Here is a 137,156-nt window from a genome sequence, read left to right on the forward strand (position 1 = left end):
GTACTGCTCTTAGGAAAGAAAATGATTGCTAGGCAGGTTATATGTGCAAAATTCACCCCAGGAGACTAGAAGAAGTCTGTCAACCAGGTATTTGCCACAGGTCTCCTTCTATAGGGTGGCCTGCCTGATATATAATAGAAAACTTGGGTCAAGACAGAAAAAAGGGATTATTTCCTACCTTCTTTGCCTGTGACAGAGAGTGAATGGCAATGGGTAAGTTGTCTTCAGGTCTGTGCTGTCTTTAAATCATCAGTGTCTACCAGTTTACACTGGTTCCTTTGCCTCATCTCCCTCCTGTCTGACATATCTGACCTCTGTGCTATCCAGCAATGCTGAAAGAAACAACCTTCAGTGGCATTCCAGCACTTGCACTGGCTATGCTCTGCTCTCATGCTGGGAAAATGTTTCCTTGGACTCCATTGGCAAGCCCTAAACTTTCTTCTTACTGGAATTACTGGCTTACAGAACAGGCTCTCTGCATTGCTTTAATAGTGTGTAAAAGGCATAGTTGTGCAAACTACCTTCTTTTAGGGTACATGGAGGACTGGTATATTAATTGTAGCCTCCAGATGGCTCATTTCTCTCTCTAGCTCACCTCTCTCTGGCCCAGAAAGCAAACTGTATCCCAGATTGTGCCCAAGTAGGCAGGAAATATTATAGATGCTATGGTTTCTTCTACCATGAAGAAACTTTAAAATATTTCAGTTTCCTTCTTTTTGCCTGTGTAGTTGCCCAAAGGTCTAATAAAGCAGCAATTTTAGCTTGTAGCAGAATGTCCCTAATTAAGAGGGTAGCTTGCTGTGTTCTTCTTCGTTGCTGCTGTCTAAAGAAATTATCATGGCTGTCATCAGCCTTTTCCTCTTATCACTACTCGTTCACAGCATGTGAAACTGAGAAGCATTGTAACCATTAAAATTCAAGGAGTGCACTGCAGTTTCTTTCACAAAATGAAATCATACTTTGGCTTGTTTTCTTCTTGACATCTTTCTTCTTATGCAGTATCTTCAATTGACACTTTACCTAATGCTCCCTAATGTAATCCCTTAATGCACTGTCAAAAGTTAACATTTTTTATACTAACATCCTGGCATGGAATTCTGCAGGTCTTATTCTGGCAAAACTCTTGCTGAAGGTGATAGAGAGGCTGATTACTTAAGGACTGAAATGGGACTGTGAGAATTACAGTCTTTTCCCATATATGTGGTTTAATTTCTGCTTCTGACTGGGATGTGTAACTTTGGCATGATACCTTTGGCCTTCTTTTCAATTAGTTTTCAAATGTGTAAGAGCAATTTGATAAGTATTTGATGAGGTTAATGTTAACTCCAGCATTGCAATGACTGAACTTTCAGCACTTTTCAGACATTACCTTCTTGAGACCATCTGTCTGAAGAAATGTCTCCTATTTTCCTTGTATTTTTTCCCTGATACCCACTCTTCTCTATCACTTTGAAATCTATGCTTAACACTCATACACACTTTGGGATCCAGAGCTACATCAAAATATTTCCTTGGCTCATACTGGCTATGGAAAATCTTACGCTGTCACATTCCAATACATAGATGGAAAAATGTGAGCCAGGGCTGATGTGGCTCTGGCTGCACAAGAGAGGATGCAAGAGTGGGAAGAGGTGTTCATGTGGATGGAGCAGGGACAGCATCTTTTATATGCATACAGGTATGTAGATAAGGATAGTTTCAGTAGAGAAAGTCTTGTTCCCTACCTGCCCCAAAGCTCTGCTCAGCTTCAAGCCTGTCAGCCTTTCACTCTGGCTTGTACTGTCTTCCAGCCTCAGGCCCCTCATCCTTAGTGCAAGTCTCCAGCTCATGCCTGTGTAGGGAGGGCATGTAGCATCTTCCTGTCATCTGTGCCCCTTGCCTCGCTCACAAAGTTCACAGGCTCTTCATATTTCTGCCACAACTCTTTTCCTACCCTAGAGGCACCTCTTTTCCCTGGCCTCCCATGTCCCATCCTCCTGAAGCTCTCTGGTCTGTGCCATTTAAGATGCTTGTTCTCCCTGCCTCTCAATCCTCAAGAGCTTCCCCAGAGCTCTTTGCTCCTGCTGTATTCTTTTCCTAGTCTCTGTCTTCTCACTACAGCCCAGTGTTTGCTGTCTGAGAGACAGGGGGCTCTTTGTTTTCCCCTGGAGTCTCAGGTTCTTCAGTGCAAAGGTCTCAACATACTTTCTTTTTCCTCTTTATTGTACTTGAAGGCAGGAAAGTAGGACAGGTCCAGGGTAAACCAGGCACATACCAGTTTTTGTGTGCTGTAAAGGGGGATAGCTCCAGGCAAGGTCAGAGAAAGACTAAGCCAAGAAATATATAAGCATGGTACTTTTTTTTTTTTTTTTTTTTTTTTTTTTTTTTTTTTTTTTTTTTTTAGAAAATGTAGTCTTTTCTATTTTTCTTGGCAAACAAAGTGTCCAGTGTTCAACAAATATCTTGTGAACCAACTTCAGACCTAGAGCTGCTTTTGAACTGTTTGCTGTGATTCTTCATGTGCTCATTTCTTTGTGTTGCCAGTCACATGGTAACATTTCTGATTCTTGGATGAATGATGTTTTCAAACAAAAAGAGGGATTTGGACACATTACTTTTGGTTCAGAACTTTTCATGAATGCAGACATACGAAAATGTTTTACATCAGTGTTTCCAGGATACTTGCTTTTGAAAGGAAGCTTAAATGAATGGAAGTTTGTGAAAACCAGTAATACTGAGATAGTACAATTTTACAGGAGCCAGGGCTCATGGTTAATTTCTCAGAGTAGCAAACTATGATTCAGAGCACTGCAGAGCAGAAACGTGAGCCGGGCACAAACCGAGTGTATGCCCATAGTTAAGGGACATGATTGCCACAAAAGTGTGACTGAAGACCTTGAAGTAGGACTACAGTCAGGAGGAGTGTGGGGCTTAGCTGCTCTTACATGGTATATAAGAAGCTTGAGCATTTGGTTGCAGTTGTCTTTCTTCCCCTGCTCCAGTCCATGATGTCTGCAGCACTCAGTGGACACCTATGAGCTAATCCACCTCTCTCAGGTTGCAGAAAATAGATGCGTTTTTTCACAGGGCAGTTTTTTGTCATGCAATGAACTGTATCTGTTCACTGGGAGTTCAGCAAGTGCCTCAGTGTGAGGTAAGAATCATGAGGGTGCACTCAGAGGCGAACAGGGGCCTTTGAAAACATTTTGTCTTTTGAAATTGTATTCTTTTAATATTTGACCTTCACTGATGAAAACAACTGGGGCATATGCATTGCATAGTTGCTTAAAGAATATGAAGTATCCAACCATTAACTCCTGGTCTGTGGATTTCTGGGTGGGAAAAAGGAATCATCATTTCATCTCACTTAGAAGGGAAAAAGCTGTGTATGTCTCCATCACCAATGTGCTCAGAATGAGCTCATGTGCCCCAGGCAAGCCCAGATCCCTGCAGTCACCGTGAGACTTGGTGGGAAAAGTGGCTTAGTTATGCTTATTCTCTTTTTTTTTTTTTTTTCCTGGGGACAGCCAGGGGCTACTGCAGGCAGTATTGAAAACAGCAGCAGCCGTGGGGCTTCTCCAACGATGACATCAAGGTTATGATGCATTGTGGTTTTGTCTGAGCTGCATTTTTTCTTTCTGTGGAAGAGAAGTGATACATTATAAAGCAAAATAAATACATCATGAAAAAAATACCAAAAGCACTGAAACAGCCCCATTCTCATCTAAGAGTTGGAGCAGGCAGCAAAAGATTATCACATGATATCTCTTTGGAAGATCAGCTAACAATTATGTGCCTTTCTGGAGGGGGACGGGCTTTTGCTGAACTCAAGTCACTGGGCACCAAGCTGAAGTGCTATGACAAAATACGTGAAGGCAGACCTATCGAATACAAGTTTAGCATTTGAACCCAGACCTAAGGCAGCAGTTCCATGTGCTGGCTTTAAAATGCTGCTGATAAAATGATTCATAATGTCACTGCTAATTTGTCTTTTAAAAATGAGTTATTGCCAGTGCCAAAATTGATGTTATTTTATTTCATTAAGTGAACTGAAACTTCACCTTGAACTCTTCCAGAGGTAGTTTTGTCTCAGTTTATCAGACTTGTGGTTTTTCAGTAGGTACAAAGCCTGCCAGCTTGTTTGCATCAGAAGACTCATTGAGAACTTCAGTTGTGACTGGCTAGAAATCTGCATAAACATATTTAAAGTCCTACACCAAGTGGTCTAGTGTTAAAACCAAAGGTGAAAATACACCTGTGGTGAGACCCAGACTTGTTAATCTACCATCCTGAGCTTCTATCATTTAGGTAATTTCACAGATTCAAATTAAATGGAAGGTGCATCCTTGACCAAACCAAGACCTTTCACTTGTCACTTTCTCAGTATTTAAGCTGCAAAAAAATTAGTTGAAAACCAGATTGGTTTCAACTATACCTTTGAAAGGCAGTGCTTCCAATACAACCACACTAGACTAGATGGGAGCAGAGTTCAGACCAAGAGAGATACGTATTTTGCCATTTCCTGTGCGTCACAACCTGTCACTGACTGAGGAGGGACACTTTTCCCTTGCTTTAAGGAACACATAATGGTGTTTGAAAAAACCTTTCAAGCATCTACATATCAAGATACATAATCAGCATAATCAGTATCTAAGCTGCATCCTACTCCACTCTTGTCCTACTAATATTGCTAAGATAGTTGATCTTGGTGAAAAATTAATATGGAAAATAACAGGGTAGTTTTGTATAGGCATTTGAAAATATCCTAAATGGAAGCTACCATTTTTCTTAGAAGACAAATTGCTCCTAGAGAGTTGTTTTTCCTATCTGATCTGTTCTTTGATGCAGTCTTTCTGATATGAAGCTTTCTAGAGTAAATTTTCTCACCATTAAAGTGATGAATATCTTCCATCTCCATTTCTCCAGAAAATCAAGATCCCTGTGCTCAATAGGAACATGGTGCTTGACTGCCCCCAAATACACAAAGAGAGAGAATGTGAGCATCAAACGATGCCTTAGATCCAGGCAGCAGTGAGGGGACACACAGCTGGCTTGCCTGAAGGCAGGAGCTATGTATGGACAGTAGGATACTGGTACCTCATAGGGATGAGATAAAAGAGGAAATGAAAAATACAAAAAAAAAAAAAACCCAAACAAACAAACAAATATATATATATAAAATTAGTGAGTAAGATTGATCCCCAGAACCTGGAAAATGAAGGGTCATTTAAAATTGATCTGGTTTTAAATCTTGAATTTTCTTGAGGTTTTCTTCAGGAATTGCTATTTGTGAAAATCACCTTTGATATAAATGGACTGTCTTTTTTGAGAGAACAGATATCTTGAAGACCACCTGAGAGATCAGTGTGAATTAATACATTTGCTCCTTTGGGAGAAAAAAAACACTTAGTCAGCAAAAGCATCACAAACTGAAAATGGTTATTTCCACTTACTCTTCTCTTTATTACCATGTCTCACCAAGAAAAGTGTTCTTACTCCAAAGATAGCAGTAATTCAGCTTGTCCTTGTACAGTGGAGAGACACCTGCATGCCCAGAAAACCACACAAGGACTATTCTGCTGTGGCCCATGAAATAATTTCTCTACCCAAACCTGTAAGTCTGCTCTACAGGGATCAAGTTCTTTGGTATCATGGAAAATATCAGTAAGAACATGAGGTAGTCAGTTCACCCCACTTGTTTATTACTAATTGGGAGAATAAATCAACTGTTACCAAAGAGTTTACCCTGTTTGGCAGGGTAACCCCAGTTACCCTGCTTATTGCTGTTTCAAAAAATGCTATTATTTGCTTCAGCTGACATCTGTGCATTTTGTGTGTTTTGGTGCTTACTACCTTGACAGGAGAACAGAAGAGAGGGAAAATGCTAGAATGTAGGCAAAGTTATCCAACTTTGGTAGCAGCTGAGCTGTAGGGCACATGGAATCTGTTCTCATAGATCTCTTGTTTGTGTGGGGTGCCCTGGTGCCTAATAATACAGCTGAGGTCATGTGTAGCCTTTTACATTGGATAACTGGATTGTATTTCACTCATCTGGACAGCTGCCTTTTTTTCACAAAAGCTGCAGGAATATAATACCTTTGGGATCTCTACCTGATGTGACTGAAAGTATTCAATGGGTTATACAACTACTGGAAGGAATTGTGACAGCACAGGCAAAAATAAACACCAAAAATTAATTCCTTTGCTTCTACTGATTAGAGAGCCTTGTTTTTTGGGTTTGGTATTGTTTTTGTTGTTGTTTGCTTGTTTGTTTTAGGGATTTTTTTAATAATTCAATTGCTTTTGGCTTTGACAGTCCAGTTGTGTCAGCCCTGGATCCAGGTACAAATGAGCAGACAATCAACACAATCCTGATTGTGCCAAGATGAAAAACTGAGCAAGTGACAAGGCTCAGGACTTTTAGTCAGAGTGTTTACAATGGTGTTTTTATTTTGTTAATGACTCACTGTACTGATTCACCGATGCTTTAGTGAAAGCTGCCTTGTTCAGAGTCTCATTGTTCAAGCAGAGTAAATTATTCCCAGTAGAAAAGCTTGAAAAGGTCCTCTGCTAAAACTAACAACTAAATAAAACTTGTTATTTTAAAGAACATACACATAACAACTTTAATTTTGAGCAATGGCAAAACTTTTTTTATCCACCATAAATTTTTTTTCTTGATTTTTATTGGGAAAAGAATCTTCTTCAGTCCTGACACAAAAGGCATGAAGTATCCAAAAATATAGGTCACTCCTTAAGCCTTTGCTACTTGAATGTAATCAGGACACTAGACCTTTAAATAGATGAAAATAGGGGCTGAAAGTGACTTGGTGGCTTTGAGTCATGGACTTTCATGGGGTATCAAAACTTTGCTTCTGCTACTTTTGGTAAAATGTTCATTCTGGTAATGAATGGCTTGAACCACCCTAGAAGGTCCCTATTTAGCAGCTGTCCAAGGGCTCTGAGTTGCCTTTGTAGGAAAAAAAAAAAAAAACAACCAAAACAACAAAACAAAACTTACCAACACATTAGATTTTCTTCCCACCTGGAAGCATTTAGAGGATGTAAGGGGATCAGCATTCACATCCCTATTTTATAAAAACCAGGTTGTTCTAAATGACTTGCTAAACTGTTGACAGTTTCATATAATGCACTGGATTTTCCTGCCCCTTTCCAGAGAGGCTGTTTGTGCTGGGAGCGAGGGAGGGCTGCGAGCTCGGTTTGTTTCCACAGCGGGGAGTGCGGGGACCCGGCTGCCACTTTCCTCAGTGGTGGGTGGTGCTCCGGGCTGCTGGGCGCTGCCTGGGGGAGCGGTCAGGCATCTGCAGACGGGAGACCATCCCGACAGGGGGCCAGCTGTTTATTTTCAAAGCCTTTGTACCTCAGGTTACTTGTAAGGCCGATGCTTGGGGAGTTCTGCTAAAACCGGACCGTGTACGTTCCCTGGTTTGCGTGTAATTTGCAGTTTATGAAAACCAGATGGATGGCTGAGCGCTCTGCAAGTTAGGGTAGGAATGGGATCTTCTGACATAAGAGCAGCTTTTACAGAAAACATTGAGTTAAGAAGATTCAGGCTCAAGCTAGATTGCTTCTTCCCTCCCCCCCCCCCCCCCCCCCCACTTTTGTCTATTTTTACTGCATCATTGGTATGTGTCCAAGGAAAGTCGGCCATATCATTCGGAAATACAAGGGGATAAACTTTTGACTGTCGGATCACTTCAGGCTGAGAGACTCCAGAGTAAATGAACTGGGAGAGAGAGAATTAAAAGGAGGGATTTCTTTAGGTGAACTTTTTTGGTTGTCTGCTCTGCCGAGAGCAGTGTAAAATAACGAAGAAACGGCAGCAGTCCTTTCCCACTGTCTTTCTAAATAATGTAAGTTACCCTTTCACACTCATCTCTAAATGTTCGTGTGCTGTTTCTGCTTTCGAGTATTCTGTGAGAGCCACTGCTCTATAAAGCCACTGCTTTATAGCCAGTGAGCTCTTGCCAGGAGCTCTGCTGTGTGAGTGAGTGAATTGTTTTGTCTTTCTTTTTCTTTTTTAAGTCAGGGTGGTAGCAGGGAAGCCGAGCAGTTTGACACCGCCTTTCTTTGACAGTCGTGTTAGCTCGCTTTAGATGGCTGTCGAAACCTTTAAGCCTTTTTAGTGTTTGTGCAGAAATTTGTTTGTAGCTGGCAAAAGACAATAGCAAATGTTTTGATTGAGCTGTGCATGTCAGGCTTGCCGTAAGAGCAGGCGTTTCAAAGGGGACTGTGTGATGCTATGTAAAGAAGACAGGATGTGACAAGGGAAAACAAATGTTTCCTGCTCTTTAATATTTAAAAGAAATAATTGAAACAGAGCCAAGGATTTTGCCTAGGAAAGAAATAGTGATGTTTATTCAAAGCAAAATAATGACTCTGTAAATCTGAGAGGACAATGCCAAGGTTTAATTAGGGGAGACAGTTTACTTTTCCCAGTGGTTCATTTTTTGAAGCTGGAAGTTGACATTAATGTTGCCATATTCTGTTGTGCTTTTGTAAAGTGTAACTTGAGCCATTACCTGATTCATAGCTTTCCATAGGTTAGTGAGGTAGGTTGATTACTCTCCTTTTAGTTAATTTTGCTATTTTCAAAATGCAGTCTAGGCAGACTGTCAGGCAGATTGATAGTAAAGTAAAAACAAGGGGTATAATTATAGATAATATAACAGGTATTATACTAAGAATAAAGCAAGAAATAGACCAAGAAAATAATCCTGAACTCAAACATTTATCAGGCTAAAGCAATGACATAGATGTTCATTTACAAGGGAACAAATGAGAAAATTGTTGTGAAAGTGCAATGACTAAATAAATATTTCTTAGATAAGGATAGATAAGAAAAGTTGCTTTCTGTTCCAGCTTTGGATTTTTTGTTTTTGTGGGCAAGGAATTTATTTTCTAGATAATAGTCTATGGCCAATTATTATGATCTAATAATCAGAAGTTTTTTTCCTCAAATTCCACATTACTGCTTGAGTGAAAACAAATCACATTGAGGAGCAATACTAATGAGAGCTTCTAGACAATGTGAATATTTTTAATAAACTTGGGAATATAAACTGTAGGGCTTGAAAAGCATATTAAAAGGTTTGTTTTGTTAAAATCTGTATAAACTTGTTTATTTTCAAGTTTGTCCCATAATTTTCTGGATGGTATCTAAAGCATGGTTATAGAGAGAAGGTACTGGAAAGCTGCTGTACCTGGTCTTGGGACTGCATCATCCTGCTCACAAACAAGGGCAGCAGAAAGAGGAGGTTGTTCCCTGTTTCCAGAGAGTTTGGGGGAGGAATCAGTCTGTTAGCTGCTGACAAAATGAAGTAAGGCTTCTGTGCTTTGGCCCTCATCCAGAATTGCTTACCATAAACTAAAAGTTTCCTCAAACATCTCAGCAAAGCATTTGACAAACTTGAGTGGTGAAAACACTCCCATGTCTAATCTGGACCTGCAGTGCCCACAATTTGGTTATAAAGAACAGGTTTGTGTTTTCTTCGTGGAGGGTTCATTTCAGTTCTTGAGATTTATCCTTTTTCATGAGAAATGGCTTTGATAGACCTTTAATAATTACATCTTTCTTCAGGGAGAAGGCTAAACAGAACTTTGGTTCAAGGAGCATCTCTAACACTGCTTGAGGGCCAGAAGGAAACTTTAATTGGGTTTTATGACAGAACAAATTCTAGATTTGATTACAGGGTTTTTGGGAAGAGGGAAGGATCAAAATCATGCAAACAATTATTTCAGTCAAGATATTTCAGGGAAATATCTTTTGATTTCTTTATGTATTTTGTTAAGGGAGACAGTGATCCTTCTAGACACAGAATAAAAATTAGAAGTACATATACATTTAAGGCTTTGGAGGAGTGGTGGGGGTATGTGTGTCTTAAACGTTCATCTTTTTCATGGCATTGATTTTTGATGGAATTTTGCGTTTGAGGCTAGATTTGAGACAAGCAGTGTCCATGGTTTGGTGACACATGCAGGTGCTGTCTGAATTCTGCTAAGTTCAGCAGCATGCACAACGTTTGGAACATTAGACCTTACCTGGACAAAGATGATAATTCTGCTGGGGGATTTCCCCAGCCCATGATACTGTTCTTTCTCTGGCAGTTCTGGTTTTAGCTTGAAGCTCAGGTTGTTTACTGGGAAATCCCAGATAATTGGTGCTTGAAGCCATCATGAAAGCATGCTGGGCCTGTCTTTGCCTGATAATGGAATTTCATTAATTCATAACAAACTAGAATTTGGACACCTTATGTAAATGCAGCAATGCTCCCGATTCCTTTGAAGAAAAGCGAGGAATTAAATTAACTGGAAAGGTACTGGGTGTTCTAATCCAGAGAACAAAGTGCTGTACATTACTATACTGAAGCTGAAATTTAATCATCTGCATAAAGTATTAAAGATATAGAGTTTTGCAGAAACATGTAATACTGTGTCTAGACACATGAACTATTTTTATAAAAACAAAGGCACAATGTATAGTAGGTTAGGATAAATCCTTGAACCACATGTAAAAGCATTTGATTTGATCTGGCAAGCATATTGTCTCATCAGAATTAAATGTGTCTGAGAATACAAGTGTAGCTACTTAGTACTATTTTTTTATACACAGCAGCAAGCATATATTACTGCAAATAATAAGGTCAGTTTATAAAGACTGTTCCTTGACACAATGGTATTATATAAGGGAATAACATTTTAGATTTAATTAGTTGTTTTACAGACAATGCAGTATTCTGTATTATAAAATGCTACTAATTCCAAAGCCCTAAAAATTTTCTCCTGGAATTCTACCCATCCATATTTTGCATATATGGGTAACATATAGGAACTTGCCTTTCTCAGTTATTGAAGATAAATCCAGTGACTGCCAGATTGCAATCCACTGTTGCAAATGCTACACTTGACTGACAACTTCAACCAAAATTATAATTATCAATAATTATATGCTATTTACAGAGACTGCAGGTTATTCTTATGTTTTCCATAATATTTCCTGGAAAAAAAAAAAAAAAAGTTGGGGAGAGCTAACCATGTGAAATGCATGGCATGAGCTGTTAAAAAAACAGACTGAAAACAAAAATCAATATTTGTTGAAAGAAATCAATATAGGAAAGGAAATAACAACTATTTAGAGGTTTTTAAAATACTGGAGGGAAAATAACAGGGCTTAACAGTCACATAAATGCACTTCACCTCTCTCAATCTCCTTTTTTGATAAGTTACTTTTCAAGACATGATCCTTCTGTTAGAATTGGACATGCTCTTCTGTTTGTTATGTGACATGAATGGATTGCAGGCAGTCCCTTGGTGTGTTGTAAGGTTTGTATTAATGTGTCTGTAAAGGAAAAAGCTGCTTGATTGCAAACACTTAAATGAAATTTGGAAGAATTTGTTTTGTGCACTAGATCTTTTTTCTTCCTTTTTGTTTTTGATCAACTGAAATAAAGAATGCCTTCCACTGAACAAAGCTCAGGCTGGCCTTTGGAGAAATGAAAATGGCATTTCATGTCAAACCTCCTGAATGGTTTTATTTCTATAAAGACCATGCTTTATTTCTGTGGTTTAAATAGATAAATATTTATTGTATAAATTGTAACATTAAAGGCATTTGCCTTGGTTTTCTACCACAGACTGTCTAAACATTTTCTGTCCACAATCTGTAGACATACTGCATGTTACTCCTTCTAATAATTGGGGTTATATTTAGATTGGGCATCACTTATTTTGAAAGGTGATTTTAGCTGGAAGTCAGTAATGTAGCTTGATCAGAAATAACAGTTTATAACTGGAATACCATACAGTGAAACAAATGATGTAATATGTCACTAATGTTCTGTGTGGGCACAGCCAAGGATCTAGTCAGCTGAGAAGTCTGCTGGCAACCAGGTAGCCTTCCTACTTGCTAACTGGACTTTAGGGCAAAAACTCAGAGGCAAATCCCATTCAAAAGGAAGAACTGAAATTGTAAATGCAAATGAACTATAGTTCTTGAGGTACTGAACAGGTAGACGTAGCAGGTAGATGTTGGCTGGCTCTATCCATCTGGCCACTGTCTAGTTGGAGTAGGGTTAAAAGAGGCACAGCTAAATTAAGAACAGACTAATCATAGACATGTGAAAAATGTTAGCAGCTTGTATTCTGGCACTTCTTACGTTACATGGTGACCCTGCTAACACAAGCATCAAAAGAAACTCATGCTGAAATGGTTGTGTTGATTTATTGTTGAATATTAATTCTAGGTGGTAATAACTTAAGAATACGCCCTGCCACTAGGAGAAGAGAAATTACTTAAAAATTTACTGTAATCATGTACATACTTAATATTCCCCTGGAAGAACTCCAAACAACTCTGCTTTTTATGGTCAGTACTTTTGCTCATGTGTAAAATTATTATTCATTCTGTCTCACTTTAGAACCATCTGAATATTATCAGTTTTGGATGCATTGTAGGAGTAGTTAATTACATGGATGGTGATTTTCAGTCCTTATGCCAAGGTGGAACTCTTTGTGAAAGAGACATAAGGATTGAAGTAGATGCAATTACATTTGATCAGATTTTAAATGATTGAGATTACTGTTCAGCAATTTGCTTGCTCCTAATCCAGTATGGATTTATTTGTCTAAGTGTTATTAGTCTGCCTAAACATGTGTATGATCAGTTTATTTATGGGTGACTTTCTGTTCGTTTGTCATGGAAAGCTATTTGTTTTGTGCTGCCATGAGCTTCTGTTCTTGATTTTTTCCTTCTAGTTCTGGAAACCAAGAGTGACAATCCTTTTCTTTTCTTTTCTTTTCTTTTCTTTTCTTTTCTTTTCTTTTCTTTTCTTTTCTTTTCTTTTCTTTTCTTTTCTTTTTTTCTTTTCTTTTCTTTTCTTTTCTTTTCTTTTCTTTTCTTTTTTTCTTTTTTTCTTTTCTTTTCTTTTCTTTTCTTTTCTTTTCTTTTCTTTTCTTTTCTTTTCTTTTCTTTTCTTTTCTTTTCTTTTCTTTTCTTTTCTTTTCTTTTCTTTTCTTTTCTTTTCTTTTCTTTTCTTTTCTTTTCTTTTCTGCTAGTTTTGAGGATACTCCTTCATTGAATGTGTAATTTGGAAATTTGTCATGCCTGGACTGATGGCTTTAAAAAAGCTTTTTAGTCCCTGTGAGGATCTGTACTGTTCCTGCCTCCTCCTACATCAAAGCTTAGCAGAACCTGGTTATTTGTGAGCTTGAAGGTGTGTGATATCTACCAGTTTTGTGAAGTGCTCAGGAGCTGATTTAGCAAGGAAATAACAGTGTTCATATTATTTTGAACTACATAATTCTGAATAGTATGAAAACACAAAAGTGCAAAATGTTCCTGTACCTTTTGCAGAACAAAGCCCCCTGAAGTAGTGATGGAATCTTGAGCAAATACACTTGAAACAATTACTTACAGAACAACAACAGATTGCACTCAAAAGATTGTGCTGAATTTGGAAATGTTCAAAAGATCCCAACAATTATGGGGTTTGTGTGCCTCTGAATGCATTAATCTTTCTAGTGGTTCTTGGAGAGACAGTAAGTGTCCCATATTTAGCCCCAGCCATATCTGGCCCATGATCTGTACTATTAGAGAGCTTGCATATTTTGTGAGAAATGGGACTTCCAAAAGAGCAAGTGTTAGCAGTTTCAGTGATGTCTTTGGGACCCCCTGGTTCTTCTGTGAACAGCTGTAAGTTGCAAATACTGTAAATCCCTCTGCTTAAAAATTCCTTAGGAATTCCTCCTAAAAAATGACCACCAGGAATGAAAATGCAGGACTGAGGAACAAGCTATTTACAGCATACATAAACTCATGAAGAGGAAAAGCTGCCATGTTTCTCTGCATTCACGCAGTTTTTTGATTTGGTTTTGCTTTTTCTGTTCCTTTTCCACTGAGGAAACAGTATTCATGAAATTCCCTTCTACAACTTTCTCTCCTGTAATCCCCCTATTGGTGAAAGTGTTAATGTAAACCTTCAGAGATTAACTCCCACAAGATAAGCCTCTGCAGGTGCTGGTTTGTTTTGTTTCTAGGTTTTTTTAGTTGTTTTTTTTTAGTTGTTTTTTTATCTTGAAAGCAGATTTAATTTGATATCTAGAACTGGAAAGGACTAGATATCAAAATAAAGTACTGGAATTGTCTGCCTGGGGAGGTAGTGGAGTCACCATCCCTGGATGTGTTTAAAAAAAGACTGGATGTGGTGCTCAGTGCCACGATTTAGTTGAGGTGTTAGGGAAGGGGTTGGACTCGATGATCTTGAAGGTCGCGTCCAGCCTTGTGATTCTGTGATTTAAGTAATTACACTGTGCTGAATTGCACTAGGGCCAACATGTCAGGTAGAGCCACAGATAATTTCATAGCATCTGATGGTGTTTTCTTCTCCTGAGTGTTACTCTGTCACAGTACTACATTATGGGTTAATATGTGGTCTTTTTTCCAAAGGGCTTTTAAGTTTTACTGGACCCTCTTCAAAGAACTGATTCTTCTCTTGTTATGTAATTCTTAGTCTGCTCTGAGTAGTTTTGGGAACAACTGGCCTTTGTGTTTCTCAGCTCAGAAAATGTAAGAAAGATAAATTTAAGTGTTGCACCATGAAGATTTCATTCTATTTATCAAATAAGCAGTGATAACTTTTTGTCTTGCATCTAAAACAGCTGGAAATAAATTCTGATTGTAAAATACAAACATGTTCTGAGATACATTCCTAATACATTCCTGCAGTTCCGAATGAAAGACAAATAATTTTTCAATAATTTACAAAAGTAATCCTTGACTTAAAATCTCTCCGTGGAGATAAGTGCAACCCTTTATTACACAGAAAAAGACGACATTAAGTATTGGAGGATTGTTCTGTGAGAATTGCAACTACCTGTTCTGTGTAGGCAGAGAATCTCCTCATCCTTTAGCTTCCTCATTCTAATTAGATTTTACTATTCCATCCTATAAAACTTAGTTAAAAGCCAGACTAGATTAGAGCATACAAAAATGTTTGTGTATATTAAGGTGGATTTGCAAAAAAAAAAAAAAAAAAGAGTAGTTTCATTTCCTCTGTTGGCACAGTTTAAAATTTTTGTTTGTCTTAGGAGAAGCTGACATACTACACAGTCTTGAATACAGTTAATTGTAAAAGCAGGAAGATTTCTTCCCATATTTAACTTTTGGGATGGGTTTTTACCTGTGCTCCTGAATGGTGGCCTTTATTCTTTGAACAGCCTGCTCTGAAGATGTGCACTATCCGAAGGGACCTCTGATGATGAAGGTGGGCAGCTTTTAAATGAGAAGAACCAGGATTGTGATCAAGGCATCATTTCCCCAAGCTCTATGACATTGCTTAATACATTAATAATACCTGTACACATTATATAATATATAATACCTATACAGAGAAACCAGAAAAAGGAAGTATCACTGGAAGTCTCTTTTTTTTTTTTCTTAAGGATGAAGTAAATTTAAAAAGGTAAGAGGAAGGGGGAAAATAAGTGCTAGGTTATTATTGTATTCACTATAAAAGGGTTCTCTGCTTGGAGTGATGCTTAGTCATTCACCATTGCTGGGAGTCTTGTTTGTATGACTTTAAATGAGTGTACCTGCTAAAGCTACTCTTTGACCCTGAGTGGCATTCCTCATGCAACTGTGGTGTAATAAGGCAGATGTCTGAGGGATTCATTTCACCTGACATCCCTAAATGGCCCAGCTTTGCAAAGTGATAGAAGCAGCCCTGTAAAGCCATTCATGGCCATTAACTATGCCAAAAGGGAGTGGTTACTATGACGGCTCCTGTGATGTCTGCTCTGAGTAATTGGAAGGTTTGCATGGGTCAAATCAAAAGTAAATCTAGCCTAGCCTTATAATTTGGATGGTTGCTGGCAGTAGATGCCTACAGAAGAGCACAAGAATGGATCAGAGATATATTATGGTACTCTTCAGAATGATCTTCTGTATTCAATGATTTGTGCTTCCAGTTCAGTTTCTGGTAGAGGTGGTGTCTTTAATAAATTTATTTACCAGGAATTTGTCCCACTCTCCTGGAATGTCTGTAAATTATTAACAACTGTAGCATCCTGGACAATGGGTTTCACAGCTCACAGGGTGAAGAATTATCCAGCACATTACTGGTGTCCACAAAAGAGGCTTCTCCTCTGTGGCCTGTAAAAAGGAACCGTAAGAAGCAATAGATACAAATAGTGAAGAAACAATACATCGTGAATAAAATTTAACTCAAGTGGACTCCACCTGCCAAAAACCTAATGACTACTGTTTCATCAACTTTCCAAAAGCATTTAAGTTATTTGAAATACATCCTAAGAGCTGCTCATTGTGGAATATGAGTTGGAGAAGTGTGGGAGGATAGGTCACAGCTGTGTCCAGTAAGGCCTGCCCTTAATAGGGTGCAGCTATGTCCAGTAAGGATGGTCCAGTAAGGATGGGTGTTCTAAAAGAGTGGGTTAGCTGGTTGAGAGGAGAGTTGGAGTCAGTTGGCTCTGCTGCTGTGAGGAGCAAGGGTCAGGTGTTCATGATAGGGACAGTAAGGGTTAGCATGTGCTGCTAGGGACAGAAAGGGTCAGGCATTTGTGCTAGGGACAGTAAGGGTTAGCATGTGCTGCTAGGGACAGAAAGGGTCAGGCAGTCATGATAGGGACAGGTAGGAGTCAGTCAGCTGTAAGAAGAAAGAGAAAAGGAGTCAGTGTTGTGAGAGCTGCCTGTGAGAGCTCACAGAGAGAAGGTATGAAAATCTTACAGTAAGATAATAAACTAACAGTGACAGTCAGTTCCCATCCATCATCAACTGGTGCCAAGCACTGATGCCAACAATTGGTGGCCTGTAAGGGGATGGATCCCAACAGAGAAGTTCAGTACCTGAGGTAGGGTTGTCTCCATGTCCTGTTTATAACTGGTTTTCCACTAGGATTTCTCAATGTATCGTCTGTTTCAGTAACAAAATGGTGCATCTTGTCACAGTTATCACAAGGACTAGTTCTAAAATCTCAGGCAGTTTATATGCACTTACAGAATTTGCAAAGGAAAGAGGGTGCTAAGATCTGCACCTATGGAACTGCAAGAGTTTCATGCTATATAAGCCACTGTCTTCAGCCTCTTTCTTTACAAAGATAGTCCTTATCTAAATTGATGGCTGGCTATGCAAACTTCTTAGTGTAGAAAGTACCTAGTGTCACAGATGCAGTCACATAGCAACAGTCTGTGTTTGGCCTAGATACAGGCTACCTATGTTTGCAAGGGAGCTTGTATGCTGTGTCGCAGGTGCCTATCACAGCAGGATTCTGGTACTTGAAAGAGATCGCCAGGTGCTATCACAATCCAAGTGATAATGTGATTGATTTAAGACAATATTGTTCCTATTTCTCCTGATGCCAGATTTTTTTTTCCAAGTGCCTTTTTTTGTTTAAACAGACGGATGCATTCACACGTTTGTTATATTATAGTTTCCTATACTGTCTCCTAATTTGCTTTTAATGTACACAAAAATGGACTGGTTTTCCTGTAACATAAAATGAATGTGTTTTCATGTAGAAATGAATGTCCTGTATATCTCAGTTCAGCTTGTGAGAGTCTTAAAATTGTGCGTATGAGTGGTTCTGCTTTTCTCCTCTTTCATTAGCTGTTGCTTCCTAAGTCGTGATGCCAGTTGAAAAGACTGACATTCATGCAGGAGTGTATGTACAAGGTCTCCTGAGAATGTAATTTTTGCAGAAATCTAACCTACATCAGAGCTGAGCATTTGCTTATGAGTAGCCTGGCAATGCCCTGTAAGGGCCTTTGGGCATCTGGCCTGAACCTGCAAGAGATGTCTAAGAGGAAGTTTAGGAGAGTTGTTTTTGGAGATGGAAGGGTAAAGATAGACAGCTTTGTGTCATGTATAAAATCTTGTGCCTCAGGGAGAAGGCTTGAGGAAAACCTGGGCTGAGCCAGAGCGGCTGCTTGGAAGGACTGTCTGGGGATCAGGGGTTTGATGGACTTTTCAGGCAGATAACGCATGTTACTGTGGCTGTGGTAAAACTGCTGTGGAAGCACATGCTGGGAATTGATGCATTCCTGCAGGCAAGGCCCAAGGTGCAGGGAGCACTTAATCCCTGCTGTAGAAAGGTTTCAGCTATTTCCAATAACAACAGTTCTTTAAATAGGAATGCTGGCATGCAATCAGCAAATGAGTGCCCTTGCTGGGGACTGGCATGTTTACTGGGTGAAGTTCAGCCATTGGGTGTTTCCAGGTTTTGAACTGCTGGAACTGACTGCTGGAAAGTCAAATAGAGTGTCCCTGTGAGTGTGGAGGTGGAGGACACAGCGTCACAGCTGGCACACTCAAGCTCTGTGCACTTTGAGCTCCCACCGAGAGCTGTAGATGGCTTTTTGCTGTGGTTGTTTGGTCTGTTCAGCTCCTGTGCCCACAACCATTGTTAAAACCCACAGAGCTCCTTTTGCCAAGGTTGTCCTGACATTGTTTCTCACTGCTGCTAGTGCTGCCAGACTACCTGCTGTTTACCTACTTGCTGTGAAAGTTCAGCATTGCACTTTTGCCAACATAAAGAGCCTGCCTGGGTAAACTTCTGCCGGCCACTTAATGCTTGAGCAAGGTTTTCTCTGAACCCAAGGATGATATACATGTTTAGACTTACTGCTGTGTTTTTGAAAGCTATTTTGGTTCAGAAGAAGACTTGGCAGATAGAGAAGTTAACCTCGCTGCTGGGCTGTGGACAAGAAAATGAGGTGGGTACTGTTCAAAAGCTAAGGTAAATATGGAGAGGCAGCAACCAGTATTTTGTATTTAAACAACATAAATGTTACAGAGGATGTGAACCTGATTTCAGGCTGTTCACATGCTTCAGAGGGGCTCTTTTTTCTCCCTCTATCTTAGTCCTTATCCCAGTAATGTGTTTTTGTGCTAAGAAGATGAGAATTCCTTCCCTTTCTGCGTCCATTTTTGCTTTTTTTAATACTTAGATTCTAGCTCCTGTTTCTTGCTGTGAGACACCTAAGGTGGTTTAAGTTTCTTTACCTTCTGGTTTATGTTTCATCTGTTATATTTGATGGGGGGAGGGAGTTTTGAAGGCTGCAAGAAAAACATTCTAAACGTTGGCACTCTCCTTAGTTAATTTTGTGAAGAAGTTACATGGCTTGTAGTGATTGCTGAGTGCTACCTTCTCCTTTGCTGATTTGAACTTCATGCTAGTTCACCAAAATCCTACTGAATTAAATGGAAACAACAGAGTAATTTCTTGGTGGTCATCAGAGAATATGTGACTAAACTCCAGCACCTGAAGTGTGTTACCTCTGCTAAAGTGAGAGCTGCAGTGGACAGGCAGCGTGGGGCAGATCCAGTCTCAGGAGGGAGTGGAGGGGATGTTCTCTACAATTTTCACCACACAGCTCAATATCAAAAGCATTGAGCATTTTCTGCTTGCATTTTTTCCCTGTTGCTCAGCAACTCTGAAGAAAATGCCTAGAGCATTTTTCAGCATATCTTATATCTAACAGTATGTAGAAAAGACGAGCGACAAAGTTTTTCCAAATAGACTCCTGATCAGCCTCCTTTTTGCTCTACTGCCTGTTTTCCTACTCCTGGAAATGCTAACAGTATTTAATGTGGAGTCTTCATGGAGCACTTTTATTTCAAGTAACGTTTCACAGCAGGTGTTTATGGAAGCAGCAATGTTTTGATGTGCAGTTTTAATTATTTGTCAGTGCAGCTTGGTTTTATTTGAGCCTGTGTACCTATAAAGGCTGAACAGAGACCTGTCAGTGTTCACAAAATAGGTAGACCTAGAGAGTCAAAAATGTGCAACTGTAAGGGTGATAGTAACAGTACTGGTAGTCAGGGTAGGGTTTTTTCAGTAGAGATGCTCTGACTTACTGCTTTGGATGGCAAGTATACAATTAAAAATTCTTTTACTTATGACTGCACAACATCTAGTCCCTGAAATAATTAATTGGACATACCTTACTGCAGATTTTTTTAGAAGCTCACCTGAGAATATGACATTTTATTAAACATGGAAAGGACCCTAAATTACAATTCTGATGCTGTAATTTAACCCTGATACTTTTATCCTGTTCTTTCCCTTGGTGTGTCCCTTCCATTCATTTCCTACCCCTTCTCTTTGAAATCTCATTTTTGAGAATTTGGGGTATTTGGTTGGGGATTCATGGATGCCTATTCATGCATCGTCCTCTCACGTGCAGTAAATTTAGTGTGTTCCAGCTGTTTTGGAATTTATTGTGCAAGGCCTTGACTCAAAAAGAGGTCCTGAAAACCTGAGTCAGACAAATAACCTCTCAGTTGGAGATGACTGTGTGATCACAGAAACTCTAACCTGCCAGACTTGTCCCTTGGTGTGTGCAGTGCAGCTACCAGTAGGTCCCCTCTCCATCCAAGGACAGGACAGCTGGGAGATAGGGTCTCTGGGCATAGAAGCAGGACTATTCATCTCCAAGCCGGGGTGGAGAAGGGGTACAGCAGAGGTACAAGTTGTGGGATGAAGAGAGAGAAGAAACATGGATATTAGATGCCAGCCATAACCTTCCCTCCAGAAACTGGAGTATAAAGCATTAGTATGTCGATGTCTTAAGAGGTCCACCCATGTTTCAGGGTCTCACCCTTTTGTAAGCTTTGATTACAAGATGGGGAAAGGAGGAAGAAAAAAGAATAAATCATTAAACATGTAACACTATTAAGCAAGGCTTTAATTTGTAGCAGTGGATTCTATTCCTGTTATTCCTGTGCCTTCAGCAGCTGAAAACTATTTTAAAAAAATCTAATTCATGACATCTGCATCTGACAGTGATGGGATAACAGGTCAGCCCATTGCTGTGCAGAAGGAATGCCAGAATACAGAGCTTGTTTCTGGTGGCTGCAGTGCCACGTCAATGGCAATAAGGGGAAGAGAATGGATAACACGGAGGGGAGAAAAGCAGTTTGTGTCTGGTGCTGCCTGACTTGAAACTGCCGTGGTGGAGAGAGGCAGGAAATGCAGTCCTGCCAAGAAAGGCTCAGGCTGGCTAAGCAGGGAGGCCAGGCTGTCCCAGCCGTGCTGCAGTTGTGCTGCAAAAGCCGCAACCTTGGCAAGCTAAACTAGACATAAGCAGAAGGTAGAAGGAAATAAAAGAATGTGGCAAAGTCACAGGAGGATGGGTGCTGGGCTGCTGGGAAAGTTTCCAGCAGGCCAGCATTACAACCCAGGTAAACCTTTCAAGTTGTTTGCCTCCCAGGCTATGAAAAATCCCTTATGTTGGATGACAAGCTTTGGGAAAAAGCATCTGCTCTGCTGGATCATAAGATGAGGGAGTGACCATGGCCCGTGGCTGGTGGGAAGGAACCAGGACCTAGCAGAGCTCCTTTTGGGGCAGATATGCCCTCTGGCTACAAACCCACAGTGGGAGGAAGCTGTTGCTGTTCTCAGATGGTTTGAGCTGCAGCCTGGACCATTGGAGAATGTGGAGTGAGGGCTGGAAGTTGCACTTGCTCTCTGGAAGCTGCTGGGTCTGTGTGGGTTCACAGCCACAGTGGTGAAGTTAAAGGCCACTGGCTCATAAGGAAGACTTAGGCCTCTTGATTCCTGGTTGTGGGCATGGCTCCACAATGACAAAGCTTGGCTGTTTCACCCCACTTGCTCTCCTGGCACCAGGGTCAAATTAAGGATGTGTGGAGCTGTGTAATGGCTGTACCAGCCCATCCTATCCTATATTTGTGATCCTAAACTAATCCTCATTTCTAGCATGTTGGCTTTGGGTAATTGATTTCTGGTCTCTCACATCTCTTGCTTTTCAGTCAGCCTGAATTGCCAGGACTGTATTAGCTGGTCATTTAGTTTGAACTAACGCAATAATTTTTTTCTGCTGACCTTAAAATCACTTTTGTACAGCAGACTACTCTCCATTCAGTCAGTTTACAGTGTAGGCTTCAGTGCAGACCATTAATCTTAATTTGGAGTGTTTGGATGACTTATTTAATATTATCAATATCTACCTATGACCTGTAAGTTAACTGTGAGGTTTTTTGGTAGCTTACTAATCATGGCCTCCCTAAGAAAATGAATTCAGGTTGTGTTTGGAACAGGGAAAACAATAAGTTATTCAAAACCCAGGACATTTACAGAGGATGACAACAGAAGTTAGATCACTCTTCCATGGCACTGTGAAGATGGCATGTACTATGTATTTTCTTCTCCAGAACTTTCTTCTGTAGTCAGCAGTGACACAGATAAGTCAACAGCAACAATGAAATGCAGCAATTTTCTGAGGAAAAGTAGCTTATTCTTTTTTAAATAAAACCAGAAAAACAACAAACAAAACAAAGCATATAATGACCACCCCCACCCCCATCTCCCAGCACAAAAGACATACACATACAATAAACCTATTTGAATGAGTCTGGTTGTAATTGCTGTGGGGGTAAAGTGCAAGACTGAATCAATTTCCTCCTCACTAAGGAGAAGGAACCCACATATCAACACGTAACAAGAAAAATCTCAGGGAAATGCTATGCCTTTTGTCTCAATTTCCTTGCCACAGTAGCACGTTGTTGTTCTTTTGAAGAAGCAGGATAATTTGTGGAGTATCAGCTCATTGTCAGCAGGCAACTTCTCAGAGTTAATTGTAAGAGAACAGTACTTTGAAGGAATCTCTCATTTGGAGGTGTATTTCCCTATCAGAGTGGCTGCAGCTGTGGCTCCAGCAGTCTCCTTTGGCCATGAGGTATGTTATGGAATCTGTTCTGAGGGGTATGTAGTCCTTACTACTGACCATAAATGGAAATAGTAATTTGAGTGATACTGGTCATTCTGTTTTAGTGTATGTAAATGCAGTGTTAGAAATGAGCAAGGGAAAGCAAGCGACTAAATGATGTCTGCATGCTTCTGTCCGACAGTCTTCCACTTCAGTTCTGGGGGTTGCACTCCTGAATTTTATCACTTAATTTTTGTTTAAAGTGTCTTTGTTCCACTGGCAGAAATAAAAGCCTTGGATCTTCTTGCTGTGGGAGTGAAATATTTTGCTTGTTCTTTACAATAGGGATTCCCCAGACAGTTTAAAAAGAAAAACAAAAAAACTCCCTGAAACAAAGATAAAAAATCTACCTCTCCAAAAACATGCCTGAAATCTCTGGCTTTCTTTTAAACTGTGAATTCTGCTGCTCCTGAATGTTGGAGCTAAAATGAAACATACCTTGTGCTCTCTCTTTGATTGCGTTCCGCATATGTTAAGGGAGTTAGAGGGGCAGTATTTTGGCACAGGCACCCCAAATTCTAATACATGCACACACGCTGCTTGATGTTTCATTTCAGGTTATAAACTGGATTACAACATGCCATCACCCTGTGGGCATATTGTCCAGGGAAACCAGGCTGGATCTGCCTGATGCATAAAATGATCTGGCTACATGATCGCCAAGTAGAAAGTAAAGGATGTATGCAGAATTTGTATTTTCAACAGGAATTTAGATTACAATTCAGTCACACTAAATGATTATTAATACTACCTAACTCATCAGTTCAAGAATGGAATAAATATTATCTAGAAACTGTGTTTAAAGAGCTTGGGACAACATTTTAAACTTCTAAAATATCTATATGTGTCCTAATTAAGTCAGGGTAGCGAAGAGAGTATTTAAGCCCCACGTGTTTTCTTATTGATGCAAAGGATGCTTTGTGTTCTTTTATTTGTGGGAAGCTTTGTTAGCCTCAGTTAGCTGAAATGCTTGCATATGATTTGGTTTTTTCAAAAGAAAAGATACACTGTATTTAGAGATGCAAATACTACCTTGTCTGTGAAACCCACCAGCTGTAATACTGGAAGACAAAGCTAAATCTATGTTGCTTTACTTCGTGGTGTCTGTGTATTCACAAGCATCTTTTTAACAAGGTTCTCAGCATAGATGAAAAATAGCAGGCACCAAATTTTTTTATTTCTTTGGTAACAGCCTAGTAAAATCAGAGTTGATCTGTGAATTAAAAAAATGTAAGCAAGTAAATAGATCAACTATGATAATATACTTTTACATTAATGTTTATAGAAAACTGGAACAGTGTATTAGCCTTGATTCTTAAATTCCTTGAATATGAGTTTATTATTGCTGCCTTGAATATTTGACTTGAGACTGAGTCAGATCAAATATATGGCTCTGTAGCAGAAGAAGCTGCTGCTGGTTTGTGTGTCAGTAGCACACTTTTCTGGAGAGGCTCTTTGCTTCTGCTTTAAACATCCGGAGAGAGACAAAGATCATTTGTGGGGTCTTTTGTTGCTTCTAAAAGTTGGAGCAGGGAAAAATTACGTTCCAAGAAATACCCATAATCCTGGAAAAATCCGAGTAGAATCATTAAGTGTTAAACTTTATCTTTTTTATAAATGAAAGTGCTTTCTTTTTATCTCTGGCAGCTGTCCTGATAATGGATGTTATGTAATATTTACTCTCTCCTTCAGAGTTAAATCCTTTTCCGATTTGTGAGTAGTATTTGCATATGTATTTCTTAGCTGCATTGACATGCCAGATGCGCGGTGGTAGCTGTCTCCGCCTGCTAATCCTGTAATAACATTCTGGTGACCAAATTCAATGGCCGTGCTCCGAGCCTCGGAACAGCTGATTGCTGAGTAGGGAGGAAAAAAAAAAGAACCCAGCGAATCTGGTTGCAGCTCTCTGCTGCATCCCCATCCCACAATCCCTTGCACCATTTGCTGCAGTCTTTCTACACAGGCTGAGTGAGAAAAAGATGTGCTAAATAAAGATTGATTGGTTTGAATCCTGAAGGGGTCTCCCACTTGTAAATGACCCAGGGAGGAAAAAAAATTCATGACGACTTCACTGGGCCTCCTCTTATTCTTCCATTTTTCTTTCCACCTGTCCTCTTCATGGAATGGAGCATCATTCCTTAGAGCACAAAATCTCTTGTGTCTCTAATAATGATTGTGCTGTGATAGGGATTCCTTAGCAGTTTTATGTGTGAGGCTTGAAATATTAACAGATGATGGTTTGTTCGTTTGGATTACTGCGGAACTGCAGCTCCGTCCCTGCAAGGATTTTATCCTCAGCACTGCACTGATTAAGCTATTTTTCTACGAAGATGGGTAGGTCTGAAATGCTCAAGTTTGCTCAGTGTTATTCCTGGTGGCTGCTGCTGGGTTGCTCCTGTTTTGGCCCCTGATTGTTCATTACATTTCTGCATGCTGTAAGAAAGAAGAGGGTTGCTGTGTTTTAAACAAGGCACTAAGCTGCTTGCAAGAGTGGGAGAGAAAGGAATGCAAATTTAGCTTATCAAACCTTTTACACAAGTGGACTGTGTGGCTGTTCTGATTATTAATTTGCTCAGTGTGTTCTGTATTGGCTAATCTGGGGGCTGTTGCTAGAAATGGCTTGAATCTGTTCTTTATTCCTACAGACTGTGGACAGGTGATCTATCTGTTTTAAGGACTTTAAAGGCTCAGCTCTCCCAGTCCTTGAAGCAAAATTATTGAGGTTCCCCACCCTTTCTTATGGCTCTGGAGGCCTAACTGTTCCTTTGGAAACGTTGCCATTGGAAACCTATTCATTCATAGTACATGAATAGACCCTCTAGGTTGTGAATACCATTGATAAGAAGAGGATGAATAAGCTGCAAGCAATTTGTTCTCCTCAGGCTGTACTTTCAGGTAGTGGGTAGATTTCAGAGACAGCAGTGTATCGTAACACAGAATTCTGCTCTTTTAGGAATAAAATCCTGTGAAGTGAACAGTTACTTGATTCCCCAATATCTTTTCTCGACTGGAAAACTAATAGAGAATTTTCAGGAGTTCCAGAGCTCATTTGAGGATACCTGTAGAAAGGGTGCATTTTTCTATTACATGTCTCTATTTACCTGAAACAGCTCTTCTGGAACTGTTATTTGCTATACCTAACTTGATTTTTTTTTTCCACCCCTTTCCCAGTGCTATAGGAAGTTCCTTTCATATGGGTGGGGCCGCACCCTGGCTTTCCTGAAGGCATGCATGCATAGCGGGGCAAAGCTTTCCACTAGCTTAGAGAGCCATTGTTTTCTCCTTTCTTTGCGGTCTAGTTTATTTTAAATGAAAATCGTATCTCCAAGCAGAAGGAAAAAGAGTAATGCTGTTTCTGGGGTGGCTGGGAATATCACGATTCTTGAGCCTCAAAAAGGCGACAAAGGGAGTAAATTTCAGAACCCTTTAGCGAACCCGAATTTGGTTTTGAGTGTGTGTTTGTTTGTGGCACAGATAAATGGGTGGGGGCTTATGTCTTGTTTGGTGTAATGTTTCCTAGTCCTTTAGCTTTGCATGTTTAAATTACGAAGTGTAACTACATGGAGAAGTGATAGCCCTGTTTTCGAAGCTCATGCTTTAGCTGCTCTATTCTGATTGTGAGACATAATGAACCTCTGAAAAGCACTCAGGCAGTTTTTGAGCCCAGAAGATGCTGCTAAAAAACCGAACATTTTTCTTGTAAAAGTAGTGTCACTTTGCAAAATCTCCCACTGCTAATGCATTTAAAACTTATGTTGCTGCAAGCATAGCAGTAAATCAGAAAAAAATACTGTCTGGTGAAATTCAAAAACATTGTCTAAAATGTCTAAATTTTCTTCGAATAGTCTTTGATTGTACAGTTGCCTTCATTGAGTAAATGAGCAAAATCATCCTTCTCATAGCTACATCACATTTATCAAGATTACATCAAAGGTGGAATTGCCTTAGAGAGGCTGCAGAATCCTGCAAATCTCATTCTCAAAAGATTTTTTTAAAGGGACTATTTGTGTGAGAAGTTCTACCAGGTAGTGGCCAAAGCTTGAAATGTACAGATGAAATTCTGTTTCCAGGTGCATGTTTTAAATCTGATTTATGTGAACACAGGGGATAAATGACAGTCATGGCCTGCTGCATTTCAGACAAAATACAGAGTACTAAAATCACTTTTTTCTGAATCATTAATGGTTTCTTTCACTGGCAAAGCTTAAAGCATGAGCATTTGAAAAATAAAGTAGCTGGCATGAGATTTGTGTATGAAATGCTAAGAATTACTTGATTTTGTGGTGACATTGGGGGAATGTGCAAAACTAAGCTGAAAAACAGGTTAAATCAATATTAATTTTTTCAGCCAGAAGCAGATTTTCTTGTGCAAGCACTATTTACTGGTGTAACTTTACTTGATAAGGGAAAGATGAAATACAGACAATACCTGGGTGCTAGAGGACTTTCTTCTGTTAAATGACAGGCAGCATTCACTGGAGACCTATTTTTTCATATCTTAAGTACAGCTTTTCCCAGTATGTGTTCAGTCTATAACAAAAGAATTATACTGTTGGTGTGTCCAATTTGGAAACCATGCTTTTGATAAGAAATCCTCCTGCTTCTGATTATCTTCCCTGTTTTATTTGGGTCCCTGCCCCTAACATTTGGGGAGGGAGAGTGGGAGGCAAACACAGCTGTGTAAGCGGGGAAATGAACTTTCTTTTTGAAACACTGATGTTCTTTTTCATGCTGATGTTCTGCATGTTATGCTGCCAAATGTATGAATATGTTAATAGGTATTTGATTGTCTGGTCTTTCTACTCCGTTTTGTAAAAGCCAGATATTTTGGTTCCACTTCTTGTAAAGCCACCTTTAACTCAATAAAAGTAACATGGTTTGCTAATTGATCCCCTAAGGTTTATTCTTTGTGATTTTTGTCATTTAAATAGGAAAAAAAAATGTCTTTATGTAATGCATTTTATCTTACTATGGGGAAAGAAAATTTTTTTTTTAAGTATTAAAAAAGATGAAAAAGACATGCAAATATGATCAGTCCACAAATCATGCATTTTTGGGTCATGAACAAACATGATATGAGTATTAGAGCAATTTTTGTCATTGCAGTTTCCCCTTCCTCAGAAAAAAAGGAAACAAAAGAGCCTGCCATAAGTGTTTCCCATTGAATTAAATGTCAGTTACTGCTGTTGGGTATTTGAAGTGTGAATAACTTTATGCCGCTGTATTTGCTAACACCGAGGCTATACCCCAGGAACTTGTTATCAGGGAAGCCAGAACAGCTGATTTAGGATCCATAATCACTGTCATTATCCTAGAAACAGCCCCTTGCTCAGTGTAGGAAGTAAAACATACCCATATGGCTCATTACACAGCTCAGGAAGAGCAGCATGGGTTCTGACAGACTAGTGTGCCATTCATTCAAGTACAGGAAGAAGACCTAATGTAACATTAACAATAAAATGTTACACAGGTCATGCAAAGCATTCTGGAATTGAGAGAGCTTTGAGCATGATCAGTAGAGGGCTTGTTGTTTCTGTCTTGGAAAGCCTGAACTGCCCTCAAGCTAGATCTAAATTGTCTGAAATGGGTGACTAAAAAGGGGTAGAAATTGTTTAGGGAGAAGTTAGACTCCTCAGGAGTGTACCTGCAGAGAAGAAGCCCAGCTGGGCTTGCAGCTCAGAGAGAAGAGAAGCCAGGTTCTGCTGTGGGTGCGGGAGGTCTGGCAGAACTCAGTGCTGTGACAGTCACGCCTGCGCCTCCCGGCACTTCAGCCTGCTAGAAATGCTGATGGAGAGGAGTTCCTTCTGGGCCACCCTGCCGGGGACTCTGCTTGCCAGGTTTTCCTAAACTATTTTAGCAGGCAGTTTACTTTTTTTCTATGGTTGCTTCCATCCTTTTCCTCCTGTCTTCTCTTCACATTTTATTCTATTATTGGCTATAATCTGTATCTCCAGCTGAAAAGAACCTACATTTTTCTCTCCCTGTGCCTTGTTCTAGGACAGGAGGCGTTCCAAGCCTGCTGCCATCTCTTTAACCTGCGATTTTAATTCTAACAGTTAGTAGACTTTTTTCTTAGCCTTTTATTTCATGCTTTGTATGCCAGATTATGAAGAATCCTCAGTCCTAGAAACATGATTCTTACTACTCGTTCTGCCTAGAATGACATTTTTATTGCATTTATTATTTGGATGTGCTTCATGTATCCTTCACCGTACTGTTGCTGGTTATCAGTGGCTATCAGTTGCCTCTTCTTTGCTCTGTTTCTTTTATCATGAGGATTTTCATTGTGCCTACCTCATCCCTACTGTTGATGCAGAATTTGAGCATTCCCTTCTCAGGGGGCTGGCTGGTTCTGGAGCTTCCTTCTTGGGGTCTTCCTGAAGTCAAAATCTATGATATTTTTGCCAATACCAGCACCGACAAGGGAAAAAAATTGTTAGGTAAATAATTCTCAAACTCTGTGATGCAGCCATTTGACTGGCTGGTGCAGTTCCAGTTTGAGCATTTTGCCAGTGGTACTGTAGATGTAACAAATCCGATGTTTGTTAGCACTGGCTGAACCTATTGGCTCAAGAATGTTTTTATCATCGGTTTTCTTTAAAACCAGACAGCCCCGTAACTTTCAGTCTAGAGGCAGCATGCCTTTCCAGAATGCTCAGGCAGAGGTATTGTCGATGTTGCTGACTGTTTCCCTTGCTGTCATCAGTGATAAACCATATTAGAAGTTTCATTCTTTCTTGTTTTGGTTTTATATGGAAGTATGAATTCCTGCATAAGGATAAAACACGAGTGGATTAGTCAATGATTTTGTTATTTCATGGAGTTTATAAGCCATTTTTCTTCTTTTCTTATTTTCCCCACTCTGCTCCAGCACTGTGCAGGGTAGAAGGGAACAGGACCCATATGTCAGTGGTCTAGGATGGCCAGTGAAGGCTCCAACATCCCAAGTCCTGTGGTCCGTCAGATTGACAAGCAGTTTCTGATTTGCAGCATATGCCTGGACCGTTACAAGAACCCCAAAGTACTTCCCTGCCTGCACACTTTCTGTGAGAGGTAAGTCCTTTCCTCATGCTGGTAACTCCAGATTTGTGTCCTGCTGCAAGCAGAGGACAAGGCATCCTTTAGTGGACAGGGACTTTTCCCTCTACTTGTAAATGTGGTGTTAAGGCATGATAAAGTCTGGGAAGGCTGGAGAGGCAGGGATGTAGAAAAACACATTTGTGACAGGCAGGAAGAAGAGACAGCAGTGGCATATTTGGAATACATTCCCTTTATGCATGAGTAAACAAAAAGTAAATCTAATTAAACTAATGAATACGGTTACTACAGTGTGAAAGGTGATGATAGCCAGAATTTGGACCTCAAGTTAATGGTGTCAAATTTATTCTGGTTATCATATAATTAGAAACAATTTTAAAAATTCTTTGTTGATTTACTAAGCCGATAAGTAATTATCCCATCCTTTAATGTCCAAGAGTTAGGCATGATACATGCATTATTAATAACCTGAGATTAAATGTCTTCATTCTTCTGCAGTTTGGTTGACTGAAGTGGGAAACTCTCTGGAAAGAGATGTGATAAACCAGCAACTTGCCTTTTACTGTATTCGGCTGAATGAACTGAATATGCATAATGAGACTTTAATGTTGCATTATCCATCAAATTGTGGAGAAAATACAGCACCTGCATAAAAGTTAGCTGAAGAATTAGTGGTTAGAGTTCTTAGTCTGATGATGGGATGCAACTCTGGATTGTATATTGAATGGCAGGAGAATGTTTATAAATGGTATGTGGTGTGAACACTTATTTAATTTAGGAGATTTCCACCTCTTAGCAAGAATTGTGGTGTGAATCTCTACCTATGCACAGGGTGAAAGAAAAATTGTGGATCTCTGCCTGTGTCAGATGAACTGGTCTTTTGTAGAACAACAGGAAATCCCAGCATTCAAAAAGACAGCACTGAACCTCTTACTGAAGTCAGTGAGACAAAATTTTCACCATCATGTGTTATGTTTCCTGACTTCTGTTCATGTATAAAACCTAAGGTTAGCTTCTGGTTTTCACTGGAATCCTCTTAGGCTGATCTGGTTATGGAGAGAAGATGGAAGAGCTCTTCCAGTGAAGTGCTGATGTGCAAAGCCTAAGCTCTCCTATCACAGAGCCCTTACTGGGGGGTCAGGAGGAGGGCTGCTAGGGGAAGATGATGAGTGGTGCAACCAAAACCCTTTTAAAAGGACAAGAGCTGTGGAGCTGTGTGAGGTCAAACTTTCTCAGTTGGCCTCCTATGAGGAATTCGGTGTAGTACTGCTCCCTCCCTTTAAAAACTGCATTCTGCAAAGTTTCTTCTTACAGGATCATACTTACTATGGGATATTGCATGTAATTGTATGTTGCATGCCCAGCCAGGTGTTAACTTCATTTCCAAGGCCAAAAGTGGCCTTAAGTCTCACCTAGGCCAGCCTGCTGCATATTGTGCATATTGTTGATTGCTGAACTTTTGTGTCAGGTTTATACTCTGTGAAATTTATTTTTTCTGAAAAACACCAACACCGCCGTCCCAATCAAATACAAACAAAACTTTCCTCCAAAACTCCCCTTAACATAAACTGTGATAACCTGGCAGGTAGTTCCCCATGTTGTAAAAAAAGCTCTGTTGATTTTGGATAGCTGCCAAATAACTTCCCAAATTGAAATAGATGAAAAAATTTCCTATGGTTTTATTTGGACCATGTTTTACCTCTGAAACACTAAACCCACAAACACAAGTTATTAAAGGAGATTCTGTTGGAAAGACAAGGGTCAAGCACCGGTTAGTCAGTTAAAGGCACAGGCTCAAATATTTGATGCAACTTCATGTCTGTCAGACTTTTATCAGATAAATTCAAAAATTTTACTGCATAAAACGTCCTGTGAGCAGGATGCAGTAGGTGTCTGAAATCATGATCAACTGCATGAATATCTCAAAAAAAGGCATGTAACTCTTTTAATGATGTCTGCTTATTGAACCTTTTTTTTTCATGTGGCAGAGTCAAAAAAGATTTAGAAGAAAAATTATTCCCCATAATCACTTTTGCTTCAGAAGCTTGTTTGATGTGCTTTTATAAGTAGGGGTAGTACTATTTCAAACTAGCTCTTTAACTGATGAAAGGGGTTTTTTTCCCCTCTTTGATGATACTTTCCCTTTCTTTCTCCTTCCACCTTCCTTCCCCATAGGTGTTTACAGAATTACATTCCAGCCCATAGCTTAACCCTTTCTTGCCCCGTGTGCCGCCAGACCTCCATTCTGCCAGAGAAAGGGGTTTCTGCACTCCAGAACAACTTCTTTATTACCAACCTGATGGATGTCCTGCAGCGAACGCCGGACAACAGCATTGAGGAGTCCTCCATCTTGGAGACTGTCACTGCTGTTGCTGCAGGCAAACCACTCTCCTGCCCCAATCATGATGGAAATGTAAGTGAGATGGCCTCCTGTGCTTTGTGCAGGTATTGATATGTGCTGACTTGTCTGGGTTTCATGGATGTCTTTTTCTAAAGAGAGAGCAGGGGAAGTGGAATCACACTGTTTCTTTGATTTTATAATAAATCAGCAAAAGACAAGTGATTCTTGAAATTAACTCAAATGCTTTTAGTGGAGCATCTTGAAGTAGTCAGGATGTTATTTTATCTTACCAGTCATCTTACCAATCATCTTGCCAATCATCATGATGATGTCTTTTGGCACATTTGGTCAGAATTATTGTCCTGCAAGTACTAAACTTTGTGCCTTTACTTCTTTGGGTTGGGTTTCCTTAGCCCTCGTACTTGTAGCAACAACTGTTGCTGTGGGTACCTGTATATTTGTTTGGCAATATGTGACAAGGACCTTATGAGTTTTACCGACCCTGCACACTGGGGCAGTACCAAAAGGTAAGTGAACATATTAACATAGAGCCAAATAAAGGTGAGCCCTCGCTTAGGATGCTTTGTATCAGCACAGGCTAGAAACAGAGTGCTTCTGTTTATCTGCAGTGTTTTGTGGATCTCTCATATCAGTTCCTGGAGGCTGCTTTGTTTTTTCCCTCCACCTACTCTTTTTACCTTGCATGTCCTCACACACATCCTCAAATCATATCAGTATATTCATTGGCAAGTACCCCCAACTGAGTTAATATTCACAGATTACTGCAAGAACAGCTCTAACTCTGCTTACTTCACAATTTTCAGTGTTAACCTGTGTAACTTCATGATAGGCATATGAGCTCCTGACTCATAGCTAAGCTTATGCAAACATTTAAGTAGAGACTGCGAAACTCAGCAATGCTGTATTGTAAACTGAATGTTGTGCTTCTATGCAAGCCAAGAAACACATGTCAGTAGTTTAGGACAACTTTCTGGGGACTGTTTTATTTGATACTCAGTGTAGGTACATTGATTGTATAGGAGTAATTCAGCTGATAGATAATGATTACTGTAATAGAGGAATAGCTCAGTTCCTTCCTTCTCTGTTGGAATTAGGTGGACTGGTCTCACGTTGGACTCTCTGATTAATGAATAACTGGTATAATGTTTTTTAATGTGTACTATACTTATGTGTATGTAGTGGTTACTGATTAGTGCATTCCTAGTTTTTGTTTGCATTTTATTTGCTCTCTTTAAAATGAATCATAGTTGTTTTCTGACATAGCCATTCTGATAGGAGCCATTTGATTGCGAAATGCAGAAAAAGGTCAAAATTAAGGTGTTATTTGTTTTATATTTAAAATTATGAGCTGATTATTCTTTGGGTGTGTTTAAAAAAACCTGTCTTGTCTACAATCAAAAACATGCCACCTTATGCCTCTCTGAGAACTCATTTATAGGGAAAGGTGCATTTGTAAGTCCTCTAAACTAACTTGGCTTGCCTTGAAACACAGCATGCCATTTAGGATGCTGAGTAAGTGTGTGATGGGAACATCCTCTCGCTTCAGTAAGTATCTGGGAGGGTTGGGGATAGCCTGAGGGTGACTCAAATTTAAACCTTTGTGAAGCTAAGAAATGAAAATCTAAGTGCACACATTAGTCCTTGTGATGGGAGGAACTGAGGTAAGATTTGGGGAGAGCTGCTTGAGGCTGGCCAGGTGGGTCTGGCTGCAAGGGTGCACAGGGCCTCACTGAGGAAATGGGATTATGCTGGCTTCATAGGTTCAGGACACAAGAGCACTGTGTGGCAAGTAGGTTAGATATTTGGAAATGTCTAAAACATCTTCATCCAGAATGTCTTCCCAGGGCAGTGATCACAGCATCAAGCCTGCCAGAGTTCAAGAAGCATTTGGACAATGCTTTTAGGCACCTCAAGTCAGTTGTGACTCTTGGGGTGGTCCTTGGCAGGGCCAGGAAATGGACTTCGATGATCCTTGTAGTATCCTTCCAGCTCAGGGTATTCTATGATTCTAAGTGCCTGGCAGCTGGAAACTTTACTGGGAGCTTCAGGAAGTGAAAAAGGATTGAGCTGGCAGCTGGAGGAGAATGCCTTTACAAAACCAGCAGTCATTCTGCACTAAATCCACCCTCCATTAATTTTTACATATTGCTTTGGGTAGGGTCAGACACATTATATTTTTACTATTTGCATCAAATAGATTTCTTTTAAATATTACCAGTTTTTCTTCATATTAGCTTGGAAATAAGTTTCTGATTAAACAAGTTTTTTTCAATTATTTCAGCCATCCGGCTCTTAAACCTCTCTGATTGAAATGAGATAGAAACTGGTGCAGAGATACTTCCTCATTTGCTTGCCTGTCTGCTTGTAACTTAGCTTCCTCAGTCCATGCAGATTAGATACTTTCCCTTTCCAGTTGGTCCCCTATTCCAATCACTCATATTTTCAATATGTGTGTATGTTTACTTTATTCCTTCCGTGCACATCCTCCCATCCTATGTTGTGGCATCTTTGTTCTGTGTGATCTTATGAAGAATGAAACTTAGTTTGTCGTATCTTAATACAAAAGATGGTTACCTGTGCCTGAACTATAAAAAAATGCTTTCTCATTTTGACCCAACATGGAGCACAAGTGTATGTTCTTGTTAATTCAGGATAATAGGGCACATATGGAACGTCTGAACTTACTAGGAGATTCTTATCTTCTGCCTACACATTAAAATAAAATTGGCTTTATTCTCAGCTGTGAAACACCTGTAGCTCTTGTGTATAAAAGCATTCTGGACTTGAAACATTGATCTACAATCATTAAGGGGCAGGTATAGAAGCCAGGGCAGGGAAAACGGATGAAATTCTAACTCCATTGTATGTAATGAGTGGTGTAGCCTCTGAAATGTCTGTACTTGGGTTTTGTTTGAATTTGAACTGAAAACCAGCTCAGAGGGGAGGATCCATGTTTTCACAATGTAGAAGGTGGGCAATGTATTTTCTGCCTCTAGAGTGTAACAAGAGAGGATACACAGTATTAAATTCAACGCTTTTAACAAGAGAGATTGCCTTAACTCTGACTACCTTTTTCTCAAAAGATAATAGCATTGCTTGGCAACTTGACAGGCATAAGATCTTGCTTACAAAAACACTTCCTGAACTTTTGGAGCTGTTGCTTATTGCCTGTATGCTTCTCCTAGAAAAAAAAAAAAAAAAAAAACTCTCCTTGATATTCTGATGAAATTACTTCATATCTTACCTTTTAAACCCTTGTTTTTTCTCCTCATCTCTGTACTTCCCACCATGTCACTTACTCATGTATCCCATTAAAGTGTAATCTGTGGGTAAGGCAAAAGCTGTGACTAGGGAGGGAGAAAAACCCACATTGTAAATTTCATCAGGTATCTCAGAGGTACCCTCAGGTAATTCAAACTTATATTCTTCAGAAAACCAAAGCATACAAAGCTAAGGTGCACTCGAGCCCTGGGACAGAGGAATTAAGCATGTGTGGACGTGAGGAAGGTGGGTGGCAAAGAGCTGACTCATCGTTTTTCTGTAGACTGCTCTTTTAATTCAAACAGATAGTAAGCAGAGGATGAGCAATGTGATTTTTCAAACGTGATTTTAGAGAAGAGGGACTTGTGATTGGTGAGAGCTTTTTCCTCAAGACCTGAACTTTGAAGGGCTGGAATTAGTGTGTCTTAGCTTTGTGAAATCTAGTTCAGAAGTACTTGCATCCTTGATTATGCAGTTTTAAAAGTTTCTGTAAATTCAGTTTAATTACAGTAGTGAGATGTGCATGGGTCTCCAGTTACATCATTGTGCTGAAATATGCTGGTTGGGTTTAAGGTGGGAATCACTGGATGGGATTTCAGAACCAGTGGATATAAATTCACATGTCATTACAGCTGATGGGAGTGTTCTCCTTGAATTTGGTGGAAATACAGCTGAAGCCAGGGCTGGATGCTACAGTGTATCCTACCCAAGAGCTGTCTTGTATTTGCAAGGTAGAGGCAAATGTCATTTTCTGAGATGTTTTGTAAGGCAAACCTGTCACAATGAAAAATTTTCTGGGAGTGTCACAAAATGTGATGCCCACATTGGGTATGGAAGGGAGAGATAAAAAGCCAGTGATGGTTGTCTGTCTGTAGTTAGAAATCAGTCTTGCCTGATTAAGAGATGCTAGGAAAAAAATCTTAAGAAATCAGCCTGTCTGGACAGTTGAAGCCTGAATTGTATTATTAGGTTTTCCTTCTCCTTCATCTATGCATAATACAAAAACTATAGTGGGAAATAAAAGCTGCTTCTCTCAAAACATTTTGAATTTGAGTCAAAGACAACTATTTCTATATAGAGATACACATTAGGTCTTTGTGATGTGTTTGCTATTATCATTTGTGCTTCTGTGTTTGCCTGATGCTTGAATGAAGAGGAAGAAAGTTGTTTAGGCTGAACAACCTTTATGCCAATGAGATGCTTCCTTTCTTATATATGTGGCTGCAAATATAATGATGTTTATTATGGGGTGGTCAGTAGAAAACAGAAATACTAAATTATTCTAATCACTGTATCCAAAGATAAAAATACCAAACAAATAAAGGGCTTGTTGAAACATCTTGAACCTAAGCATTAAATTATTAGGAGGCAGAAAGATGAATTTTGGACACTCATGCAAAAGAAATTAATTAATTTTTGGCCATATAAGAAGATTTCAGAGTTTCCTATTAAAATATTCTTCCTTTTGGATGCTTCTGATTGCAGACGTTTGAAGCTTTTGAAAATAACTTAAATCCTAAACTCTGTTTAACTGATTTCCTCTGTGCACTGTAAGAATGCATCACATCACAGTGCCTACCAAAGTAACTATCAGGCCTTGGAGGATCTACTACAATGAGACTGGTAAATTCACAGTGACTGGAATAGTCATGAGGGTTGACATTGTTTTGAAGGTCTACTATTTTTTTTCCTGTTGCTGATCTATTTGATGTTACACAGGTTATTTGGATCAATTTTTAAATTTTCTCAGCTTACATGAGTGGCTGACAAATTACTAAATTCTCACTGCATGTGAATCCCATATCTTGTGAATTGAGATAAGAGGGAAGAATGGGAATAAGACGGAAAGGACCTTATCAGAGGAAAATCTCTGTTAATGCTAACAGCCATGTGCAAATCATGGTTCTTGCTTCCCCCTCCTTAATTCTCAAGATGCATCAGAGCAGCCAGCTATTTTGCACGGTGCTGTTACAAATCTCTCTGCTCACCTTAAAACAGCTGGTTCTACCCAACCATCTCATCAACCAACAACTCCAGCACAACCATCTTTGTGCAAGATGTCTGAGTGCCAAAAGCATCGGCTGAATTATTCAAGATTCTGATGCTGTGCTCTGAATGCAAAAGAGCTGCCAATGTCTTGCTTTGAAAGATATACTAAAACCTCCTTATATCCTTTTTAATAAGCCTAAAATGCTTTGTGCCCAAGGACTTCCTAGCTCTCATGTCATGAGACTTTCAAAGAAAGTCTCATGCCAAATTTGCATATGTGTGCATTATTTTGACTAACATGTGATTTTGGGCACAGGACTTCTCTGTTTCTTTCCCTTCATTAATATATTTAGAATTTGAGTTATCTATTACATGTAAAGATCTATTTTTATCTCTAAAGAGCATCTTGCTGGGTACTTAACAGGTTGAAACAATCGCCTCCTCTTTCAAGTGTAGATCATCACTCCAATTACAATCTCAGATATGAGATTTTAATGGTTTTAAGGGATTAGTAATGGGATATGGAGATTTTTCCCTGCAGCATGTTGATTCATTTAGGGTGCTTTCCTCTAGCAAATAAACTTGCTGTTTGATGATTTCCATTGAGTTTGTGTTTCAAGAGTGGCCCTGTTATGAAAAACAGCCACAAGACAGCGTAAAGAAAGTTTACGCTTTCTTTAGCAGACCCTATGGGAAGAATAAGGATTGAGTTAGCGAGAGTAGTTGAATGCCAGTTTTTTTTTGTTTCATGGAGTAAGAGAAACACCAAAACTTACTATTGCACAGTATAAAGATGATGTTAAGACCAGCAGTTATGTCCAGTGTTCTTCACAGGCTGCTGTTCTGACACTTTATGATAAATAAAATGCTTTTAAATGAGCATTTTGATATAAAATATGTAAGAATAATGGCCATCTTTTAGGCAGTAAATTATTGGTGCATAAGAAAACAGAAGCTTTGTCTCAGAGCTTGGCTAATAAATGAGTTCAAGACTCAGTAAGTTGTGCCTTATGTTACTGCTGCCATGTTTGAGTGCAGAGTTGTGCACTTTTCCAGGTGATGGAGTTTTACTGCCAGTCCTGTGAGACAGCCATGTGCCGGGAGTGCACAGAGGGAGAACATGCAGAGCATCCCACGGTACCGCTCAAGGATGTGGTGGAGCAACACAAGGCTTCCCTCCAGGTTCAATTGGATGCTGTCAACAAAAGGTATGGAGACTCCACTGACTATTTTCCATTTTCAATTTTATTACTAGCTTCCTGTGCTGACTGGCGTAGACGTTTTAATGTGCTGGTTCTGTGGGTATTTACCTAGGAAATGGGGATAGTGAGGACAAAAAATAAGGACAAAAAAATCCATTGAGTGGGATGTACTGAGGGGTTAGCAAAAAGAGCAAAGGATTCCTATCTGTCTTTAACAAAACAGAGGCCGTTAGAAATGCAAATGTTGTGCAAAGAAGGTGCATAAAATGCGAAGGAGGAAACTACTGTCCAGTCATGGACAGTATTAATGTCCAATTTAATAGCTAAATAAATTATGCTGGTTGTTAAAAAGACTGGTACAAACACTACAGTGCAAAATGGCTTAAAAAAAAAAGGATAAGTGGGATAAATCTGGTTATATCTTCTTGAGTAGATATATAGCGTAAAGGACAGAGGATCCAAGGCCTCATTGTTGGCAATGCTTAAAGTCTAATGGATTTGCACAGGGGAGGACTGTGGCTTAGCCTTATTTTATCAGACCAGACCCACTGTGTGGTTACAAAAGGAATGAACTTACTTCTGGGAAATTACCACATTTAAAGACAGCCTGCTGATGAGAGGTTTTAATCAAAAGATACCAGGGCAGGGGCCAGTGTTTAACGACTTTTGAAACAGCAATCTTTGTAATTCAATTCCTCCCTCAGGCTTCCAGAGATTGACTCAGCACTTCATTTTATATCTGAAATCATACACCAGTTAACCAACCAAAAGGCTAGCATCGTAGATGACATTCATTCCACTTTTGATGAACTCCAGAAGACTTTAAATGTGCGAAAGAGCGTGCTGCTCATGGAGCTGGAAGTGAATTATGGCCTTAAACACAAAGTAAGATGCATGTTTTGTTTCAATGCAAAGCTGTTAATTTAATCAGCCAGTTTTTACAAATTATGCAGGACGCCAGTTTGACAAATCATGTCTGAGATCCAGAGAAATTTGTTTTCCTGAAATCAGGTGCTGCAGAACCTCATTTGTGGGTGCCCAGCCTTATAAGATGAGCATGAAGATACAGGCCAAACAATTTATCCTGAAGAACTAAGTAAGGCTGCCTGTTTTGCTTCAAAGCACTGTTTTTCTTTCCAGTGCTTGGTAAGCTATTTCATGTTAGATGTCACCTGTTGGAATACAAAAAGTTTGGAGGGACATCTCACTTTCTTAGGGGAATGAGGAGAGTAACAAATTGCAGAGCTGTATTCACTCTTTTACTTTCTATCTGAATGGTTTTCCCTCTATATTGTAGATGAAGCTTCAGAGGAAGAAAACAGAAACCTGTACTTTTACAAACCAAAGCCTGTAGCCTGGTGGGTAGAGATTTTGTTGAGGATTATTAGGTCTGAATCAGGATAATGAAAGAATTTAGTCCTTTTTTTCCTGTGCATCAGTTCTCTGCTTTATAAAGAAAGATTTCTCCATGAAAGTTGCCTTTAAAAGAAAATCCCATCAATAATTGGAGATTCAAGAGTGCCATTACTGAACGGCTTGAGCATCTCCAGATGTCTGAAGTGGAGGAATACTACATTTCTGGATGTCAAATAGCCTTGAAAACATCAGTAGATGTTTTTAGATCATTAGAAAGGTGCTGAACTGCAGAGCCTGTGGAAATGGAGGAATTCTAACATGCACAAGATACATACTTTTAGGAACATTGGGAGCCCAAAACCATTGGGGCACACAATTTAGTAATCTCCAGAGCTAAGCAGCAGCTTACAGAAGTTTGAGCATCAATAATGTTGACTAAGATCCCAGGTTCATCTAAATGTATTCATGATGTCACAATGTATTCAAGATGTTGCACTTACTTCCATAGTAAGCAAATATATTCTCTATGTGTACAAGTCTACACAAAATAGAATATGATGTTAAATTATCTTATTTTTGTTTAAAGAGATTTAAAATAATTTAATAACTGTGAGCATTAGAGAATCAAATTTTTATGAACTTGTACATAAGCAGTAAAAGAGGCATCTACCCTGTTTGTATAAAAAAACCCCAACTGAAATTGGATTTTACTTTTGAATGCCCAGTAGTCCTGCAAATACAATCATTCTGATCATATATTTTAAAAAATAATAAAAAAAAAAAAAAATAAAGGGCTATCCTTTACTAAGTAAAACCTGGCAGTTGTTTGTTGTCCGGTGGATTGAAATAGTGTAAGATGTAAAATACTCTACGTGCATTTTAAATATTATTTATATTAGGATTTAATATTTTCCATTTTTATAATGAAAGAAAACTGTCTTAAGAAAGTATTGATTTAAAAACATAGCTGCAAATTGTCTTCCTTTTAGTTTGTGGGCTGTTATCTGAAGCATATAGGGTTTTGTCATCCTGGGACCTTATTGGCTATGCTCTCTTTTAACTACTTATGTCTTTGAATGAAGACAAACAGATTAAAAATGCCTTGTATTGCATCCTGAGAAGTTTGTGTGCCTAGAAAAGCAGATGACTTGAAATTTCAGTGTAGTCTTGAAATTTGTTCATTCTGTTTTAATTGCAAAATATTTTGTGTTGCTATCCCTTTCCTATAGCAGTAACACATGAGCCTGGATTTTCTGCAGTGGATGAAAAGCTTAAAGCTTTGGAAAATTCAGAAAAAAAATGCCTTTAGAATTCAGTGTCATTACATAGTGTATCTCAGCAAGGGAGGAGTATTTCATAGCAATAAATACACCTAGTCTTTAAGTTTACATCAATTGAAATGTTTCAAAAATACTTACTTTACAGTGATGGTTAACAAAACAACTTCTCTAATCCAGTCATGTCTGTGCCATAGTTCTTCTATGTAGGAAAAACATACCAACTGTGTGACTGAGTACATTCATTTGGGGATTTTATCAGTGGAGATTGTTGGGGGCAGCTGCAATGTTTTCTTGACTGTCATGAATGTCTCTGCTAGGTTGTTGTAATTCAGGGATCCTTTTTTCCAGTTCATTGCAAATTAAAAAAAAAAAAAAAAAAAAAAAAAAGGTTAGCCCTGTTCCTAGCCCACACCTAGCAATTTTGAGTTCAATACTGTTTTAAGGATTTTACACTGAGGGCCAGAACTGACCCATAATAGACCTATAATAGAAGCTCTTTCATAGTCTTAAGTATGTAGTGGCTACTTGCTGCTCACCAACATTTCTGGCTACTCGATCCAGCTCTTTCCACTACCCACAACCCATTCTGTATATTTTGCTTTCCTGCCTGCTGAAAGTGAGAAATCAATTCACCTTCTGCTAGGGAGATTTTTTTCTTTCTTCATTTATTTAATTCAGGAATCCCACTTTTCCTCAGGATGGATGTGCATCCAGGTATTGAGGCCTTCATCTCCACAGAGGAGTAACCCACAGATTCCCTTGGCTCTCAAGAAATGGTATCAAGAAGTTTCTTGCAGCCTGTTTTATTAATGGACCTCATGACTGCAAAATATCTCTGCATCTGTGAACACAACTCAGTTCCAGGAACTGTCTCATTAACTGTGACTGCTGAGAGTTAGATGGAGCAGGGTTCAAACTTCTACATTTGTTGTTGGGCTTTTGCTCAAAAAAACCCAAACAACAACAAAAAACCCAAAACAAAACAGAAAAAAACCAAAAAACACAAACCCAAACAAGACAAAACAGATGGGGCAATAATTCAATCTGGTGTGACTGTGGGTCTGTAAAGTCTTGAATGCCCAAACCAGGGTATTTTTTTGTGTTGCAGTATTGTATTCCAAGTACAGGTTGGCGATCAGTGTGCTACTTCTAAAATGAAGGTTTAAATTAAACTCTAGAATAAGACCTTATAAATTTGGTTCCTACAAAGACCTTTAGATGCTACATCTTCTTGGGATAGGTCTTGTAACATTATGCTAATCTGGTGTTTGGTAATGCACACAGGTCCTCCAGACACAGCTGGATACCTTACTAGAAGGACAGGAAAGCATTAAAAGCTGCAGCAACTTTACAGCCCAAGCCCTCAACCATGGCACTGAAACCGAAGTGCTGCTGGTGAAGAAGCAGATGAGTGACAAGCTGAACGAACTGGCTGAGCGGGACTTCCCGCTGCAGCCCCGAGAAAACGATCAGTTGGACTTTATAGTGGAAACAGAAGGCCTGAAGAAGTCCATTCACAACCTGGGGACTATTTTAACTACCAATGCTGTTGCCTCTGAAACAGTTGCCACCGGTGAGGGACTGAGGCAGACGGTGATTGGACAGCCCATGTCCGTTACCATCACGACCAAGGACAAAGATGGGGAGCTCTGTAAATCTGGGAATGCTTACCTCACTGCTGAACTGAGCACGCCTGATGGGAGTGTAGCGGACGGAGAAATACTTGACAACAAAAACGGCACTTACGAATTTTTGTATACTGTTCAGAAAGAAGGGGACTTTACTTTGTCACTGAGACTTTATGATCAACATATCAAGGGCAGCCCGTTCAAACTCAAAGTGGTCAGGTCAGCAGATGTGTCTCCTACCACTGAAGGGGTTAAGAGACGTGTTAAATCTCCAGGCAGTGGTCATGTGAAGCAGAAAGCTGTGAAAAGACCTGCGAGCATGTACAGCACTGGCAAAAGAAAAGAGAATCCCATTGAAGATGATTTGATCTTCAGAATAGGTAGGTGACTTGGCTGCCTGTTGACATACTTAAAAACAGTTCAGGGAAACTGAATGAAAAAGTTTAGTTATTGTAAAGCTAAAGCTGCAAGTAGAGCAACTTGATAATACCATAAAGCCTCTTGACTTTTGTTTATATGTACATTTTGGAAGTACACACTTCAAAAATAGTTTGCAGCAAATATTTAATTGGGATTTCAGTTGAAAAATGGATACATTTGATTTGTGATATTTTAAAAATCATTAATATTCATATTGCAAAGCTTTTGGTGTGGATTAAAGTAATTTCAGCTCATAACTTCTGCTTCTGTATCCCTTGCTTCTAGTGAGCAGTTTCTGGCTTAGCTACTAGTGGTATGGTTTGGCTTTTGTTGGTAGTGGTGTTGTTTGTTAGGTGGTTTTGTTTAAACTACTCCCTCCAACACATCATAAACTCTGGAAGTTTTAAATGTTTTCCTGGAAGTGCAGAGCCTTTTAGTTCTGTTGTGATGCAACCATGACCATGTACTTTATTTTTGAGTTCTACCTTCTCCCCTTCTTCACCACTCAAAACAGGAAGATGTATTTCATTAGAACAAGAGCTATGCATGTTTCAGAGTTTTTGCTCCATGAAATCTCTTGGAATGTCCACATTTGGGATATATGGTTCACTATTTTATAGGAAAAACAGAGCTGAGAGTAATATTTTGTGTTCAGTTTTCAGCCACTCATTTCACAGAATGACCCTACGTAGAGGTGTTCCTCTGGGCTTCTTTGGGCTTATGTATGCATTGTCTGAAAGGTCACAGCTATGATGCTCTAGGGTTTTACACTCTTCCAAAATATGCAAAATTATTGAGGCAGGTAAAACTTCTGACATTTTCACAATGATTGCTTTCATGGAGTTATTTTACTTCTAGTTTCAGCTCACTTCAAAAAGTTACGGTTTGGTTCATTTGTTGATGAGGTAATGTAAAGTTTATCACTGTTCTCCAGCACTACTGTGTATCTCTGTTTTGAACCCATTGTTGAATTCCTCTAACAGCCCTGGCCAAATCTGGATCTGTATTTTAAACTGGGCAAGAAAAATCTTCTATTTGGCCTGCCAGAAGCTTGTACAGCTGTGTTGGAGAATCACACTGTAATATTCCTCTGGGCATCCAAGTCTGTGGAGTGTGCTGTTGTATGTATGCTGATGTATGGTGCTTCAATGCACAAGTAAATTGATCAGCTGCTAGCAGGGGATTGTTCTGCTAGTGTTAACAAGAGATAGCATTAATATAACATTAGTGCATTTTGTTCATGGGGATGTGTGCATTGTATCTTCTGCCAATGCTGTGTTATTTGTGGCTTTTAAAATGGCATGTGGTTCTCTTCAGACATTCCAAGGTCAAATTATTGACTACACATTCGTACATTTGTGTGATTCATTATTTACAAGAGCAGAGTATTTTCTGCATTCTCTTTTTCTCTCTCAACAATTTATATCCTCAACTTACTATTCTTTTTAACCAGGTGTAATCTCTAAGAGTGTGTACATGCACATCTGTGTAGCATGTCCTTAAGTCTATACAAATGCAAACAAAAATGTTATGATAATCTAGAAAATAATTGTTGCCCAATGATTTTGCTACCACTCCAACTACAACTGGTAGGAAGCACTAAAGTGAGAGGGAAGTCTTTCTTTCATTACCCTGCTTTTGTGCCTTAGACCCATGCTGAGCAGAAGTGAGGGGCGTTCACAGTGTGAGCCACTTCCCCCTTCCCTGGAAAGTCTCTTCCGTGCCCTTCAAAGAAGGGTTAAGAGGCATGGTTGTCATCAGCTGCTCTGTCCAGGACCCCATCTTGTGTTCTAGCTCTGCCAGGCTGTGCTGTGTGCCTTAGTAGTTTTCCCCTTTTGGCACTTTTCCTGACTGGGTTCTTTGACACCATTTAGTAGTAGTAGTGCTATTTCCCACTTTAACTGCTTTTTTTCTCTTCATTTACTTATATTTGGAATTGGCATCAGATACAGCCAGATGGAGAGTTGGCCCTCTGCTAGAAAGTTCAATTTTCCAATATTCCTTTTCCTCAGACTGTTTAGTTGTCTGTTCAGTCATGTAACTGAGCATCTAAGTTTAGCTGGTACATTAATGTGTAAAAAAAAAAAAATTGCCTTTAACAGAACTTCTGTCAGCCCCCTTACTAGGTGTGAATGTCATCTTCTGGTCTGTTATAAATGCTGAAAGCAAATAGAAGCCTTACTGTGAATTTACTTCACATAAAAAAAATCACAAACAAGGTCTGTGTAATCATAGCTTTAATGCAGTTAAAAAGCAGACTTAGAGGGAGCAAAGGGATTCTTGATCAGGTGTTTCACAGAATAACAAAAGAAATGAGGTTGGAAAGGACCATACTGGGTCATCTGGTCGAGCCTTCCTGCTGTAGAAATAGGAATGCCTAGTAATAGGAACATAGACTTTCCTTTTCTCATTTATTAGCTCCAATCTCTCTGATGCTCATTGTGAACTCTATGGGGTTGTGATAGTCAGTGTGGCATTTTGCCAGGCCTACATTGCATTGCAGTCATACCTGTATTGGACAGGGAGGGAAGAACTCTTGATGCCACATTGCTGGCAAAGCTCCCAGTATAGTTCTGATGTGCTGACAACAGAGACCTGGCCTGGATTTGGCTCTTGTTATTTGAGGTTTGGCTGCCGTGGCAGCAAAAAACTTCTGATTTGCTCTTACCCCTAGGCTTGTGTGTACCTCTCTCTGGTGACAGGGGCTCCTCTGCTGCATGAGCAGGGCTTGGAGGTGGTCTTGGCCAAGCTTTTAGGGGCAGATGCAGTGTAAAGCAAATTAACACAAATGAGTCCATCTTCACTACCAACAGTGTGTGGGCATATCTGCCAGAGTTCCTACTGAATTATTCATTCCTCTTTAAAGGCTACAAACAATGTGCCTTCAACCAGCAAACTGACTGATTTTAAAACTTAAGGTTATTTGGGAACTTGGATTCGAAAGACTGACATTCATTTTACAGCAAACACATAGGGTTAAAAATTCAGTGCAGTTTTACTACAGAGACTTTTGTGTTTCAGCTGCATCTATTATGAAAGGGGGCATCACAGCCTCATAATGTGTAAGATTTGACTAAATATCTTTTGGCACTCTGAGGAAAAAAGAAAGGAAGCTGGGAAGCAAGAAAACTCCTTGATGCCTGTCTTTGCAGTATGTATATAGGCCTTTCTATGCTGTTTAGTTTTACCCTTTTTATTTTTTTCTGTACCACATAGGAAAGAGTCCAAGAAAAATTACTTGAAGTGCTGTAGGCAAGAAAGAAATGGTACCTACACAACAGGTTATGGCCACTCAGAACTTCTTAAGTCTTCCCAATAATCTGTAATATTTCTGCAATTTGATTTTGTCTCTGAATCTATTCCCTTCCTCCTGGACACACAGACATGTTTTTTCTTCATGTTTTAGGAAGCTGGGGAATCTAGGTTAACAAGCAGGGGGGTTATTATTCATATTAGTAAAATGTGGAAAGCAAAAAACACTCCTTCTCTTACTGTGAGCATCAAAAATATACATTACACAAGTTTGTTCAGAATCCCAGGACTTAAAGAGCAGATTCTTATTACAGTTACATGATGTTATTTTTAACATCTCCTATCATTGTTAATGGGCTTTTAGATTTTTTTTTCCTTCTTTTTGGTGAGACTCAGTATAACCTCTATTGCTCAAGAGTAAAAGATTTGAATTATGAAGCATTTTATGTGCGCTAGAATCGTCTTGAGCAGAAAATGTACACTTTCTTTGTTGAAAGCTAAATTAATTGGTTTGTGCAGGCTATGCTCAGTAATACCAGAAGGAATTAGATAGGGCTAAAACAAATCTGATCATTATCTATATACAAAAATGGTATAAAAGGAGATATTCCACAGGCCACAATAACTCTGTTCAGTCTTCTCCTTTTGAAATCGCTCCTGTTTTCTCCCAATCCCCAGCAGCTTGCAGTAAAATCTGTCTTTTCCTCATTTGTGCTCTGCAGTAACTCAGAACTGCAGAGAGATAAAGCTGGGCAACGAAGGGCACAAAAGATACAGGCTTTCATCTGTTAACCAGGCTGCTTGGGAAACACTGGAATGAGGCTCCTACTGGTTCCAGCCCTGTGCAATTGAAATGTTGGTGCCTCCCTAGGCTAAGGAGAGACATATGACTGCCCGTGATGGAGAGAAGACAAAACATGAAATGCCTTGATACAGGGGGTAGTATCTTGCAGTAAAAGATTTGCTGAAGACTCTCTCTTAGGCAGGTATGTTCATAAGGAAGGAATTTCTGCTTACAGAGGGGAGCTATCATCTTTGGCATTGCAGAGTCAGCAGCAAAAGCCTGCTTTTCCAGAGGCTGACATGCTTTCCTACAGGTTTTCCTCTCATCATCTGAAGTGCCTGCACTTGGGTTCAGCTCTTTGCTGGCATGGTGAATTACTCAAAATGGAAAGTTCAAAGTTATCTGATTTCCTCTTGAACATACATTAGGAAGTAAGCTTTCTTCTGCAGAGGAATTTCTGCCATTGCAGAGTGGACTGTCTAAGGGCCTGTATGCAGATTAGGAGTTAGGTGATAGGTTTAATACCTGCAAAGTGCTAGATACAAGGACATTGCATGGAGCTGAATTTCATCTACACACTGTGCTAATAAATTGTTATTTCTTAAACTTACTGCAAAACTTGACTATGACATTCCTGGGCAATTTCTTCAGTTTTTCCTTTGATGTATATTTACAAGGTTCCACTGAAGAACGCTCTGAGTAACTCTTTATCTAGGTGTCTCTTATCTTTAAAAACAAAATTCCTTGACTTCCAAGAACATTTTTCTAAGGCTAAAGAACATACATTCCATAAAGTTTGTGTTAGTTAGTTCCAGATGCTCTAGCTTATGCCTCCTTTTTTCTAACAAATGTTTTCCCTTTACTCTCAGTAGTAAAAGGAATGTTTCTCTCTTTTCATCCATTCTCTTTGGCTAAGAAGCAAGAAGGAAACTTATCATTAGCATATGGTGGGGAAAAAAATTGCTGCATGCATCCCTCAGGCACTGCTTATTAAAAGAATAAACAGAAATGGCTCAAGTATGGGTAATGTAATTGGTATGTAACTCACTATTCCCTGAATATGTACTTTTCCCTTGCAGTACAAAAACTGAGAAACATTTGCCTTGTTTAGAGGATGAAGCGGATGGAGTTGAAGAAAATAAGTCTTGAAACAAAGGGACATTCCTGCAGCTTTGAGTGTAGAGAAATTAAATGTTACTTGTTAGCCAGTGACAGGAAATATGCATCCCACAGCCATCACCTCAGAAGAAAGAAGGGTTGTTACAAGCTTTCACATCCCTGATGAAAGCTAAATACAAATTAGAGTTGATATATATGTCTTACACTAGGCGTCACAGTCAGAACAGTTTGAATCACTGCGCTCCAGAATATTTTGGACTGACTAAAATGAAATACAAGTTTTTCAGTTAAAACCATATATTAGAACCAATTAATGCCTGATACACAGCCAATGAATGCTTGTAAAAATCTTTCACCAGGAAAAACAGCACTGCATCCATGTCTTGGAAAGGACAGCTTATAGAGTTGGTGGTTGTTTGGTGGGCTTTTTTTGTTTTGTTTCAGGATTCCTTCATTTATTATGAATAACCTTGGAGTCCAAGATCATAACTGGAGTATTTTCTAAGGATCCTTGAGTCTCCTTAACAAACAAATCAGGAATTTGGATCCTGTTCCTGTGTTCCAGGTGTAATTTGGACCAGCCACTTTGGGGCGGATCTTTTAAAGACACCAGTTTGCTCTGTGATGCCCCTTGGAATGTCTCAGAACAAACACCTAAGTAATAAGTAAAAGTTAATGAATTTTTGTGAAAAATTGACATTTTACAACTCCTTATCACCTTAAGCAACTGGGTAAAAGACTTACAGTTCTATGTAACTCACAAGTGCATTTATCCTGGCTTAAAATGAGACTCGTGTGTGTGTGGACACTGCTTTATTAGAACAACCCAAGGTCTCCCCAGAAGCATTCAGCCTCCAGGTGTTTGTCTTCATTGGCCCACAAGTCCCATTCATTCAAAGCTAGTTCTTCATCTCAATCTCCCTGCTAAGGGAGTCTTTGAAGCCTATGACTGCAAACTATATATGTGGGAATAGGAAACTTCCCTGTCTTGAAACAGCTCCATCCAAAGTGATCTGTTCTATCTCATCTGTTCACTGAGGAGACTTAGCTAAAACCATGTCATCTGTCCAAGTTCTTATCCTAGCCCCTCTCTGTATGTACTCCCCCTTTCAGTAGAATAAAAATCTGCAGTGTAAAAAAGTCCATTGCTTATGTAAAAGCCTTTTACCGCTTCCCTCATGCAAGAGGCATTTTGTGAGCACTGATTTAGGAAGGCTGAAGAGGCAATTAATGTTAATGGGGGCTTGGATGACACATGCTGAAGAGTGAGAACAGTCCTTTAAACAATCCTGTCTTGTCGGTAGAATTGTGTATCTGTTACTGAGAGGGTTCTTTGAAGTTGTAGCAGTGAGAAGAACTCTTCAAAATAGAAATCCTTTGATCAGAACTGTAATAATTGCATGTGTTGACATTTGGGTCCTAACTGATTAGTCCTGTCTAACTTGATTTCTTATGTGCTTTGTGTTCAATTTTAGGCACCAAAGGAAGAAACAAAGGGGAATTTACAAATCTTCAAGGTGTAGCTGCATCTACAAATGGAAAAATATTAATAGCAGACAGTAACAACCAGTGTGTGCAAGTATGAGACTATGCCACTTTCAGTGTTTTTCTCCTTGCCCCCACACCTCTCCCTTTTTTGTAGTCTCAGACACATTTTGTACAATTCAGGCAGATGTAGAAAATAAAAGGGAGGCTTAATTTATCATCCATTAACTTTCCATCTTCTTGACCTGCAGCTATCTTTTTCAGATCTATACTATATCTAGTATATAATCAGAGTTTATTTCCCTTTCTTATGGTGTTTGGCAATGCATGAAAAAATAAGATGTGCAATAATTTGGAAAAATGCCTTTCTATAAATATAATTTTACACTGTAAATCACTCTCATGTTTTCAGATGTAAATCTAGATCAAGGTGCCACAAATACAATTTTTTGGGAAGTACAAATAAAAAAAAGTAGATAGATGTCATTTTCAAGTGGCTTTTAGTCTATTTAACTGGCTCCTCTTTCTGATATCGTAATCAAATCTTTTCTGTGGTAGCACCCCGACACCCATAATTTCTTGGCTTCTGTAACCTGTGTGAAAACCAAGCTGCATTTTTTCTTTTGTTTGCTATATATCCTTTTTACCATTAACAATTTGTCATCACTCTCCAGGCTGCCATGTGGTAGCAATGAACACAGCAGCAGTAGAGTGTCGCTTGTTCATGTATGGGAGAACCGGCAAGCCACATGCTGTGAGAACTCATTTCCAGGCCTTTTCAAAGAGACAGAATCAAATATTCATCAGCACCCTCATGCTTTGTAATTTGCAGCCAGCCTCTTCAGAGGAACTTCAGTGTCTAGTTACCTGGCCTGGGGACAGAACCACTGGACATATTCCTATGTTTTCTACAGACTTAGTGTTTGACTGTGTCCGAGTCACTCTGTGACTCAGTTTCCTCATTTCTAGTAAGGGAATACCATTCCCTCCCCCCTGAGAGAGATATTGTGAAGCTAATTCATTAATGTTTGTGAAGTACTTTGAGATCACTGAAAAAACAGTGCAATAAGATTTTCTTTTTTTTTTTTTTCTTAAATTAACATCTTCTTAAATTAAATATATCACTTTCAAATATGGACTGTGTAAAAGTGGTTTGTGTTCCTAGCTGTCTTCCTGACTATAGTGTTGATTAGTGACTTGCTAAAATCTAAGCTCCAAGAAATAGGTGATGGTAATATGTGGACATAATTTTAAAATTCCTGTTTTCTATTACAGATATTTTCCAATGATGGTCAGTTCAAAAGCCGTTTTGGCATACGAGGAAGGTCTCCTGGCCAGCTGCAGCGGCCAACAGGAGTGGCTGTGCATCCCAGTGGTGACATCATTATTGCAGACTATGATAACAAATGGGTTAGCATATTCTCATCAGATGGAAAATTTAAGGTACGAGTTACTATGTGAATTCTCCTGAGCTTTCTCTGTCTTACAAAGGAATGCAAAGTAACATTATTTTTCAAGAAACTACATAGTTTGGCTGTAGCTTAGTCTAAATTCCATTGTTGTGATGTGGAAACCTCTGACCCAGCCACATGGTATAATTAATAGGAGGAGATCACAGCAGTAATGCTAATGTTACACCAAGCAGAGACAACATGTTCCATACTGGGTGCTTAGAGGCCTTTCTGTAACTTATGGCCAAGGATAGCAAGTGCCAGGAAGGCTAGTTGGACTAGCTCAACAACCTTCATATCATTAGTACTCTGATTGTACAGAAGGGTGTGTGCAGATATATGTATGCACACAGACAAACACAAAATCTTACAAGGAGTACATGAAGCTCTTCAGTGACATATGGAGGAGAAAAAGAAGGTTGCAGACTGATGATGACCTCCTCTTTTATTCCATACTTCTCAGCAATTACAGTGTATGATATATGTATGACCCTGTTGGTAATAAAAGCAAGGAAGGGTAACCCAGGGTGTTGTTTCAGTGCTACAGCATAGACAGGAGTGTTCTAGCTGGTGTGTTGTACACTGAAAAAACTGAAAGACAGTAATGATATTTTAGGTTTCAGAAATCAGAAATTCTAAGGAAAGCAACCTCATATTTTCATAGCAACTCTGATGCCTTTAATGAGAATAAAATAAGACAGCAGCTACTACACTACACTGATGATTTCCAACCTGCAACATTTATTTCACTTGGGTTCAGTCCTAGAGTGCAGTTCTAGAGAGAATTAAAGGTTTCCTTCATTTGGTGCTGTTCTCTGAATGCATGATACCAAGTCTGGTGATGCACATTAGAGAGAGCCACCTCTGGCAGAGGCAAGAAGTATTCACTAGTCATGGGGATAATGGACCTGTAAGGAAATTTCTACCATAGTTACTTAGTTCTGGAGTCCTGCATTGGACAGATACAGCCTGTTTGGCTAATTTTCTGGCAGCCTAATGACCAAAAAGGTCAGGTTCTGAGCTGCTCATGTGTGCAGCAAGAAATGACCCTTCTCTAAATAGTTTTTGTAAAGTGACAAATGCAAATAGGTGATTGTGCTTCCATAGTCCTCAGTGACCTCCATCTGAGAAAACAGTGTGTATGCTTCTAGAAGTATCCAAATAATGTATAGACTTCAAGCTAAAATAAAACAATACTAAAATGTAATGCAAGTGGTAAAAAAAAAAAAAATTATTTGCATTTGCAGAGAGAATGTGATTTTACTAGTCAAGTAATTTTGAAAATGTAGAGCTATACAGGAAAACCTTAGTTTTGGCTGAAGTCCTTAAATGAAATGAAAACACCAAAACAAACCCAAAGAAATATGTCATTTAGTTAAAAATCCAAATATTCTGATTATCCTAGGTGTGTTTTAAATAATTATTAACGTCTTTAATGTCAACTGGAGACAGAGCATGGAGGGCTTGTTTTCCTGCCTTCTTAAGATATGCTGTAAATCCAGCATTTTGGATGGTGTCATCTCTGGAGGAAAAAGCTCTGGAGAAGCCAGGACCCTATGGGTGATATACTATCAGCAGGGAGACAGGTATTGGAAAAAAATAATCATTAATGTAGTTCCTCTGATGTAAAGCCTAGATTTGTTTTCAGTCAATGTTTTTGTTGGATTGCAAAAAAAAATGCAAAAGCTGTGTGATGTTGGCAGTGTTTGTGTGGTTAATACAAATTAATGCATCAGACTTCATAGCTCTTGGGACTAGACTGATTAAATGAGAGATGAAACATCAATGGTATAAAATACTATTTTTAGATTGGATGCAATAAGCCATGTTTTTGAGAGGAAAATAAATGTTTGTAGAAGTATTTTTTTTATACCAAGGGTAGGCCTAAGCACATAAGTGCAGGAGCTGGGTGGAGGGCAGGTGGCAGAGCAAGTGCACGGGGAGAGCAGGAGCGAGGCAGTGGGAACACTGGGATGGAGACACAGATGGGCACTGGGCACAGGGCCACACTGAGGAGCTGTAATGGGAGTAGGGGGTCCTGTATTGGTGCAGCACTGGTTCAGGGGATCCTGTACTGCACAGTGTAGCTGGAGAGCTGAGCTGGGCAGGAGGGATGCAGGTAGGATGAGCACAAGGCCTGGGGAAACTGTGGGAGGACACACACAGGGTTGGGAGGTCATATCCACTGAGGATGAGGCTGTGATATGGGGACAGTCAGTGCCATGAAGGGGTGGGGCTTGTATTGGGCATGATGGTGTAGTACCAGGAGTTGGACTCAATGATCCTTGTGGGTCCCTTCCAGCTCAGGATATTATTCTGCGATGGGGTTAAATAAAATATATGGGAAGCACAGAACATAGATGTAACAGATCTAGCCTGTGGGAATCTGGGGAAAGCCTTGTAATTTCTTGTGTGCTGGCAGTGGTAATTCTTACAGTGGCCTTGTCAGATTAAATTGGGCAGCACTTGCTGAAATAACAGAGAGAGAAAGGGATAATGGCATTTGCCTTCAGAGGACTGTGCCTGCAAGTCATTGTGTAAGACCTCTGATGCAGGTGGCCTGCTAGTTGTTAACTCAGCAGTATCAGGGGGCTGTTTTGAGCTTAATCTAACTATTTTTGATGTTGTCCCCTTCCTTCTGTATCTACTTATACTCACTCTCCCTTAGTGGAATTTTAATAGTCATGTGAGCCATAAGGCAAATTTCCCTGGAGCCAGGCCCAGGCATGTCCCTGATTACAGCACTGGACTGACTCCCCTTGGCAACTTCCACTGCCAGGCAGAAAAGTGTCACCTTCCTCAGTTCTGGCAGCAAAAAAGACAGAGTTCTGTTTTCTCAAGGCTGTAAAACTTACATAAGTGCTGAGGTGGGCAAACTCTAATCTAAGGTTGCACCAAAACATGAGCTTCTTCACATGAAGGGCTGCACTATCCTGGATATGATGAAGACTCAGATTGGGTCTTAGGATTTGGGGCTTCTGTTTCTGGCTGCGCCACAGTTCTCATGGGTGACTAGTGATCTTCCATTTCACTGCCCAGTGCTTTTTCTTCATCTGTAAAAGGCAGATAACATTGCTGGCTTTCTCTGCCAAGTACTCTGAAATTGCTAAGCAAACTGTTGCAGCAGATACAGCACTAGGCTAAGGAGAGAGGGCATGGTGAAGCAGCTGTAGCAGCTCCTCACCAGGTCTAGTGAAGGAACAACAGAGCCAAGAGAATGATTCCTGTTCCTCTGAGAAGAGAATTGTTTTCTTTCTAGTCTTGAAGAGCTGTATGTAAGATAACAAGCTTGTTATCAACCAAACAGGGCTCTGCAAGTCAAGATCAAGTTTAGATAAGTGCGAAAAGATTAAAGGAAACATTTTATATGTCAGACTTCTTCCTTGCCTCACTAGTAGAATTAAGGAAGGAGCTGTCTGAAGCTGGTTGCATGTTCCAATGGGAATAGGTAGTGTGGTTAAACAGTCACAGTTGAATTTTGACAGTCACACGAATGATAAATCCACTTATTGTGTGATATTGCAAAGTGTGACAAAGCTGTATTTCCTTATTAGAGAGGTTCTCAGACAGGAAAAGATGGTTTGTTGAATGTTTTTAATTAATCCCTGACAATTTTGAACTTTTCAGACAGCAGCAAGATTGGTAAAGTTAAACTTAGCCCTAACATGCTTACTTCTTTCAGTGGAAAAGTCTTCATAAATTTTGAGGTAGGCTAGCTGATATTTTTTTTTTTAATTTTTTTTTTAACCTCTAGGAATATCTGACAGTAGAATATTTTCCAACCTGGTAGGGTGACTTTATAAACACGTGCTGGAAAACCAGCCTAAATTCCTAAGAGCCTATAAAATAAGGGACATAACGTCCCTGACTGAATTCAATTAAACACATTATTTGTATTAAGGGTTTACATGATTCATTATACTGTATTTATTTCTAATGGAAAAAAAGCCTGAAAATTCTTCCATTCATACATTTAATAGGAGTGACTGGGTTTCATAATGTTCTGTTCTAAATAATCAAACCTATAATTCTAAGAAACTTTCTGAAATAAAAATATACAAAAAATATGTTCAGCCAAATCCAGTAATGTGTCATCAGCATATTTTGATCTAAACTGGGAACAGATTTTTACTAAAAAGCATTGCAAACTCTAGCTGGGCATACTTTATTGCTGCTTGCAAATTATATTTTAAACCTGGCCCAAGAATAGTGATTTTTATTACTCTTCTCAGCACTGACTGCCCATTAATGTAGTACATGATTTATTTGTTATATTTTTCCATATGTGTTTATATGGGCAGGAAGACACTGTACTCAAGAGTCTGAGTCATTTTCCATAGGAATCCTGGAAAGATGGTAAGGAGGTGGTGCAGTGCTCAAGCAGACAACCGCATGGGCATCCCAAAGCAAGAGGAGAATATGATTTAATCACCCCAAAGGAAATACATCTACACATTTGCGTTTGATTTATGGTTTTGTTGCTTTGTTGTTACGCAAACAGAATACATTTTTTAAATCTGCTGATATCTTTCCCCGGTGAACACAAAATAATTTTTAATAGTTTTTCCTATTATCCTAGGAATATTAGTTTTTCCTATTATCCTAGGGATATTTTAGCATGTTTCAATTAGGTAGATTTTGCCTAAATATTTTGCAGTTTATAACAGTATACATTCATGAACATAAAACTGATGCAGGATGATTGCATGTTGGCTAAGCATAGTCTTAAAGCTGCATGATCTACTCCCTGGAATTTTCTTTACTGGAGACTGAAAATGTTGTGTAATGGTTTAGTAGCAGCCATCCTCAGGGAACCTAGGTGTCTTCATTTTAGAATCATTCCTATTTTTTACCTGCATCCCCACCTACGAGAATGTAACATGAAACAGGAGCATGGGACTTACTTAAGGCTAGGAGAGCTCCTTCTGTTTGCTTTGAGAACATCAGGGACATAAGAAAAATGAGTTAGCCAATGGATTTTCTCAATGCCTTGTAATTGATCCCACTGCTACTCACCAATTGCAGGAGGGAGGGGAGAGGGGCAGAGACGTCAGAAGTAGATGTGGTAGTTGTGAACACAGTTTAATGGTAAATATGACAGTGTTAGGTTAATGCTTGGACTCAGTCCTAGAGGTCTTTTCCAACCAAAATGATTCTATGACTCCCAGCATTGCTTGTTCTTGGGGGGTGAACTGTCTCACTCTGCAAAGGCAGTGAGGTGAAAGATGGCCTTGTTTCATAAATAAGATGAATATCTTAGTATATATTTCATTTAAATTCCAATGCAAACAGAAAAATATGTTCTTCACCAAGATATGAACCTCAGTTTGTAGGATGTGTCTGTCACAAATTACTACAGGATCTGAAAGTTCTGGAATCCCTAATTTCAGCATAGCCTCTCTGGTGGATTGTCTGTCCAGTACAGACTTTTGAAACCAGCCTGAATAAGTGCTTTCAAATTAAAAAAAAAGGTCTGTCAGGAGAATGCAAGTTGCTCCTTTCCAATGCAAACAATTGGGTATTTACAACCTTTTTTAACTGAGAGGTCAAATCTTAACTGATTTTATGTAGATTAAAACAGTTTCTAGAATCATGGCCTAAAAAATAGCTGAATGGTGAAAAATGTGGACTGGATTATGAAGTGATCCTAGAGTCTTCTTGGGTGCATGCCCAGGTAGCTCATGGATTCTTTGAAGGCTTGGTCTCAATTTCTGCTTGCTCTGTTGCTTAGATCCTTTTTTAAGAATCCCTTATTTTTAAATCTCCTAAAGCATGCTTCTAGCATTTTTGGATTTGACAGCTCTCTAGCCTTTCCAAATAATTTACTGTTATGAGATCCATCTCATCACCACTGAACATTTTTCCAGTAAAATACTGTATACAATTCCCCTCCTGTTGCTGATTATGCCAGCAGATGGTTTTGGTAATCACAAGGCCTATTTAAAATGATGGAAATAATTTTATTTACCTAAGACAGGAACAAGCTTTGATTTGTTTAGTGTTTCAAAGATTGCTTCATTTGCTGTTTGGCAACATGATCCTCTCCCCTTTGCAGTTTTCAGCTGACACTTCATATGTCTAAGCAGCAAGTGAAGCAATCTCACGTGGAATCTAGTGGAAGATAGAGAGGTTAGCCTGAGCTTTAGCTCTGCTCAAATTCTTTCTGAGAGCACTCAGAAGGTGCTGTTGTCTTACTAACCAAAGAAAGACAACAGAGGACATCATAGCCTACATCCCACCCAGCCCTGATGCTTCAAGAGCTCTGACTTCTTTGATGCAGGCAGTGATAAAGATGTCCATCAAGGTGGTTGCTGGACTCAGGAACAGCATGCAGTAGGAGACAAAATTCCTTTCTGCTTGTCTGCCTGTCCTGCTGGTACCCTAATGCTGAATATACAGGCATTTCTGACAGGTTTATCAAGTCACACAAATCTGATGACTATATTTCTTATTTGGACTCAGTTGCTGAGGTTGCAAATTTTTCAGTCTAGAAAAGACATACAGAAAGCAGACTTTATTTTGAGCTGAAGAAAAAAAATAATGAAGTACATGGTAAGAGCTGACAAAAACTATTGCTTCCAACTTTTTATGAAAAAAATGCCTCTCCGTTCTTCTATGTGCCTGTAATACAATTTTTGAACTGTACTAACTAATTTCAATCATGCCAAAATATTTTCCTGTTTTGTGTTTTCCCTTTTAGGCCAAAATTGGATCTGGAAAGCTCATGGGACCTAAAGGTGTTTCTGTGGATCGTAATGGACACATCATTGTAGTGGACAATAAAGCATGCTGTGTCTTCATCTTCCAGCCAAATGGGAAAATAGTCACCAGGTTCGGAAGCCGAGGAAATGGTGACAAGCAGTTTGCAGGTACACTTGATGGTAATATGTAAATCCCCTTTTCTTGCCTCTTCTGCTCACATTTGCATGATGTTTGAGCATGTTGAAGATGCTGTAATCTACTCCTTTATCCTCCAGGGGAGAGGTTCTGCTAGACATACAGCTCCTATTTGCTTGATTGGTCAGGCAGACTGCAACATCTGTTCTGCAAATGTAACTGTAACCAGATTGTTTCCTCTACCTCCCTATGCCTGGAAACATTTCAGATCAGTGACCCAAGAAAGACTGATCTTAACTAGCATTTTATAAGTGCTTTGCAGTTGTCACACTAAGCTGTTCACCACAGTCAACTCAGATGCTGTGCTTTGTGTTTCCAATCATCAGACAGACAAATCCCAATGCCCTAAGTGGTATCTCTTAGAAAATGAGTGTAATGGGGTAGTGTTAAGATTAAGATCAGAAAGGCAGAGTTATGGAACAGCCAGTGTAAGTTTGGGGAAATTGCCATTTATAGTCAACTGGCTGCTTGCACATGCTGTCTTTCATATAGAACATGCATTTAAGTTTAAAAAACAGAGCAACCCCACTGATACATTTTAAGTGAATAGCTGTTCTTTCAAAATTTAAAATAAAGATGCAAAACTAGGTATGCAGGTCATTTTACAGGTGTTGGGTCATTTTTAGTATGTAGTTTCATTAGTCTGATGTTTTGACTGGTTCATAGTGAAAGAGAGGAATAGCATCAATGTGTTTTTATCCTGAGATCTCTTGTAATGTTTTATGGCATAATATATATAATTTATGAGAGCACAGCTAAATTTTCTGGGTATCTCAATTTCTTTTCATTCAAAAATTTGCAAAAACACCTCCTGAAAATAAGTAGGCACATACTTCCTAACAGTGTGTTTGAGAAATATATCACTTGTTCTTGCTGATAAGCTACAGAAGACAGGTAAATTGTCAATACTTGAATGTTTTCAATGCAAAATTTTTCACTTTTTTAATAGATTTCCCTGATATACTGTGAAAACTGAAACTGAGTTCTGTTCTGTTTAATAACTCAAAATAGCATAAAGTGTTTTAATTTGGGTACTTGCCTGTTTTCAAGCTACCATTTGGTTATTTTCTCAAATTTGCATACATATTTCAATACACAATGTAAAGCAAAAAATGCCCTTTTTTCCTTGACAGTGGTCTTCTAATTAACTTTTTTATTTATCCTAAAACTTGTTAGCTCAAATGCTTGTAAGATATGAGCCCACAGTGCATAAAATATTTCAATTAAGAATTTACAGGAACAGTTTTGATAACAATTTTCAGTGTATGCTTTATGCTTAAGCACTTCATGTTTTGTCTTGTTAATAAGCCCATTAATCTCTGCATAGTCATATGTATACAAGAGAGGGAGAAATCAACAATGCCTATTGATAACAATAGCTGACAACTGGTTGAAAAAGAAATTATTTGTGTTTGCAAAGAGCATGCTGAGCTTTTAAAAAAAACACGAAGTAAAATTATGCTTAATTTGAAATTAGTATTCCCACTTGGACTACTGTTGCTCAGAAGCCAAACATAATATGCTGGCAGGCTGATTTTTTTTTTTTTTTAATTGAACCATACTTTTTATTTTAATGGTATTGCTATTTTTTTCTTCTTTTTTTTTCTGCATTGCAGGTCCTCATTTTGCAGCTGTAAACAGCAACAATGAAATTATCATTACAGATTTTCATAACCATTCTGTCAAGGTACTGTCAATGGCAACTTGGAAAGTTGCCACTTTAATTTTATTATGGTACTTCCTTGGGGAAAACAATGTATTGTTAAAACCAAAGAGAACACACTCCATATAAGGACTGTGATACAGCTCTGCTACAGGGGCAGCACTTTCAGAGAACTTTGCATGCAGTGCATTGCTTTGGTGTCACTATAACGGTCTCTAATTCAATGGCTTAAACATAAATAAATAATTTTAACTTCACTTATTTTTAGTAGCCCTCTGCCAAACCTCTTACTGACCCTGTGTTCTGTCTTCTTTTAAAAGTTTGGCTTTTGAACTTCCCAGTAAAAGCTTTCCACATTTCTAGTTGTAAAATTATAATAAAGTAAAGATACTTGACAGTCTTTAAATTCCATACCTATAAGCTTTAAGAGTACTGGACCCATTTTACAACCTGATTCTCTCAAAACCTGTGTAATTATTTATTTTCATTCAGTGCCTCCTGCACTGGGCAGAACTGGCCACTTGTCCTTACACCCATGGGAATTCCTGACTCTCATCCTGTTAAAGTCATGGTATGATAGGAAGTTTGTTTGTCCCAGTAATAAACCAAACCAAGGAAACCTGCTGAGATGTGTTGGCAAAAGTCTGTGAAGGAGATACAGGCCACTTCAGAAATGCCTCACCTATGTGTGTTTGTTCTCCGGCATTTCCTTTCCTACACCTCCTGCGCGTGCTCTCGTGTCCTCCCTCTACAGGAGAGAGCAGCAGGAGGACAGAGGCAGGATGCTGTTCTACCTGGGCTCTCAGGACACGTGTGTCAGTCCCACACACCAACAAAATAATATCCCTGGCATTTCACCTAATGCCTATTTTGACTGAACACACAGAGGAACCCTCAGTCTAGTTCTTCACTGTTTCTAATTGAAAAAAAAAAAAATTAAATATTCACCTGAAATAGGAAGTTGCTGCCTGAGCATAGACACCTTTGTGTCCTGAGCAGTGCTGAATCACCTGGGTCTGGAATAGCAACCTTGCTTGCATATCCTTTTGGAATTAGTGAGGAAGTAGCAGCTTGTGGTTTGGATTACAACACACAAACCAAGACTGCTGCAGGAGCTCTAAAGCAGCAGGAGGCCTCTGACTCCATAAATTACCTCTCCACAAGCAAGGTTTGCCTGGTAACAAGAATGCCTGGAGAAGCTTAACAGCAAGGGGCAAACTGAAATGAAAAAAAAGCAAGTGAAGAAATGTAAGAAGTGTGGCCTCCTAGAGGATTTATAATTATTACATTTTTAATGAGAACAGAGTGTCCCATCTGTCTCTGGTGTGACTCAATGGGATACAAATGTTACTTGTTACAATTTGGTACTAACCAGAAAAGATTCTTATTTCTGTAGTGTTCTCTAAATTGGTACATATAACTGTTGACACTCTGGAGACATTATAATCTGAGAGCAGAGAGTACATCTTCTTTTAAATAATATATTAGTTTATAAATAGCTAATAAATTCATTTCACTTTTATGAGTCCCAAAGCTGCTTCCTGCCACCAGTGTCTTGAATTAAGCAAGCTCACTCAGCAACATTTTTCTCCCGCCCCCATTAACCTTCAAGGATGTTCCTTTCCTCAGGCATCTTTTATGGAAAATCCTGTGCAATGTAGGCTTCTCTCTCATTTGGTCACTTCAGCCCAGGGAGAGAGCAATATATCTTTGTCTATTTTTTTCATTAGTTGGCTATTTTTTATTATTATTTTCTTTAATCATCTGAGGCACTAACTTGGTACTTCATTAATTTCCTTCCTCAAATGTTTTTTCTCTGTTCACTGGGGGTGTTCAAGAACGCAATGATTCCCTGACATCTTCCACCTTATCAGCACTTCAGTGTGCACTTGGCGCTTGTCAGGTCTTTGCATTTTCTTGTGCAAGCCACAGTCGGTCTCTAAGAACACTGTTGGACCTCGTGCTACAGCTGGATCCAAGATGGACAAAAATATTTTAGAGATGGCTGTGTACTATGTAAATGACACATTTTGTATCTTGTTTGGTCCCATTGGTGCATCCAGATCACTGACAGAATAGTCATTGATCAGCTCCATCTTTCTGCTGTCTAAACCTGTTACCATCACAGAGAATTCAGTTGTTGAACTGTCTACAGAGAGCAGCATGCCATGATTTGCAATGTGTGTTAGATTATGGAAGCAGAGAAGAGAGCATCTGCCCCATTGTGTTTTAGCTCCAAAGAAACAAAGAACCCAGTGCTCCATCTGCATTCACCTCTTTTCAGTTCAAGATGCACAAGCTGCAGAAGAATTCTGGGGCTCTTTGCCTCCATGTCTGAGATGAATCAGATCTTAAGTGAGAGGAGAAATGCTATATGGTGTAATGGAGTGAAGGGAGAGATGGGCACCTTTTCTCCCATCTTGTGTATGTGTGTGTGTGTGTTCCTAGGAATTCTTCAATTCCTCCTTTAATTAGCAGGTGAACTGGTAATACTAGATTACTAATACTTGATACCATGCCATATTTAGGTTGTTGTTTTAACCCATACAGGTCTTTAACCAGGAGGGAGAGTTCATGCTGAAGTTTGGATCAAATGGAGAAGGAAATGGGCAATTTAATGCACCAACTGGAGTAGCAGTAGATTCTAATGGAAATATTATCGTAGCAGATTGGGGAAACAGCCGAATACAGGTAGAAATTTCTGTACTTCAAAGGTGCTTGATTAAAAAAAAAACGAATGGGTTGCTAACTCTGGCCTTCAGACTGCCCAAGAAACACCATCATCATTAGAAGTGATGTGGTTTCTCACACCATCCTTTATATGCCTCATTGTCCACTTTCAGACCTGGTGGTGTTAGATTGTCAGCTTTTCAGTGTGGCTGCTGGCAGCTCTGATGGCCACTGTGACCAAGGATTTCGGGACCAAGTAGTTCCCCAAAAGTTACTTGATGACTTAAGAGACTTCCAAGCATTGCTGAGATTATAGTAATTTATAATCACCATAAGAGAAGATCAGAGACATAGTGGAAAATATGAAAATGCAAATGACCTGAGGTGAATGCAGCAGATTTTTATCATGTTTTTTAAATGTTGAGAAATTATTCTGCTTTCAAGTTATGAGAGTTACACTCTTTTTATCTTTTAAGTGCTAATCACAAGGTCTTCTTGTTTGCCAAAGAATACCTAATAAAGTGTATGTATTATTTCCACTGAATATAAAACTTGAGGGAGCTGCTTATGAGTTGTTCTCAGGAAGCACTGTGAACAGGGTAAACAAATTCCTGGTTTTCTGTGTGGGAACCTAAGAATCAGGCTAGCCACAACAGTGATATTTGTTAGGAAAACAAGGTGTTGTTTGAGTTCCCAATTAAGTTTGATTTATCGTAGTTGACTATTTTTAGAGCAAGAACAGCTGAGGTTCTTATTTTTTATTATAGTTATTTCATTGTGTGTTAATTCTTGCCAAAGATCCTGGCGGCTATAATTAGTTCTTTTTAATAAGAACATACATTTGTATATAATCTTGCATATTATGAGATAACAGAACAGATTTTACCCTTTTTTATTCTATAGTATGTCAACTGTTTCAGAAATGAGAAGTATAACACTCTGAGAGCAGACTGGTGTCTGTTACTTTCCTTTTTTATTCATAACATTTATTCTGTGCTTTCTCACCCTCAAAGGTTTTTGATGGAAGCGGATCATTTTTATCCTACATTAACACCTCTGCTGACCCACTTTATGGTCCCCAAGGTCTGGCTCTTACTTCAGACGGCCACGTTGTAGTCGCAGACTCTGGAAATCACTGCTTCAAGGTCTATCGATACTTACAGTAGCAAGGAGCTCTGGAGCTGGATAATCACCCACCCTTAAGAAAAGACTCGTCCTAGAGATCCAGTGCAGGATATCTCCTACTTGGTGTTTATTTTTAATAACAAAGGCATCTCTTATGGACTTCTCATGATAATTCCCAAACTTACCTTGTTTACATAGGACTTGCACCTCTTATGTTTCTCACTGAAATTTTTGTTGTAAGTGTTAATAAAAAAAAATCCTCTGTAACTGAATTCATAAAGACAATGTGAAATTAAACACAAACTGCATCCTATGAAACTGGAATTAAATAATAAGGCAAAAATGAGAAAAGTCTGGGGAAAGTCCCCAAAGCTTTTTGATGACTGCGAAGGATAGCTCCTGCTCAGAGCTTCCAAATTTAAATAAGTATCATTCTTACACGTTATTTAACCCAGAGGTGATCCTGGGAATCTTCTAGATCTCATTATCATGGTAGGTATTACACTTTTAACATTCTTCAGTCTTACTGTGTATAACAAGTAGATCCTTTTAGTATAAGGTTAAGTCTCACAAAATCCGTCTAGCTCTAACCGTCAGACCTAACACAGCTCAGTGTTTAGCACTATGAGAATCAATGCAAATTCCCTACTCATGTGGCATTAATGAAGGATTCTTTCATGCGGCCGTTTTTCACTCTTCCTCTTGCTCAGTGTGCAGGAAGGACTTTGTCTGAAGCTCTGGAAAAACTTAATTGCAATGATACATTAGTGGGAGCGGAATTTCTGTATAACCACAGACCTTCTGACACCAAACTAGTTCATTAGGATCCAGGGTTATTACAATGTCAAGTCAATTAACCTCATGTGTGCCACTCTTTCTTACGTGTTCATTGCCATGTTTCCTTACGGCAACTCATTGTATTAACCTCTAAAATAAAATGCAGCTTCACACAGGACAGAAAGCCAGAGAAGTACCCTGTGGAGGACCTACATTATACAACCAAAGGAACTGTGGTAAACAGAGGTTGTATAGGAAAGCCAAGGGTTACCAAAGCTATTTGTTTTTATGTGAGAAAAAATATGTTACAAATAAAAATGAATTTGAACCAATTCCTGAAGTCCTTCATCAAAGGGAATTTTGTTAGAGGACAAAACAAGGACTGTGAGATTTGTTCCAATTTGTTTGTATGTATGTATGTATGACTGATTGACATAAAAATTAAAAAAAAGTAAATGTGGGTTATTTCAGCAAACTGGAACATATAATTGATATTTGACAATGGCAGTACTCCGAAAAATGACCTTTCTTCCTCTGCCAGATCTCTCTACTGTGTTCTTTGTTGAAGTATTAATTTAACTGGAAATTCTTACAGGCATGGTTCTGTTTTTAATGTTTGGTTTGTTGGGGGTTTTTAAAGTATGAACTTGTCTTTCTAAAGTAGCATTGGCTTTATTCTTATTTCTATATCCAGTGGTCAAAGGTTGAATTGCTACTGTAGCCTGATATAGATAGAGTGGTGCTCCCTTTTAAGTGTTTTTTGAGGAGCTGTGAGCTTGCTGTCAATGCCTACAATAGCCTGGGAAGTGCTGTCTTTATTTTCTCATTTCTAGAGCATTAAACAAAAGGGCATTGGGTCAGAAACGAGGGAGTAGTATTTTAAGCATGTTTGCAAAATGGAAAGAAATCTTTGATAAATTTTTTTGTTACAAGTATTTGTCTTATTTCTAAAATGTAAGGTGATTGTTCTGATGAATTTGAGAAAAATGAATGGTTTTTTTCTAAAGTTGCATTTGACTTGTAAAAATGCAGACCCCAAGCTTCTTAAATGGGGGGGTTTGTCTGGTTTTTAATTACTGTTTCCTGAAGATATTTCCTCTTCTTTCCTTTGTTTGTTATTTGCACATAGAAGCAATTTAAAATTTCTCGTGCAAATATAAGTTTCCTTAGTTCATTGGAATAAATATTTTGTGCATGAAGCTTAAGGACTGTATAACGAAGCTAAGAAACTGGTGGTAACATTTATTAATATTAAAACTCAAGTTTGTTATTACTAAGAGAACAAAATATCCTCTGCTTGAACTGAGTTTGTCCTAAAATTCTGAAGATGGTATCTCAGTTATTACAAATAAACTGTCCTATCAAAATTTAACAAAGCTGTAGATCAAATTTTCATTCTAAGTGTCCTTATAACACTTTCTGACATTGGAAGACCCTTAAATGGCACATCAATGAAGAAAAGACACTTGAACTGTGTTTAGTAATAAAGAGAAGAAGTTGCACAGATTGAGATAAATTTTTTTTAAAATGTGCTGTGGCTGTCAATCCAAATATGGATTTTTATAGTACAATTTTACTAAGCTTGCATATTTACCCCTCAGAAAACATTGCCAGATATCTGTTGTCAGGTACTTTGAGAAGCATGAAAATTAGATCCTAACCCATATATCAGAAAAGATACTTAAGACTGTACTATTTCATGTATACACTTTTCTTCAAAAGTTTTTCAGTCCTTTGGTCCAGCATTGTTTACCAGGATTTTAGATAACCCTTGTGAACCCAGTGCATCCTGATGAAATAAGTGAATTCTGCACATAACCCCCCTCACAACCCAGATCAAAGCTATTAGGAGTTTTGTAGATTTTTTTCTGAAAATTGAATAGTCTTTTGCATTTTCAGACATTATCAGCAGAGCAGCACCTAAAGAATGTCATGAATTTGAAGTTATTTCTGATAGCAAATGCTCAACTTCAAATTTAGTGGCACAGGGCAATCCCTTCCAAGGTCTGACCTTATCTGCCTGGCACTGGGAAACTGAGAAACACATTGCTTTTATGGTGCTTCTGAAGCCAACTTCGCTAAAATGCTTGGCTTACAAACCTTACAAAGAGCAACCAAAGCAGAAATTCTGCACTTAAAAGCTGGCAGACTTTTTTTCTCATCCAATTAAAGGAAGGTCAGAATTGCACTACGTGATTTGCTGAGTTGTTAGCATTTATTAAAGGCTTTATAGGCACGCTGCTGCCAGATTTCAGGTATAACCAAATGTCCCTTTAACTTCCCTGGAATGCTAATTGACTAGCAGCACAGCATGAATGGTGAAAGTATTTGCTTCATTTAGCTAATCTTCAAATCAAAAGTAATCTCAAAAGGTTATTAGATCTTGTGTCATATGGAGCATTTTAGGACAAACTAGCCAACTGTATTTTCATTGTTCAGTGAATAGAATAAAAAGATCTGTTCAGATAAATCCAATATAAACAATAGGAGAGTTTTACATAGGCTAAACCAGCACCAATGCATTGAAAGAGAAAAGGAAAATGGTTAAGGCAAACAATTGCCTCATGGAGTGCTGTTTACTAGTAAATGTTCATCTGTTCTGTAAAAGCTAGAGGGCTTTTGATTTTATGTCAGTATTTTTTATAATAAGGATCTAGTGTTGCCCTAATGAGAACTATAAGTGCCCGATATGTTGTGTTTGTTCTAAAGAAATGACTTTCATTTGTGGGAGACAGCTCGTTATGAAATCATGAAGTAAAGTCAAACTTTTCTTCAAGAATTCAAGCAGTGATTATCTGACCTGTTTGTGGAAAGTGTACAAAATACCTTTTGTACTATGGAGTGGGAAGGTTCCTAACAGGTCATTTTATTTCTGACGAATGTACAGCACTTCAGTTGATGTTTGTGAGCAACACAGCCTTAACCCTGACACTTTTTCTTTGGCTTTATGACATGGGAATGTTCCCTAAGTTGCATAGTGTATGGCAGCAGCCTCTGATAGAAATCTCTACCAGTTGATATGCTGCAGCTTTCCAGTTCTAGGAGTGTTTCCAGTTCTTTTTTTCATGTTCTTTTAAAAGTTTTTGTACATTCCATCTTTGTAAGTCAATATATGTTTTGTGTATATGTAAACTTGCACTCTCTTGACACTCATAATGAAATATTCTTCTCACTTGTTTTTTTGTTGTCGATGATGATGTTTTTGTTTGTTTTTTTTTTAAATCCCTATGAAGCTAAATACAGACTTTTTCTCCTTAAGGTCAAGGATGAAAGATGCACATCAAAGTGTTTGTGTGTGTGCGTGTGTGTGTGTGTGTGTGTGTGTAGTTTTAGCTTCCTCTGTGCCATGGTATTCATAATGCTTTAGCTGACAAAGAAAAAATTACTCTGTCTTGGAAATGTAGGCAAACTGGAGTCAAATGTGTACCTTTACCACGCACAAAAAGTTCAAATAATAAAAATAAAGCTTGTTTCCTCTGTTATTTTCATGCTTGAGGATTTATTTTTCATATGTCTTATACTCACTTGTGCCTAAAAGTAACCCCATAATGCAGGAAGACAGGTAATTTTTTCCAGTTTTCTTCCCTGACACCACAGGTCACAAGCCAAGGAAACTGTGTTTTTTTTCATGGATGTTAATTTTTTATGTTGACACAGAGCAAAGAGGGACTTGAGCTGTTCTTGGGAAGAAGGTGCAGAGTTGGAGCTTCCTTGTTCCTCTCTTCCTTCTTCAGTCCATGAATCAAAATTAAGATTTTCATTGGTGGCAGTAAGATTAAGAGCTGTAAGCTTCTCTGCTTGCATCACAGGTACACAGTACCTTTTAGCTGAGGTGTGATATAATCTTTCAATGGTCTGTTGCAGAAAACAAAATTAAATTATTGTGGAGAACAGAAAATTTGCCTTAGGAGTTCAGTCTGACACTGTTTCTGTAAGAACAAATTTCCAGCTTGTATTAATTTCACATAGGTCAAGCTTCAATTTCACATAGTTCCTATGTCTTCTTGGTCACTGAATCATCTGAGAACTGAAGCAAACCGGAATCATTTGAGAACTCAGTGTGACTGGGAACTTGCTCATGAAGTAAGACAGAATCTTCAGATGCATCATTTGGCTTGGATGCAACCTCAATGGAGGGGACTAGCAGGGTCAGTGAAACTCCCAGTGATGAGTGTTTGCTCAGTGGCAGGACAGTCAGAAATGAGACAGCTGAAATACTGAGCAGCTGTCCATCTTTGTGGATCTTTCCCCTAAATGCTCTAGAGGAATATGTGTTTTATTCTTTCTTGCAAGTCATAGGGAGTGTCAGCAGCCATGTTTCAAGGCCTCATTTTTCTCCTAAAGACAAACGTAGTACAATGTAATGGATCAGTTTTGGTTTTCTGTCAGTCTCCAGATGAATACACGCTCAGCAAATAGACTTGCTCAGCAAATAGACTCTTGGTGCTGAATGTACTTTCTATCTGCCCTGAAATTTAGATAATTACAAAAGGCTTTATTTGTCTGCCAGCTAAAAGAACATCACATCTTGAAGCCAAGCAGTGTTGGATTGACATTCAGAGTTGCAGAGCACTTGTTCCTTCCCATGTAAAAAAAGATCATGAAGAATAGAAGCAATAGCACAGGATAGCCTGAAACCACTGGGCTTAGTAGGTAAGATGCTTGTTACATTCCAAATCTTGTCTTTTTGATAGGCTAGAAATGTTTTCTGTTCCCTGGGGTACTAGAGCAGAGGCTCTTCACCACTGAGCAAAATCAGACAGGCCGAACACTAATACTGGGGAACACTTTTGTTTACCAGAAAATATCTGCAGTAAATGGCAGAATCTTTTAGCAATTGTGTAAATATGACTAGAGAACCCAGTCTCACCAATGAGAAACAGTCTCAGAGAGAATAGGGCCAAAGTAGCTAAAGGAGCAGGTACTTTGGGCAGTCACCCTTAGGCAGGCCTTCTCTCTTTAGAGTGGTACCCCTTAACATGCCATTGCATGTTCAAAAATGTTTCCGTGTTCCTTAGGCTGATGTTCTCTCTCACACCCAGCTGTGCTGCTCTGCAGTTAACTCTGCCCACAGTTTTATTGACAGTTCATGTGAATGCTCTCTAATTTGGACCAGACTGAACTATCTCAGTGGAGTGGAACAGTCAATGTCATTTCTGTGGATAGATGTTCTCCCTAGAGAGGCCCCAGCTGTGCTGGTGCAGGAGATACCCAGCACTTGCTGCTCGTTGCTACATGCAGTAGAAGGCTGCTGCCCTCAGATTTATTGTGAGCTAGGCATATGAATGCCTTGTTCCTTCAGAGAAATGCCTTGTGACCAAAATCCTAGTGTTTGAGCTACTCACTTCGAGGATAACTGTGATGCTCACTTCAGCAGCTCTGCCTAGCAAAGCTGTGGAAGCAGTAAGTTTTGGGGGAGGGCCAGCTAGCATTTCTCACCAAGGGTTTTTCATTCAAGGGTTAAATGTTTGTAGGGAGAACACCTGCTTACAGTCCAAAAGCTCATTCAAGGATGAAATGAGGCAGCAGATGCTACAGACTGGCCTACATGGGATACTCATGGATCATATTGTTCCTTGATGTGTGGCCATGGCCCACGACAGACTGCTTGGATCCCCGAGAAGTTGGTATCACCCCCCATGGGTGAGCAACTCCTTGTCCTCCATGCTTAAGCTCTACTGCTGTCAGTCATATAGGTGCAGTGGGAGGCAGCCACAGGACTCGAAAGGCTTGATCTTACTCTTTTAGAGATAAAGTGATCTGCTATTGGGAAGGAATGAGAAGGAGGTGTCTTTACAAACAAACTATGGGCCTGATGGTAGATAAGGCCAGATACAGTGAGGTGAAAGAAGCAATGGAGGAAACCATAAATTCCATAGGAATTCCACTAATTGACACAGACTGTTACTCACTCAAGACTCTGCTAAATCTCTGGTTTTAGAGAAAAAGAACAGAGACACAAAGAAAAAGAAAGATGGAAGGGGGTTATACATTAGAAAGGGTCTTAGGTATTAGGTGTTTCAGGGAGTCTATACCTCTCAAGTACCTCAGTCAGTGGGGAAGGAAATAGGGAAATGCAGCTGGGAAATCAGGATAAAAGGGAGGCTGTATCCCCTACAAATTTGAGACACCCCATGGGAAATGCCCTATGGCCTCTCTGTTTGTTTGAATTAAGTTGCAAGACTCCTCTGTCTCCTTTTTGGACATAAACCTCTGGTGTTTGTGGATTAATTTTCCTGATATATTTGACTTGAGCTCTTCCCTTATGAAAAAAATAGCTCTTGTAATTAAGACTGTGCTATGGCCCATATGGATGAAAAGAACAAAATTAAACTAGGACAATTTTCATTCTCTACTGGCTAAGCTTTCTGCCATTGTCGCTTTTTTGTCCTTTCAAAACAGAATTTCTGATTGTAATTCAGCTATAGTCAATTGTAAGAGCAAAATTAAGGAGAGTACAAATTTCATCTCATCCAAGCATAATTACATTGACAAAGCACTGTATTTTCTCTAACTCAGGAACAGAGGAAAACTATTTGGACCAGTACTTAAAGATCTCAGTCAGACTCCTAGAATAGAAAATGTAGCCCAAATGGTTAAAGCTTAAGAAAATCACAGGAAAATGAGAACAATATTCTAACAGAAAGACACAGTTATGAGTCTCCATTACACTGTATTTCCATCCATTGTCTTGTTTTTAGAATCATAGCATAAGATTAGCAGTTTTGTGAAATATCACGTTTAGACATTCTGAAGCCCATTAAAAATGCCAGGCCTTCATGTATTTTAGGAGTCATTCATTCCACTTCTTGCAGTAATGGAAAACCACCCCTCAAATGACAAAGCGTGACATACACCCTTTTGTTTGGGGCCTCTTTCACCCCACGGTCTTTAAACTAATTAGTTTTGATCAGGTAGGAGGTGTTAGGGAACATTGTATTACAGAGCAAATTGAACCCGGTGATGTGGCCTGGAGAGGAAAGCTAATGTCTTTACAAACAATTTGCTGGGTGAAGGTATGGGTGTCAATATGTTTGAAATGGGTCTTAATGTCTGTGCTAACTTTGGGCAGCGGGTTTGCTGCAGAGCCCAGACAGCTTAGCTCCTGAAACAAACAAGGGTCTGCACAAGCTGGAGTTTCTGAGCTTTGAGGTGAAATAGTAGGTACAAGGGGGAATATGTGGTAGGCAGTTCAGGAAGGCTGTACCTTCCGAGTACCTCAGCCGATGGGGAAAGGAAGAGGCAACCTGAGTCCAGGAGTTTATGATAAAAGGAGGCTGTGCCCTCTGAACCCTCCAGAGAGAAAACCCTGCGGGCGTGTGCCCCAGTGAACTCTCCCTTTATTTGAGTAAAGTTGCAGGACTCCTCTGTCTCCTTTTTGGACATAAACCTCTGGTGTTTGTGGATTTTCCTGACACTGTGAAAGGGCTTCAGGGCTGCCAGGGCACTTGGGGCAGCTGACCCTGGCTGTCCCCATGACGCCTTGAGAAGCTACCTAGAACAGAGGCTAGATAGTGTTAAAGGAATAAAGTAGGTATTTATTAAAAGGCCTTCAAAGGATACACCTTGGGCAGTACAAGAGCCTGGCCCTGGCTCCACCCAAGATGGACACTAAATCATGAGTTTTCACACTTTTATAAGTTTTGGTCCATTTATATATTGGGGCTAACTGACCAGTTAGAACTTCAGGTTATGAAGTCCCATCCTCCCAGACTGCTCTTCTCAATTTGCTGTTGTTTATACCTTTTGGGACTGAGGCTGCAACGGTGTCCTTGGTTCTCAGGCTGGAAAAGGATTGTTTTGTCTTACTAAACTGTGAGGCAAACTTGCTAACACTTTATATGAAGTTCAGAGTTATATACTAATGCAGTACAGAATCTGAAAAATATGAAAGCTAAAACTTAAGGCATCACCCAGGGGCCATGGGCAGAGAAAACCTGCTGTGCCACTTGCCCCACCATCACTCAAGAGCATGTTTTGGAGGTGGATGGGCTCTCTGGGTTGCTGTGATGACATTCAACCTCTGAAACAAGGAATGCATTCCAGCGGTGGTTCCAGGTGTGTGCTCCAGCCGTGTGCTGGTTCTGTTTGGGGGGTGACACCTGGGTGTTTGCTGCCAATCTACTTTCACAAGTAATGGGTAGATGGGAGCACTGCTGCCTCATGAGTACTGAGCAGAAGACACGAGGTGCTTGCCCCATGCCCACATCAAGAGTGAATGCCCCTCTGAAAACGCTTCCTTCCTCTCCTCTTCCTCTACTGCAGGCAGCACGTTCAGCTCTGACACCCACCCTGCCACTCATACGTGTCACTCGGAGAAAACCCACGCTGCAACGGGGACCTTGCAAATGTTGCAGCAACCATTTGCTCGGCAGCAGTAGAAAAAACAGTGGAGCTTGGTTTTGTTTCACCGGGGAAAACAACGCAACGCGGCACTGAAGTTAAGTGATTTACAACAAATAATAATTAAAACAAGCCGTCAGTAATTAAAGTTGCTAGAATAGCCATTGCAATGAACAACTGTTGCCAACAACACCAGATGTGGCCAGGCCCTTCCCTTCCACGGGCAGCGAGGGCTTTACTTTTCCACGGCCCGTGGCTCCTGTGACAGGCCGGGAGTACAGTACAGGTGGCATCAGATCACGGTTAACATGTTCTTTTCGTGCCCTCAGTTTTATTCTACGGCACCACCCGGCAGGTAAAAAAAAAAAAAAAAAAAAAAAAAAAAAGACAAAAACTCAACAAACGAAAACCCAAACCAAACGAACACGTTTAACAAAAACCACGCGCACGTTCGCCGCGGCTGAAAGGCCGCTGCCTCTCCCGCCGCCGCCGTGAGGGCGGCGCGGGCCGGGCGGGGCGGGCAGCAGGCGGCGCTGCGCACGCGGCCTCCCGCCCTCCCGCCGGCCTCTTCCCGCCCGGCGGCGCCGGAATCAAACCGCGCCGGCCGCCCGCGACATGGTAAGCGGGATCGCCCGCCCTCCGCCTCGCCCCTCTTTCCTTCCCGGGAGCCCGCAAAGGCTGCGGGAGGAGCCGCGACCGCAGTGATGGCGGGTGACGGCCGCCCGCGCCTCGCTGTCCCTCCGCCCCGGTGGCTCTGAGGGGAGCGGGGCTCCCTCTCCGGGGAGGCCCTACGGTGCCGGTTCTGGGGGTGCAGCGTCAGCACGGCGTGGGCCGTGCCTTTGGGTTGTTGAAGAGCGATGTAAACGAGCCGGCACCCGGAGGAGTGGCCATAGCCCCGTGGCTGTGACTCGAGGTGGGCACGGTGCCCGCTGCTTCCCCCCAAGACACGGGAGCCCAGGAGTGGCCAGGCTGAGCCTCTGGCTGCGGGGAGGTGGGAGCGGGCAGAGCGAATCGCAGGTGTGCCCGAGTGCGCTCACAGCGCCGCATTCTTCCGTCAGCCTGCGGGCGCGGCAGCGAAATGGATGCTCGTGGTGTGGTTAATATTGGTGGTGGGGAACGCCTGCCAGCGAGGTAGGAGGGAGGAATTAACGTGAAAAATCAATAACCTTCATCGAGAGTGCTCTTGGCTTCGTTGTTTTGCTCTGTTTGCTGGAGTGGCGGTGTGAAACTTGGCGCCCGAGGGGCGCAGCTACAAGCACGTGCTTCCAGAAACCTCACTTCATTCCACGTCGTGCCTACGCGTTTTGTTCCTGCTGGCCGTGTCAGGGCTCTTGGAGAAGGCAGAAGGTGGAAGTTAAATCTGTCTGCTTTTCTGTTCATGCTCCTACTTGAACGTTCACGGCAGCTCCAGGTTCTAATCCTGCAATATACTGACATCGCAGGAGACAGCGGTGCTGACCTAGGGTACTGCTGGCTAAAAGAGGAGAGAGAGCACCTACAAAGTACTAATGGTGCTCTTTGTTAAGTAGAATACTGAGTTGTGTCTGTTTCTGTCTCCTGCTGTATTACTGCAGCTGCATAAGCTAGCTTTTACATTTGTTTTTTAAAAGTAAATCAATCTGGCTATTTTGCTCTTGGTGTATGTTTTAAGTGTTGTGTGCTGCCTGATTGTGTTCTTTTTTAAGAAGGAAGCCACTATTAAAAATGGCATTGACTCCTTTCTGTTGGAAACTTGGAAACATAACCATGTCTTTCTCAAAGTATCTTGTTAATAGACTACCCACTTCCACTGATTTATAAGTGACAATGTGCCTTTTTTTGTTTTGTTTTTTAAAATGAGACATTTTTCTGCCAACATCCTATTTGGCCTTTTCTATCCCCCTTTCCCTTTTTTGTAGCTCCACACAGTGTGAATCAGGGAGTGGGGAGCTCTTCAAATTCACATTGTGGCTGCTGCTTTTGGGTTGTTGAGACTTATGCTAAATGCTATTAATAAAACTCCAATTCTCTGTGAAATACTTTATATCCTAATTTTATAAGAGGCATATCAAAATAGCATCTCTGAAAGTGACCAGAGGAGACTGTTTCTCAGTTTTGTGTTGTTGATAGCGATTTGTGCGTAGCCATTTCTGCCTTTTGTTTGTAGTTCAACCCAAGTTATTTAATGCTTGATCACACAACCAGAGAGAAAAGAAATAAAGGCAGCAGAGTTTTAAAAATGTGACCTCGAAATTATGAAGTTGGTTTGGACCTTTGAAGAAAGTCATATCTTAAAATGTTCTTTATCTCCTTAAAAAAACCCGAATGGCCTACAACTCACACTACTGTCTGTGTATCAAAACACAGAAAGCAGTTCTTAAAAAAACCCAAACCAAAAAGAAGGTACTCCTTATGTTTGTAAGAGTTATTAAACATTTATGTGAGTTTGGTATAAATACATATTTTGGGATTGGTATGTATCAAGGAGTATTGAGGCTGGAGTTGGGGTTGGGTTATATTAATGGCTGGCTCCAAACTTAAGAGTAAGTCCCTCCATTTAACAGATGAGCTTAGTGTAGAGATTATTTGCAAAGAAGGCGTATATCTGAAAGTCTGGACTTAGTGGTAAGGTATTTTAAAGGATGGCAAATACAACTTAAAGGTAAATAGATTTGAATTCTGAGCAGATACTAATTATTCCGGTGGCTGACTGTCTTGTTTTTTTTCTTTTTTCTCCTGTTCTAGTCCAAGAAAAAAGGTCTGAGTTTTGAGGAGAAGAGGGCCCGCATGATGGAGATTTTTTTTGAAACAGTAAGTAACTTGTAATTGTCCTGCGTTTACATTGATGGGAAAACAGGTCCTAAAATGAACTTAACTGGGGATGTAGCTGAACTCTGTATCCTGGCAGGCATTTCACTGATGCCCTGTGACGTTAGGGTGAAAATTACAGGGGCAAAACTTCGTTCATTTAACTTCTGATCAGGTGGCTTATCCCCAGGTGGAGCCAAGGAATGCACAGGTGGTGTTAAATTCTTCATGTGCTACCTATGCACATCTTCTCATTTTGAGTCTGTTACCATAAGAGGGGACAGCAGGAAATTAGGAAGTATTTGAGGGCTTTATAGTCTAACTTTAGATGAAGTATGATGACTTCAGATCACCAAAGGAAATAGCAGGGCTTATTACAATAATAGTGCTTTTCTTATTATTTAATTGTCAGAATGTTCCAGTTCTATTGAGGGATATGCAGGCTATTTCCCAAGCAAAACCAAAACATACAATGTATTTCCTACTTGATTTTGTTGGCATTGATTTAGTGTAAAAAACACTCAGGCTTAGATGATGCTGTCATTTGGAACTGAAATGTCTTTCATGTTTTGCACAGAAAGATGTCTTCCAGTTGAAGGATCTAGAGAAGATTGCTCCAAAAGAAAAAGGGATTAGTAAGTGTTTATAAAAGTTCTTTCTCTTGAGCAAGTAATAATTTTTGGGACAGGTCCTACAGTGTAAATTTTCCTGGCTACAATCTTAGGTTTGTGATTTTAATAACGGAAAATGTAGCTAGAGTGGGAGACTGGTCAGTGGCAGGGCTGTAGTGTTAAAAGTGACATGGGATGGGAGCTTGCTTGGGCTCTGAGCTGCCTGACTTGCAGAGACTTTCAGTGTATGAAATCATTGTTTGCACTCAGGTATTAAATATCTGCCTGTAATATCACAAATGTTTAAAATGCTAGTCCAAATATACATGGGCAGTGTGCTCTTGAGCTTTTCCCCTCCAAAAATAGCTGGTCAGCTATAAATAGGAGGGGCTTTTCTTTTATAGAAAAGCCTTCCTGATGAGATCCATTGGTTTAGGATGAGGTCCAAGAGGATTTATCTATGCTCTTGGATTGTTTTGTATGTTCCTTATTATTTTCCCTTCTATGCTCATTGACAAAAGGGAGGCAAAGCATAATGTTTGTGTAGTTACCACTGTCCTTCTCCAGCATATCTTGGTGACACTGCAAGAGTAAATGAACTTGCTGAGAGAACTGCAGATGTGAATATCACAAAGCAGAGTTTTTCAGTTGTGTCAGCAGCTAACAGAGGCATTCGTGGACTTCTGAAGAGATGTGGTGCTGTCTTGATTGGTTTGTCAATGCATATGTTTAGTTGTAATTTGCAGTAAAATTGAGTTTAGAGTTTCTAAAGCCATTAGCACCTTTGAATAGTCCAAATTCATCCTGTGTCTGCATATGAAGGCATTTAGCCACACAACCCAAGCTCTAGTTACTCTGAAAAGAACAATTACTAACCTGTTCCCATCCTGGCATCCAGCCTATAGCTTCCAAAAGATATGGGCCCCCTGTAGTCTTGAAATTGAACATCAGGTACCAAAACCCATAATTAAGCTCAAAAGTCTTTATATCTGCAATACCTGAGGATAACATAACTACTTAGCTTTGTTGAACAGGTACCATTTTTTTTAAATGGTGAATTATACCACAGGTCTGAAAGGAAATGATCAGTTGTGTTCAGAAATGTTGATGCTTGTGAGTATAAATGATGTTTTGTATTGGAAGTGAATATAATTAAAATCAGAATCTGTCCTTCCTGAGTCTGTAGATAGATGGCTTTAGTGCCTCTGCTGCTATGAAATACTTTGTTAAGCATTACAAAGTGAAACATAATTACATTCCCAATCAAGAAACTTAAGCAAGTTTAATCCAAGTTAGAATTAAGATTGCAAGATAATTTCTCAGGCACCTCTCATGGGTTTGCTATGGTATTGTAGTGTACCATGCATGTATTTTGTGCAAAACTCCTGAGCAGCATTTTGCAAACATCTGGTGGCAGATGTGCAGAATAGCAGTGTTTAGGAGCAAACTGCTGGTTTCAGAGAGATTCATCCCTTCAAATGGGATGTTTGGGCATGTTGTTGTGAAATCTTCCAGCTAGCTGACACTGGAGGAGAATACAGATGATTGTAGATAGTAGTTTGTGGTATTCATAATTCTCCATAGTCCAGCTGCTATGCAGGTCTGATTTTACATTTTTGCTTTTATTAGCCTCGATGTCAGTGAAAGAGATTCTGCAAAGCCTCGTTGATGATGGCATGGTGGACACTGATAGAATTGGAACTTCCAATTATTTCTGGGCTTTTCCAAGTAAAGCTCTTCATGCCAGGAAGCGTAAATTGGAGGAGTTAGAGTCTCAGGTAAATCTGTTTTATGAAAAATACTTGTCTGAATAAAATACCCATCTGAATGGGTTTGCTTTCTCTTATACCCCCTTGTCATTCTTGTTTATATCTCTCATGTGTACAAATGTACATGTCCACAGATTTTACTATAGGAATTACCTGTCACTCATGGTAGGGCATTGTCATTATCTTACTGTTACCTCAGGAAAACTTTGGAGGTTCTTACTGGAGCTTGAGAAAACCTTTTGTCTACTTGCTGCTGAAAGCATGCTAGTCATGATGCAAAGCATCATGTAAGGACTCAAAGGTATCATGTTTTTGTGTCTTTTATATTATGTAGGCTACCATGAGGTAAGAACTTAAAAGTGATGACAGCTGGAATGCATAACCTGAGTAGATAAGGCAATGGTTTCTACTCAGGCCATTGTGGTTTCATCTGCTTTTATTGGTGGCTTAATTTGTGAGCACTTCTATATATCCTATACTGCACTTTTAGCAGGAGAAAAGAGTAAATTGGTCATGAATCACAGAATCAAGGAATAGCTGGAGTTGGAAGGGACCTCTGGAGATCTAGTCCAATTCCCTGCTAAAGCAGGTTCACCCAGGAGCAGGTTGCACATGATAATGTCCAGGTGGATCTGGAGAATCTCCAGAGAAGGAGAGTCAATGATCTCCCTGGGCAGCCTGTTCCAGTGCTCTGTCACCCTCAAATGAAAGAAGTTTTTTCTCTTATTTTGCCCCTTGTCTTTTTGCTGGCCCTCACTGTAAAGCGTCTGGCTCCATCCTCTGGACACTTGCCCTTAAGGTGGTGTCCTTGATAAGGTCCCCTGTCTTTTGTGAAGTCATCTCTTCAGGCTGCACTGGTCCAGCTCCCTCAGCCTTCCCTCATAAGAAAGATACTCCAGTCCCCTCCTGATCTCTATAGCCTTCTGCTGGACCCTCTCCAGTCGCTGCTTGTCTTTCTTGAACTGGGGAGCCCAGAACGGGCCCAGAATTCAGGAGTCCAGACCGCTCCTGAGGTGGCCTTGCCAGGGCAGAGGACGGGGAGGAGAGTCTCCTCTTCAGAAGAGCAGGGCATCTTTTGTTGTACCATTGCTGTTCTGTGGATCTGGTTCTTTCCTACTTTTTGGGAGCTGTCTTTCTTTCTGCTTCTAACGGGAGTTGAAAATCCTCTACTCATCAGTTTATTTGCAATGGGAATATATGATAACAAGATGAACAAATGAGCTTTTTGAGACCATGTGGTATGATTGTACCACAGCACTGCCAGCTCTTCTTGTGATTATTCAGCATTATGTTCTTTCTTCAAAGAATCATTTGAATTAATGTAGATTTACTGGTAGCATCTGAACATTTTTACAGCCATTATTTTCTTCAGGCATAGCTCTGAATGAATCTCAGGCATTGCTTTCTTATGTACAGTGTTGTCAGCTATTTCTTTATATGTATACAGTTATATCAAAATAATCAAAAGAAGATTGCCTTTTTTCCCTGCCCTGAATTGAAAAGGGAGTTTGACTTAGCTGCCCATGGTTTTACTATTTTCAGGCATGGACTTAACCTGGCACAACTGGACTTAAATTAATTTTTATAGACTGGTAGTAACAATGCACTGGCTCTTATTCCAGTGGAGTTTCATTTGTCTGAAACATATTTGTTTAACTCTGCACTGAGCTGGAACTGAACTTGCTAGTAAAATTATTCACCTTATTAGTACATTCACACAAGTTTTAGACAAGGCTATTTACTCTGCCAGCACATAAATTGCCGACTAAGAAACTGAACAAATATATTCCAGAACTCCTGTTTTGTTCATCAAACTCTCTGGTGCCACTGTTTCATTGAATGCAAATGATTTGGTCTTGGATCCTTTTTGTTGTTGCTCATGCTCCATATTATGACCAAGTAGCTGAAAGAAGTTGTTGATTTTTGTTGTCCTTGCCTTTGGGCCTAGTCCCATTGTGAATTTTGAACATAACTGGTCAAGCAGGTCTCTGGCATACCCTGATGAATATCTTCCTTGGAATGTCTTGCAGAATCTGCCTAATGTCCTCCATGGTAAGTATCCAGGAATTGCCTACAAAAATATGCTGAATTGCTTTAAATGTACTTTCACTTAAACATATCTATTATTGTGAAAGTGTAACAGGCATGTAGTTACTGATTTGTGATGTTATTTCTATGTAGAAATACACTATTCTGATATGAACAATTCTGCAATAGAAAACTGTTCCAGAAATAGTTTTATTACTGGAACCTTATTTGCAAACCAAGCCCTGCCCCTGACATATGGGCTTATTGGTATGAGAGCTCTCTTTAGATGATCGTATGAGTCTTCAAAAGTTCTTCTCTTCATTACCTTGCTTTTCTGATGAGACTGGAAATGTTTCAGCATTTCAGGGAAAAGTTTCAGCATTTTCACTAGCTGAAAATAACTTCTCTGTTGACGCAGTGGAAAGGTGGTATTTTCAATGAAAAACTTTCTGAATGTCTTTACAAGATGATAACAGGTTCTGTCTGTGAGTTCAAATTAGCTCTTTTGGTGTTTGTACTCTTCTTGATGTGCACACATAGAGATTTTCTTAAGGCTTTCTAAATCTAGTTACTGACTATCACAAAACCTCTTGTCAGAAGATACAAAGCAGAGGAAAAGAGTCAGCTGTTGTACCATTTCTTTTGCATGCTGCTTGTCTTTGATCATTCCCATATAGAGCTTGTGGCTTGCTGAGAGATGTGTTTTCTCTCTGTGTCTTGTCCAGATTGATTGTTAACTACATGAGTCGGTCTCTTTGTTTAGCAGTTAAAAGCTAGAATCAGGCTGCCTTACTTAAAGCATGTTTAAAAATCCAGCAGTTCAGTTCATGCTGCAATTAAGGCTTTTTACCAGGAGGCATTATCTTTGTTTCCTGAGGGCATGGGTAAATAGTCAAGGGAAAGGAATGATCCCTAATGCTGAATTGTCATTAGAAAATAATGTGGAGGAACAGAACAGTCTTCTTCATGATGCAAATTCCCCTACTCATTCACATCACTGAGGCTTATGTTTGACAAGTTGGGCCTGCTACAAGGACCTTTTTCCTGCATGCGTTGGTACTTCCGAATATCACAGCCAGGCTGCTCATAGCATTCTGCATTTTACAGAACTTGTGATTGTGGGAGGCTGTTTAAGGAGCTGTTCTTGATGGAATTTTTTTGTTTAAGATTTTTTTAGTGATTATTAAGTCACGCACCATCTTGGAGATGCAGAAGCAAAGAAGTCTGGCTTAGTATTCATAATGAAGATCAAGCCAGTTTTGTCTGGATGTTTTAAGCTGCACTTCACAGGGGTTCTGTATACTCCAGACTTTGTCCAGAAGGATTTATTACATGATCAGTGTGCAGAGATACCACAATTAAAAACAATGTTAAAGTTTCTTTTGACAGCTTCCCTGCCTGACCCATCTTTTGGCTTGCTTTTGTGGACGCAGGTGTTTGGAGAGGGGCACTAATCCCTGACTTACATATGAGGCTAATTAGGATCTTGATGGTACCCTCTAACCCCAAGTTACTGCATGGGCCTCTTCCTGTTTTTCTGAAAAGCAAGGATAGCAAATGTCTCTAGTTTGTGTAGCATCTGCTAGAGCTATTTCCTCCAATAGCTCCCACAGTGAGGATTACTAAGTAGGTCCCTTTGGATTTTGTACTGATTTGTTTTACAGTGGTGTGGTTGCTCCTCAAGGTTTATGCCTTCTGTCAGGTGCTTGTTCTTCACCTCTTGGTTATGCTTATGCATCTGTGAAGAGGACCACTGAAAAAGTGAAATATGTTGGAAGCTGCATTTTGGTGAGATGGGTTTATAAACACGTTTGTTTGCATGTGGAAGTTACATTTGGTTAGATGGAGTACAGGTATGAGATGGTGAAGCAAGTGCAAGTGTGTGGACTGAGAAGTAATGTTTTAACAATGTTTATAAATGGAGAAAATGTTAATGCAACCTCACCTGTTAAGAGAACTTTTGAAGCTTTACTGGGGGGTTAGTCTTCCTTTCATAAGAAAAGGTGAAATGATGTGATCTCCTAATATTTTCCTGGCTGTTGGATTCAGAAGCCTGGAGTTACCTATAATCAGTTATAGTTTGACAAAATAAGATGTTTATTCTTGGTATAACAGTTGTGAGTGAGGAAAAAAGAATTTTTTTTGATGTAGCCTTAGTATAAACAGATTCAGCTTAGATTTTCTCTCATTTTTTCATCTGTGTCTTGGGCAAAACACTTGTATCTGTGCTGAGAGGGACCTGAAATGCTAAAAGATGTTATCATTAGCGTAACTATTGACAGTACTATGAGCACTGTAGTCCAGTACCTTGGGAAAACAACCAGTTAGTTTCCTTTCCTCAGTGTGGTGTTGTTCATTTCACTGTGTTGTTATTTGTCTCATTTCTCACGGTGTTGCTTTCTTGTGAGTCAATCCTTTGTGTTCTGAGGCTTTTGCAAGGGAAAGTTTAATAAAACTATTAGAGCTGCTGTTCCAGCTGGGAACAAAATGGTGTCACCTTGTACTGCAACAAAGATGGAACAGAAATCTTTTTACAGCAGGATACAGGATTCACATTTTGTGCTGTTCCCTGTGCTTGCTTCAATATACTCACGACCAAGAGACTTGAGAGTTTCTGGCCATGTTTTTCTCCCCCTAAGCATTGCATTGGGCCAATGTTAGTTAAGATAGGAAAGATTAGTTGATGTTTTGTTTCTTAAATCCCTGCCCTAGGGATTGGTAAAAGGAGGGATTTTCACTTCTCATTACTCATATATTGAACCAAAGGGATAATTTGAACTGGGTACATCTTGGCTCACATTTGCTAGCTGGTTTAAAAAAAAAAAAAAAAAGAAAAAAACCCCAACAACCTTGCATTCCACCCCCCCACAAGCCAGGAATGAACTTGTTGAAATCGAGTGACTTCATATGTATTAAATTGTTTGTACTAATGAGCATTGAAATATGAAAAGTGAAAGAATTTATTTTAGCAAAAAAGCAATGAAGGGAATGCTGTATTAGGAAATGCTTATGTTAAGAAAACACATTGTTTGAAAATAGTGAATGGAAAAAATATTAATATTGTGAGTAATCTGGCTTGAAGCCTCCTGAAGGTATCTGACAACATAAGTAAAAGGAGAGAGCCTTCTTTATTTAGAATGCACAGAAAAAATTTTGAGTTTTAACCATCAGAAAGTTCTTTGAAGATGCAGCTTGGTTTATTTCTATCCTTTTGGATATATTTTTCCTCCTTAAATACTGTGACTGGAAAGTTGATGAATAAATCTGCTTTAGACCACTGACTGAAGCTCAGGAAACTTCTGCTGTCCCATTGTTTCAGTGTGAGCAGCCTCCTCCTTCATCCCATTGACTCACTCAATTGTCGGGGTATTTCCACGTGGTTCGGAGGTTGATCCTGGACTGCAGTTAAGTACAAGTGCTCAGCAGTGACTGGCTAAAAGTAACCAATCCTGAACTGAGGTACAATCCCTGGAGATGACAGATGTGCAGTGAAGAGCAGCAGGCCTGATGGTGCTTGAAGTCGGGTGATGCTGTAGATACTGGACAAGTTTTGTGCCTTGGATGGAGCTTTGCATCAGCAGAGAGAGCCGTGGGACCTAGTTCTGTGGAGCAAGCTTTTGGCATTGCTTTGTAGAAATGTCCTCAGCAGACAGTACAGCACCAGCTCTTAGTAGAGCTCCTCACGCACCTCAGGTCTCTATTGCAGTTTTCGGCCTCTGATAGTTCTGAATGCAGGGTCTCACTGTTTTGGGGGGTTTTGCCTCTCAGCATTAATGAGCTGTTCCTATGGAATACCTTTGGAATCCATGGCTTAATGCTTTCGATAGAACAGTTTATTTTTGCGGTGTGGTATTTTCACATTATCCATTGAAAAGCTGTATTCAGTGTGTTTTTAAAAATTCTTTGTCTATTATCAAAAAAAGGACTTGCAGACATAAAATATCTTAAGGTTTATCATGATCTTAGGCTTTGCTGTAATACATTTAGAAAGCTTAGCACTATCTTTTTCATATATATTTTATTATTTTTAGTGAGTAGATAGCATGGTTAAAGAATTGTCCTCTAAACTAGAGAACGATGTTTGCAGAACCAGAAGTCAGAACATTTGCAACTAATGTGTGTGACTTGTGTTAGGAATTACTTATTTAGACATTTTTCTCATTCATTAATTTAGACATATGTGTGCTTGCAATTTAATTTTATTAGATTGCAGAAAATGTAATAAATTGTTCCTTTCCAGGAAAAATAAAATTCTGATGGCTGAAGAGGTCTTTCTTTTAATGCCATTATAAGGCCTTGAGCAACATGGTTTAATGGAACGTGTCCCTGCCCATGGCAGAGGTAGTTGAGACTGGATGGTCTTTAAGATCCCTTCCAACCCTTACCATTCTGTTATTCTGTAATGTGTAGGCAGGATCCCAGTGTGTTGACTACGCTGTTAGAGCAGTCTTCCCATATGCGTGCTGGGCCTCTTTTTTTCCCCTCTTATTTGAGGACGTGTCATTTAGCTTTCTACTTATTTATTTAGTTAGTTATTCTTCCTTGGATTGCCCTGACCATTTTGATTGTCTGCAGCACCAGTGAGCTGGGTGATTCCATTCTGTGCTGGGTCACATTTTTTATTTCTCTTGCATAGTAATTACTCTCCCAACAGACAATTAGTGACTCTTCCCATGTTCAGCCTTCTGGCTTTCACTGACCTGTACATTTTATTTGAACTGAAGGACTAGACTCATAAAGAAATGGCTTACTGCAGAGCTGGTATGGTATGACTAACTCACTTCAAACCATCCAGGGGGAGCTGTAACAATAAGAGCAAGAGTCTGAGAATTTGCATCATTTAAACATTGTGGATATGTTGATTACATTGATGCCCATTTGTTCGTTGATCCTGTAAGGCTTATTCCCTCTATTAGTCCCCTGGAAAATGCCAGTACAATTTTATTAGAATAGTCTACAATTTTTGTTACTTCTGCATCTTGCACGTGAAAAATGGTGCTATCTTAAAATGATTCTGCATTTACTGTGTCCTAAAATGTCCGTCAGAGAAGACTCTTCTAATGCTGTAGCTTATTAGAGCCTTCTGGAATTATGTTTTATGGCATGCTACAAAGCCCTGGAGAGTATGCTTAGTTACTGCTGTCATGGCGGATTTCTAAAAATACCAGTGCTCTGGAGGCTTCTGTTGGAATTAAGCAACTTCATAATTTGGAGTTCATTAGTTGAATTTCATGCTTTTCCTTTTACTCTTAATATGTAACTAACATGATGGCAACTGGGAAGTGTAGGTTTTCCTTTCCTTCCTTCTTGATGAGCATAAGGTAAAATTGGCATGATTTAAGAGCAGCTTTTTAAAAAACTGTCCCTGTAATAACTCTAAAGATTTTAATGTAGGTTTGAAGGAGGATTCCTACTATACTAAAAAGGGTATATTGATATTTATTCTGATATAATGCAGGAAAACCACTAGGCTTTTCAAACAGGGTTGTGTGTGAGACTGAATTTTTTAGGTAATATCATCACACCGTTTCCCTTTTTGAAGGGGTTTGCACTCTGGCTGCTGGCTCGATTCCTGGCATTGCAGTGAAATTGTTAATCTGAAAGGAAAAGAAACTGGAAGTAAAAACAGAAGCCCAGTCAGGTCTGGCAGAGACACAGTCCTGCACATATCCCCTGTGCTCCATGATCAGCAAGGCAGGTGAGAATGACAGTTCAGCAGATCAGCAGAAAACCAGCATCCCAAGAAACTTTAAAGGTTTAAATGTTCTGTGCTGTCTGGAAGTTTGCCTGTACTGTAAGGCCAGAAAGTTCCAGCCTGATGATAGGCAGCCAGTACTACTTTCAAAGCTGGATTTGATGGAGACAGTGAATTGTAGTCCTATTTAACATAAACTTTGACTTTCACCTTAAAATCTTTTAATTCAATTAATAGAGCATATTTTATTTTAGAAAATTAGCATGCATACACAAATGAGCTACCAGCAAGTAATTATAGAAGTCTCACTACATAGAATTTTCCTCTTCTGAAAGGAATAAAATTAAAGAAAAAACTAAAAAAAAAATCAAACAAAAAACCCCCCAAAAAAACAAACAAAAAAAACAAACCCAAAAAAAAAAAACAAAAACAAACCAGAGTATAAAACCAAAATGTGCTAAGTTATTTTGATGCAGGGAGGCTTTAGAGGAAAAGGTCTTTCTTGTCACAGCCAAACAGCTCATTATTTTTGAACACATGGTAGTTTCACGAAAGACTCTTCTTTGTATCAAGAATTAGAGATGACTGGGTGATCTGTCTAAGCATTACTTAAAAATGACAAAATTGGCATAAAGAGTGGGTATGTAAAACTGCTGTCAAAACTCTGAAGTTTGATAGATGTATTTTACTGAGGTTTATTATTTTACTGATAATATCTCAGTATAGAATTTGAGCATTTCTAGAAGTCTGTGGAATAAAGTTTGATTTGGTTTTTAAAGTCTTTAAGTAAATGTGAGCTTGGGCAATATTGCATGAATATTGTGTTTTAACTTGTGCCTGTCTCTAGTTAATCCCTGAAGACATTGTCAGTGTATGGTCCAGCTGCTTCGGATAGCAATCTTTAAAAACCCTTTAGGGAAAAATTAAAACTTCTCTTCATTCTCTCCCTTTCTTTCCAAGAGAAAATATCTTTCTATGTTCTTCCTGCCTTGAACAGACCTATTAACTACTACCTTGGACTTTGTAGGTTTATTAAATACCCTAATATTCAGTAACAAGCATATCCTTCATGTCCAGGTATGAACATTTTCTGTAGTTCTGTCAGTCATGTGAATATCTTTTGAAGTTCTTTCAGCTTTCCTTGTTAGATTGCTTGCATTTGTGAAACAGTGTTGAATGAGGTGTTTCAGCTGGTTTTTTGTTGGTTTGGGATTTTTTTAAGTTGATTGGGGAGTACTTGATATTTGTATCTGAGTAGACGGCCATCTGTCCCTCAGGTCGTGCCAATTACGCCAACTCTGAAAGCAGCCACAGAAATTCAGTTCTTTCATTGAGCCTGCACAACTGTTTCTTTCACCTTTTGTCTTTTAAGGAGGTTGGCCTCGAGCAGTTATTTTTTGTTGAGTAACCACTACTTATCAAATGGTGTTGCAAATGAATGAAGCAAAAACAAAAGCTCTTGGCAAGACATTTTCTCTAATTTAACTTAATTATTCTGGCAAATCTAAAAAAGATGGAAAATAATTGAATTAAAATACTTTTAATGTAGAGGGATTTGTTGTGTAGTAACATTATTAAAATAATTGCAGGTAACATCATCATGTTTGTTACCTATGTGGATGGATGAAGGTTCCTATGGAGGGGGAATTTCTCATTTGTTTCTTCTGAATACCCCACATTTTCTTTTATTTGCTCTAGCAAAAAATAGAAATACTGCTTATAAGTGCAGAGATCTAACTTAAGAACTACTAATTGTTGAGGGTCTTTGCAGTGCTTTGTCAAACAGTTGTATGGCGAGTCAGGTATTTTTTCAGGTTAGTCCCCTGAAAAAAACCTTCACGTGCTTAGCATAAGTGTCGGATACCTTTTTTAATCACTGACTTTTTTACAGTACTAAACTAAAAATGCACATTTGTTATCTCTTTCGTACCTCTTAAAAAAGACAGAACTTGCACACTGGCAGGATTAGTAGTATGATGTTTTGGAGCAAGTGTTATTTACTTAAAATAATCAGTGTGTCATCCTTTAATTTTGAATAGCAAATATGATGTGTTATGGGGGAAAGGAAATGTATTCAGCTTTGTCTTAATGAGCATGATGAGAGAGTCAAGAGCTTATGGGTCAGGATAAAAGGGTGGAGTAGAAAGAGTGACACTATTGTGGGTATGTGATTCAGGTTGCCTGATCAAGAGGAGAGGGGGATGAGGCATTCTACAGGCAGTTAGCAGCAAGTCTCAAAGTCACAGGCCTTGACTCTTGTGGGGGAGTTTTAAGTACCCTGACATCTGCTGGAGAAGCTGTACAACAATATGCAAGCAGACCAGCAGGTTCCTGGAAAACATTGACAATAACTTCCTGCCACAGGTTGTAGAGGATCTCACAAGGAATGATGTGCTGACTGACCTCACAGTAACCAACAAGGAAGTCTTGTGGGGATGTGAAGGCTGGGGCCAGCCTTGGCTGTAGTGACCAGAAGTGAGTTCAGTTGGTGAGTTCAGTGTTGGTTGAAGAGGTAGCAGGACAGCAAGCAAGATGATGACTATGGATTTTAGGTGAGCTAACTTAGCCCATTTAGGGATATTCTTGGAAGAATCCCATGGAAACCAGGCTCTGCAGGGAAGAAGAGTCCAGGAGAGTTGGCTATCATCAAGGCTCGCTTCCTCCAGGCTCAAGAATGATGCACCCTAATGAGAAAGAAGTTGGGCCAAGGGCAAAAGAAACCACCATAGATGAATGAAGAACTGCTGCCATTACTCAAGTAAAAGAAGTCCACAGGAGACAGAAGCAAGGCCAGGCCACTTGGAGTGTGTATTGAGAGGTGGTCAGGAGAAGTAGAAATGAGACTTGAAAAGCCAAGTCCCATCCAAAATTACATTTGGCCACCTCCTGAAATTCAACAGAGACAAATGCAGGGTCCTGCACTCGGGGAGGAAAAACACCATGCACCAACACAGGCTAGGGGCTGACCTACTGGAAAGCAACTCAGCAGAGAAGGACCCAGAGAACTTGGTGGATTGCAAGCTGTCCCTGAGCCAGCAGTGTGCTCTGGTGGCCAAGAAGGCCAGTGGTATCCTGGGGGTGCATTAGGAACGGCATGTTGAGGGAAGTGATCCTGTCCCTCTACTCAGTCCTGGTGAGGCCACATGTAAAGTTCTGTATCCAGTTCTGAGTTCCACAGTACAAGAGAGATACGGAGCTCCTGGAGGAGTCCAGTGAAGAGCTACTAAGTTGGTGAGGGTCTGGAGAATCTCTCTTATGAGGAAAGGCTGGGGGAGGCAGGCTGATTCAGCCTCAAGAAGAGGTGACTGAGAGAGGACCTCCTTAATGTGTATAAATATCTAAAGGGTGGCTATCAGCAGGATGGATCAAGGCTCTTTTTGGTGGTGCAAAGCAGTAGGACGAGGCAGTGGGCAGAAACTGATGCACAGGAAGTTCTACCTGAAATGAGGAAGAACGTCACTGTACAGATGACCAAGCACCAGCACAGGTTGCCCAGAGGGGTTGTGGAGCCTCCCCCACTGGAGATATTCAAGAGCAATCTGGATACAATCCTGTGCAATGTGCTCTAGGACAACCTTGCTTGAGCAGGGAGATTGGACCAGATGATCCACTGTGGTCCTTTCCAACCTGACCAATTCTGTGATCCTTTTTGTCCAGAAAATCAAGTTTATTCCCTATCCTTTACCAAGTTTTTGAATTGACTCTTTCAAAGATTGCATTAAAAATCTTTTTATGGTAAAATTTATATCATGCATAAAGAGAAGAGAGTTCTTGAATTGAACATTTTTCCAATATTTCAGTATTAAAAAAGTTCATATGAATACAGAAATATGGTGGGCCCTAACTTTTCTGTTCTCTTTTTCTACAGTCTGTTTTCCTTCCATTTTCAGATGTTCTCTTGCTGAAAAAATCTCATCTCATTTATTCTTCAGCTTATGAATAAAAAATTCTTACTCCATCTTGCTTTGGTCTCTACTCTTGTTCTTACCTGTATTTCCTGAACTATTGCAGTCTCTTAGTTGCTCCTTTGAAGTCGCACCAAATACAAATCCCTACTTGCTGAAATGACTTAGAGTGACTCAGATCTTAGATCTTAATTGTGTTTATGTAGTGAGTGTATGTTTGCTGATTATGCCTCACTAAGAGTTTATCACATCCCTGACTGAGGTCCCAGTGGACCTGGTGGCTGCTCCTACTGTAGTTCGGTTCACTGGGTGGGTTATATGGAGAAATGGCATTTCATGAGTGATACGGGACATCCTGAGATCACAGCAGAAGCCACAGTACTGCAGGTCACAGGAGGGCTCTCCAAGCTGTTGTGACTGTGATTAGCTGGCTGCAAAGTTTGCTTACAAGTATTTGGAAACTCTGGGAAGCATGGATTTGTGACTGTGTGTGTAAAAAGAATAGCTGTATGCTTGTTTAGTGTAGTACTTAAGAAAGCAGTTCCACACTTCAGTGTGCTGCCCTTCGGGATTTTTTTCTTCCTCTTTAAGTTTTAGTCAACAGTAATTATTAAGTGATTTCTTTTAGTAATGTTCTGTGCCTTTCTTTTAACCCAAAGATCTGTTTTCAATATTTTCAGATTGTTTTTTGGCTGTTGATCTTTGTATTTTTCCTCTCTATATATTGTTAGTCTGTTTTTAGCATCAATATTTTCTTTCTTTAAAATCTAGAGGAATGCTTTGAAGTACTTTCTCTCCATGCCTTCTGTCAATTCTACTTAGGTTTTTCAGTAGTGAGATAGTTTTCACATAGAAAAGAAATATACCTGTCTGCTGCTTAATGTTACCCTAAACTTCTTGAACTGCTTTTGTCTAAGCCAAAAGCAAACTAGCCTTGCCTTTAGCCTGAAACAAGGCACAGTGAGCTTCAAACCCAAAGCAAATAACTTTGCAAGTTAGAAATGATTTGAAAATGGATGTCTTTAATTCTTCTGTAGTGCCACAGTGAGTGGTGATCACAAGAGCAGTAGTTTTTAATACCATTTTTGGTTGAGTGTTTGGCTGAAAGAAAACCAAAAGGATGGTATTTCTCTTTCAGACCATAATGGTAGTGAGTTAACAGCTGTGAGCACTCTTGGTGGTTAGCATATGAGACCTTGGCTTGATTCTTGGCCAGTGAACATACCCAGGGGCTGGGTTTGCATGGCTTATACTAGGTTTGTAGATATTTTAATATGCTGGTGAGACAAGCTACATGTTTGGTGGGATACTTGTGGTTAGAGTGGTTAAAAACAGGGAATGAAAAGGCATAGGACCAACAAAAACTTTTGCTGGAGAAAAAAAAAAGTTGTTTTTTATTCTAAAATAAAAGTCTATCCGGCAGGTTTTGAAAAGGAATGGAACTGAAAGCTGCTGCTGTTGTTTGTTGCAGTTAAATGTTCCTCTTCCAAATGTACATCAGTGGCTTGCTGAAGTGGAGCCCTGGTATTAATGTGTTCAGAGTAGATTATAAATTATGTGAGAATGTCTAATCTGTGTTCTTTGATACAAACCAGACTCCAGGTTCTGTGATGGAAGTGGTGGTTATCGCCAGCACATAGCACTTTGCACACCCAAGCTGCTGCACACATGTATAGCTAAAGATTGCGATGCCTTTGCAGAGTAGGAAAAATCATCCCTTTGGGGATTTTTGGGGGACTTTGGATTGAATTAATGTCTAAGGCTAGCCATTTAATTGATCACACTGGTCTGTAAACTAAAGAAATTGTTCCCCAACTCTCCTGTTTTATAGGTGTTAGTTACTTTCTTCATTAAACTGTCTTCTTGCAGACTCCCACTGTGTTTTGAAAACATGAAAATGCTCTTGTGGAGAACATTTTTAACTTCTTAGTTTTTGATTATTTAGTCTCCTCTCCTTTTCCTTTCCCCTAGATGATGTTTTTGCTGCTTTCTTGCATCTTGCTTAATCATGTGCTGATTCAGAGCAGTCAGATTGGAGACACAAAACTTTGTAGTGGAGTAGAATCTCTGTACTTCTTTGCCACACCTGGTCAGTTACACTTGTGGCAGAAGGTTGTTCCTGTGTCAGCCCAGACATCTCTCTCAAGAAATAGAGGGGACGCAGTATCTTTATCTCTGGACCAGTCTTCTGCTTTTGGGAGTGGTTAATGTTCCTTGAGAAATTTTTTGCCAGTTCCCCTGAAAAATGTCCCCAAGGTTGCTCCAGGGATTGAAATATTCCATTTGCTGCTGTGCTTCTTTGCAATCAGGCTTTTCTACAGCTGGTGAGTGGGAAAATACATCACTGTATTTGTCCAGATGTGGTTGTCTGCTATCATACATACACAATGTTTGCATGTTCTGCTTTTTTTCTTTTTAATGCCCTATAAACTGTCATTTGCCATTTGCACTTGGCTTTCAATTAAGTATTTTATCATGTGTATCCATCCTTCCTCTGACTCCTTTATCCTCGCCGTCTTTCCTTCTTTCATTATAGTTATTTTCAGCTGTGCTCCCACCTCTCTATCCAAGCCTTTCCACTTCTCCCATAGTCATAGATTCTTTGTACAAACCCTGGCCATCTGTTCCTCACTCTTTGAATCCTTGTCCTGTGTTAGGGTTTTTTCTATATATCTTGCCTCCTTCTGCTATTCCTTTCTGTATCCTCAGCCTTTATTTTTTGTTATAGAGGATAACCACCATGACTTAGAAATAATGCACAAAGAGCTGAGGTATCAATTTATTTCAGAAATTTTTAAATGTGAAATAATAATTAAACAATAATTAAAAAATCTAAAAATACCCAAGCAATTAAAATCTGTGAGCTAAGAAAGCAATATCTTAAATGAGATTATGTAAAAATCATCTTTGCTTTTAGGCAAAAGAGGGTCTTCTAACCTCACAGCATGGCAACCTTGCATGTTGTGTAGGACAGAATCTAAGAAATTCCTTTATCTCCCATAGTTTGTCATTAGTGTCTCTTGCATTAGTAAATGATGTGGAATATAGAGGATCAAGAAAATTATAAGATGCTATATTTGGTGCTTCCATGCTGGAAACCAGCTTCTGTGATTTGCACTGCCTTGAGAGCTCCTTCTGTACATCCATTTTACAGAAAGCAGAAACATTCCTTAAGAACTTAATGAGTATGAAAAAAAAAAAAAAAACCAAACCAGAAAAAGTGACACCTTTATGACCTCTCTTGCAGAGAGCATTGGCTTCTTTGCACTTGCAGTGTAAGGGTCTAGGTAAGCTCCTTGGCTTCTCTATCTCCTCTGTGGGTTTCGTTCCAGAAAACTCCTGTGTTCAGAGATGCCAAATAATGTGCTTTGGGGTTTGTCTTCCTTGGACTTAGTGAACTGCAAACTTCATCTAAGTACTTACCCTCTTCTGAACTGCATATCTCTGTTTAGTATGGCATCATGTGGGGACTAACACACCTCTTACAAGAATTTTGTGGAAAGCCTGGAAGGAGTACTCTTTGACTATCCACCAAAATTAAGATGCTGGTGTACTTCAAACCCCATAGTGAAACCTGTGTTGCCTCTGTGGTTTCTTGCACTGAGAGCACCAAGTAAACAGCTGGACATATTTTTCCTCAAATTATGCCTTACCATTAGTATAATTCCTATATAAATTGAAGAAAACGAAAGCATTCTTTTAGAAAGGAGACTTTCTTGTCTGTATGCATGCTCACATATGCATGAAGACAGAGTAATTATTTTTAAAAATTAAGTTGTGAAAGGAACCACTAAACCCAGTGAGCTGCAGTTGGGCTGTATCCTAATCTTTATGGACCCACCAGTATGGAGTTTCTCTTTACTGTTATGCCTGATCTCCAAGACTTGTCAGTAAGCTCTGCCTGATATTTATCATACATTTACATTTAATACTCTGAAAATATGGACCAAACGTTTGAAATTGAGACGTGATTATACTTCCAAAGGAATTGTGTTGCATGAATGTATTTATATCAGCTGCACGATTTTAACGATATGGTTAAATTATTGAGGCTGGGGTTTGCAAGAAATATCTGGGAATGTTTTTGCACTCAGTGGGATTCTCAGTGAGAAAGGGAATGTAGGAGTGGAGGACTCGTGGGGGATCTTGGAGTAGAGCAGAGTAAAAGCTGAACTCTGATAGCTGTTCTTTTCACAATTAATATGATATACTGGTATACTGATTGGTGCTTTAGTTTTAAAACTAAAACAAAGGGTACTCAAAAAGCATGCTATTGTTTTTTTTTTCTTTTGTGTTGGTTTCAATGCAGTAACTGGTTTTCCAGCTATATTTTATTAGAATTTTTTTTTCATTCTCATTGATCTCATTTAATATTTCAAGGTGCTTTGTCTGATGCTGAGTACGGTGTCCCTGAGGGTCGAATCCTACTCCTGCTCAGCTTAAGTTTCCAAAGTATCTCTGGAAAACTGCCAACTGAACTGGAAAGGCCTGGTTCAAGATGGGTGGCAGGTTAATGGAGAGAGATGTCTCTTGGCAAATTATTTCTCCTGATGTAACAGAAAAATTGAAGGATTGTTCACACCAACCCTGTGATATTCCTCTGCCTCAGGCCTGAAGGAAGGGATCTCTGTGAGGTCTAGCAGTGCAAGGGCCACACAGTAAAAGGGGACCACAGCTTTGCATGCCTTTGAACAGAGGCTTCTGTTCATCAGCATGTAAAAGGATTTGGGGCCGTGCCAGTGGCATACCAGACTTTGGGAACACCGGTATCTGCTGAGCAGGTGGACCTGCTGCAGCTTTTGTCACTGCTTCCATTGAATAGGGAAAGGAACCAAAGGAAAAGGAAAGGACCAAAGGAAATCATCAGATCCAAAGCCTCCATGTTACAGGGTTCCTTTGGATAGAGATGCCAGATTATGGTATGAAATAGGATTTTAGTCCCATGCTGAACATGCAGTATATAACAAGATTATGTGCTATGGGAATGAAAATTTTTTAGACTTGAAGTTGTTTCCTGTAATTCTTCTCTGTAGTTCAGAGGCTCAGATTTATATTTGGGCACTTTCATATTTATTTTGTCTTTATTTTTATTACATAAGTTATAAAATGTCATGGTTTGACACTGGCGCAATGCCAGCACCCCCATGAAAATGCACCTTCCCCAAATAAATGCTGTGAGATGTTATCAGGAACAGAGCAGAGCAGGCCCAAGCTTAATAACAAAGAGATAAAAACTTTATTAAACTACTACTACTAATACAGAAAACACATAAACTAAATCCAGGATGAAGACCTTTTAAAACACCCCTCCTCCTCCCAATTTCCAAAACACCCACCATGAAACATCACCTGGGATTCCTGATCAAATTACCACCCTTCAGATAATCAATACTCAAGCTATCAAGGGAGAGGGAAGTCTCTCTTGTACCACAGACCCCCCAGGAAACACAGTTGCCACCTCCTGTGTTTCCCTGTCACACATGGCAACCGCCTGGAGAAAATCTGCCAGTGTGACACTCTCCTTTCCATGTCACAGTGCTCTCACCACCGTGCATGGACAGACTGCTCATAGGGCTCCTTTAAGGATGCTTTGCCACGGACCCAAAGATACAACAGTTCAGCTTCTCATCCTGGGACTACAGTCCCCCCCATTTTCCCCTGGGGCCAAGGGTCCAAGAACAGAAATCATCTTCTTTCCCGAAGACAGAGGGCATCACCATTCCCTCCTCAGCTTTCTTCTGTTCTTGCCATTCCTGTGCTGTTAGTTGCTGAAGCAGGTCTCCTTGGGTCACCACTGCATCCCCCTAAAATGCAGTCTCTATTGCAGGAGATTTTGGTTCAGTCCATGGCTAACAAGAAAAGTCCAGCCAAAAGCTACTTCATCATCTCCTCCCACCTAAATATTTCTTCTTCTAACATCTCAGGTCCCGGACTGTCTCTCTTCCACTACAAATCAAGGAGGAGTAATATTTTACAAAGCCCTCATTTCCTGGAAAGGGTTAAAAGTTCAGACTCCCTGGACGGTTGATATCTTGGTCCAGCGTTCCATCTCCCACGCTGGACATCATCCCCCCCCCCCTTCTCCTTCTCCTCTGCTGGCAAATCTCCAGGTGCCGTCAGGCTCTCTGTCACTTTCCCTCTGAGGGGGGGGACAAAGGCATCTCCACTTCTCTCCACCCTTCCGTCCACAGGAGCTGGCTGGGTTCCAGACCCTCAGCCCCCTCGGCCTACCTGGACAAGGCCGCGTGGCTTCCCCTCCCCCACCCAGGCCATGGCTGGGCAGGGGAGAGTCTGCACTCTCTGACGACCGGAACCAAAGAGAGACAGTTCTCCTGGGAGTTCTTGCTTTTAATCCCCTGTGTTCTCAGAGGTGTGTCCATACTTTCAGTGGTCACTCCAGGTGCCAATAGCCAAACCTGACCACTGATTGGTTTGACCCAACTTCCTGGAAAAAATTCACTTCCATGTCAAACCACGACACACATGTATTTTAAAATTTTAATTTTTTAAAAAATACATGTATTTTAAAAATACATATCTACTTGTTTATTTAAATACATTAATATATGTGCACATTTTATAGCCATGTTTAATATGTTACTGAAAAAGTTTGATTTTGTTCTTTGTTTTCTTTATCAGTTTGCTGAAAGCAGTCAGAAAAAAGAGGCTTTACAAAAAAGCATTGAGAAATCAAAAATTGGACGTGAAGATACTGTAAGTTGCTTTGGGGGGAGGTAATCCTACAAGGAAATAGTGCTAAAATGTGTTTAGTTCTTGTAAATACTAATGTAGTATTTCCCGGTATTTTCAGATTAAAAAATATCTTTAAACTCGAACTACCCAGAGACATGTACCAGAGTTGCCAATAGTTGCTGAATTGCCAAATCTGGTAACTACAAACTTAGATGTTGGTTTGGGTTTTTTTCAACTTATTTGTAATATAGATTCCTAAATTACTGTTCTGAGCAGTCATGTAAACCTGGTGCTCTTTGCATGCTGAAGCTTTTAATACTGCAAAAAATATATCTAGGCTTCATGTTTGTCATAACAAATATACTAGTTAGAAATACTTTGTATGGTATTCTAAATTGCTGACTTTCATTGAGATGCTCAGTCTAAAGCTATTTAAGCCTCCAATGAGCATGCGCAGCCAGAAGCTTTCAGGAGGAATTGGATTTTGTAGGAAAGTGCCAAATCTTCAAACTGTTTTGTAGAAACACTCTAGGTTTTCCCTATGTATGTTTTGTTTATCTAGTAAGGAATAGAGTGAACTTTACCATCAAACTCTGTTAAAGTTGCAGTTCCACAAATGCAATTAAAACCTGCTTTTTGGCAGTGTCTTTAGTGGGGATTCTTTATTCATTCATTTGCAACAGACTGTAATCAGGAATCATAGGCAGGTTTCTCACGTAGTTGTGCTTGTCGTGTTTTCAAACAAACTGTTTCAACTTTGGGCTTCTCCAGCATGTGGCCTGCCCTACAGAAAGCTATTGGTCTGGAAATCCTGTTCTGGCTGATGTTTCCAACATTTTCCTTCCTGATTATACATCAGGAAGAAGTCCTAAAAAATGTAGATTGTAATGCAGGTCTCGAAGCATCTCCCCTCCATACCTCAGCATCTGGAAACTTGATTTCCATTCTGCATTTTCAGAACATGCTGAATCCAAGCTGTTGGCAAAAGCATGGGGAATATGGAATTTTGAGGTGGGGCGAGAAACCCTATAACTGTAAACAAAACCCCAAATCCACAAACATCTCAGACTGCTGCTGGGTTACCATGGAGATTGCCACTGGTAAAATCTCAATGGCTTACCAACTCGTGCAATCTGGCTCTTCTAGGCTACCCTAGCTTGAGTTATTTGAATATCAGCCAGTTCCAGTGTTTGTAACTACAGACTGAATTAGAAGTATGTGCTGAGCTGGCTGTGGGAGAGCTCATGTTGATTCAGTGTCTGCAGATTCTTACTGATTGATAGAATCTTTGAGGTCAATATTGTGTACAATCCTAGCAAAAACTACCATGTCATAAATGTCTGAATTTATTTTTGAGACCATTGCTCTTAAATGGTGTAGAAAAAGAAAGAAGACAACTAAATTCAGAGGGTGTTCATACACAGCATCTCAATTTGTAGAAGAGTGGGTGGTAGGTTTTTCTGTAATGCCATCTTTAATTACAAGACTAGCACTCCTAAATACTGCTTAACCTTTAAGCCCAACAATTAAGAGATCTCTTTGGAATTTGTTAAACCATGGTTCAACGGTTGTAGAAACTTGTTCTTTTGTTGATCCATTTTGGCCATAATTTTTTTCCTTCCAGTTGGTATTCAGTATTATTTAGAGTCACTGAGAATTCTATGTAATAAAATAAAATAAAATGCTCAAGTGGTTTATAAATGGCAAGCAGTAGTGAAAACAGCTTTTAAATTTGTATGTTTTTATTTTTAAAAAACTTTCTGTGATAATTACTATTTTTAATGTTTGGGGTTTTTTTTTGTATCTCCCAACATCCTTTGAATCCTCAGGTGGATCGTGCAGCTCTGCTGAAGGAACTTGCTGCCCTTCGGCAGAAAAAAGAGCAGCTAAAGACAGAAATAGACAAATACAGGGAATGTGATCCAGACGTGGTTGAAGAGATGCGTAAGTTGTGTATTGTTTAATGTGATCTTTTCCCTGAAAAGGTCTGCACTTCTCTAGCTTAAAATCTGGTATTCAGAGCTTAGTCAAAGAATGACTGCTTTTGTCTTTAAAGCTGAGCAAAACAAAACAGGTACACTCACCATTTATTTTCATGTTCTGTTCTATTATATTTGAGGAGGTTTATTGATACTTACTCTGCCACCACCTGAGCAGTTAAGAAACAATCCTATAATTAAAATACTCTGATGCTTTAGAAGTAACATAAAGATCATCCTTTGCAGAACTGTATGAATTCTATAACTTGTACTGTACTCTAGAATGTGTGTAGGAAGAGGAGTCTCTAGCTCCCGTTTACCTTCAGTTCCATGCTGTTATATCTTTCTACTTTGTCTTGCCTATTTAAAACATAAGCATTTCATTACAAACACTTAATTGTCGCTTACATGAAAGTAGGTTATCACACTCTTGACTGACTGTACTATCTCTGACATGCTGGGTTTTGGTTGGAGTTTCTAACTCTAATGGAATACAGAAAATGATGAGTGATTTTAATACAGAATTTGGCACTGAAATGCGCTTAATATTCTGATCCTTAGCATGAAAAATGAAAAGCATGCATGAAATTTTATTGAATTTTCTCTACTGCAGCTTTCATGTTTTATTTATTAGGCTCTTACATTGCTACCCGAGCACCACTGCATATTCAGGTTGCTATAATGCCAGAATGCTGTTACAAAGTGACAAGAAACAAGCACAAAACTTTTTCTGAAAAGAGATGTGGCTAAATATTTCGCCTTCCTATTTTACTAACAAAGTCCACAGCTTTAGAGCTGTTCTGAGAGAAAGCCAGGAACATAAGCAGAATTGGCAGCATTCTCCAAATTTGGGCAGATATTATTTATTTTGAGGGGCTGTGACATTTTTTGTCAGCTGTGTTATCTTTCCCCAAGGATGTAATGGTATGCCAGGGAATAAGCAAACTTGAGACCTGAGGTTAGTTACTGTGCTGTAAATCCCTTGCTGCCTGCTCTCTTGAGGAGAAGACACATTCCAGCTGATTCCAGCTGTAAAAATGAATGAGGTTAGGCAGATACCAACAGCAGAGGGATGTGTAGCAGTGGGTATTTTAACTGCTGAGGTACCCTTACAGTCAGCATCTCACAGAATGGTTTGAGAGCCTCTTTTTTGAAACAGTCACAGTGAGCATGTTCCTAAATATGGCGCAAGGGAGCAAATCACAGCTGCAATGCTAGGGTAAGCTTCATTAGCTGGCAACATGGAGACTAGTATCCTGGAAGGAAAGAGAGAAAGGGAAGGAAATGTAATACTTAGTTGCTTCAGTCACGCCCTTGTCTTTTGTCTGTATGTTGTGGCTTTGGGTTATTTTGTCTAAGTGTGTGGAAGCTCTATGTGAATTTCTGTGATGGAGGGATGAGCATTTAAGGAACTTGTGAGGTTAGCACTGTTGAGCTACCTGTAGGCTTCCCAGGGGAATATGCAGTAGTGTTTCAAAATTAATTTGTCCTTGAACTTGATTTTAAAAGTTTCTCTTTCATTATGTGTTTTGTCAGGCATTGCTACACTGGCAGTGTGTATTGTTGCTGGCAATGTATGAATGAATAAATGGTGGTGTCAGTTTTGGGGAGTTAATGTCCTTGTCAAAGCTGAATGGAAGTTGACAGGCTTTATGGAAGAGGAAAAAAAAAAAAAAAAAAGGTTGAGGGGCATTTCTTTTGGTTCCAGAGTGCAGAAAAGTGCAAAGGGAAAAGTAAGAAGGCAATGCATTCAGCTAGACATAAAAGTTATTGCTGCTGTTTCACAGAAAAAAACCTTATTGTAAAAGTTACTCATTCACGGATTTTCAAACTGCATGTGGGCGATACGATTTTCTGCTTCTGTATAATTTAGATAACATAACCCTTGGGATTATTTTCAGTTAAATCACCTGAATCACCTGAGCAGATTTCTAACTACCTTATTTTAGAGTCAGAGATGGCTGTTATGTTATGTAATCACACTCTTTTTAACAGTGTAATTGTTCAGTAAAAAATATTTTGTAATGGGCAGTTGTCACTTTCTGCCTTGGGTTTTCTCTCTTCCTCCTTAATGACTTCAGCCTGTAAGGAAATCTTCTTGTTGCTCAGTGTAATATTTCATCCTGTTAATTTCTCATCCCATATGACAGAGAGCTGCCTTGATTCTTCTTGCGGTATTTTAGGGCTATGTCAAATTGTTGTCTGTTTTCAGTGGCTTTCAAATTTGGTGAATGCTTTATTGTGTCTTTTAAGTTGCCCCCTCCCTCAGCAGAGTTTTGCAGAAACAAGCCAATTGCACAGCAGCAAGGCGCATTAAAACGTGCATGTGCACACACACATATACATAATTTTCAGGGTCAAAACAAAAGTTTGAATGATTCATAGCAAATATCTGAAGACTCAGCTAAAAACTGAACATCTGTCTTTGCTTCCTGAATCTCATGGTGGGAAAGTCAAGCTTGACCATGTAACTAAATATATTATAATGCATATTCACAAGGGGGCAAGTTGGAAAATTAATAACTCTGATTTTTGCTGACTTCACTGTTCAGCTAGTTCACTGTTTTAGTGTCACTAACAAATGTTTTGCTCTATGTTTTGGCTTAGTTTCCTTGGCTTTTGTATTAGAAGTACATTGCAGTATAAATTTTAATGCCTTCTCAAATTTACAGCATTTGAACACAGAATTTGTGTGTAACAAGTAACTAGAGTAAATGGCAGAAGCAACAAGATTTAGGGACTGACCACTAGAGGAAGCTACGTAATAGTCTGGTCTTGTGGATATATTCATATAATTCCATTTTACAGGAACAGTATTGTAAAAATATATCTAGAACAGCAAAATATATGGATTTTTTTCTAATGACCCCTGCAGTTCAAAAGTTTCTTTGCCACTTGGTGATGTTGTTTAAGACACCTTCTGTGAGTTAGGATTGATTAATAAATGAATTCTCAAAGGCAGTAAAACTGACAAGAATCATTTGAGGTAAAAAAACCAAACAAATAGTGGGATTTTGCGGCTTTTGCTCTTTGCCCTGGCTCGGGCAGCTGGGGCACCCGGCTAGGCGCTGCCTTTTGGTGAGACCGAGGCTGCTGCATGCATAGAGGTTCTAGGGCTGAGCGCTCCGGCGTGGGTACACAGCTTTCGCAGCCATACGCTGAGAGGAAGCAAAGGGACGAGAGAAGGCACACCTTGCCTGCGTGGCTGAGAACGTTTATCTCCCGCGTGGCCGCTGCGGTGGCTGGAGCGGCGGTTCCCAGGTTGCGCACGTGGACAAAATGGCGATTGAACAATGGAAGCATTGGGTTAAATAGGGGGCGGGCAGACAGGGGCGGAAGCCCCCCTCGCCCAATGGGGACAGACGACAGGGGAGTGGCGTGGACCACGGTAACCTACGGGAACATAACAGAGGTGGGTACAGGGTTCTGGGACAAATAGGATTGCAAGGATGGGGTGACTGACACAGAACTTTCAGGAAGAATTTGGGAGTGCCTACAAGATGGACATGTGAAAGCTCCTATGGCAGACAACTTGGAGCGAACCATTGTGAGGGGAAAAGGGGGGTACAGAGAACCAACTAACTAACATTTATTAAAACCCCTAACTGAACCAACCCGGCATACAACAGGATTTTATACTTTTCTATTAAATTTGTGATCCTGCTTCAGATGGTGCAGGACAAGATCATGGTTTCTCACCTTTGAGGCATTCCTATGTAGGCTAGAATATATTCTCATGGAGGAGCAGCCATTGTAGAGAGATTTGTCTCTTATGTGACATGGCATGCATGTATGCATGTTGGAGATGTGATGCTGCTAGATTCTCTAAAGGTTATGGTAGATGACAAAGCCATGGAGAGTGCAAGCTTACCACAGTTTATAATTTATGCAGATTTTCATAAAGTCACCATAAAAATAAAAAACTCCACCTAATATCAAGATTACCCTGCTTCATACATTTAATTCTTTCTGTGCACCAGAGAGAGGTGTTAGGGAGCTAATAAAATTTTTCTCATAAATAATTGTATAGAAAATTTTGTCTGGCAACGTAAGCATATAAATGGTAGGGACTTTCCTCTCAGTTGCTGGTCAACTTGTAATTGGAAACAGCTAAACACTTTCAGTGCTCACTGTAAAATAAACATTTCTAACGTCTCAAACTTCTTGTTCTTTCGCTGCAATAAGAGGAATGTTGGTTTATGCTTTATTAAAACATTGTTGGGCCTTTGCATTTTTTTCACAATAGCCATGCTTTGTTACTGTGTGCCTTTGGATAGGGCAGCTCCTTCAGAAATAGTTACATACTGACTGCAGTGACTTCTGTGTGGTATGATTGCTAATATTTATGGGGTCTGGGATCTTGCCTGTCAGCATTCCTTTTTGATTTAGCATGTTTTTAGAATGTCTAGTTGCTAATAACTTTTATGTCTTAGGCTTTTACCTTTAAAACAGTGATCTGAACGTGTCTAGGCAAACTTGTTTTCTGAAAAATTAGCAAACTACCAGATACAACACATGTAGCAATTTTGCTACATGAGAGCTTTTTACTTTATCTCTCTCTGTTTGTTTTTATCCTGATACAAGAGAGACAAGTGGTTCAAATGGACATGGTTTCAATCCACAAATAGCCACATAGTTATTCATTTGAGTCTCTGAATGTGTGATCTCAGTTACATCACTACCACTACAGTTCAGGGTTAGATAATTTTCTAAAACTAATACTTACATGATTCTGTGAAAATAAATTTTGGTAAAACATCCAGACTTTACTGGATACCACGAAAATACTGTGTTATATGTAATATGTACTTGAAAGTGTTTTTTTTTTCTTTTTAGGTCCTTCAAAAATTTCTAATTCTGATTTTTCTAAACAATGAAAATTTTAGCTTGACAAACTGAGGAATTGTCAGGGTATAGAGACAGTATGAAAAAATAGTTCTGTATTGTTCAGTTTTTTCATTCATCTTAATACCTGAAGGGTGAATGCTGAAAAGTTAACATTGATTTAGCTAGTGGGTTCTTTGGAGTGCATCATTTGAGGGTTGTTTTTGGGGGATGTTTTTTTTTGTTTATACTGTTCTCTTATGTTCAAATCCATTTGAAAACATGTTACATATGCACAAGTACTTCATGTTGCAAAAACTTCAGTACCAAGTGTTAGATTCTAGTGGGGATTCTTACTAATGCTGGGAATAGTTCCTGTTCCCAGAAGAGAAACAGTAGTGAAGAAATGAAATGAAGATTGGACTATCCTGGCTAATGGAGAGACTTTAAAATGAGTTGTGTCAGTTTTACTCCAAATGCATCAGAATGCCAATAATTTACAAGAGAGTTTAATGGATTGTTGTTCAAAGATGGATTGTTGTTCAGAAATTGTATCAGAAGGGTGGTTTAAACTAAAAAGCTTTGTCAGCAATATCAGCTAATGAACTATTAAGGATCTATTTTTAAAAATGTAATGTTTCCACTTGGAAAAGTGGAAGTCTACAAATAATTTTAAGACTGCTCTAGGTGCCACCAAGATCAGTAGTGTATAGATGAAGCCTTTAGAGAAAATTGTTTTTTAATCACCTTTAGATGCAGTATGTTCAGTTTGCAATTAGGAGGATATTTCCTAGCTGCTGACCATGAAATACGCACCTGGCATCTGAGAGACAAGCTGTGCTTTTTACAGTTTGTGCAGCAGTGCTGTTAACAAAGGTCTGCAGTTGGAAATTAGTCATTCTGCTGATGTTAGACTTGCGTCTTCACTCACACGTACGTTAGCAGGTCAAACTATGCTTTCTTTGGAGTGAATCAGACACTTGCTTAAAAGTACATAGAAAAATATGTTATAAAAGCAAGAACTCCTTTTTTTTAGTTAGTCTCATCTTTCAGAGTATTGTATATTTAGTATAGTCATCTTCAGAGAATCTGGGTGAGAATGTTACAGGAAATAGACAATGGATGTTCATGTATGTAACTTGCAGGCTATCTGCTGCTAATCAAAACAACACCACACAGCTCGCACACCCACACCTTTTTTCTTCCTTCATCATGGAGTACCAGAATACATATAGATGTGCACTTCTATTGGTTCTCAAGAAACTAAGAATTCTGCTTTGTTTCCCCTGCTCCCTATGCTTGTTCTTGGAATGTCTAGTCATTCATTTGGAAGGTTGGCAAATTAAATTACCTATTCAAAAACTACATTAAAAGATAAATCAAACTTATGAAAACTAAACATAACTTAGTTTCTAGGAAGAATGAGGAATAATAAATGTACTTGTATGTAAACATAGTTTCATACAGTAATGCTAAAATTTTAGCTGTTAAGTAAAATCGAGAAAAGGAACAGGATACTTAGTGAATGGAGTTACAAATGTGTACTTGGATTACTGATCCAAGCTCCTTTGGTAATCATAGGAAACTGGATGGAATTGCCAGTTTAAGCAGAGTATCTGCTCCTTTATCTTCAGCCCTTCTATTTTTCTTGTTTTAATCTTGAAAATCAAAGGAGACTTGTTTACATTTCAGCTATTGAAAAGGCTGGTCCTTTGACTAAGGAAACACTTGCTAAGCAGAATCTGGCTGTGATTACCAGAGGCTGTAATGTAGTGGTTTAAGGACCTTCCCTGACAAAAGCTAGTTGAAGAGTTCTCACCTTGGCCCTTCATTCCAGTGCTAAAGTTCACCAGTGATCAAAGCAAGTTGTCAGCTCAAGTTAGGAACTGGTGGTGTAGATGCCTGTGTCTTGTGATGGACTCTCTGGAGGTCTTTGAAATCACTCTGTCTATCCAGAAAATCTAAAGAAATATTTCACTGCCTTCTTCACAAGACTTCCATACATGTGGTCATTTATCATTTACCTCACAGAATTGTCTGTTGTGTGGTGGTGTCCCTGAAGAGCAACCAGGGATCTTCTGACCAACTAGGAACAGGGGACAAGTATTCATAAGGGCATTTTCATGAATTCTGCAATGAATTGAACTGTTAGAAAATGGATTTTAAAAAGCCTGAATGAGGGAGCAACAGGACTATGTAAATAAGTGAGTAGCTTTTGGCACTTAGAAAGAAAGGGAAATATAAGAGCCATGAAGAATAATGAATGAAGGGCCACCAGGTCAAACTGGACAACATAAGAAGTGTCTGTATATACATACCTAAGGCACAAAGCTTAAAGTGAAATGTGGGGCTTTTGGCTGAAGCTGGAAAGCTAAAGTCCAAAAGAGTCATTTGGCTTTCAGCAAAAGGCCCTTATTCTCTGCATTTCAGAGAACGTCTCTGTGTTTGGTCTTCAGATAAGAGATTACTCTGCAATGAGAAATTGTCCTAAATATTTAGACTCATGCATACTTGTGTTTTATACCTCAAACACATTCTAGCCAGACTTTCTTAGGTAGTGTCAACTTAAGCCAACTTGCTTTAAAATGAAGCTGCATTTTAGCTAGTTAAGCAAAAAACTATGTTTTGTTAGTGGGGCTTTTCTTGGACACTCAGAAGGCAGTTGGAGGACCAAATCTTTAGATAATATATGTAGCAAACACCCTGCTTAATTGAATTTACGACTCTGGAAGGTTGCTTTTTCTTTAAATCAAATGAGAACACTCACAAGACATGTTTTTGTTATTTTTCTTTATTTTGTTTCTTATTTGTTTCTATTGGAATGACAGAAAAAATATGTAAAGTGAGAGGCTCATAGGTGAAGTATGTAGGAATAGCTTTATTGTCTCTGCCAGTAAATCCCTATGGCAAAAGCTGTTGAGCTGCTTGGCAATGGTAGATACTTGATAAAATTTGTGATGTGGAAAATAGCTACTTATGGCTGCATTTATGATACTCTTTTATTTAGGAGTGAATTGGCTTATGGTTACATTTATGACACTCTTCTATTTAGGAGTGCTGTGATGAAAGCATCTAATCTGTAGATCCATTTATATATGAAACAAAAAGGCTTTTGTGGAGTAAGTATTTTGCTTATCTTCTAGTGTTAGACCTGCTAGGTTAGCTGTAGCACTCATTCAGATAATTTTGATGGTGATATTCAAAGGAATGTACTGGTCTATATATTTTCATGACTTTCACATGCAAAATTAGGTCAGGAAGGGTATTGTGGATTTTAGTTTATTGTCTTTACTGCTAACATGCAGAACTGTCAAACTGAGGTCTTCCCTGGCCTTGCTTAAAAAAATGTATTGCTAATCTTTTATGTTAAAATATCTCCCATATTTTATGGGATAGTATGTTATGTTTTCATTATGGGTTTATCTGGATTATGATTGAATATTCCTAATATAGATACCTTATTCTGTACTACTTAAGTGAAGATTTTGCAGGGCAGGTTGTAAAAGTGCAAGACTAATGTTGGCACATATGATAGTATTTCCAATGTTTTTTTTTCCCTTCTCACTTTAATGTCATATGAGCTAGTTTCACTGAAAAGAGCAGGATATCAGAGATATCAGATATTTGGAAACACCTAGAACAACACAAAAGTTTTCTCTCTGCCACTGTATGAGATCTTTGTAAATTGAGAGAAGTTTGTCTTTAGTGTTTTGACTCAGTTTTGCATGACACTATTTTACAGAAAGTAGGGAAATACAATCCTGATGAAACAGCAGTAGTGTGAAATCTCAAACTACTTTATAATTTGTGAGCAATTCAGTATCAGAAAGGGAGGTGGAATTGATGAAGCTCTGTAATATGGTCTGTCACGTGTGTGCATCTGCCCAGTGTTTATATTAATGAGCTGGATAATACAATAGAAGATGATGCAGATGATGACACTAGGAGAGACTGCACGGACAAAAGACTGATTTCAAAATGATCATGACAAATTGCAAAGATGGTCTAATAAACACTGGATAGCACTCAGTAGTGGCAAGTGCAAGGGTGTTACCTGTATTCAAGGATATTGTGCTACACAAATTATCTGAGGCTGTTGGTTAAGGGGGAAGGATTTGAAAAAAGATGTCAGCGTTATAGTAGTTTACAGGTTGAATATAAGAGTTTTTGTTGTGCCAAGAAAAACACCTGAGATACAAATGAGATGTATGAAGTAATCTTTCTGATCAAGGCAGAAAGTGTGGCACTAAAGTCTTTAGCATGGCTTCAGCTTTAACACAGTGTCAGTGTTGGATATCTCTGCATATAACCCAATTTATTTTACAGCATTCGTATATTCATGTAACTAAGTGCTCAGAGTAGAGCAAAAGGACATTGAGCAATCTCATTCTAAGAGACAAAAAAACTTTACAAAAATAGAGCTCAAAAGAAGATGATTCCTGGTGGGTTTTGCATATCTGTGTCTCCTCAAGAAAAGAAAAGGAATAGCCTGTTACTCAGGTTCATGGAGAAGATGGCAAAAAGTAATAGCCTTAAATTGTAGGGCCAGAAAATTGGAAACCTTAAAAACAGGCAACAAATACCTCAGAAATGGTATAGGTAAAGTTGAACATGCCCTGAGTTGTGGTGACAGAGACCAGAGAACCTCTTGCGATGCTTTCCAGACTCTTCTCTACAACATCTGTGACACGTGAGGTCATAGCAGTTGCAATCCACAACTGGCCAAAACCCATGGTGCCCTGGGATGTGAAATACAGTTATGAAATACAGTTCAGCAGCTCAGAAGTGTGCAAGTTCCTTTAGCTGTGCTGAAGGTGCAGGATTTATTAGTGAATGGAATGGGGAAGGAAGAGTTGTCCAGTACAAGAAAAACAGAGTGGTGTCAGGGAGCCCTGAATCAAGTTGGTGTGCTTGTTTCTGTTTTGCAAGCTTTTTGCTTCCCTCTGCTCTTTGGATGAAAATTGATGTATTTTAGTAATGCAACTAAGATTTCAGCGCGGGTTTTCAAGTACAACACCTGAAAGATAAGTGGTCTTTTTCTGTATTCATATTTAATATGAATATAGTAAACTTAAGTGCAAGAGCATGTCTTGCATAGAGGAATTTTTTGGTAGCAATTCTGACAAATTCTGTTGGACATTTTTCAAGGAGACCCTGTGTATTGATGAAATTTGACAGTGTGACCTTTTCATACAGGACAGAGGGAGTTTTTTGCTGATGAGACTTGACACTTTTTCAAACACACTGACAGAGATCGCAGACCCTTTAAAAGCATATTCTCAGCAATGTGGATCAGCTTCTTAGTAGCTTTACTATGCATTGCTACGTCTCACCAGGTAGACAAGACTGGCACTGTGGTAACTGTTTGCAGGTTCATTTTCAAGTATATATACACTGATGTTGCAGCAGAAATGCTGATTTAGTTGATTAGTATATCTTTATTCTTGAGTATTTTTCTATCTCAAGTAGCTTATATTGTGTTCTCTGCTTTTCAGAATAGTTGTATATCAGTAGGTAGCATTCATAACTCTCAGTGCCTTTTCTTGTAGTGCTGAAACTTTATTCAGAATCTAAAATAAGTCAATATAAAAAGTTATGTTGAGTTTGTGATGCCATTTAAATGAGAAATCATATTTACACATTAACTTGAATTTAGTCATGAATTCTGAAGCATTGTGACCTGTTGATAAATATAATGAGGAAGAGTGTTGTGTAGGTACTGGAGTATGGGGGAAGAGTGATGTGTTATTTTGGATTCAAAGGAGTTGACAGAATTCTGATGTGCTATCACTTTTCTACATGGCTGCTCTTTATTCTCTTTATAAGAGGAAAAGCCTCTTTGGGAAGCATGAGGGAGGATAAAGATTTCCAGTAGTGTGGGGATATCTGCCTGGTACCGGGTTACAAAACATTCTTGTAAAGCTCTTCTTGCCACATTGCAATTCAGCCTGTTGACAGTGTTGTAGATACTTATTCTCAATGATACTCAAATATGGACCTTAAGAAGCCTCTTCATCACATCACTGCCATAAATAGTCTCCAATGGCAAGCCACAGGCTCTTGATCAGAGTCTGTGGTGTCAGTTTGTGAAGGGACATGTGGGTAGGAATTACTAGGCAATAACCTTTTGTACTTTCTATGGATGACGAGTGTATAATTTCTATGCTCACCTTCTACCCCGGCCTTTGGAGATGGGATCTTTATTTGCACGAGATGTTTTCATTAGTGGGAAAAATTTTGAAAACTGCATCACAGGATGTTATAGTGATGCTGCCTGAGGAGAAGTAGAAAAACAAGTCTGTAACTGTCATGATGACATGCTAATGTTTCTGGAAAGTAAGGGCAACCTATGTACAGGAGAATGATTATCCACTGCCGGAGCCTTCCCCCAGATTGGGGTGACTCCGGGTGGTGGTAAAGTCTCTCCTCCAACCCGTGCCTTCAAAGAAAGACTCAGTAGTCTTCAGTCGTCTGGTCTCAAGGCAGTTTATTGCATGTTATCTCAAGGCACACAGACTCCCTGACATTGTCCCTGATTTCTTCTCCCTCTGCGTCTCTCTCTGCGTCTCTCTTCGTCTTCTTCTCTGTCTCCGTCTCTGTCCCTGTCTCTGTCTCCCGAGGGGCTGGTGCCATCTTTTATATCACACATTACGTATTAGGTGTTTATAGTTTTTCCCCAATGCCTATTACCTATGTTGAACAGTGACTTTCTACTCTAAACCAATCTGTGAGTGCCAACACCACCAAGAACATGGGGAATAGGAAGAAGAAAGAAGGAGGACAGGGCACGCCCAAATCCCTCCATCTTAGAACCTCTGACCCCCATGTACAAAACTCAGACCCCTCTGTACAAGGCCTAAAACCCCCCTGTACAGCGCTCAAAGATTCTTCCTTTCACTTTGTGACTACTTCTACTATAATATCTAAACTTTTGTGATTTCTTGTTCTTCCTGCAAGGTTGGTAAATTGTTCCATGGGTCAGACTCAAGACTACAGGGGTTCCTGGCCGCCTGCCAGGGTCTCAGAGGCTTCTGCCCTGGGCCCGGAACATCCAAGAGTGTCTGAGGGACACCTTGGGTTCCGACAATCCACTGCCTTCTGCAAAGAGTTATCCAGAGTCCTGGGAGGTTCAAGTTCACACACAGTTCCTATGGTAGTTGCCATTTTTCATCTTTGAATTCAGTCTAAGTGAATGCCTATTTATTACAGGAATTCAAATCCACTTAATGCACTTAATTTACCCTGACCAGTTTCACAAGAGAGATTGGGAATCTTTGGGCTAATAATCCTCCCTGGTCCCTGAGAACAGTTGCAGCTGTTCCCTGTGTTTCATGCAGAGGAATTGTGATCCATGCTGTAAAATTACTCCCTCGCCCACATGCTGAAGACTGCAGTTGTATTTTGCATGTATCTGCTAACACCCTACAGGCTGATGGGTGACTCTCTCCTTGGTAAGATGCTAATTCCCACTGCAGTCAGGTGCCTTTTAAGTGAGGAAGTCCATAAAATTTTCCTGTGGCATTAGTTGTGGTAGGTCAAAACTGGCACCAAAGTGTGTAAGCTTTATAAATACAATTAGCTTTTGTTATTCTAGGGAAGTATAGGTTCCTGGACCTAGAAGTCCTTGAAGTTATCCAGAAAATGCCGGAGTAGAATCTAGGAGATCAAAGAAAGGTACAGCTCTTTGTTAATTTCTACCAGCTCAGGTGGTTGTAAGCTGGTTCTGGCCATTTGTTTCTTGTTGTTTTGTTTCTTTTACTATAGCTACTGGAACTATAATATGTTGCCTTTACAGTCTGAATTTGAGTACTGTTCCATGACCGTATCCTTAGTGTTCCTTTAATGATATGTGTGAGACTTTAAAAAGTTTTAGGAAGAACCTAAAGTACATTTGGAAAATGTTTCTGGGGAGATGGTGGTGGTTGTTGCTATCACAGTTGTTTTTTGCCATGTGGAAATATTTGAGACTTCTACAGCTTTTGGCCATTCAATTTTGGAATGAAAATAGGATTTTTTATTTCAACCATCTCCCTCTTCCAGTGAAAAAAGTGAGAGAATCTGGGGGAAGAAGAAGAGGAGGTTGTAGTTCCGCAGTATGCTGAGAACGACTGTAGGGGCTTCCTTAGTCAAATCAGAAACATTGTGGCCTTACAGTGACTTGAGTCAATAGATAATGCCTGTTAAGATTTGTTAGAAACACTGCTGTGCTGACATTCTGTGCTGCTGGCCTTGACTCCTCACCAGGTGCTGCCCATTTGCTTTAGAAGCTTCTTGGTGCACCTCTGACAGCTGCCACATGCCCTTTTGTCACCTCTCCTGGCCTGCTCCAAAATACCTGCAGGTCACTGGTAGCATGCCACTTACCTGCGTTGAAAAGCATGTTTCCAACCCACCCTCATTTTCTTTTTAGACATTCACTGTGGCTGGACCTTCCTTTCTGTACCTTTGCTTTCCTCTGTGGGGATAGAGGGGATTGTCCCTGTGATAAGGACAATCACAGATGCTTGGGATAGTGGTTCAGCTCCCAGAATCTGGGCTTTTTTGAGTTCTCTGCAGTTCTCCCGAGATACTTGGGGTTGAGGGGGAAAAACTTTAATGAGGACTGGTCAAAATAACTCTCTGTCCTATAGCCTTTCACTGTTTTGGGCATATTTCCAATTGCGTTTTGCTGACATAACAGACCAGCATTTTGAGTCTTGCTGCTCCTGGGCCTTGCATTGCTGTACATACTGTGGTTGCTTTTGTTCAGTTTTAGAGACAAAAATGCAAGCTTCCATTTTCTTTCTTAGAAAATGCCAAATGTGCCTGAAATTAGTCAGCAGAGGATATAGGTATGTGCCTCAGCCAAATAAATTACTTGTCTCCTGCAGACATGGGAGTGGGAAAGTCTATTGATTCATTGTCACATAGCTAGGTGAAATAAATATGTAATATCCAGAACAAATGGTTCCAGACAGCAATCACATACATTGTCAGCCTATATGCAGATGTATAGATACAGACTGTAACTAGAGCCTAATGATAATGAGAACATCTGGAAGCATCTGGAAAATGTTGCCTCCTCTGTTGCTCACCTCTACTGCATATTTGGCCTTTCATTGTCTTGTGCAGATTCATTACTGGAGCACTATTTAGTAGCTGCCAAAAATCAAGTTTGGTTAGAGCAGCTCTGGTGAGCAGGAGGGTCAGAAGGACTCCAGCCAAGCTGGGGACTCTGTGGTTGTGATGGTTTTGGCAATTAGCCAGTTGCCCTTAGTGCTGTGTTTGAGTTTCTCCTTTTTACAGCTTCACACAGTTGGTGTCCTGATTCTGCTTTGGAGTCTGCATTTTTGAGTTCCCATGCTATTGCTGTCTTTAGATCTTCAGCTTCCTTTTCAGTGCAGTCTGAAAACCAGCCTGGCTGTGTGATCCCCTGGAGCTAGAGAACAGGCAGTCAGAAGTAGCATGACTTTGAGTTAGCTACACCCATACATAAAGTAGGTGTGTCTGGGGGTTGTCTGCTTTACTATTCCTGCTTTCCCTCATCCTCTGTGCATGTATACATACAGATGATGCAACCAATGAAAGTCCCAACAAGCAACTATAAAAGATTTCCAGAAAGCAGTGAAGGTGCAAATTTCTTCATTTCTGTCAGTTCTTGTGATGGAGTTGGAGGTCTCTGGAAGGTTCTGGCCATGATGCAGATGTGGCTGGTGTCTTCAGGAGATGCAGATCCATAAGTATCAAAGCCTGTCTCTTGTTCCTCTTCCAGGCATGGCATTGGTTTCACCAGACACACAAGATCATGCAGTGGAATCATAAGCAAGACTTAAGACTGATGCCAAGGGACTTAAACCTTGACTTCAGATAGCTAAATATTCACCTGTAGCCATGAGATACTGGGGATTATGTGTCTATCTGTCTGTCCGTCTGTATTTCCCCATTATAGCTTCCTGCTCTCACTACCATGTTTTCATTTCTAGCCACAACTTGGTTATAGGCAGTGACTGCCATTCTAACTTGTTGTCCAGCCTATGTCTGTCGTCACCTCAGTCTTTGACAGAGGTGTGAAGTCACATTTTCAGAGCGCATGATCACGTATTTATATTTTAGTGCACATGAGCAGTGTTTGCAGGGTGTCAGGATACCATGCTGCCACTGTTGTGGTGGCCAGCTGCTTCCAGGAAAGCTGAGCTTTCTGCTGAGACCTCACAGATGCCGTGGAATAGGTTGGCTTACCTACCACCAGGATGATGTCACCTCACAACTCTGGATCCATGGAGTTTAATGCCATTCCAGTTTCCTTCACTTCATTTCAAACTTCATTACTTGGAGTCAAATACAGCTGTCAAGTTTTACAGTAGAATTTTAGAAAAATGCTGAGGGAAGTGTCGTGGGTCACACACACAAAGTCTTGATGAGTGGAAGCTCTTACTCTGCAGATTTGCTTTAAGTAGGGTTAGGTTAGGTACTGTCCCAAATGCCATTAGCTGCAGGTTTGTTGTCAGAGCTGCCAGTTGTGGAACTGAACAAGTGGGGATGGCAACAAACACTCAGCAAAGAAAATAAAAAGTATCTCTCCCAGGCTAGGAACAACTTGAATTTCTGATGCATGCAAGCAAGCAAAAATGCCATTTTCTCTCCCACTCATTTTTTACTCATCTTTTTTGCTTCCTGCTGTGCTCAAACTTTCTAATTGTAGGCCAATTTTAGAAACTATATTGGTTTTAAAATAGTATATTACTCCAATGTAAATATTTTTCACATCAGTTACAGGAGTATTAAGGTTGGAATAATGAGTACTTCCCTTCCTGTGTGCTAGCAGATGCTTTTTCAACATAATTTGATTTTGCTTAAAGTTTAATGTGTATAACAATGGATACCTGATCATGTATTCATATCTCAGTACCCTGGAGACAAGTTTCATGCTGACCATTCAAATGAGTATTATCATGCAAGTACTAACAAGACTGACTGGGAATAACTAAGTTACACGTAGGCGTGAGAGCCAGAACGATTCTGATAAATTCCCACGTTACAGCCTAACCGGCTTGATTCGATTCAGTACGTACTTTAATGGGAGCAAGGTGATGTAAGAGGAATTCTTCTTGATTGTTTTGCCTCGTGGAAATGGCACAAAACTTCCTTCTAGTAATGGTAATTTACTATTATGTGATTAGTTCTGGAATGGTGTTAAGGGACATAAGCCAAGTTTAATAGCCAGAAACATTATTTTGTCTTAATTTCATTGGGGGAGTTCTCAAAGCCATGGAGACATTCCAGAGCTATATGATAAACTTTTGGATTGATATGATAGACTGCTGCCATGTCATTTTCCTTACCTATATAGATAGAGTCATGCATACCCATGTGATGGTTTACTTATGTATAGAGAGAGGATTATGAAATATTTTCCATCTCTATTGCCTCTGGTATCTTCAGGCCATGTATCTAGTTCCAATCTTGGTGAAGACAGTTAAGCCCCTAGGCAAGCTAAACTGGGGTTATTTTATTTTGAAATACACTTTAAAAACTTATAGTTGTTCATATGGTATCTTTTATGCTCTTTGCTCCTCTGTAATTTAGCTTTGTGCTTGCTGGAATCTTAAAAGTGTAAAACAAGTGTTTGGAAGCAGTAGAATAACTTCCTTACATTGTGTGGTTCCATAAAAATGACATCAACAAAAATTTAGTCTCTGTGCCTTAAAACTATGTTATGATTTTACTGTGATGTATACTTTTATTGTTGTTGGTGTTTTTCTCTGTTTCAGGCCAAACAAACCAAGTGGCCAAGGAGGCAGCCAACAGATGGACTGGTCTGTATTGTAGTGACACAGCTTCGTACTAGAACAGTTTCAGTAAAAGACCTACTCAGTGTTAAGAACTTTAAATTTGATTAGGATTTGACATAGGATAGTCCTCACTTATAAGAACATAGAGAAATTTATTTTACTTATAAAACTATTATGATTCAACTAAAAGAATACATCTTCTCAGTTTAGTTACTGAATATACTTCATATGCCGTAACAGATTTGTCCTTCTGGTGCTGTCTTGTGCACTGTGTTAAATCTTGCAACTCTTTTCCTTGGATGTGTTAAAATCTCTTAAGATGAGGAAAGCAATAGAGATTGGAAATGGTCATGCCCAGATATTCAGAAAGTTTAATTCTATTCTGAATGTTCATTTCTTTCTAAAGAGTAGAATGTTTTGTGGAATCTTCTTTACCATGTGATGGATGCTGATACAAAGTACGTATTTCTCAAACTAATTGATCAGTTTTGACAGGTAAAATGATGCACAGTTTCAAGAAATGCTACTGTGATGACATTCATGTAGAAGTTTAACTCAATTTTCTGTTGTTGCTTAGCTTTGCTGTATTCATTCCCATTTTGCAAAGCAAAAAACTTGTATGTCCTTATGGTTTTTTAAAATCATTTAGAATACTGTTTATAATTTTTTGTCTAGAGTAGATCTCCTACTGATGGACTTCTTGCTATCATTAGTTGTGCCAAGTGCAGCAGGATATAATTGTCTTAGTCTTTGGACTATTATTTTATATATGGGTTGTTTACTGCATATGGGGAAATAAAATTATGTATTCTGGGAGTTGTCAGGGCTTTCTGCTGTTGGTGACAGGCTGTTCTCGAGGCCTCAAATGAGGTAAAGGAACTGTGCCTCAGCCTGTAGAAAGTACTTTGCTTTTTAATTAGACAATTTGGTTATATGCTGCAGCATATTTTTCTTTTGAAGAGACAGTTTTAAAACCAAATGTGTGATGGTTAAAGAAAAGAAAACTATCTCTAAGCTGTGCAGAGACAGGGAACACGTCCTCTCTTAAGGAATGCTGCAATTTATGGGTGTTAAAAATGACGTAATGAGTTTCAGTAAATGCTGCAGTGAAAAACCATGTTAAATTGAACAAAATGTATATGTTAAAGTAATGTGATGCTAAAAGAGACGTGCTGACTAAAATAAAGCTTCTTGAATGTCTTATTTTTAACTTTCAAAAAATACGGTGTCTGAAAAAACATGCAGGACTAGAAAGGACCTTACAGTAAATTTAAATCAAATTTTTATAGCTGTAGACACTCACATAGTAGATGTCTAGTTGAAGAAGGACCTATAAAATACTTACTATGCATATTCACACTTACCTCATCACTATAGCAGGCTTACACTGTAATTGTAGATTTCAGTCTCCTTGTAAAAGAGGAGCAAGAAAAGATAAAGATAACAAATTTTTATTCAGTGCTAAGTAAATTATTTCCTCTTTTTTGGAGGTTATTAACAAAAGCCTCATGTTTTCTGTTCTAAATCTACTTGATAATGATGTTCCCTACGATGTACCTTTTTCATACACACAAGAGACACTGCAAATGGAAGGATTTTGTTGTAGCCGAGACTATAATTCATACTTTTCTAAATACTTGAATGTTTTTCATTCTGTTTACAGATAACATCTTTTCAATAAAGTCCTGGGCGAAGCGTAAATTTGGATTTGAAGAGAGCAGAATAGATAAAGGTTTTGGAATCCCAGAAGATTTGGATTACATTGATTAGTGTTCAGTTGATGGCTGACACAGTTGTACATAGTTTGTTATATATTCATAGCTGCTATTAAAATGTGAATTGTCTCCAAACAGGTGACCATCCTTTAATTTGCTGGTTTTGTTAAGGTTAATAAAATACTAGAAATATTTTTAGCTGTGCTTTTTCTTGTACTCTGTAGATAGTAAATCTCTTGGTTTCTTCTATGAGACAGACTTAGCATGGACAGAGGTTATAGGGAATAATTACTACAAAGTCTTGAGACTGGATTTAACTCTTCCTTTGCTTAACTGGGAGTAGTAAGTACTAAGAGCTAGAAGCTCCAGGATTTATGTTTAAACATGTTGAAGGCTTTGGAGTAGGAATAACTGGGAACAATATGGAGTAGGATGAATTTTTCCCTCATCTCACCAATGAAATAGAAAAGAGGCATAATCCATTAATGGAAAACAGTGAGACAGTAAGGAGGTGAGTAGAAAGGCTGAGGTCTGGTTTCAGGTAATTTTTTATTGTGTTGCTAGAACTGCTTGTAAGTTTAGTGGCAAAATTATATTTGTTGTTGCAAAATACTAGTTCAACGGAGCTGAATCTGTTCCAGAAAATATACTGGATTTGACACTGAGAAAGCTGATCTGGTCAAGAGTGTGTCTTCATAGAAGGGGGAGCAAAGAGCACCAATCACATCACACCACTGTGCACCAAGATTTAGGATGTTTATCTGGGATGTGAGAGACTGAATTCAATTTACTGTTAGAAACTGAGCATTTTTGGGTTTATGCACATTTTTCAATTTCAAGTTAAAAGCACAGCCAGCCAAAATATTAACAGATTATAAGCACCTCATTTTTTTAGTGAAGTTTCTGAAAGCACCTCACTTTGTATCAGCTTCTGGTTTCTAGTTCTGATCAGTGCATGGCTGCAGCAAGAGAGGTAGATAGACAGTGGAGACTTGTGTTCACCTTCCACAGCTTTGGATTGCAAGATGGCATTTCTGCTATACTGCTCTGGAGGATTTAAGCTTTACTTTTAGGTGGGCCTGCTGAAAGCTGTCACTGAAAAGTGTCTGTCCACCTTTTATGTAACATATGATGAGAGAGCATTGCTGAAAATGTGGCATTTATCTGGAAATGTGCCCAGAAATCTGTCTCCTGTGACCTTTCCAATTAAAAAGTTTCCCAGCAGTTCAAGCTAGTTCAAGCAAAAGTTCCTAGCAGTTAAAATCCAAGGATTTCAGGTATGCCCCTGGTTATTGCCATCTCATGTCTATGAAGACAGCAAAGTTACTGGGAAGATAACAGGTGGAAGATTTCCTCTCATAGAGACAGCATAGCAAGCTATCCATTGCCTAAGGAAAATATATGGGATGCCTGGCACATAGGAAGATATCATTATGCTTAAAATTGCAATGGAGATGTTTCCTTTTATGTGTTTGGAAGGACTTTATTCCTAATTTGTGCAATACTGAACATTGAGTACAGCTGCTGACTGGTAAAGGCATAAGGGAAGTAGGTGGTGCTGAGCTGAGTGCAGTGTTGGAGTGTTCCTGAGCTGGCCTGGCTTTTGCCCCAGGAAGGGGGTGCTGCACAGCAAAGCTCCCTGTGGTGCCAAACCAAACTACTGATGCACTTGTAGCTTGGGTGGTTGGGTTGCTCTTGAATTTTGTGAAACTGTAAAGAGGCACGCTTTTTTGGTTCTTTTTAGGAGATTTCTCTCAAGTGAATGTTTTTTTGGCTTTGCTAAACACTTGGAGTGATTATTCTGTGCCATCTAACAGGTGTGAGAAGCTACTTGGCACATCTGTGTTCAAGAGCACATAACTGCCATACAGTAGGGATGATGAAGACGTCTCAAAAGGCTTGTTTGTATGAAGGAGCATCGAGCGCATTAACTTACTCCTGTTTTTTGCCTGTTAGAATCACTTTCATGTGGCTGACCTTCTACTTGTCAAGGAGCCTCAGGTAATTTATGGTCAGTAGCAGCTTGTGCACTAAGACTTCCTCTGGTACCTGTGGGGATGATGGTTTCTTACTGACTTTACTGCTTTGGCTACTTTCCAAATTCAAGAGGGAAACAAAGATGACCAGCTATGTCAGTTTAGCTGCAATATTGTGGCTTCCTGTCTGTAGGGTAGAGGCATTGTGGACTGTAGTAAAACCTTTAAATATAATAAATACCATCTAAATAACTACTTGAGGTAGATTTGCCCAGAGATACTACAGTTAGCCAGAATGAGTTGGCTTTAAAAATGTCAAACACAGCCATTATGCTTTGGACACAAAACTTAGTTTGATTGCAGGGAATTTCTAGCAATGTAATTTTTTCTAGAGTTTTGAGTTTGTTTTACAGGTGCAGAACAGACGTAGACATGCCATAGCACTTTATTTTCTGTTCTGTTTCCTGGTGTTGGTTAGCAAACTTGGAGGGAGAATATGTCTGCTTCTCTAAGGACACAATTTTAGAACAGTCAGAACAGAAATTTCTCAGCTGAAGAGAAGAACGGAAGAGGTGATGCGTTACCAGAAACTGATTCTTACTCCTTTAGTGGAATAGATTTATTGTGTGCTACCTCTTCGTTATTCTGGATTTTAGCACAGGTGAATTTCAACAGGACAAGCAAAGCCAGATCCTTTCTGAGAGAAAAAGAGACAATTTGTGTATCTTGTATATTCCAAGATACTTTGAGCCTGCTGCATCTGCTCACTTTTGGAAGCTTCTTAAAAAGATATGCAGCAGACTGTTAAATCCCACAATATGAAACCATGTAGGACTGTGTGGTTTGAGACGTGTGTTCACTTCTGTTTTTAGGAGAAGTTGGGACTTTCATCTTCTGCTGAGTTAAAAGTCAGTAACAGTTAAAATTATTTTCTTTGTGAGAATTTTTTGTACTAGCCTATAGCAAAAATGAAAACACTCAAGCTGATTTTTTGTCCCAATTTGTATTTTCAGAGTTTTCATGAGATAGAATCTGAGATATTTCTAAAGAATTTAGCAAGAAAACAATGGAGTTTAAGTGCTTACTTCTACTGTTGTTCTTGTGGTTACATCACAGCTATTTTATGTATATGTCTTCCTCTTTTTCTTTCTTGTGCTCTATAGGTTTTTTTGCCCATGTAAGGTAAATGTTTTCAACTGTTATAGCTAATCAGGAGGTCAAGCCCTTGCTACAGTTCAGGTTTATAATTAAAGCAGTTACTAGTGCAATGGGTGAAAATCAGACCTGTTTTTAGTAGAGTCTGTAGCTGTGAACAGTACCAGGTCCAGCTTTTCAAAATCTCATTAGTAGTTTATCCTAACAGTGCTAGGCTGAGGTGTTGGATAGGCTTGCTCTTTGGGACTGATGTTGATTGGCCACTGTGAAGTAAGATAAATGCAGGAGAAAATATTTATGTCTACCTGATCTACTAGGAAACCATACTTACTTAAAGAAAGGTGCTGATTGTATCTGCCCTGAAACATCCCGTTCTTCCTTGTCTTTTATCTTGCCATCCACATGCTCTGTACAACACCAAGCATCAGCTCTAAGACTCTCTTTATGGTACTTGCAGAGTGTTAAATGTTAGCAGTCACAAAAGTTTAGGTTTTGACACAAGTCAGTTGCTAAGCTGTTCATTAATGCATCATGTAAAATGTCATGGCTGTTTGGGGGTGTATTGAAAGGGAAAATCCGGGCTCTGACACAAATGGCACAGTGATGCTGTAATCATGTGACAGAGGTGGAACTGAAACTTCTTGGGAGAATGAGGGGAAAAGAAACCAGTTTGTGATGGTGACTAAGAACTTCAATGCAAGAGCTCCTTAGAGACTCCTTCTGTCACCCAGGCATGTTTCCACCTGTCAGGTGATCTGGTTGGTGCTTATCTTCACCTTGTTTCTTTTAGAGGTAAGGTTTGTATGATTGTATATTTCTGTCATTTATCTTCTCCTTTTCCCTCCCACTGTTCTTAAATTACCCAGTGATTTCAGCTAAGTTTACTCTGAGGGGCCCTGGTACAAACTCACAATTTATCTTCTGTTTGGCTGCCTGCCTCATAAATACAGGCTTTCCCTTTCCCACCTACCACTTTTGGGACCTGAGAAGGGGTAGAGCATGCTGGGGGTGGGAGGAGGAAGGAAAGATATCAAAGATGGTGATGGAATATTATGTGAGGGTCTGGCAGCATTGCTGGGCCTGAGATGGGGTGGCGTGTGCATCCTTTCAGTGGGAAAGAACAGGTGACTTCAACAAGTGAAGTCCTCGACTAATCCTCGGTGTCACACGTGACTGGGTTCTTCCATGATGGCAGCAGGTAACTGCCAGCTAGACACAGTTCCTGTGTAAATATTCTTGTGCCTGAGGAGTCTGCCTCCGCAGCAAGGATAGCCTTTCTCTTCAGCTTCTTTTTCTTCTTGTCCCATTGGCATTTTCCACCCCTCCACTGTCATTTCCCTTTTAGATCTGCTTGTTCCAACCACGTAGGCTGAACAAGCGAAGTGCTGCAGTCTTTACAGATGGTTGTCTGTCTTACTCCTCCTCCTGCTGACACTGCTGTCAGCACACACCTTCCAGTGCACAGGCGTACGGGAAGGGAAGCATCTCTCTCTGTGTTAGACTTGTTTCTTTAAACTGTATGCACAAAAGGTTGCATGTCAAGAAGACCAGGGAGCAGAAGGATCTGTGAACACCACCACAAGCACCACTGAACTTCTCAGTGTCACTTCAGACTCTTTTATAATGCCTCACAAGTGAATGAACAGGTTTTATGCTATGTGGTGGTCACACCTAATCTAGTTAGAAAAATTTTCCTTAGAAAAAAAGTTCCTGCTGAAGTGTTTATAAGGAACAGTTTTTAAGCAAAACCTGCCAGGCAATTTTCTGTTTACAGTATTTGATGAAAACCCAAGTTATTCTGAGAAAGGATGAGCCTTTCCATATGAAAAACTTAATTTTAAAATATACTCCACCCTTTTGTTTCAAAAAAAACTTACTGGTCTGGCAACCAGTGCTAAAGTAAATCCTGTAACCGGTCCAAGGGGCACCTTTTTCCAAGTGAGATTACTAACTTCTGCTGTGCTGCTGCTGCTGAAGCAGCAAAAGAAAAAGCTGTTTAAAATTATGACTTCTAGAGAAAGCCAGTGATGGAAGAGGTGTTTGAATTGAAAAAGGCCTGAGTTACCATCTGCATACTGAAGCTGTGTCTTACAGGGATCCCACTCTACCTGGACACCTTTGATCATGTCACCTGCCTTCAGGCTGCACCTCACTGGCATTCTGGAGATGGGATTTTTATGTGGAGATGCAAAAAAAAAATTTTTCTCATTTTTTGCAGTCTACAGTGAGAAAAATTATCATGTTTTGTTTCTTCCCTTCCTGCTAAGAAAAAAAGGGGAGTAAAAAAGTCAATCACATGCTTTCTTGCATTATCATTACTAGCCGTGCAAAATAATACCTCTGGCTGATCCTAGCATTCTGGAGGATTTTTGAAGGAAGATAAAAAGTAAAATTTTCATACTTTGTTTTCAGTTTCTCAGAAAAATTATCTATTGAATCATTTTTTTTTCCTTGTTATGCTGTTCTTGCTCAAAGACATACTCCCAGTGGCAGAAATGCTTTTTGATTACTTTTTTTTTTGCATGGACATCAATTAATCATCATCATAAACTATATTCTTCTGCAGGCTTTTTTTTTTTTTTTTTTCCTGAAATATATTCTAGGCAATATCCTCCTCACTAGGTTTTTAAAAGTTAGTCAGCTCCTGAGATCAGTGATTAAAAAATCAAAAATCAAGGCTTGGCAGCAGACCTGTTTGTTATTCCTGTGCCCATTGATGCTGTACCTGTCTGAAGAGAATATGTAAAAAATAACACTGAAGAAAGTTATACCAAGTGCTCCAGAACACCAGTCTCTGTATCATCTGGTGAAAGGCAGGAAGCCTGGATGAATGTTCCATTTTTGGTGTAACTACCATCCAGAGGTTCAGCAAATGAGTCTTTTTTTTTTTTTCAAACAAAGCATTGAACAGAGCAGCTTCAAATCCATCTTTGTAATCCATCAACCTTTTCTGGTACTTTCAAGCTGTTTATAAAAGCTACCTTAGATTAGAGATGGTAAAAATGAAAACAGATTCACAATAAAAACTTCAAAATTTAAAATGTTATGTTCAAAATTGGATATCACATTGTTGAAGATTTTTGTTCAACAAAAAAAATCTAGGAACCCTTTCCTTGTCATAAACTGTTTAAATCATTAGAAGATTGTACAAACCTAAGAGAACCATGCATGTCTGGGTAGGAAATATGTCTTCACTCTTTCAAGTAGGTATGATCTAAAATCTGCATTTTGGGGTTGTGTGTTTTCATGCTTATTCTTTCTTCAATGCTTATACTGGAACTAAGAGGATTTTCTGTTAAATAGCCTTTACTGCTATGCAAATTTGACTGATAACTGGATAGGAACATGGGGAAATGAAAAAAGGAAATTTAATGTCAAATTTTTTGGTTCTTTTTAGACTTTTCCTTGTCAGTCTTGAGCCAACAGAGTGGGCATTGTCTGACCTCTGGTTTGAACTAACTTCCCAAATTAGAAAACCATAATGAAAAGTGTTGATTCCTGACTTGATTTTCTATACCAACTCCCCAGCTGCATCATCCAGCTTTTGATAGGGAGCAGATAGAAGAAAAAACAATTGCAATGAGTTTTTGCAAAGGTTTTTTGGCTTTTATTGTTATTGCCTAGCATGTCTCTATCCTGACATAGGGCCAGAGGGAGGAGGGTTCACTGCTTAAAAAGCACAAGTAAGATCTATGCTTAGATCCACCTTTGATGGCAGTTGCTCTCTCTGCCCTTCTAGAACAGCTTTATTTTTGACAAATTTACCCTAACAAATGCTGATCTTGGCAAGTGAGTGGTGAATAGTCATACTCTAATATAGGTGCTTTTGCATCATAAACTAGTATGCAATAGTGGAAGCAATAATTTACAATTAAATTGGAAAAAAAAATTCTGAGGACCAGGCTTGCAGGTGTATTATGGAGTTACTGAAAGAAACCCTTTGATGTCAAGCTGTCTACTTTATCATGTAATTTTTTTTTCAAGGTAACGTATTTCAGAGACTTTAGTTTCATACACCATGCCAGTGCTAATTGCACACTTCTGTCACCTCTTGTACAAACAACAACAGTGATAGTGGGACATGTGGTCTTAGCTTTTACCAAAATTTAAGAAGTTTTGCCAGGAAGCCAGCGGAGAATGATTCTGCTCAGAAGGTTCTGGCTTCTTGAAAAAGAAAAATTTATGCATTAAAGTCCTGACAGCTTGCTTGATTTCTGAGTACTTCAAAAAGCATCTAGATCTGATTAAGTGAATGTATTTTCTCATCAAGCCTGGGGTTTGCCTCTTGTCTTTGCTCCACCTGACAGGTGTCATCTTATCTTGGGCGTGAGCCGTTAGAGGCTGGCCTGGGAGTTGGGGCAGCGAGGTTGTTCTCCAGTGCAGCGGGTGGCTGCGAGCAGAGATACTGCTCCTTGGCTGCTTGTGTGCACAGAACAGCCTCCTATCTGGAAGCTAGAAAGCTTTTGATAGCCTTGCATGAAAAATATTTGTGGCAGTGCCAGTAGAACCTTCTTCCCTTTATTTTAGAGCTCCTGTTCTCATTTATTTCTCTTTTCAAGTCTGTGGCCAGCCTCCCATCCCTCAGCTTTCGTAGTCCAAGGGAACGCAATAAAAGTAAAATAAAAAGTAAATGCAAAGCAGACCAAAGACTGAAGATGAGTGGGAGAAAAAAGCCTCATGACTTCTACTCTGAAGTCAACATTTTAACAAGAGAGAGAGCCTTCTCCCTGCACTACCTTGGGTAGCAGGCATTCATTGCTCTGTGTGGCAGCCACAGGAATAAGCAAAATTGGTGACTGTAAAGGCACCAGGAGTGCTGCCCTCCTAGATTCAGCCAGTCCCGTGTGCCCTTGAATTTGACAACTGAATTTTCAGTCTGTTCCTTCATAGTAGAACTGAATGACAGAAGAAAATGACAGCCTGCGTGAATTAACTTGAAAAGAGGCGCTCACCTGTCTCTGGTTTTTGTATGCTGAGAGATGCAGTGCTACTCAGCCTGGCTAAACATGGGAGAAGCTTTTGAGCCCCATATTAATAGCTATGAAGGTCATCAAAGTACAGCAACTGGAAGCTGTGACTCTTACATTTAGCCCTGCCATTCCATGCCACTTTAAAATGTGTTGTTTTAGTTCTGTGGGTCATCTGGTCAGGTTATCTGTTCCGTTAGGGGAATGGGATACTGATGGTTTGCCATCCTTTAAAATAAGCTCTGTACCATAAATGCTTTCTTGTTATTCTCAAAATTGGTTTCCATGGTAACTCTGTCGCTGCAACAATCTTTCTGTTGATGAAAAGGAGGAGAATCATTTCCTTTTTAGGCATCCTCTGCTCAGTAAAATTCCCTTTTTGCTTGAACTCTGTTTTGCCTCTAGGGAATCGGGATTCTTATCTCCATTCACCTCCACCAAGTGTGCTCAAGGTTTCACCCCTACAATTTCCTTCTTCCACTCCTTTCTGCCTTTTGAGTTTAAATCATTACTTTTTGCTTCAGAGATAAAAATCTGTGACGTTTGTGCTCTAGAATTCCTTGACATGTGGCTTCTATCTTAACCTTCTGGCCAAAGCTTCTTGAGTTGCACCTGATTTTTATGAAAACAGAATAACATTGCTGCAGTGCTCTCTGCAGCAGGTCTGGGAGGCTGTGTAATGCAGGATGCTGTGGGATATCGAGCTTCTCACCTTTCCCTTTTTATTGCTGACTTGTTTTTACAGCTCAGCCTCAGGATGCCTTTCAGCCAGAGCACTGGATGCTAAGGCACAGCCCAGTGATCTGTGCTATAGTGTGGAGCTTCTCTTGAGGAAAACCTGTGATCAGAGATCAGTCATGCAGAGACTGCAAACAAGTCTTGAACTCTGCATGTGTTGTAATGTCTTGCTGCAGAAACAGCTTTCGGTGTCAAAGCAAGACACAAGAGGCAGCTTTAGCTTTAGCTCGCTGTGGGGAAAGGTGGCCTCTCTGCAGCATCAGGTGGCTATGAGACAGAATAGCTTTTGTGGAAAATGTGCTTCAGTCAAATGCCACTTAAAGTGCAGTTGCATTACAGCCTGGCCTATGGAAGCACCCAGCCTGAACATATCTTTCCATGAACACCATAAAGAAGTCTTGCTAATTTTTTTTCTTGAAATTAATTACATTTTACTTATACCTCAGTCTTACCTGCAAACTTAGGGAAAGATCTTACCCCACAGTGCAGTTTCTCAACGGAAGTTTTCCTAGCATGCTTTAAGCACAATACAGCGTCTTTTGCTCCTGGCCCCCAGGCAGGTTATTGAGCATTTTTCAACATCTGCCTGGACATCCCTGGGGGTTCAGAGTATAGCTGTGCTAAATGCCATGCGAGACATTTGGGCATCTGTGTCTCCTCAGAGATTTTCAGGAGACCAAGTTCTACTGAAATCATTTGGAGCCTAAAAATCTCTGTAAGTAGTCTCAGGTCTCTTCCCTACCAGATGGATTAAAATAGATAAGGGAGATTTTGTGAGGGTTTTTTTCCCATTTATCCTGTTGTTAAGGACACCAGGTTTGTAAATCATCCTTTTTTGCAGGAGCAATTGAGCCTGGTTCAGAATACAGCTGGAATATGCAAACTAGATGAATGTAATTTTGCTTACTACTGTTTCTAGGGCCCAAAATACATTGGACAGGATTTGAGGTCTCAACAGCAGTAGATTTTTTTTTTTTTCAGAATAACTGTTTTTGCAGTTGACAGTAGTGTCGTGTCTTTTTCCAGTTTGAGAATTAGTCTCATCCACATTTAATGCTTTGGAAAGATGGATGCATAACCTTCAATTACTAAAAGCAGAAATTGAAATAAACTCGATTTCAAGTTTAATCCATTATGCTTTCCCCATATTTTCTTGATTGGAATGGGAGTGTTTCCTAGGAGACTTAGAGGTGAGTTTGCATTCTTTTCCTTGAGAAAAGAAGCCTGAAGCATCCTCTGTTTTCACATGGTTGTCATGCTAAGTATAATAAAGAAAATCATCTGAATTTTCCCAAATGGGTAGAATCGGATGCTTAGGTTTGGATAAAGCTAAGGAAGATAGCCCAGCTCTCCAGCTGAAGACTGATGAGTTGCCATAAAAACTAGATGAGTCCTTTTGTGGGTTGAGTTAGAGTATGTCCATGCAAACTCCTAACCTCTGGTTCTTAGGACTATGAATTGTGGGGAATATAAGATTCTAGCTTTTTACTTATTTACTTGTTTTTCTGGTTATTTGCACAAAAAAATTTCATTTTAGAAATATCAGCCTGTCCTCCTTGCTATTGTATGTCATATTAGAATAAATATATAAATAATTTCAGAACATTTTTTCCTATGACTTTTTTTGGTGGGTTTTTTTTACTGTTGCTAAGGTAATTGCTTAGTGAAAACATTTAATTGATTTTGATCATCCATAATTGTATGGCCACAGACAAGTCCAAGCAGTGAGGCACCAAATCAGAAGTCTGCATTGAGTAGTGATCTGTTTCTTGAGATGCTCAATTAAGAGGAAATAAAATATGCCAACAGACAATGTAATTCCTTTACAGACTATTTCCAGCTTGAGTGGTAACATGCTTTTACATCTATATGATTTACTGTCCCTCTCTGTCTTTGTAATCCTCTAGTTCATGCTCTTTACACATGGCAATTACCAGACCACAAATGTATTTTCAGGCTGAACCTTTCACCCTTTTTTTGCTGTAGGAAAAACAGTTGCATCCCTCCTTTTGGTGTTTCAGGGAATCATGATAGCGATTAAATTGCCTCTTGAGATTCCTATACTACCAGTTTCTAGCATATCTGTAAAAGAATATTCTTAGCATCAGTTCTACTTAATTAGTCAAGGTATTTAACCTAATTGTGAACCAGGAAAAAAGTCAGTTGATAAGGTTTTGGGGTTTTTATTGTACTGATGAGTGCACACATAGCTGCTCCTGGACATTAAGAGCCTGGAGACTGAGAAGGAGGTACTGGGGTTACCACATGTGTTTTCAGTACCTTGACCTGGGAATGTGAGTTTGACGAATCACCCCTCCACAGCAGGAAGCACTAGGAGGGAAAACATGGGCAGATGCTGGCACTGTGGCGTTTGGGCTTCTCCTCGTTGGGGCTCTGTGTCGTGGTGCAGGCTGCTGGAGCAGTGCTGGATAATGCCTGTGGGGAGTCAAACCATCCACTGGGATTCTATCCTGGTTTTATTCTCCTGGGACTTAGATGAAACTGCTAAACTGAGCAATATCAGTGGTGGGTGAGGAAATTCCCTGTCCCACAGGCTCCAGCACACAGCTCTAACAAGCCTGCACTGTATTTCTGCCTGTATTTATTTTGAATTTGCTGCTCAATTTTAATGACTGAATAGATCTCAAAGTTGGAACAAATCTGCAAGTGACAGGGCCCTCAAGGTGCCCCAGAGCTTCAGCAGTGCTCATCCATGGCCTCTCACTGCCAGCTTGCTCCCACGTGGCCCAGGGGCAGGGTAGAGGGGGGACATGGCACCCACCAGCAGGGACTTGGGACCCTCTGGGACCTGCAGTGGGAGCGTGTGCTGTGCATTGGCAGGGCAGGAGTGCACACAGCTGCAGGAGGCTGGCCCATCACCAGGCAGCCTCCATATGTAGATCTTTCTGCCACTTCTCCAAAAATTAATACACTCAGAAGTAGTTTAGCGGCAGGGATGCACTGTAAATTTCCTTAGTTTAAATGAACTGGTGCAGGGACTATATCCCCAGCCTGAGTTAAACAGGGCATGTATTGTTGCCTGCCTTTTTACCTCTGGGAATAAGCTAGTTGCTTGTTAACAGTACCTAACAAGTGGGAGAAGAAAAGTGGCCTTAAACCTGACTTGGGCAAGGAGAAAAATCAAATGGAAAATATGCATTTTTAATACGCCACTGGGTAAGTATATAATAGCAGAACAACATTCGTTGTAACCTGATATCCCTCAGGAATGAGGGAAAAGCTGACTGCTTGCTCCACTGAGCCAAAAAAATAAGAAAACATGTAAGTGCAAGTGTGCAGTCAGCAGCATAAGGAATAATGCTTCAGAAAGCTGAGAGCAAAGCTGGAGTTCTGAATGTTAAAAGGCTAACAGTTTTACATAGAAACACAACTTATTATTGGTAACCTCTTTGTAGGGCTGTCTTCAGTGTGCTAAAGAAAGTCCATATCCTTGTGCATTTATCCAGCCACCAGATAGCTGTTATGGCAGAATCTAAGGAAATAATTCATGTTAGCCATCTTCTGATTTCTTGCTGGAAACTAAACAGATTTTGGACATAAAACTGTAATTCATTGCAATAACCAAAATATATTTCCTAGGGCAGATGTGTCGTTTTCAGAGGTCTGATGTTTTATCAAGGCCTGTAGAGGAGCAGCATAGTTGCATTTCATTTGAATGTAACTCAGCATATGCAATAGGCTTGGAAAAGCAACCCTGCATGGCCTTCAGGCACCTGGCAGAGTACATTTTTGGCACAGCAAGCAGGGAATGAGGCATCCAGCTCCTGTGGGTAACGATGTGCACGGCTTCTCATCCAAACTGTGCTGGAGCTATACTGCTTCCTGTCCAGCTGTGAGAGCCATGCCACTGGGAATAGCTGGTGAGCAAAGGGCCACAGCCCCTGGGATGTCAGTACAGCAGCTGAATGCTTGCACATCCCTGGGGAAAGGGCAGAGCTGCTGTGAGTTGAAGACCTGTGCATTGAAAATATGCTCCCCTAATGAACAGAAAGTTCCTGCAATTATTTGGAAGAAGGCTGTACAAGTGTCATTTTCAAAAGACAATGGTAGAAATTACAGGGAATTGCAGATGTTCTGTGAAAAGAAATGAACAAGCCTAAAATTGCTCCATGGGAAATAAAGTAAGTCTTCAAAATGTCCAGATCTCCTGATTTTTCTGCAGCGCTTTTCTAGGCAGCATTCAAAAGTGGATTAGAAAGTTGTAAATATCTAAGCTGATTCCTGGCTATAGGAATAAGAGAAAAAAAATTACTCTTTCAGCTCTTCCCAGGACAGTCTGGACCTCCCTCCTCCCCAAGGTGCTCTGGGTCTGCCATGTGACAAGGGCTTCTGCAGAGACTCCTTCGGCAACCAGACCATTTCAGGTGAGGGGAGTCTTGTGGCTCCTGTCCCAGCATTGCCTCCCCACCCTTGGCTGAGGTGTCTGTGGGTACCACTCAGTTCCAGGTCAGTAGGGTGGGGGTTCATATCTATTTTGTGCCTCGGAGGAATGCTTTTCTGTAACTGGCTACCCACACCTGCCACCCCTGAAGAAGCATCCCACATTTACACATGATGCTTGACTTCAGTGGTGATGGAGCTGGGCCCCTGGAGAGGACTTCAGTACCCTGTATTGCAGAAGTACCATGAGATGCTCCACTCCTGCCTAGGATTTTACTGTTCTGCAGTGTAGGTATCCAGAAAGGATTGTTCATGCTGTGGGTTGAGTATGAGAACCATCAGCTTTCTTCTCCTCATGTCATTTGAGTTGTACTGCTCTAAGTACCCTGTCACCCGTGCCAGTGCTGCCCATGCAGCCTGGGTGCAAGGCAGTGCTTCTCCTCATCCCACATTAAAACCACCCCTGACATGAATGCTGTTAAACGCCAATGCTTTGGGGTGATCAGGAAGGCTTTGTAATAGCACCCCTTGTCCTCAGGGAGGGATTTCTTTTCTCTTTTGTCATACTGTGGCTTTTCTTTTCCCTAAAGGAGGAAAGAGCTAGGTGCTGGGGGATGGCACTTGGTGAGAAACTGGTGGCTGCAGCCACACAAGTTTTCTGCAGATAGGTGAGCCGAGAAGTCAGGCCATGCCCAGAGGTGATCCCTCCTCATGGCAACTCGCACGTAGCAGGCAGGGAACCTGGCTTCAGTTGGAGAGCCTGACCTGCATGTGCATCTCAGTGCCCTGGCACTGAGCTGGGCAGCAACCAGATCTCTGGATTCTTTGGGCGTGTAAAAAAAAAAAGGTGGCCTTATGTCTGTGGCATGAAAAATCCCTGGTGCTTCACAGACTGTGCACATTACGTTGTTCTGGGTTACCTAAATTTCCTTCTCAGTTTTGGATGGAAGTGAAACTCTTATGTGCTGTCAAAACTGGCAGGGGAGGTGGTGGAGGGGGGAGGATAATTTTGCACGGCAACATCTTTTTTTCAAACAGATTATTCAATCAAGTAACTGCAACTCACAGGTTTCCAATTGCTCCCCTAACTGCCCTCTGGCCGGTACATGAAAGAAATAAACACATTCAACTTCTTTTTGTAAAAGGAAAACATCTGTGACCCATTACCATTAGATCCTGGGCTGTGCAGGCAGTTTTGGAAGCACAGCTCTGGCAAATTTGCCATTCACTTCTCCAGGAGTTTGGCATTGCTGTTCTCTTATATTTCATCAGCATGTTTATTTTTGTTACAATAACACTTCAGGACTTAAAAAAAGAGCTACAGCAATATTTTACTGTGTTTTAGTAAGCTTCTAACAGTACTGTTTCCAATTTGGGTGTATTTTGAAATGTGCTTTACTTTTCTGCTATGTTTTTTCAATGTCATCAGTGCATCTTCCTCCCTTAAGAGCATCTGCACACATGTAGAAGTGCTGCATTCTTGACAGCTATGCTTTTCTTCTGACATGCTGTGGTACTAAACTGATTCCAGTTGCTTTACACTTTGTCCAGGCTTCAACCCTTTGAGCTCAAATTTCCCATGCCCATTATCTGCCTCCAATTAGTTTATGTTCATTATTTTCAATTGCAGTGAAAAATGGCTCCGCTGGGCTGAGGACTGAGGTTAAAGAAGACTACATTTTACCCCCATTAAAACCTTCTACAGCTATCGAAATTGAAAATTAGGCACATGGTAACTCTGCCGTGGCTCACGCCATGTCCTTTTCCAGCCCACTGAACTTTGCCTGCAGCTGTGCCCCAATGAAATACTGTGGTCTTAGGAATGAGATGCAGCCTGCGAGACATGACGTGGCTCCCTGAGTGCTGCTGAGGTGTGCCCAGCCATTACTGAACAGCATTTGTCATGCTGTGAAATCCTATTTTACTCTTTTATTTCTAAACCTGATCAGGCACCATGGCTTTTTCACAAAGCTGGTATTTATTACACCTGTTTGCTACAGACTGTCCTTTCAATCTACTTATGGACATCCTGTAGCTGACTTGATCCACAAGGTGCTGTTTTTGCACACATCATTGCTATTTTTATGGAGGTCTCCCTCTCCTTGTCATTTTCCCTGGTGATCAGGAGCACTGGGGGTTTTGCCAGGGAAGCCTGACAAGGCAGGAATGGGGACTTCATGCCACTGCAGCACAAGAATACCTGTAACCTTCACCACCTGAATGAGGTGGCATGGGTAGGGTGGATGCTTAATTTTGGGATTCAAGAGGATCTTTTCTTCTCGCCTTGAGATGTTACCATGCAGTTTTTTCACTGTGGTTATACAAACTGCATGCCCTTACCTAGAAATGGTGATAAGCAGGCTTGTACATTGAAAAATTAGTGCCTGTTCAGGAAACCACAGTTTTACTGATGCCTGTTTTACTGTTCTTTCCCTCAGCTTGTAGGTAGTGTAGTTCTGCATTAAATGCTGCCTTTTGAACAGTCCAGGGATGTGCAAACCACCTAGACCAAAAGCTGGACATCTTGTAGAAGCATGGCTGCTGCATCCTCCCTTGTTTTTACTGTGTGTGCTCTGGCTGTTGTTTTCTTTTATTCATAACAGCTTAGAAACACACGTATCAATGGCTTAAAAATCATCCCAGAACAAGAGAATAAATATGCATAGGTACAAATCTCAAAGGCAGTAAATAATTTAGAATGTTTTTCTTCCCTTTAGTCCAGGCGTGTGACCTTCAGTGGTAGAAACTCAATGTGCACCCTGCATTTTCTGTTCCCCCTCCTCTTTTGTGCCTAGGTACTGCCAGGCTCTCAGAGCAGCGTGTCATGTTTTCTACATGATGCCATCACTTCAAACCGTGCAGTGAACTCATGGGTTTAGGGAGTCCAGCATCATTGTCTCTGAAGCTTTCAAAGCTTCGCTTTAGTTTTAAATGCCTCTTTAAGCACAGACAATGCTCCAACAGGCTTGCTGAAACTAAATGAAGCTTATAAAGCTTTGAACGCTATTGTAACATGGTGGGTCCCGCAGGAGACTGCAAAATCCTGCTGTGTGCAAGGATCCACCACGCTTTCAAGTGGATGCAGTGTATGTGCTAAAAAATGTAGGCAGAGCAGGGCAAGGAAAGGACAGAGCACATCAGCATATTTTTTAAATTACCTAGCATTTGATTGATACCACAATGGTAACCTTGCTTTTTAAAATAAAGATATTTACGACCCTTTCTTCTTCAGTACACAGAGGAGTTGGGAGATATCTATATATATGTATGTATACTTGAGATTCCAGCGCAAGCAGGTTTTTTTAATGGATCACTTAACTATACTGCTTTTCTTGTCAGTATTTCAGAAGTTGCACCATTAAAATAACTTAATATTGTCCTATGTTTATCAAGCCTTCTGTGTGATTATATAGATGCTCCTTTTACCATGCAGATTTTTTTCAATCCAAAATGCATGAGAAGAGGGAAAATGAATTAAAGTAGGCCAGGTAAGCACACCCTATTTTTCTGTCTGTGTTTAATCACAGCCTAGAAAGTCAAAGCGAGCTGGTGAAAATTCTGCTTAGAAACAAGATGTTTGTTATCCGCAGTAATGAGTGCGGTGTCATTAACAGCTTATTGGGGCAGTGCCGCTGCCTGTTCGCTTTCCCGTCCTCAAAGAGGCGATGGATGGGCTGCTGACCCAGATCGGACGCGTAAGACGAGAGCGATTCCTCCCTGACAAGCCCCAGCAGAGACAACTGGTCATTAATTGTAAAAATTCTGCCAGCGTGTGGTTTTAGAAACAATTTGTACTTCTTTAATTACGCTGCCAGGGCAGGCTTTGTCCCAGACACTCTTATCAGGCTGAATTAGTCTTTAAAAGAATTAGGCTCAGCCCAGCTCGAGCTGCACTCACAATCTTCGCTAAGAATCTTTGCTAGGAATGGGGGGGGGGGAGAGGGGGGGAGCGTGCAGTGGTGGAGCGCATGACAATAATTGTCACCAGAAGGAAGAGAGAAACTCTTGTTCCCGTACTGTTTTATTATTCTAATGATGCAGAGGGGCCCCGGCGGAGACCGCAGCCCCGCTCTGCTGGGAGTTACACAAACACTGAGATGGAAGGAGAGTGCCTGCTCCCAGAACGCCGGCTGGCTAAGCAAGGCAGCGGAGCGAATGCCAGGAAGAAAAGGGAGGGCTGCTTATCTCCAGCTGTCCCGCGGGCAACCGAGCAGACTTTTATGGCTATACTCTGCCAGGTCCTCTCTCGCTAATTTTTTTCCCCTCCCTGTGCATTCACCCATGAGCTTGGGTGTTTGGGGAGCACATAGGTGTGTGCTCAGGTTTGAAGGACCTGGCTGTGCTTGTGTGGGACTGAGCCCTTGGTGAACGGTCTGGTGGCCCAGCAGTGGGTGTTTGGGGAAAGGCTGCCCTTTGGGGAGGAATGAGCTTGCTGGGCGAGGAGATGACCCAAGGCAAGGCGTTATCACTTCTCAATCTCTCTTTGGGATTTGTAGCTTTATCAGGAGGGACTGCCCAGTGCTGCGCTTGCTGATAGGGCTGGCCTCGGCCGTGTGGAGCGGGTGTGGGGATGTGTAGCCATGGGGCTGATAAAGAGGAACTTGGCAAGGGAGGGAGGCCACTGGGGAGGGTGAGGAGAGGCCCTGAGCTCCACTGGAGCCTGATGCAGACCCCAGGATGGGCATATCAGCTCATGCCAGTGGGGCTTGTCACTGCTGATTTCCTTGCTGGGGATGGCAAGGTGAAGGCAACACTCCAGAGTGAGCTGACCACTTTCCTGGGGCTTTTAAAGAAAAATATACCACCTTCAGTGCATACTGTCTCTCAGACTGCACCTAATTGAAATACCTAAATATGCTCAACTTCTGTTGAGCATTGACTGCATATGGTACAATACATGGCTGCAAATTATATGATTGCATACTATAAAGTCTTCTGCTGGGCTCAGTTCCCCCAGAAATTAATTTTGCCTAGTGTTTCTCTAAAGTCTTACATCTTTTTTGAAAGGCAAGTAACTATTCCCATGCTGCAAGTAATGGGGATTTGTAATGGCATTTAGGGCTGGATTAATTTCTGTGTGCTTTATGATTTGCAGAAATTTACAGCAGTATTTCCAGACTGCTGTAGGTAAAACACAGCTCCTTTTCCTTGTAGTTTGTTTCCTTGTAGTCCAAGGGCAAGGCAAACAGTAAAAATAAATATTTCAGCAGCACATCCTACTCCTGAAAAAACAAGTCAAAGATTTTAAAGTATGACGGTGCAGGGATTTGTTCTGCATGAATACTAAGTATGTCTACAGCCTCAAAAAAAATCTTCTCTATCTGAAAAACAGCATCATCAATAGGTCTGTGAGCTTTGAAGACCACTGTCATGTTTGCAGATAGCAGGGGGTGCTACACCAGGTTCACAAGCTGGACCATGCTCCCCCCCCAGTGCATTGTCCAAGTTCCTCATCCAAATATTTTAGCAGTTGTTTGCTTTGCCCGGTGAGTGGGGTGAATCCATTTGCTCCAGATTAGTCAGAAATTTCTGAGGAACAGGAAAGTACCATGGTAGCCCATCAAAGAAGGCCGGCGGGGACTTGCCGGCAGCCTTTGTTTCCCCTTTCACACCGAGCTCCTCCTCACCCATGGGTCTGCAGTCAGACTAGAGGAGCAAGAAGGTGTTAAATGTAGGTCGGATGCAGTTCGAAAGCTGCTGGTGGCGGTGCTGGTGTGCACACAGCCAGCCAATGAGGGATGCGGTGTCAGGAATGCCCAAGCTGCCAGGGAGCACAGTTGTGTCACATGCCCGCTCACTGCAGGCAGCGCTGTGGGCGAGGAGGAGGAGCAGTGCAGCCCCCGCCAGGCTGCGGAGCGAGGCAAACCCTCCCTGGGCGGGTTGGGACCCGCCAAGCTGGCCAAGAGAAGAATGGGCAAAGGGTATTGTGAGACACGGGGCTCTGGAGTATCCTGTTGAGCAACTGAGGCCAAGAGATGCAGGTATTTCAGCCTAGAGGAACCCAAATATCCCTCTCATTATTAAAAAGTCACTTGGAGCTTTACTTGAGAGGAAAAGCTTCCGCCTCTGCTTCCCTCCTGCTCTGCCCACCCACCCTGCCCTGCCCTGTGCTCCTGAGCACCTGTGCTCTCAGTGGTTGGTGACATTCCCAAGGCTGCGTGAGGAGCATATCCATGTACATGGCATCATGTACATCTCATCTCATCTCATCTCATCTCATCTCATCTCATCTCATCTCATCTCATCTCATCTCATCTCACATATGAGGAACAGTCTTGGGCATATTTTGCTGGTAAAGGGATACACAGAGGCACAAGAGCAGCGATGTAATTAGGCTGCCTGCTCCCATCTGATGTCTGTTACGCAACAAGTATGTCCCCGTGTGATCGCAACATCTGCATCGCAGCCCTGATTTCCTCCCAGTCCTGCCCATTGTATCTGAAAAAGCCTCTAGAAAGCAAAGTGTTCAGCTGGGCTGTTTGGTAGAAGTGGCTCTGCCATGACTGTAGAAAGCCTCAATTCCCCTGCTCCCCAGCCCTTTCCAAAGCTGAAAAACGTGCCCCTTGCTTTACACAGAGCAAGGAGGAAGCATTTCCAGGGAGAGTCTCGTCCCAGCCTGGACTGCAGCTCAGGCCAACTCTCTCACCTAACATTTTTAAGCCTGCTTAGCTAAACCAAGACTGTCTAGGAGTTTCCCTTTAAACCCCTACCTGTGTCCAGCCAGATCCCTTCCTGCAGGCACTGAAAATGGAGTTGACTTTTAGACAGGCAAAAAATCATCAGCTCATGCTGGCACAACATTTTAAAAACTCACCAAGGAAAAGCTAGTAAGTTAATATTAGTCTACAGCTCTAATGAGTACTCCAGCTGGAACCAGTTGTAGAAGTAATGTTCCCTACTGAATGCACAGCATGTTCATGGGGCCATGCAGTCCCCAGGTGGGGTTGTCATATAAGGTTTATGCCATTGTAATGCTCTTTTTCTCTAAAGCAGGTACTCAGGCACCTGTCCAAGCATAGACACATGTTTGCCAACAGAGAAACATCCAGCCATTCCTATTTTGAAAGGCTGTGTTTCTCTGCAAGCCTTGGGGTGCTCTGGGACACAGGTGGAGGGGTGCCACAGTGTTCCTCTGCCCATGTATGGGAAAGCCCAGGCAATAAGATTAAAGACACAGGGGGACACAGTGTGGAAAACAAAAGACTTGTCTAACCATTAGGGAGCAGGAAAAAGAGGGAAGAGAAGACAGAAAGAGGAGGATGTGGGCAGGAGACAAGGCTGCATTGCCGGCTATACTTTGGT

General features: G+C 40.0%; 2 protein-coding genes across 3 annotated transcripts; both read left to right on the forward strand.

Annotated features, from left to right (window-relative positions):
* Window positions 1-7,663: 7,663 nt before the first annotated feature.
* TRIM2 (tripartite motif containing 2) lies at window positions 7,664-67,979 on the forward strand. Of its 2 annotated transcripts, none has more exons than XM_053940733.1 (12): window positions 7,664-7,853; window positions 29,610-29,791; window positions 31,952-32,189; window positions 38,445-38,596; window positions 39,295-39,475; window positions 42,511-43,234; window positions 49,905-50,008; window positions 51,190-51,357; window positions 58,066-58,246; window positions 59,879-59,949; window positions 62,476-62,616; window positions 63,609-67,979. In XM_053940733.1, the coding sequence occupies exons 2-12, from the start codon at window positions 29,658-29,660 to the stop codon at window positions 63,759-63,761; spliced, it is 2,247 nt and encodes a 748-aa protein (XP_053796708.1). In that variant the 5' UTR covers window positions 7,664-7,853; window positions 29,610-29,657; the 3' UTR covers window positions 63,762-67,979. The 2 variants fall into 2 exon arrangements, with proteins under 2 accessions (XP_053796708.1, XP_053796710.1); XM_053940735.1 differs by having other exon boundaries at window positions 58,066-58,234.
* Window positions 67,980-73,907: 5,928 nt separating this feature from the next.
* On the forward strand, window positions 73,908-116,811 carry MND1 (meiotic nuclear divisions 1). Its single transcript, XM_053941674.1, is given in 9 exon segments — window positions 73,908-73,952; window positions 73,954-73,971; window positions 75,565-75,630; window positions 76,205-76,262; window positions 77,868-78,016; window positions 96,275-96,349; window positions 98,158-98,272; window positions 114,882-114,926; window positions 116,566-116,811. Coding segments are annotated over 9 exon segments (663 nt in total). The 5' UTR covers window positions 73,908-73,922; the 3' UTR covers window positions 116,673-116,811.
* Window positions 116,812-137,156: the final 20,345 nt, after the last annotated feature.

The sequence above is a fragment of the Vidua chalybeata genome, chromosome 4, assembly GCF_026979565.1.
Source record: "Vidua chalybeata isolate OUT-0048 chromosome 4, bVidCha1 merged haplotype, whole genome shotgun sequence".
In the NCBI taxonomy this organism is placed as follows: domain Eukaryota; kingdom Metazoa; phylum Chordata; class Aves; order Passeriformes; family Viduidae; genus Vidua; species Vidua chalybeata.

Bases quoted from the DNA above. Each gene is read 5' to 3' on its own strand.
- TRIM2 (XM_053940733.1), top strand. From the start codon at position 29,658: ATGGCCAGTGAAGGCTCCAACATCCCAAGTCCTGTGGTCCGTCAGATT. The intron at 39,476-42,510 runs GTAAGATGCATG...TAATGCACACAG, and splicing joins ATTATGGCCTTAAACACAAA to GTCCTCCAGACACAGCTGGA. The intron at 43,235-49,904 runs GTAGGTGACTTG...GTTCAATTTTAG, and splicing joins TGATTTGATCTTCAGAATAG to GCACCAAAGGAAGAAACAAA.